The sequence below is a fragment of the Strigops habroptila genome, chromosome 7 (assembly GCF_004027225.2).
Source record: "Strigops habroptila isolate Jane chromosome 7, bStrHab1.2.pri, whole genome shotgun sequence".
Taxonomy (NCBI): Eukaryota; Metazoa; Chordata; class Aves; order Psittaciformes; family Psittacidae; genus Strigops; species Strigops habroptila.
Window position 1 is genome coordinate 52,954,352 of NC_044283.2, and position 144,179 is coordinate 53,098,530.

The 144,179-nt window shown below is 44.3% G+C and overlaps 1 protein-coding gene across 3 annotated transcripts; it reads right to left on the reverse strand.

Moving 5' to 3' along the window:
* Positions 1-5,058: 5,058 nt before the first annotated feature.
* Positions 5,059-72,493, reverse strand: CXXC4 (CXXC finger protein 4). Of its 3 annotated transcripts, XM_030491971.1 has the most exons (4): positions 72,248-72,493; positions 72,014-72,090; positions 68,611-69,864; positions 44,601-51,815 (listed from the first exon to the last, which is right to left on the reverse strand). In XM_030491971.1, exon 3 carries the CDS (start codon positions 69,675-69,677, stop codon positions 68,613-68,615), a length of 1,065 nt encoding a protein of 354 aa, XP_030347831.1. In that variant the 5' UTR covers positions 69,678-69,864; positions 72,014-72,090; positions 72,248-72,493; the 3' UTR covers positions 44,601-51,815; positions 68,611-68,612. The 3 variants fall into 3 exon arrangements, with proteins under 3 accessions (XP_030347832.1, XP_030347831.1, XP_030347830.1); XM_030491972.1 differs by lacking the exon at positions 44,601-51,815 and adding an exon at positions 5,059-5,133 and having other exon boundaries at positions 72,014-72,470; XM_030491970.1 differs by having other exon boundaries at positions 72,014-72,470.
* Between the last annotated feature and the right edge of the window lie 71,686 nt (positions 72,494-144,179).

Consider the following 144,179-nt stretch of genomic DNA (forward strand, 5'->3'; position numbering starts at 1 on the left):
TGTTCCTCAGGTAAAATCCAGTCCTACAGCAGTCCGACACTAAGTTGCCGTGAACCTGAAATTGGCCGAGGGGGTTTTAAGTTTTGTTCATTGTCTTTATAGGAGAAAAAAGGACAAGTCATGGACACACAAATTTCTTCTGGCTCCTGAGCTTGGGATCTGACTCTCTCAGGTTCATGATTATATGGCTTCAGTGGCTGCATCTTTTGCCCCCTTCAGGGGGCTCATTTCTCCCAAGTGTGAGGAAGGACGTTGCTGGCAACAACAGTTCTTCACACCTTTGGCCAAACCTACTTAAGCCTAGCGACTGAGTTCCTCAAACCAGGCTCTCAGCTCCAGCAAATACAACTCAGCTCCCCTCCAATAAATGATCTTACTTCTTACAGCTTCAAGGCAAAACTGCCTGCTGAGCAGAAAAACCCACTGGCTTCAACATGGCAGAAGCAACCATGGGCTAGGCAAGCTACAATGCAAAGAGCCACCACACATGCAAACAATTCTGCGAAACACATCTTTCCTTACAGACTTGTGGGAAAATGAACCCAGAGCAAGTGTTAGGTTAATAACTGGCATCTCTTACCACTTGGGTGCTGATGGTAGTACAGCAGGGTTCAGTGGGCATCTGGGGCAAAACCCACCCATTCAATTTTTCAAAATAATCTGAATTTGAAAAATTAATTGTGTCATAGCATTACAGCAAGGGACACAAAATTAATGTCAGCATCTACCCCAATGGCAAGAAGTCCAAGTGGATAAGGGTATAGTTTCAAATATGACAAGCCTACCTTCTGGTCCCCTTTCCAAGGAACAGCATGGCACCCTGGAAGAGCAGTAGAGGAGAGGATCCAGGCGATGCAGGACTCTTTTCTTTCCACATGCAGAAAGTCTTATGCAATCTCAGCTTCATGATTCAATATTTATGAAGTCAAAATTTCTCATGATAAACAATGCAATAGCACAGCAGCATGTTTATTTGAGTTAGAAATGAGAAATGTGCAATACCTTATCATAAGACACTAGTTCTGGTTGACATATTTGCAGCGGAGAATCAATTTGTTGAATTTAGTCCTTTTGCCTGCTTGTGAATTGTCCTGAAACAGATCACAATTTCCATGAATATGTCCACAGCTCAAAATTATCTAACTAGCAACGCAAACATATTCCAGACTGAATTGCTGGTAAGCTGCTCACTGTGATTACTGCTTAGAGTATTTGATATTAAAAATTGAGCTGTGTTTTCCTTGGGCCCATAACTCACCTGATTTGTCGGTTCCCTGACTGGGTAAGCACAGCTTTTTCGAAGTACAGATATTTACAACAAGAGTTAATTGTTAGGACTCCTCCATCCTTCTTTTGCCTCTATCTGCTCTACTTTCTAGACTATAATCTCCAGAGGCAGAATTTCACAGCCTTTTGCAACAAAATGCTGTCCTCAGTCAGGGCCAACAGGCCAGGCTGAGGTATTGGCTAGAGATATGACTTTGAGGGAGGACCCCCACACACAAAAAGGAAGGGGTTTTCCTTTGTGCTTTTATTTTGCTAAAAAGCTTACACCATGTAGAGCTGATGTGAAGTTTACATCATTAATGCTGCATCTTTTGAGATCTGTGGATGAAAGATCCACATTTTAAGGATTTTTCCTTACTGGTCTGAGAGCTGTAGTGAAGTAAGGCAGAACATGTTTACTGTCATGTTTGCTGCTTGATTAGAAATGGCCAGCCAGCCAGTGGTGTGGCTCTTATCAGGATAGGAATGTCTCTGCGGTGGCTACAGTGTTACAGATGGATCTATCCAAGTTAGGTAGCTGCGATGCTGACAGCATCTCAGCCACGTGTCGCAGCAAAGACCACAAAAAAGACTCCAAAACCCACCACAGAATCAGGAAAAATCTGAGATATAGCTTGCCACCAGCCTCTAGTTACTGCTGTAATCAGTGCAACGGCACTGGCACAAATTAGCCATCTGAGATGCCGGCTCTGGTAGCACAGCAGTTACTGCAATGTCAAAATCTCTTGCTACAGGAAGCTGGGAAATACCGAGAGAGGAATGGGCACAGGTGCTTCCCCAGCCTCCCCCGTCTGCCCTGCTGTCCTGCTCCCTCCTGCCATCCAACTGAGCTCATCCACACCACGGCCTGCACATGTGCCCAAACCCTTTTACACTGCAGCTATTGTGCATTAGAGTAACTGCTGACAGGAATGAGCTTAAATAATGCTCTCCAACAATATCATTTTGATCATCTTTGGACTCAGGAAAAATTTCAGCACTGGCTTACACAGATTGCATTTTTATTTGCAGCTCTGTAAGCTTTGGATTATTATATTGAAAGAAGGTGGCTGCATATAAAGCCAGCTCTGCAAAGCACTGCAAACAGGACAGGCTCTCATTTCAGAAGACGTATGGCAAAAATTCAGCCACCACAGAAAGAATCTGGAAACCCATCACACATGCATAAACTCCTCTTCCAGTAAATGTTACTAATTTCCTCACAGATCCCCCATCAATGTTTTCAACTGAGGTAAATGAGTGTCACATATCTAGGTTGTTGGGGTTTTTTTCCTACTCTGCACCTAAATCTATTTTATTATTTTATCATATGCAGATTAGCTATTAACATGCAAGTACTTGCAGGGTAGACACGTAAATCCAGGCCCCTGTGAGAAGCAAGCCCTTTCCATTTCAAGAAGTCATCTACCTGCTAATCCATTTTACAGCACGCAATCTTTACCAGTTGCTTTTGCCTGTCACAGCTTTCCACTGTTTTACAGAGAATAACATGTTATGGAGAAGCGTGTTCATTCACAGCCCACAGCATTACCTGGGCCTACAGCAGCCCTTCACAGCAGAAAAGGAGGGGTTTTTTTCTTAGTATCATTGCAAGAAAGGTCTACATTCTCGAAAACAACATGAATAGGAAGGCTTTTCCCCGTATAATGTGAGCGATACTGAATTCCATCCTTCTGTGGGTGCAGTGATGTGAAAAATAGAAAACCTGCACCGCCTGACCCCATGGGTCTGTTTTACATCTGGAGAACCAAACGCAAATAAGACACGCCTGGAAATGAAAGCGTGTGCCATTTGGAAGGGGAAAAAAAAAATGGTTTTTAAATAAATTCTTCATTTGGAGCATGGGAAACAAAGAATGGCCGTGCTCTGGCCAAGTATCCAGTGTCCCGCAAAGGCATTTGGATCCACTGGTGACAGGAGAGGGATTTTCTGGAGGGCAGTGGGTACCACTTTGGGAAAGCCCAGAAGCCCCTGCTGACTTTATGTCTGTCTCTGAAGGGCTGAGCATAGCATGGGCACATTGGTACCATCCTCTTCTGGAGCAACCTGCTTCCCACAGAGCTCTGCTAAGCCCCCACTCACCAAGTTATGGATGGAAGAAACAGCAGCTGCTCCAGCACTTGGCATACGCCACAGTTTAATCAGGCTCTGCCTCCAAATATTAACGGCATAAATAGACTTATGAACTACAAAGTACTTCAAGAGGTCATCCAGCCCATTTCCTTGATTTAAGGCTGGATTAGTTACAGTATATCATTCCTGCCAAAGCTAGATCTAATATGCTCTTCAAGATGCTCAGCAATGGAGATTTGACAGCCTCTGCAGGCTGCTGTCTCACCATCATTACCATTACAAAGTCTCTCCTTGACGCCTAACTCGATTCTTCCTGGCAGCGATTGAAGACCACTGCTCCTCTCCTAGCCACCAGAGATGGAGGAGATTATTCCCAGCTCCCTTGCAGTGGCCTTTCATCTCTGCAAAGACTGCCTCCACACCTCCTCTCAGTCCTCACCTCTCCAGGCTAAACACAAGTTCAGTCATTTCTTGGTGGCACATTTCCTTCTCACCTCTCTCCCCACAGGTTTGTGCAAGCAAACAAGATCAATACGGTTACAGAAACTGGGGAGAAGGCTTGTACCTAGGTGAAACCACCCAAGAGAAACTCTAATGTGCTGTCTGGCATTTACACAGAAAGTTGTGCAACTATTTACCAAGCGCTCAGTAAACACTGTTTTTAAACACAGCAACCCCTGTATCACGCCGCCAACAGTCATAGACAGCTGTTTCAAATAAACAGGCAGCAGATCTGAAATAGTATCACACTACTGCCTTAATTATTAGCCCTTTGGTCTTCTATCATGTGTAAATAGGCACCTTAGTGAGCACTTTTGGGGGAAAGAAACACGAATCATAATCAGCCTGTATGAAAAAGGACACCACACACAGACCAGGCTAGGAAAGGTATTGCAAAGAATTGCTTCCTCACTGAAAAAAGTACCCCAGTTATCTATAAAAAATATATATATATCTCAATCCAAATGCACAGAAAAAGCAAAATGTGACTGATGTGACAGAGAATGCCAGGTGCCACCTGCTGTTACAACCTGCTTTAGCTGTGATACATGTAGCACACACGTACCAACGCTGATGATAATTACAACATGCAAATGCTGCTTTAATGTGAATGCATCCATCCAGGTCCTCATTTTGTGGAAATGACCCCTGGATCTGCATATGGTTTCAACCAACAGCTGGTAATGTCTGCAGACTGGTGACTCAGTGAGGTGTCAAACTCAGTGTGTTGCACTTGCAGCCAGTAAGAGGGCAGGTATTTAGTGGATACCAAATGGGGACAGTAACTCTGAAATCGACGTTGAAGCCTGTTTATGAATACAAGTCTAAATATCTGTAACCCACTGCGTGTGTGAGCATCTCATGCATCCATCCATCTCTGGTGCAAAGTCCTGCCATTTGTTACAACTGTCTGTCTTTACACTTACCCTCCCAGAAGCTCATGTTTTTATAGCTGGACACACCAGTTGTTGGTGGTGATAAAGATGATTTTAACTTTGGCAATATCTGTGCTCAAGTGCCAAAGCACTGCCTTGCTCCAAATTTTCAGCACTCGTTCCTTCAGCTTTAAGGTTTACCTGTCTCTGGGCTGGCAGCATGTCTCAGCAGGGAATCTTTAAGGATGATTTCTGAGCTTGTGCTTGCTTCTTGTTAAAAATCCAATCCAGCGCTGCAGTATTCTCTGTGCTGTGGCTCATGGTTAGCTTATGGTGGTGGGATAACATGGCTGATTTGCAAGTCATGAAGCCCTTCCTCAGTATCTTTATGCAGTAACTGAAAGGAGGAGCACACACAAAATGGGGATGAAAGGCTTTTTTTCTAAAAGGTGATATTTGATCAAAGGTGGTTTTGTGAACAAGAAGAGAGGAGTGAGCAGGTACAGCAGGACTTGTGCTTCTTGCTGGCTGCAGAGAGCCTTGGCTGCTATGGCAGGCTGTGCTCAGACCGATACGCCATCGCTGAAATGGGCAGGAAGATAATTTTCGCAAACGACATCAAGGACTATATTTCTGTTGAGATTTAAGACACTCAAAATTCATTACAAGTGCAAACTTAAAATTATTTTTTTTAAAAAAAGCTTTCTTTTTTTCATAATCAAGATAACTTTCAGTAGCAATATACATGAAATCAACAGGCACACTTTATTAATTCAAATGAAACACGAACTACTCAGTACACTCTTGCAACATGCCAAATGACCTTCATGAAAACCAAAGCCCCAAAAATGCCAGGATTGTGGGGTTTCATTTTGCAGTCAGTTAATAGGGAAAAGCATGGCTTTCTCCATAGCTCACCCAAACGTCATGCGAAGCTGCAAAAGCAAAATGGTCCCTTCCCAGTGGTCACCAACCCCAGCATGACTGGGGGTTTCTCAGCCCCCCTCAAGCCAAATGAGAAGATGGGTGGATGCAATGTGCCCCACAGAAGAGCAGTATCCACGCAGATGGAACCACAAGAGACAAGAACCAATGGTCACTGGCAGCAGGCGCTAAGCCAGCATGTTCACCTCAGTTTGCACAGCGCAGAGGACCTGGCCGCCATCCCAAAAGTAAGATGATGCTGCAGTCTAGGATTGCATTCCTGGGACAAGAAGGACAGCTGCATCATTCCTCCAGGCTCTCTTGCTGCACTCCTAACCCTCCCCAGCTCCTTTAACCACTTGCAGAAAGTCAGATGGCCTAGCAAAGAGGCGATATCCGCCTTGGACTCAGTGCAGAAGCATCCTAAACAATCTGGTCCTCACAGTGGTAAGCACCCCATGAAACACGAAAATCCTTTGTTATAAAGTGTGTGTTTGGCTGCTTTCTCTGATTTTTCAGGGTGGTTTTCTTTCCCTTCACATGCATGCCTGGATGTATCCACCCTCAGTGTCTCCTATTGCGCTAGCTTGCTTAAATCTGCTTCTGCAGAAACACATGGCAAAGACAGCTCATGGCCAATTCCTACCTGAGATATTTTCACTTCACCTCAACAAATATTCCTTACTTCACACTGTTTATACAACAAGTCTTCTCTCGATTACTTTGACAGGAAAAGGAAGAAAAAGAACAAGAAAATAAAACATAAAGTTTCTGAATAGATTATGAAGAGAACAATGAAATAACCCTCCAAAACCCCAATCTGTCTAGGTGCCAAAAGGTCCGGTGTGTGGAAGTTGAGTGCTGCACTGAAAGATGACCCAAGCAAAGTACCCCAAAGGACGGGAGCATCTGCAGGGCACACACAGGCAGCGTGCAGGCAGGGTGAAGGAGCAAGGCAGGCACACAGAGCTGTGCCTTTGTATCACACTGCTGGTGGAAGAATTCAGGGGTTTATGGTTGGCAGATCACACTTTACCTTATTTAGACCCAGTCAGAGAAAAACACAGGCAAATATCACCTATAAAAGAGGTTCAAGTCAGCCTTTGCCTACCACAGGCAAGTATGCGCTAACAAATGCAGAAAGAAATCTGGCTCCCTCTGGAGAAACGCAGATGATGGACTAAATATCATGAGTGATCAATTGTTGCACGAATGCGGAATGCATTTAACCCTTTCCACCCTCCCAAAGGCCATTACAAGATCTTTTACTTTTCCTAGACTCCTCCCCTGACACACACAAGCAGGTGATATTTGGCCTTATATAAATAAAGTAGACAACCAGAGAGGAGTAGCTCCAGACCAAGGTGCCTGCATGGTTATAGCCTACCCAGCAACAGAGTCCCTGGGGCCAAACAGCCTCATAGCCCATCTGGGAGGCATTTCCTTTCCATAGCAGCATACATGAAGTGCAGATGACATGTCTGAATTACATCACAGCCAGCCACGATGGTTTGGTCTCTTACAGTTGCATTGACAGGTGAATTATCTGTGCATTCACACAATTACCCTTTTACTGTTAATTTTTAGGGCTTCACAATAATTTTGCCACCTGCTTAAATCTACTCCAGTCCATCTTCCCTCCCCATTGGTAGATAGAGTGTGTCTGGTCTAACGTTTTCAAAACTGACTTTAAAAAAGCCAGCGCAGCAGTTGCCTTTGAACCACCAGCCCACGTGGACTCATGCCTGAGAATTTGAACAGCAGCTGTTGCACAAAGTCACCTATTCATTAGGCTTCCAAGGAGAGACGATCAAATTACTCGATACAAATAATTTATCTGACGATTTTCTCTTAGCAGCGCATCTACACACAGGACACTTTTCACTGGTGCAAAACTAATCTTTTCATTTTTTCTTTTTCCCACAAAAATGTGCTAAAAGTTTTGCTGTTTCTCTCGACAGTTGCTAAGAATGTTCATTATTTGTGGGTCAGTATTTGTGCTGAGAGATTTGCACGTGCTATTGTTTCCACACTCTGCTGAGGTGACCTACACTGCGAAACAGGCCTGAGTAAAATTGCTGAAGCTTTGTCTTTCCTCCATAGGTAGTATACCAAGAGTTGAACGTGAAGAAGCTGGCCCAGGGAATGTTATGATATTGCAAGGCTGTTTCTCCCTGGCAACCCACCAATATGGGCCAAGGCAGGGAGAGCACTTGATGTTATAAATGGATCCCAAATTTAAACCTGCCTGGGCTCTTTCCTCGGGCTGAGACAGAAAAACATGTATATAAAAGCCGGTATCTGTTGGCTGTTTAGCAAGTTTACATTCCATTTTCTCTTGTCATGCTGACACAAATTATTTGCTTTTGTGTCTGGATTGCTATTTGCAAAGGGTGTAGTGACTACTCTTAGCCGTTCTTATTTGATTAACTGTCTAAAAGCCAGTTCTGTTGTGGCGAGTGGAAAGTTCCTTATTGAGTGGCACGGAGCCTGTAAATAACAGAAATTCACTTTTTGTGTGCATGGTTGGAATCCACTCATCTATTCCATTTCATGCCACGCTACCAAGCATGCTGGTGAGGGTCCAAGGGGGTCCCGTGCCAAGTGCTGGGGGCCACAGGCTCCCTCCCCATCCATTCAGGACAGGACTTGGCGGGTGGGCTGGCAGTGGCTCAGCACACTCACCTACTGCCAAATGCAGGCTCTGCCCCAGGAGTGGCAGCTTGGTCACCCCTCAGCATTTAATGCAAAGGGACATGAGCAGCCACAGGATGATGTTTAATGATGTCAATTAATCTGCATCACAGCAACACCCAGGCACCTCAGCCACAGACCCGGTCCTTGCCACTGAGTGTAGATGGGGGGGGTCTATGGACAAGCAGGTGCCTCAGCCCCCCGAGTGTCACCACCCCACACAGGACCCCTGCTCACAGACCTCAGCTGGCTTTAAAGAGAGAAAATGTCCCTCCGTGTGCTGCGGCTGTGTGTCAGCCTGCGGCGTGATGATTGATGACACAGCTGCCTCTGCAGCCCCTGTCAGAGAGCTCTAATTTAATTAATGGCTTTCAGCATGTGAGTAACATAACTCCTGCAGCACCCCGGCGGCCCAGGGGAGTGTGGGGACCACAAGGTGGCTGCTCGCAGCAGGGAAATCCAAGGGTGGGAAGACAGATGTGCATACACAAGGGCCAGATGCAATCGGGCACCTCTCAGGTTGGCATTAACCTTCATGTAGGCAGGGGCACATACAGCCTTCGTTTGGCGTGCCTCCCTCATCAGGACAACAGCAGCAGCTTCCCAAGCTGCCGTGCATCTGCCGCCTGTCTGACATGTCCTCAGGAAAGCTGCAAGGAGGTAGGCGCCACCACACGTGCCTCCCGACATCCTGCTCAGCTTTCTGCCTGCCATGCACAAGTGGAAACGCCTGGACCCAGGAGCAGAGAGGAGTTTGACAGGTGGAAAAGAGTCATTTGTCTTCCCCTTTATCGGTAGCAAGGGGAGGCCTGAAAGGGTTAAGGTGCCTGCACAGTCCAGATGTACACAGAAAAAAAAAAAAGGAATCCTAAGCTTTCCTGAAATCTGGAGAACTCAGAAGAATGTGGCAAAAGTATTTCCCAGTTGCTAAATACTGCAGGATGGCTTTTCTCTTCTACAACGGTGTCTTTCCTTGGCAGGGGGGTCAGGGATGTGGAGCTAATCTCCCCAAGAACAAGAAACTAGCTTAGAGAAAAGCTGGATAACATGACGTGTTGTCTCTCTCCTCGTCACCCCTCCCCCAGAATCCATCCAAGTTTAGAGAGTGAACCTGCACCCAGATGTCCCTAATTCAGTCATGCCTAAGCAGAAAGAGTATTGCCAAAATACTGAGTAAATTAGAACCAGTTTTCGGGAATGGTTGCCTTGGGAGAGGGAGTTGGGGGAGTTGCCTGCAAGCCCCAGCTTACTGAAATGGAGGGGTTCTCCTGTCTCCCGCACCCTAAAGTCCCGTCACTGATGAAGAGGTTACCAGAGTAACCCCTGAGCTCGGTGATATCTCCATTTCTTGATGAAACAACAAAGCTCAGCCTTCAAGAGAAAAGCTGCTCTCTTCCACACCAGGACTTCTCACTCCAAGAAAGAGTCCTGAGTACGCTTTTGGTTTCCTACTGAATAGAAAAAGAATAAGAGTGAAGGAAATATCTCAGAGAACTTCATTCAACTCCTAAAACGGTCCCTAGCCAAAATGGGTTTGGGGTAAAGGTAGGGATTTTGCTATCTTCAACATGCCCTGCATCATTTGTCATTTTCTTTGAGATGAGCCAGTCTCATTCAACTCTGATATTTACCGGTAAAAATATTTCTCTATCTTGTTTTCCTGGAATATTTCATCCTGGCACTGCAGTCAGGCATTTCTGAAGAGTATTTGCTTCTGCTCATTCACCTCTTCAACTTCAGACCAGGTTTTAAAAATAGTAAGCTTCTACTTCTTTTTCTTCTACTTTTTTTCCCCTTCCCTTGCCTTTTCCTTTTCATTACAAGATACAGCTAGAGAGAGGGAGAGACACAGAGATTTTCCTTTGTTTTGGACTTTCAGTTGGACCAAAGACTTGTGCTTCAGAAAAGCTATGCTGCTCTCCCAAAGGCCATCCTTCACTTCTGTTATGGCTCGTTGCCTCGCCTCCCTACATGAGAGAAACCCCCCAACAATATCATCTCCCTCGAGCTCTAAGAAAACAGGTAATGATGCATGGATGTGCAATGAAATTTCAGAAATGTGCACTGACTTTTTAGAAATATGTCAACTGACAAATCAAAAATAAAATAAAAAGTAGGACCTGGCCAATATTTAAGCCGTGAAGTCCCCAATAACACTGACTCTGACCTGCAGCCCCTCTTACAGCACAGCAACACTTGCCCAACACTTTTTGTTTAAGGTTTACCCCCAAAATGTGACTCAGTGCTTGACCCAAAAGATGGTTTGCTTAAAGTTGTTAGTCTGTTGCCAGCCTGCTGCTGACCGACTGCCAGCAGCCCTGGACTGTGTTGTGTACAGGGTTTTTACAGGTTTTACTATTTGAAAAGCCTTAGAAAAAGATAACTTTGGTTGTATAATGACCTGGCCAAAGTACAGAGATATCCATGATGAAGGACTCTGTATTTTGTGCTTACAGTGAGGCAGAGGGATGGTGTTACCTTCTGAGCTAGGTACAGGAGCCAAGCTGTGGATGTAAATACACAAACAAGTCAATAGAAATATATGCGTATAGCCTCTGTGTTGAGTCATATTGGGTTTCATTTTCCTATAGATATATGTATTTATGGCGGTACCATATGCTGCATACCCTAAGATTTACTATCAGGTGGATGTGCAAATTGAGATAGCTGCACACCATTTCTAGTGTGCATATATATACATATATATGTAACCACATGAATGAAAATATATATACATTTCATTTTTGCTTAAGACTCCTTTTTAACATGCTCTACAAGTAACTGTAGAAAGCAACTATGTACGCAAGTGTGTGTATAAACCTGCAGGTGTGTTTGTGTATTCCCACTTGCACTCAGACCAATGTGCGTATGTGGATGTCAGAGCAGGGCAGCAGACGATATACAATTACGCCTGTTACAGCATGTATGTGTGTGGATACAAGCACCAAGCCATGCACAGCCCCGGTACTGCCATGCAGGCAGCAGTGTTGCTCAGCAAGCAGGGCAGGGAACAGGCAAATAAACACCAGCAGAGAGGCTGTCGTGGTAGATGCTGGTGGGTGGCAAGGCCGAGCCTGACACCTGCATGGGCTTTCTCAGCTCCTAATTTACCCTGCTGGGCTGTGATTGAAAACAAATAGGACATGGTTCACTGCGGATAGGCTTGAACCACAGGGGATGTGGTTGGCTGTACACCAAAGTGCCGGGCAGCATCTGGGTGTCAGCCTAAACCCAGGCTAGGAGGCTGCAGCCCCACATGTGGCCATCCTTCCTATCATATTTTTTATGGCTTATTTTAACCACTTAATCAAATTGCACTCCTCTGCTTTTCACTGTAAGTAGCTCAAATCACATTTGGACAAAGCAATTTTGAAACATATTTTATTGATACGGGAAAAATTTAATGCTCATCAGTACCTTAGAGAAACCCTATAGAAATAGGTTTAGAAACAATCATGTGCTTGTGCATGTTATGCGTTTTCTGGTTTCTCTTACTCAGCTTTTCAAATTACAGCTATTTACATTAACTAGGCTTTGCATTTCCGCAGGATTACAGGCTAGACTCTCAGTTCTGTGCAGGGGGCTCGCTGCTCCATGGCTGTAATGCACTAGTGTGCCCATTCCACCTGTACAGGCATCCTAGCTGTGCAAACCCCATCTTCCCAGCTTCCCTGTGCCACTGCTGGACTCATGGCTTGACCAGACATGGAGCACAACATTGAACATAACAGCGTCATTAGTGGTCACCACTGCAGGGACTGATTAGTGTGGTCCCCAGACGGTGCCAGGGCAGCCAAAGCCTGGAGGACATAGCAGTGGCACTAAGCATGGTGCAGCTTTGCCACAAGATCGTGACTTAGAGCTAGGCTCTGATCTTGCTTACCTTCATGCACAATCCACAGCATCCCATTAAAACTTGATATCTTTTCCTCCAGACTCAGCACAAAATAAATCAGAAGTCCAGGCCTCCTACCTTTCAAATTTGTATTTTCCCTCCTCCTCCTTTTCACATTTGTATTTTCCTTCCTCCTCCTTTTCACTTGATGAAAATCTCTTCTCTGCAATGTTCAGTTGGCAGTTGTGCAAATTACATCACAGGGGATAAAAGCCCAACTTTTCCCCACGTGTAACACACTCACACTGGCAAAGAACTGGGCTGAAGGGCTCAGAAGGAGAGGTACGCAACAGGAAGAGGAAAGAGAGGCTGTGAATTTCCCTTATGAAAAGATGAGAGGGAAGTGTGTTATGTCTTCTCTGAAGCTGCAGGAGAATTGTTTTCATATAAAATATTTGAAAAGTTTGCTATGGGGCTTTCTCCCACTCTTTCAGAAAAAAAATATGAGCATTATTTACTTTGTTCTAGAAATATTTTCAGAATTTAAAAGTAATCCCTGTTTTATAGGCCTGGTATACTTACTCTCTTTACATATGCTATAAAAGCAAAATATTTTATATGTCTTATTCAAATCTATAAAATATCATTGCAGAAAATTGTTAGGTTTAATACTCAAGCTGAACTTTTATGAATAGCTACTCCATTAGATTTACACACTGACTTTTTAGAGTTAGAAATGACACTGTAAAGCACAGGAATAGCTGGGATATTTATTTTAAAGGCTACATTACACATGATTTTCTGATAACAATTCCTTTTCTGCTCAGCTTATTACCTTATTGCTCCCTGACTCTTTTTCTCAAACAAGTTGCAAGGTGCAAACCCAGCACTTGCAGTGACAGATGTTGGAGGGACTGAATGCTCCTTGCAGATCCTCCAGAGTTTCTTTTCCTGCTTGTCCCCACGCCCAGCAGGTATTTCCCACCCAGCAGAGGTTGTCCCATGCTGGGCTCAAAGGCACAGTCCTGTTGGGCATTGGATGCACTAATGCAAGTCATGAGCTGCTGTCTAAGGTGAGATGCAGAGCCGCAGCTAGGTGTATTTGCAGGTGGCTGGAAACCATTTCAGTTTGAGTATGCGCACAGAAGTATATCTTCTTCCATGTCTGTATGTTCACAGGCACATACACACTTATGGACCTCCCATACTTCTGTCTGGGGTATCCTGGACAAGGAAATGTATGTACAGCATACAAGGGCAAATACAGCCCATCCCAAAAACATCAGTAAAATGTCTGCACCTATGCTGTGCGACCGCTGGAATTTCCAGGTCTCCTGCTCTCCACCTGACCTTACTGCCTGAAGTACTCAGCTTCCACACAAATATTATTTCAAAGCCCAAAAGACATGTCTGACGAAACTGGGTAGCTTTATATCCTGCAAATGCCTTCTTACCATGGCATGAAACCATGACAGTACATTGCAGTCCAACATGCACCATCACTGCCACATGAGCGTAATGTGTTGCAACAACCACAGCCATTTGCATGGTCTGGGGCGACAAGGACCTTCTGGAGACCAGGACTACTGCAGGAATATCAGCAATCCCACTAGCCACAGGCAAATGCTGGATTTAAGGTGGCTTGGAACATGCCTGTCTTTGAAGACGGGTGGTGAGCTCATACAGCAGGTTTCCCTATGTAAGGGATCCCCATTTTTTCTCTCGAAGACCCCAGTGCTGCTGCTCCCAGAGATGATACTCTGGACTAGATGTACAGCTGGTGGTGCTTCTGCATCCCTTGGTGTGTCTCCTGCTTTTACCTCTTCTATTTCTGTATTCATTCTCTAAGTTTTTCAAGATGCTGAGGAACAGAAACCACAAGGTAAGAAACAGCATTTCAGCCAGCTCTCAAATTTACCTGGTGCTGGTGACCACCCTCCTGCCCTGGCCATGCCCAGGGTGTTTGAGCAGTACAGCAGGTACGTGCAGTCCCAGCAGCCAAAACCAGCCCCACAACTTGCCACAATTCACCCTGAAATGCTAACAAGCAGTGAGCAGCAGTACTAAATGCCTGGATGAAAGCAGGCAGGTCTCTGTGTGTGTTCAGGCCTCAAAAGAAGAAAACATTTGTATTGCATTTTTGAGCTAATGACAGAAAACTTCTCCCATTGAGATGAAAAAAAAAAAATAAAAGGCCTGTGGCCCATAACGCTCATATCCTACAGCTTCAGGCATCCTTTTCCTCTGTCTGTCATTTTTATATATGCATATATAAAAAGTGTGATAGCCTGCCACTTTCTACATATAAAAATTTTATAGTGGGCACCAGTGGCGACCACTATATTTTAGTGCACTAGAACAATTTCCATAAGGATACCACCTTGATTTTGCAGCCTTACAGTTTCCCAGAACATTACATTTAGGGATCAAAATGTTGCTGCTTGTTCTCTGCGTGGAGGTTAAGGGACAGAGGAGAGTGCTTTCCTCAAAGCAGAATTATTTCAGCTCTCTTTTTCTATACATGAATGAAAGAGGCTTTTTCCTCCATTATTTATAAGCAGCATTTCATATTCTTACAGACAGCTACTATGTTTGGTTGGGTTAGGGTTTTCTTTTTATTTTCAGGCAAAAGTAGGGATTTGATTTATAGGGATGAAACAAGTTAAACTTGCATACTGAGGATACGACAAGGAGTTTTCTTCATCTGTTCTTGAGCAAGCATATGTAAGAGCACTATACCATGTTCAAGTAGGAGCTAGAGCAATACTTTACTACAGGCTCAGAAAGCTTACAGCAAAGGGCTTGTAAGGCCTCATGGCCAAGTGTTATTGAGGTCTCCTCCTCTTACTTTTGTTTCATTAACAGAGGGTTTTGTTGAAATCTGAAGAGAGGATTGAGGGAGCACCAAAGAAAAGCCACCCATGACTGTTTCAGTAGCACTCTACTGCTATCTTCCTGCAGGGCTGTGGCCAAGTCCTTCAAATGACACCTGAGCTTCTCCCAAGAGAATAGGGGACCCAGTGCCCACCTCCTGTGCTCAGGCAGAGCTTTCTCCTGCCAGCTCCGGGCATGTTTATGGGGTGTAGCAGGTGTAACCACACTGATCATTCAGCCATATGGGAACTGTGAATGACTAGCAGGGTTTGCGGTTTAAGTTACTAGTGAGACCATTTAGGATGAGACAGTACTGAAGCATCTATGTATTCGTGTGACACAAGTGAATGAATAGCATTGCTGAGACAATAAATGCCCCAAAACTAGGTAGTAATTAAAAAAGAAGGAAAAACCTCTACAAAAGTCAGCACCTCCTTCTGTTCCCCCAGAATTTCATGCTTCAGCCCATCTATATTATCCCCTTTATCCTCGCCATTGACCCTATGGAGCACTGCAGTTGGTACTGTATAGGACAACAACTGTAAGGTTGTTTTCCACGTGTGGTCCAGACTGACTACCTTCTCCCCATTTGGAGTTTGTCATTCTCCTCTCAGATACAGCAGAAGCATATGGTTCTCAGAGACCCTCTGTGAGCTGAAGGAGTTCCCCATCCTTGAAAAATCAGATTTATGTCTAGGTAGGAAGTGCATTGGGCACGCCAGCGTGGAAGATGAGCCTACTGTATGCTCGTAACCTACTTATTATTGCTTATCTACTAATGAATAAGGCCTCAGGAAGTCAGGTTTAAAACAAAACCAAAATTGATAGCTAGGAGAAATGAAAAAGAAAGTGAATTTTCAAAAGCACTTAGCATCAACTTCTAATGAGCGCATTGATTTCCAGCACCATTTCCAGTGAAATAGCTCCAATATACGAAATAGACCATAAATACAGCAAAGATCTAATACTAAATCATAAGCACCTCATACCCTAGTGTTCAGACCGAGGCTGGAGCATGTGACTATTTGGAGTACCTTCTCTTTTAGGACTCAGCTTGAGGCACTCTGCATTTTCACAATCTGCTCATAATTTGGCAGCTAAGGCAGCCAGAAATGCTGGCTCCTAAAAGTTTGCAGACACTTCAGAAAAATCCTGGTGTTCAAACAAAACTGCCTGAGAAGGTTGGCCATCCTAGATGGCAAAAGGCTGGAAGCTGCTCAACAGCAACGTGCGGAAAACAAAGTCAGTAAGTACTGAAACAGTTTTAAAAGGTCAGTGGTGTAGGAAGCAGACATTGAAGTGTGTGTGGGGGAACATAAATAAATGTAAATCCATCCAGTCTTGCCTACTACAAGACATTAAATATTTTCCAGCGACTCTGTGTTAGCTGCTGTGTACCTGGGCTCCAAGAAGTGTTTCCGCCTGCTCACATGGGAGCTGCTGTGAGACAGCGAATGGCCCCAAGCCAGGGGTTTCCCAAAGGCAGCATCTTGCCAGCCTCTCACCATGCTGCCAACCACTGCTTTTTTATCCCTAGCTAAACTGGTGTGGTGGTTTAGGCTGGGTTTTTTTCCCCAGTGTCCCTTGGCTCTGAAATGAATTCCTGTGGGATTTGAAAGAGCCAAGATGTGCTGACCTCTAGCTTGCACTCTCCAGTCAGGCTATTTTCATGGTGTGTTGCCAAGGTGATGCTGGGAAAGGCTCAGGATGGCCCAGAGCAAGGGGCTCAGGCTAATTTTAGCGAGGGACAATTGTGTCATTTGGATGGGTTTGTGTTTTCAGGGTATTATTTTAATTTTATATACTGAACGGCGTCTATTAAGGCACTCTGATCCATCAAGACTGGGCTTAAAGCACTTATCTAAGGTTACGCCATCAAAAAGAGCCACTCATAGAGGTTATGTGCAGGGACTGGGCATACAGTATGCAGTGCAGATGAGCCAGATCCTAAATTCACTTTCCGTAGCATCCACATCCCCAGTGTGCGGGTAATGCTGGCCAATTACTCTGGCTTCTGTGAGTTTCTCTTTTGTGCCTGCAGGTACTGAGGGATGAGCCATTCAAAATCACTGGAGAATGAATAAATATTTGACTTTTTTTTTGTTTTAAACCTTTTTGTTTGTCATTTTCAGGCTTCACTTAACAGCTGGAATAGGTAGTTTATCTCTTTTCCTTGCTGTACATCTCTCGGGTATCAAAATAAATATACAGGAAACAGTAGAAGGTGTGCTGGTTTTGGCTGGGATAGAGTTAATTTTCTTCATAGCAACTAGTATGGGGATACGTTTTGAATTTTCGTTGTTTTCTGTCCTTCCAGGCAAAAAATGAAAGGTAAAACTAAAAAGCATAGCAGCAGCCACACTGGACAGCTTTCTCTCATCATCTTTATATGTTAAGAGAAGGTCTAGGTCTGAGGGTGGACCTCCATGGGTGAACTAGGGTGCTGTTGTGCTGAACACTCAGAGTGAGGTGTATGGCATCTATATGTGCTTCAGAGGCCCACAGGGGAAACTCTGGGAGAACTTTGGGTGGGATGGAGAAAAGGGGGCCAGGTAACGACTCACAGTGTGAATTCAGCTGTTGCCCGTGGAAAGTGTGGCTGAGAATCTAATTTTTGGTGTTACTTTCCAACACTTTGGTGAAATATTGCTTCCTTTGATGAAAACAAGCAGCCTGTCTGGACCGCCAGAGGCAGACCCTCGCGTTGCACATTTACACAGACGAGGAGATCAGCTCAGCATGAGCACAGCAGGACTGGCCATGGGGATAGGTGCCCACACGCCTCCCCGGCAACCAAAGCAGCTCCTGGAAGGTTAATTTTTAGCCATGGTGTATATTCACATGCTGGGCATATGGTGCCCTTCCCTGCTATATTATCATCCTCAGCAAGCAAATATCCCCTGGGCCAAATTCACCCTCCGCGACTGGAGTTGCACTGGGGTGGAGCAGGACCTGGCTATGGAGAGGTTGTTTTAAGAGGATGCTGAAACAGAATGAGGAGCGTTAAAGAGGGAGAGTGGGGCTACAGAGACCTAAAGCCCGGGAAGGAGGGTGCAATAGCTCCATCGAGGCCACGTCAGCAGGAGAGAGGAGCATAAACAGCCGCGGAGGAAAATGAAGGCAGAGCGTTTAAAGCCGGTGTGTATTTTCAAGGCAGAGCGAGAGACATCTACCGGTCCCTGCATCCCTCCTGCCAGGGCCCCCTCCCACTAATTACGGCAAGGTTCCCTCTCCTTTCAGCTGACAGCCGGGGAGCGTAATTAGAGTCTAATAAAACCCCGAAAAAGTCACAAACGCAGCAACGGGCTAAACAATAAACACTGGGGGCTGGGGAGGGGTGGGAGCCTGACGGCCCGTAATGCCTTGGCTAAACGGTGTGCGCATTGACACTGTCACACTCCCGGCAGCCCCGAGCGCGCCGCCAGCCCGCTGCAGACAGACAGCTCGAATTAATCCCAGGAGGCGCGCGTGACAGGCGAGCCAGGCAGACAATTAGAGTGAAGGAGGAAATTGGAAATGGCAAAGGTGTGAACATATGTCAAATTACAACTAAATGATAAATTACAATTCTGTCATTGAAATAAGCGGTAATTAAGAAAGATTTCAGCTAGCCTTCTTGGAGGAGGAAGAGGAGAAAGCGGATTTTTTTCTTCCCCCTCCCTCCTCCTTTTTTTTTTTTTTAATAACATAGTTTGGATGTATTGGGTGTATTGTTTCCATCCACCACGTACGTTGTGGCTGGTTCATCCTGTTTCTTTCTGACTGCGCTCGTGTACTTAAAATATAATACCTTTCTTCTCCCTCCCCATCCCCCCGCCTGGCAGAGTGACGGTGTCAGAAATGAGCAGGGAGCTGATAGCAACCGATAAAAACCTATACGGAGGGATTAAAAAGAGAAGCCCATCCCAACCCCCCCGGTCTGTTTAAGCCACCGCACTCTAATTATTTTAAACAAGCCTGGCGCAGCGCAGCTGACAATTAGGAAACCCTGCTTGCTGGCTCGGGGGATTCATGCGAACCCTCCTCATCATCGCCGGCTCCACGTCCTTCCCATTTCGGCATCCGTGATGGATGCAGGCAGGCGGGGCTGCCTGCCCTCGCAGCCCGCTCAGCCGCGATTCAAACCAGCCGGGGAATCATGGCTTTGGAAAGCAGCAGCCCAGCCCCACTCAGAGGCTGCCGTCCGTGGGGCCTCTGGGCATATCCACACGTTGAGGGGTTTTTTGGAAATGGGATTTCTCCAGCACACAACTGCTACTCCCCAGCTGGTGTTATCTGCGGACAGCCCGTGTCAGTAGTTGACGTCGCTTCTTCCCACAGAAGGGGAAAGCGCGTCGGGTAATGATGAATGTTTAGCTTTGTGGTAGCACATTTGTCATGTGAAATTAAAATAATATTTTGTAAACAGCACCTTTTGGCCAAAGATCTGGAGTGTTGCGTAAACACAAATGGGGGGGATTAATTATCCACTATATACATAGGGTAGACTTGGTACCTCAATATGACCTGTTTATACATAAAACAGTAATTGCAGAAATTTGTCTATTAACAATAATTGTTTGAAATCCACTAAAGCTGGTTTAGTGTACAAATCAATACTAAATCTCTACAAAGCTATTGGCTCTCTCTGCATTTCATTATATCTATTAGGTTTAATTAATCTGCAAATGAAGTGACAAAGATTTTTTTTAAAAGGCATGATAGGCTAATTACAGGTCAAAGGTTTTTTATATGCATTCTTATAATTTCTTATGCATACGTCCATTATACACAAATGGGTAAGAGGTGGCCTATAGATACATTTGCATATTTACTTTGTGGCTTTGAAATTTAAGGGTTTGTGCCAGAGCTCTATACTTAAACAGGAGAGGAGAAGGGATAAAATAATTCAAAGAGTTAAATGCATCAGCGTGCTTCCCTGACAGCGAGGTTGGCGCTAGTGACCATCATCAGGGGATAAATCATTTTGCAGCCACTGTGGCCAGAAAGCGAAGTTCAGATCCTGGAGAGCTTAATTAGGAAGCATGTTAAAAGTGAAAGGGTGAGAGTCATGTTAATTATGTGGGGTTTCTCTTGGAGCAAACCCAGGCAGCAACTGTGCTGTAAGGCTAACGTAGCATCATGTTATCCCCTGAATTAATCAACCTGCATTCCTGGTATGACACAATTGCTTATACAAAAACCCCATCCAAATGCAATTGAAAATTGCAGGTAGAAGCTTGGATTTGATTGTGATTACTGTGACATAACCACATGTTCTTGGGGCAGCTTCATGCTCCAGGTGGCATTTCAGACACTAAATGGAGTGTTATAAGAGGTCTCCAGTCTTGCCATACACATGCAGCCCCAAGGTTATGACCAGATCTTGAGGACTGCTGGTTTTTTTTTCTCTACCCTTAGAAAGGTATATGGAACTGGAACCCTGCTTTTGGTTATCCCATGCAAGAAAGCTTTTGATGTGAAGTTCCAATGGCTTTATAGATGAGCAGCCCAATAAGTTTATCTGCTTTGCTCTCTTGGGGTACATACATGTAACCTTTACAGTTCCTGCCTCAAAATTAATTATGATGATGATGATAATAATAATGATGATAAAGTTTAGCTTGAGAAATCCATCAGTGATGGGTTACAATCATGGGTGAAACTTCTAGCTGTGAAGATTATAACTGCTGTTTCTGAAGCCCTTCAGCTCCCACACTTTGCCCCTCTGGAATAACCACCACCCTCAAAGAGAACCTGAATTTCTGGAAATCTCTCTGTCAGGATGACTGTTTTCAGACATTGTCCCAAATATGGGGCAATTTTCCTTTGGGAAGCCAACCAGCACACTACCAGGAGAGGGCACAGAGTGGTTTCCCAACAGGAGCCCTCTCTGGGGTTCAAAGGGGCACATTACTTCCTCACTCTTCTGTGGGCTTGTCCCACAAAACCCCTGCCCTATTAGTATTACTACTCAAAAATTTTCATAAATCACAGTTTTCAGCTGTGATATTAGTCTATCAAGACCAATAAGGTTTTACTAAGCAGTCCTTATAAATGATGTATTAGAGTAGTTCACAAAGGAGGTCTGAAACACTTCCTTTCCATAAAGTTAAGTGTAAAAGAAATTAGACAAACCAGCAGTATCAGCAGGGAAATGGTTGATTTGCCTGGTGATGGTGCCATGCTCTCTTGTGCTCTTTCTCTATCCACTCAACCCCATATGACTGAAAGGTAGGAAGGTCAGCCTGTACTTTATGTTTTAAAAATACCACTTGGAAATTGCCATACAGCTGATGCCGTTTCTAAGCTTTTCTCTTGGTTCATGCTTTAAAGGCTTCAAAATCCAAATTTCTGCTGAGAGACCTCAACCCAAGGGGAGTCCCTGGAGTAGATGCCAGGAAAGAACCTCTGCGTCCATTTCCACAAGAACTGATTTCTCCCAGTGGCTTTCTGCCTTAACCCCACCAACATTTGGTGTTGCATCACCAATCCTTAGATAAAAGATAAAAAACCATCTCTGCCTTTGTCTGCCTGCTGTTTGACTTGGGGGGAAGAATAGGAGGCAGGGAGCATCTTATAACATGCATTGGTCTGCTAGATGTATTAAAATGCATCATCAGCAGCTATCATTAGCCACTCCAAACACTGAGTTATGGCAAGGAAAGCAGAGCTTGTATGCAAAATGAGGGGAAAAACAGCATATAAAGCCAGGAATATATTTGGCACTGATAGAACTCTGAAATCATTTGGCATGAGAATGCCACCCATTACATGGATTCATCGAGTATGTTGTTCAACCCTTTTGTGGCTGTAGGTCTACAATTGGGTGTGATTATCACACATGGAAAATGGATTTGCAGAAAAGATGGCCTGTGACAAATATTAGACAATCATTAACCAATTGAGGCTGTTCCTTGCAGATTCAAAGCAAAAAGGATTAGAGCAACGGGCTAATAATTCAGGCTATTTTGAGAATCTCTGAAGATAAATTCCAACATTAACTGCGTATAAGGTACAAAAACAAAGGAAACTGCAGCAAGAGGCAGACCAACCATAGTTTACACAATATTCTTTCCATGGTTTTAAAAAAAAACATTTTCTCATGGTAAATACTTTTATCTCGACAATCTGGGACACTATTAGTAAAGATCTTCTACCCTGACAAGAGCCCAGCTTTAGGACCTTCAAGGATCTTGTATTAGATCACAGCTGGTTTTAGCATTTTAGAAAACCAAGTTCAGCTTCCATTTGAGATTAAAAGAACATAAAACTAGTAGTTTTACTGTTGCCATACACATTAAGTCACATTCTAATAAGAAGCAGCTGACTGCAACAAACAAAGCAGATTTGGACAACTAAAATCTCCTTCACTCTGCGTTGCTTTTCAAGATTGGAAACAGGCAGGAACATATCAAGTTTGCGAATTTCAGGCATTGCATGTATATTTGAATTCATAAAAATGGCAGGCTAACTTGGAATATCGTTTTATGGATTCATTTCCTCCCTGTCCTTCCCCCATCCCTCTGCACCTTCAGAAAACCTCCTGTGATAGCATCCGCTTAACTTTTACCGTGCCTCTCCAGTTAAGCTATTCTGGCCCTGACTCAGATAGCTATCTGCAGCTGCTGCAAATTGATTTACTTCCCCATTGGGGTTGCAGCGATGGCCAAAACACCAGAGTAATTTAGGATCTGTGGTCATCTGTATAACCTGATCCTCCCCTTATTTTTTTATTTTTAAAACCTATAGACATTTTACAAGCCAAAGTTATGCTTCAGTCTGTCTTCTCTCCACCAGCGTTCTTTGAAGTTAATTTCATAACCATAATGCTATGGTAGCAAAAACATCAGAAAAGGATACAGCAATTCGCAGCAAATTAAAAACGCATGTCCCAGAGCCTACACAGAAATTTATAGTCAGCAAATGAGTACGGAGAAGCCAGCACACAAATCATAGTCCTGAGTCAGCAAATATTTGGCAGGTATCCTGACGTGCCCTGCAAGCCCAGAATGAAATAGGAAAGGAAAAAAAGCTGAAAGAGGAGCTAAGCTGGGAGCTGTGCTGTTTGGGGAGGAAGCAAGAGCATCTTCCATCATCTTTTCGAGAGGTAAAGAGGGCACTGCAGAGCAGCAGCGCATCCATAGTATGTCCGTCAACAACAGCCACTGCTGTTCACCAGTGACAGCACTTTCAGCCTCACTCTCTCCTCACACCCCATATTGAGCTCTACAGCCATAGACCTAAAGCAGTTCCATGGGCCCTGAAGACACCCTCAGGCACAACCATGCTGCACGCTTAGGCACTGGTTTGGAAAAAGATGGTGAGAAATTACATTTAAACAGAGGTAGTGGAGAGGTCTCACCTCTGGAAGATGAAATGGGACCTGAGGTTCAGCTTCACTGAAGCTGCTCTGCTCCAGCCAGGTCGCCCTCCGGGGAGGACCAGCACAAAGGGAGACCGGCATGAAGCTGCAGAGTGTGGGGAAACTCCTGCCAGGAGCAGCTGCATCAGCACTGGGTGGTGGGCAAAAGTGATGGGGGACACTGTGGCCCTGATCTCCTTGCTCCACCCCTGGAGGCAGGTTCCCAACCACTCTTCTCCTCCCTGGTTTGGGCCCTTTGGGCAGGTACCACACACAGAGCTCAGCACAGGGGATTCTCTTCTCTCCCTTAGCCCGCATGTAGCACACTAACAAGAACGCCAAAGAGTGATGAAAGTATCCAGAGTACAGGGTTCATCCATGACACTGCCGCTTTCCAAGCTCAGAGGCAAAAAGGACTATCATTATCCACTCTTAACAAGGCCCTTAATGATGATCCTGTTGCTCGGTGACTGGCGCATTACCAAGAGGTGCATATAACAACATATATCCAGAGCTGCTTAAAAATCTGTGACCTGTTCTAACTCATACTTGCTGAGGACCTGACCCAAAATATTTATTCTCTCTTAGAAAACAGATACTTCAGGTCTCCTAATAGTCTCCAATGTTCCCAGCTGACCCAGTTTGGAGCATGAGCTACACTCAGCCCTATATCAGTGCTGAACTAGTTCCATCAGAAATGGTTTTCTTTAAAACTGCTGCGACCAAATGACACACTATGAAATGTTTAAAATTTGAGAAAGAGAGAGAGAGAAAGCGAGTGGAACTAATCAGAAAACATACACTGGGTAAACCGAAATGGGCATTACATAATATCAATACAGCTCCTAATTAATTCAGATTCATTCAGATTTTACAATCCTCTCCAAAATCAACATTTCTTTTCAGATGAGGGGGAGAAAACCATAAGATAACACAAAAATACATGTAACTGTAGCTTCTGAGCATATTAATGAACAGCAAAGTAGAAAAGGCAGGATTTTTTCGGAAGAACAGGCTACGGTCTACAGTGATAGATGCAGGGTACAGCAAAATAGGTCAGTAAAGGGAAATATGTGTAATGAATTATATAAAGCTGTATGTATAAAAATGAATGTATTGATGAAAAGTGATTTTAAAATGAAGGCTCAGATACAAATCATTAGTCCTATGGCCAAGACTAATATGTATTCTGCTGTAATAAGCGATGTCACTACAAGTGAATAACGATGTAATGGGTGAAGAGTATCGCTGGGGGAGGGGATTGATTATCAAGCAGTTAGGAAACCTTTTCTCAATTATTTGCATAGTTTTAGTCACCTTGGGTGCTGGCAGGGGCCGTTTCCAAAAGGCAGTGGCAACGCCAAGAAACATGAGGAGAGAATTCAAAGTTTGGAGCAGTTATGGGGGTGCATCTGCAGGGACTCCAGCAGGGGCTGGCCTGCTGGAGATGCAGGGGGACGCTACTGCTTTGGGTGAGCTTGGGAAGCAAAAGAAATCACCCTACTCTTTGCTGGGCAACCAGAAAGGACCACTGAGCACTCGAGGACAGAGTGTGAAGGCAAACCTCCCGCTGCATCCCCTCCTGCATGCCTGGCGGGCTCACCCCTTGTAAGCTGCCAAAGCCCAGCCAGCCTGCTGCAACTACCTTCTCTACTTTTTGCACCTCTAATGCATGCCCAGCAGGCAGCCACCACACACGAGGCCTCCTGTTTCCCCTCCTTCACACCATCTCCCCCAGTGCTGGAGCCCTCTGGCCTGCACAGCATCACCATACAGGAGTGACAGGGCCTGATATGTGCTGTCTTACTGAATTGGCGTCTCCGCGGCCATGAGGGAATGGATGTGTAATGCTGTGCTGATACCAGCCGAGCAATATAATGCGGTGCCGTTAGGAGCATTACTCATAGCTGATGAACACATACCTTTTCCAGTGAAACACATACATTCCAGAAAGAAATGCATAGATCATTTGCTGAAGCACATTTATTATAGCAAAATGTGTACCTCAACTAATGAAACGCATAGATCATATAGTAAAATGATTATGTTCATACCTAGCAGACTCAACCATTTATTTATTTTTAACCAACTTATTTTGGTTAAGAGGCTGAGCATGGCTCTCCCCCTCCCAGGGATTAGCAGCCTAAACCCCATTCTTTCTTCGAAAGTGTATTTATTTTCCCATGATACAAATCCAGGTTCCCACCCCAAGCTCAACAAGAATAAATTAGCAGGGAGCCCTCTCTTACAGGAACTGAGCAGCCAAGCTGAAGCTGGTTTTGCTATTGAAGATGGATTTTGCTGCTGCACACTAGCAGGTGCTGCATCTGGTGCTTGCTAATTAAAAATTATGTCTATGTGATATGAAACTTTTTAGGTACTCTCTCTTAAATGTTAGTTTTGCTGCTCACCTGAAACATCCTTGGCATCCTTATTAGCATCTTCAGCCAGAAATAGGTTGTCAGTGCCCCTCCAGAGTCAGTCATAAACCAGCCATTCCCAGCCCATAAATTCAGTTGGCTCCAGCTCACGCTTGCCCTGAGGAATGAAAAGGGTCAAACGCTTTGTTTATGACTAAGGAATCCCCTAGTACGCACATGTCAACCATAACCCCAGCTCAGCAATGCAGGCAGCGGGTGTAAATCGCAGAGTTATGCTATAGCACCAATATCATTCTCACACTGACTGACAAAAAATTTTATTGGACTGGCCTTTCTTCTCCTGAATTGTTTCTGTTTGAACAACAAACCAAGGAGAATGGGTAAAAAGAGGAAATCACTTTTGGGAGTGAGCAAGGAACGGTAAATAGACCAATAAAAGCAAAAAGCGGCAGATCAGGTATGAAATAACTGCACAATATCCCTTTCCCCTTCTTTTCCCCCTGAACTCCACTGGCTTCCAACTGTAGGGCATATCGATTTGAATTTTTTTCATGTTAACTTTTAATTGCCTGGCTGCAGCTGCAAGGCAGCTCCTTGCTGAGCCCATTTCCAGCTACCAACCTGAGCACCCCACCAACCCCAGCACCCCGCGCTCTCCATCAATAGGAAATCAAGCGGCTGCTCACAGAATAACTCTTCCTACTTTTTGCACTTAGCAGCAAGGCTTTTTCAGCTTGCTCGCATGTCACCAACCTTCAGAGCAGCTTCGCCGTCCAACTATCAGCCCTGCTGGAGACTTTTTATCTTCCTTACAAACTTATCTTTCGAACATGCTTTTTAATGTGTAATCGTTGTTTGCTTCGGCAGGGGAGGCTTCCTTGGGGCTTATTGTGCTTAACTGGCCCTATTGTTGTGAGCCTTTCTGATAGAAGATGTTGCAAAAATACATGCAGGTCGGGCTGGATATTTGCGTTTGCATTTCACGGAGATAATGGCATTTTCCTTAAGTTATACGAGTCCCATTTCATTATTCCATGAACCTCTTGGTGAACCTCAGGCTTCACTATATAATTTATGGTGCCTGATACAATCCAACAGTGTAATCTCATGATTTATCTGCTTCATTTATAATTTGATCATTTTGGTATAATACTTGTTTTCCTAGATGATTTATGTACTTTCTCCCATAACGTATGTGTTTCATGCCATGATATACGTATTCATCAGCCGCGTGTTATGCCCCTGATGGCACTTCCTCCCTGATGGAGGAAGGTGGGACACCCCAGCCCGAGGCCAAGTCCCGAGGTTAATTGCAATCAATTCACCTTCCATGCAATTACACTTTCATCTGCACACGCCTGTGAAGCGAGCATGCTTAACGCCCTATCAGCGGGAAAGCTGGTGTGCCTCTTTTCCCCTTAGAGCCAATAAAGCCAGCCATGGCATAGGATTACAGGGGGGCAGCGGGGACGGTTTAGCTCTCCTTTCTAACATTTCCATTGAGAAGGTGCTGAGAATAATGAATTATCTCCCCGTTGTGCTGATTAACGCAGGTCTAGTTTCAGCATGTCGACAGAAGAGTATCCCGAACGCTGACGAGGCCGCAGAAGCCTGCTCTGATTTCAGGAGGGCATCCTCGTGCGGCACAAAGCCCAGGCTGAAGGGGAAACTTTAGGAAAACAAAACCACACAGCCCAGCCCCTCAAATGAGGGCTGGAAGGAGCCCCAGGGACCACCCTGTCTAATACTCAGTGGTATCAGCTCTGCCCAAACTCTTCCCTGCATCAGCCAGCCCACCACCCCCCTCGGTCACACACTTTCTTCCAGTGCTTTACACCTTAACCACCCATCTCCCTCATTTCCAAACTCCTGTCCCTTCCTGCTATGCAGCCACGGCTCCTGGTTCTGTCTGCAATGGGGAGAGCATCACCTCGCCCCGCACTTTCCTGCACCCACCATTTGGGGAGGCTCAGCCTCAGGTTAAATAAACCCTGCTCTTTCCACCCTCCCTCACAGGACGTGCTCCCTGGACTGCACATCACCCTCAGTGCTCTCAGCTGAACTCTTGCCAATTAATCCACATTTTTCTGGAAGAGCAGTGCTCAAACTGGGGCAGATTGAGCAGAATGCCAGCTGAGCCCTTGCTAGCACTGAGTGGTGCAGAAAGCTTCACATGCCTGTGATTCCCCTCTTTGCTTCACCCAGCGATGCTTTTTCCACAGACATGCTTCATGTTCAGCTTGTGATGCTCTCCAACTCCTGCAGATCCTTTTTTCCTGTTGATCTGCTATTGCACTAACGGTTCCCCACCCGAGATGTGAGCCATTTATTTGTATCTAAACCCAGTCCTTTGTGCTTGTCCTTATTGAACCACATTGCTTTTTCTCCAGCTCTCCCTACTGCCTCCTGCAAGCATGTAGAACCCCTGCCTTCCTGTGGGCTCTCCACCACTCCTCCCTTGATGCCTCTGCCCTCCCTCACCCATCCCACTGGGATAAAAATGCCATGCACCCCACCATGAGGATGTGGCACATGGTCAATGGCTCATCATGGGTGGCTTTCTCCCTCTCCTGGTTCACATCCCCATGGCATCCTCAAGAGACTGCAGTGTGAGACAGCGTCAGAAGCCTCGCTGAGCCAAGATATATGATATTCATTGCCTCTCCACAAGGCTTATTGCCCTGTCATAGGAGGAAATAAGGTGAGTTTGACATGATTTGTTCTCGACAAATGCCTGCTGGCTGTTACTTATCTCCGTGCTATAATCTAGAGGCTCATAAATAATTTGCTTGATTATTTCTTCCAGCATTTTGCCATGTGCTAAGTAGACTGACTGGTCTACAGCTCCTTGGCTCCCTGGTTTGCCTTTTAGCAAAGATAGGCACTCTGGTTATCCTCTCCCAGGCTTTGGGAACCTCTCCTAACTGCCACCAGCTCTCAAAAACAAAATTGCCAACAGCTAAATGACTGTTTCTGTGAGCTCTCTCAGATCCAGTCTAGTGGAAAATATCCTGCTGTCTTCTTCTTTCACCCTAAATTCGACCTCCTGGTTGCTGAGATGAACACTGTCAACCTAAAAAATATTCATTGGTGATTAAACGGGTAAAGCTGGAGAAGAAGAGACATACTGAATGCTTTTGTCTTCTTGACATCACCTATTGCTGGCTTTCCCACCTCATTTAACAGTGGGCTGCCCTTTCCTGGTCACCATGAGAAGTAACTAGAATGCCCATGGAACCTAACTTTTTTCACTATGTCATTTGCAGGTTGCATCTCATTTTATGCCTTCTTCCTCATTTTGCCCCTGCTGCTCCATGCTATTTCTTTTCTGCTCACTGACTACAGTCCCACTTCTTGTAGGGTTTCACCTACCAAATCTTTCAGGTTATTGATGTCTGTTACCGTTCTTTTTCTTTCTACGAATTACGAACTACACAATTTTATGGTGTGACTCTTCTAACCCAGCCTCTAGCTTCACATTTTAAACAAGGTTCTTCCTGTTGATAAAGTCCACTTGTTTTCCTCACTTGCTGTCTCAAACACCTCTTTCCAGCATGCCCAATGACACCTTGGACAGGTTGCACCATATTGAGTTCCCTTTCCAGCAGAAGCAGGGGTCAACACTTCAGCTGTTAACTTTCACTGTTTAACATTACTTGCCCAAATCTGAGGTGAAAACACATATAGGGTAGAGATGTAGTTGATACAGACATATGCACACAGACATGTGCATATTTGCATCAGAATAAGACATTCCCTTTTCCTATCTTAGAACTGCTCAATAAAACATATATATATATAGACGTCTGTAAATGTATGGTTATATATAAATGTATAAATATATAACAAATATAAATATATGGGTATAAAACAAGCTGGTGCTTTGAAACCAGAAGGTGTAGGATGCCTGTGTAGACAGGATATTCCTCCAGAACCAATGCTGCTCATTTTCAGATATCCCAGCCTGCGAGGTAGTGTGTCAAAAGAAATACCACCAAGCCGCAGCTTTTTACCACATGATGAGACAAAAGCCCAGAACAAGCTTGGTGTGTTAAAACTCAGCTGTGTAAACAGCAGGAAGCTGGCTCGTGTGTAGGTGCTTTTAAGTGTAAGCCAGATGTGAATTCAGCCGTGGTGCAGCCATTCCACAGCCAGGGTCTGAGGAGCAGGGACTTACGCAGCCCTGTCTGCCCTACTGCCTGCTCTCCTCCTCCACACAGAAGCTTTGCCTACTGTATTAGTGTTGACCAACGCAATGGTCTGCATTGAGGAGGAACATCTCCAGATTATCTCAAGACTTTAATTGGGAATGATGCAAACAGTATTCAGGTCTGCACTAAAGAAATTCAAAATTAAAAAACAAACAAAGCAAACAAACAACAAAAAACCCACAAGACACAAAACTCCCACAAAAGCCACACAGCCCCTCAAGGACTGGAATACACTTGTGGGAAGCTGTGACTAGACCGCGTTTGTTAGTTAATGTTGCCTATCCCTGACAACTGAAAGCATATTTCAGGAATGTAATGCTTAAGAGATCACACCTATATGCCAGAAAAGCTCAGGCTACTTGTATCTGAGATTAATTACAGTACTGGACCCAAAATAAATGTTGCCTCAGTACAAATGCTGAGGGAATTTTGTCCATTTTGGTAAAAACCACTCATCCAAGGACTGGTCTAAGGAAGCAGCCATAAAACTCTGCCACATCAGAAAATAAAAGACTAATTCATTAATTCCTGTCTCATTGGGATGAGACATCCAAGAGTGTGAGGTTAGTTTACATCCCCCTACTTATAGCTATTTTTCCTTGGCCTTGCTCTCCAAGCGGCAATGCCACATCTGGTCACTGTGCTGTGGCATCGAGGCCCAGGTCATCCTGGTGTGTCACCCATCACTCAGCACAGCCTGCAAACCTCTAGGTTTTTAACAATTTGGGGGGAAGAAGGGGAAACAAGAGAGGGGAAAAAAGGTGCGTTGTGGCACGCGGACACACACCAAGCACACCACCATAGAAAGACATGAGTTTTAGAGAGACCTCTTTGTGGTTAGCACATCTGGGTTCATAGTGAAGCACCAGCCACCACAGCCATGAGAAGGCCTGGCAGGGAGTGAGGGTGGCCCTCGACCCTTCCCAAAGTGCCCAGGGATTAGGAACCACCCCAGTGTCAGAAATGGCCCTCAGCAAGCATAGGCAGCTTGGTGCAGACCCTGGGCAGGGCCATAGTCTTGCTCATGGATGGTCAGATGAAACATCATGACCACATACTCCAGGAATGTGCCTGCCATTAGCCAATCAGTTAATTGGTGAAGATGGACCTCACGATCTCATACCTCAGCCCCTGCCATCAGCTGTCCTATGAGCTGCTTTGACAGATGGTACCTCAAAACCACATATTCTGGTCCCAGGTCTTCTGCTAGCCAATCAGCTCCTCAGGGGAAAGAGAACTTGCAAGCACATACCCCAGTTGTATAAAGGTTGCTGACAGAAATCACATCAAAACCACATATTCCAGTTCTGGGTCTTTTGCAACTTATCTGCTCCTCCTGCAGAAGTGGCCTCATGAGAACATACCAAAGCCAGTGCCTGCTACTGGCCTGCCTGCTGTGCAGGCAAAGGTGACATCACCAGCACAAACACCAAGCAGCCTGCCTGTGTTTCTAGTTCAAGAGAAGCCCCAGGGAAGTTTTGCATGGGGCTTGTGCCATCAGAGAGGCAGAAAGCTTTCAAGAGATGAAACTGCTGCCACCTTCAAGGATTTGCATGCTCGCTAGGGAGCCACAAAGAGTGTTCCAGGGGAGCACCAAGGCAGAAGAACGAAGTGTGAAGTTTGACAACCACAACTTAGGAACAAGCAAAGTCTTCTCCTCCAGACACAGAAGGAAACGGGGCACTTGTGTAGAAGAGATTGGCCAAGGGCCAGCAATGACCTCACCTCAGTATGCTGGGTCTGTTTGCTGTCTAGATGGAGACCCTTACAAATGAACAAACAGAAAAAACCCTCAAATCTGAAGTGGATCTGGTCCCACTTTCTCAGTAGCAATCTTGTTTGAGCAATGAATGGATGGACTGGTGCTGGGCTGGAGTCCTGGGTAAAACAAAAAGTGTAGCCACGCATTTGAGGTGGTATATAAACCTAAAATGTGAGTTTCCACAACACCTTATTGATATCCTTACCAATATGGATCAAGCGGCAGTTGCTGTAAAGGCCCCTGTTTATAAACATTTTTTGCATCAGGTTACCTTTCCAATGGTTCTTTAAGGTAAATGAATATTTTTTTTTCAGCTTTAATTTAAAGTATCCAGTAGTAAACAGCAGAGAATAAACCCCAATCTTTCATTTTGACAAAGATTATTAAGGGTTTATAAATATTTTATTTAACAAGTGAGGTCCTTGGCAACGCCTGCATTGTGCCCAAGCACTGAGTTCCAGCTAAGACAAAGAATGAATTTCGCAGGTGGAACTTGGCTCCAGACAGTTGCTCAATTGAATAACCTCACCAGCAGTGCAGATGTAATATCCGTCTTGCATTTTTCCAAATGTTAAAGGACTGGGCCAAACACAGACAGTTCTCACCAAACTCTTTTTCAAAATGCCACCACTTGGTGCAACCAAGCACAACTCATCAGAAATTATGAGGTTTATGGTACGGGACGTTGAATCTGATGAAGAGACCTCTTTGCTAGTGTATTGGGTTTGCATGGCAAGGTTTGGGTAGTGGGGGAGCTACAGAGGTGGCTTCTGTGAGAAGCTGCTAGAAGCTTCTCCTATGTCAAATAGAGCCAATGCCAGCTGGACCCAAGATGGACCTACCACTGGCCAAGGCCAAGTCCACCAGGCAAAGGTGGTAGAGCCTCTGGGATAACATATCTAAGAAGGGGGAAAAGTTACTGTGCAGGAGAAATTGTAGCCAGAAAGAGGAGTGAGAACATGTGAGAGGAACAGCTCTGCAGTCACCAAGGTCAGTGCAGAAGGAGGAGGTGCTCTAGGCAGTGGAGCAGAGATTCCCCCGCAGCCCGTGCTGCAGACCATGGTGAGGCAGGCTGTGTCCCTGCAGCCCATGGAGGACCCCACGCCAGAGCAGGGGGATGCCCAAAGGAGGCTGTGACACTGTGGGGACCCTGTGCTGGAGCAGGCTCCTGGCAGGACCTGTGGCCCTGTGGAGAGAGGAGCCCACACTGGAGCAGGTTTGCTGCAGGACTTGTGACCCACACTGGAGCAGTCTGTTCCTGAAGGATTGCACCCCATGGAAGGGACCCACAACGGAGCAGTTCATGAAGAACTGCAGCCTGTGGGAAGGACCCATGTTGGAGAACTTTGTGGAGGACTGTCTCCTGTAGGAGGGACCCCAGGTGGGCAAAAAATTGGTGATTAACAACAACCATCCTGTGCTGATCTGGTCTGGGACATTTTAAGTATCAAGAATAGAGCAGGTAATCCACTCTTGGAAATAAATCAAGTTCAAGTAGTCAACTGTGCAGGCACATATGACTTTACCACAGCTTGCAAAGCAGAAATGCCTTACGAACAGCTTCAAGATGCACGCAAAGGACTGAAGTACGTATAAGTTCAGTTTTTAGATGGGAAGGACTGAGCTGCTCTTTGTGTTTCTGCTGAGGAGGAGGTAAGCATGACAACACGAGCAGCAGCCAGTGAACATGAGGTCAGCGCAAGAACTGGAAAGGTGGTACTCGACTGCACCAAACTCACGTGCAGGTCCTCTGCACAGCACCAACACCTCACTCCTTATCCAGGATGCCCCGGGGACAGCCTGTCTGTGCCACCGCAGCCCCCACACCTGTTGCCACATGGATGGTCTGGGACGCAGGCACCCCTGCCCACTCACCACTACCCAGCTCACTGGGCTGCCCTGGGTGCCCTGCCTGCAACTGGGATCCTGGAGCTAGCCCATCAGGCCCCAGCATGGCCAGGGACTCCCTCCCCAGGCATGGTGGGCTAGTTTCCTCCCCTTGTTTTCCCCAAGCTGCTGACTTAGTGTGTCTCATCTAGCTGCAAACCTGTCTGGTGCTAGCTGCTTCCCGGCCACCATGCCCACCCTCTGCTAGCACCCCATTCCAGGGATAAGATTTGGGGAGAGGGGGGCAGTGTCCTTCGCCAGGTACTGGGAAGCATTACAACACCCACCTGGACCTCTTGCTTCCCCAGCACCTCTTGCAGGCTCCCACATGACATCCTGGCTGCTGCTGCACTGATTAAGGTACAGGCAGATACCTCTAGCAGGTAAAACAACATCCAAAGAACTAAAAAGAAAAGACAAGACAGCTCATGTCTCTCTGGCAGCACTTGCAGCCTCTCCTAGCCCAGGGAGCAGCACCTTGTTGGCTTAAGGAACAGCAGAAGTGACAAAAGCTGCTCCTCCCTTCATTTTGCAAATTGGGAAACAAGCCTCAAACAAGTTTTTGCCTCTTAGGCAGGAACCAGCCAGTATTCACCCTGCAGCAGGCAGAGCTGCTGTGTGTCCCCAGGAGGAATATGGGAGAGCATAGGGGCACTGGCAGGCTGGCTGGGCTCCTGGCAGGGAGTAGCTGTCATCGCCGCATGTCAGGAGCCGGGCCCGTGGTAGATGTAGGTCCACGGCTTGCACAGATTTTAGGAGGGACTTTGCTGCTAGAGACACATACAGAAGACCTGCTTGTATTGGTGTGGTGCAGGTGGTAGCATTTGTGTTTAATTATTTGAGGTCATGAGTGAAAATCCACCCCTCGTTTTGGTGGGTTGGAGCAGCATAGGAATACTGACCAATTATCTAAAAGAATGGAGAACTTTTCCTAAGAAAAGACAAGGGAAAGAAATGGGAGCCAGCGTGTTTCTCTTGCCCACAAGCTTTTGTGTCTGTTTAGCTGCAACCTCCTGGTTTCCTTTGTTGTCGGAGCGCATTTCACTCTCGTGTCAAAGTGTGTCAACTCTAACCTTTCCCTCCGCAATGCTGGCACCCCTCCAGCTCACAAACCCCCGCCTGGCCCCCTCCCGACACCGGGCTCAGCCAGCCACAACACCTCGCTGCATAATGAGCAGGCATTTCCTCCCCATCAGCATAGGCAGAAAGGTAATTAAAACTGTTTAGGTATTTTTGTTGTTGTTGTTGCTGCTTTCCGAGGCTCAACAGCATAAAAGCAACTTCTGCTCAATTAAGCTCTGGGATAAAAATAAAATAAAAGGAGGTCTTATGGCGGTTCTTTATTTCTGCACATTAAAACTGGAGCCTGAGATTTACAGATGCCCCCTCCCACCCCCCTGGAAGGAAACCTTCAAATAAAGATGTCTCCAGCTGAAATGACCATTATTATCCACTAGCACACATATACACACACACACACATATATAATGCATATATACACACGCGCACGTACCTATATATAAACCCCAAATCTGCTTGTGCTTCTTCCTGCTAATGCTAAGGGTACATTCCTCCCCATTACAGCAGCATTTGCACATTTATAGGAGGAATAAAAGGGAAAAAAAAGATGCATGATACGTGCGGAGGAGCCTTTCCTCTGCCATCCAGAGAAAGAAGAACTAAAAGGATTATAAAAGTTCAGATTAAAATGATATAAAATCTAGCATTTGGCTCCAACACTAGTGCCTTGGTCCTCTGTAGCTAATCTGTATGCACTCTGTGACCTCCTCGCAGCGAACCCTGCTAAATATATTATTCCCACGGGGGCTTTCACTGCTGCTTGGTGTCAGAAATCAATATGTATGAGGCGCGTGGATGGGAATTTCTAATAGATCTGCCTGGCCCTGTGCTGCTTTTCAATATCTGCCTTGGACTATTAGTGCCGGCTCGGTGCCTGTGAAATAACCGAGATAATCTTTTAAGGTGCACTGTTAAGGTGGAACCTAAATGTTGCCGTTTCAATTAAAACAAAATATATATATATTCATAAATCAGCCCGCATGGCGCATAACCTTGTGTGTAGCCCGATTATAAACAATGATGGGGATTAAAGTATTAGGGCGAGTATGCTAATACCTAGATTTCTGAGGAAGAGCTTAGCTCCTTTCTTATTTTTTTATTAACAGAAAATTGCATAGATTCACGCAGGGGTGGAGGGGAGGAATTAAAAGTGGAGGGAGCGAGGGATGGCACATTGTCTGTGCAATCACCTCCATGCCGGCGGAGCAGTGGAGGTGAAAGAGCGAGATCGCTATATTACTGCAGATAACGCACCCATTTTACCTAGGCGACACCAGACCGTGGTTCTGCAACGCTCTCCATTTTAGACTGGTTTGTGCACACTGAAATTTGTGCCTGAGTGATCCCGAGTGGGGTTTTATTATTATTATTACTATTATTATTATTGAGAGTAGGGGAGGCTTTTTTTTCTAGTCATTGCATAATTGCACCCCTTCCTCTTTCAGAGGTGCTGAAGGTGGGCAGGAGAGCGCAGGCTGATGGGGGCCACCCTGCAGACCCTTGCACCCAGGGCAGCGTGTCCCCCCCCACCATGCAGGCAGGCAGGCAGTGGAGTGAGGCTCAGGTTTGAGAGCCGGCTGTGGGGAAGGCTGTGTCCTGCTCTTTCATTCTCGTTCTCACTCTTTGTTTTCAGTTGAACGCACAGAGGAAGCTGTCTCAGCTCAGTGCACAAAGGTGCAGCATATGAAAGCAATAACTTGCTAAAGGACCTCTTGCTAGCCTTTTTTTTTTCCTTTTTTATTAGGGGAAAGGTAATCACTAACCCATGCATATGCTTCTCCAGTTTTACAGGTGGCCAGGCTGAGTTCAGCCCTGTGCTGGAGATGACAAGTGAAGAGTCACCACCCCAGAGGACCTGTTTTAGCCACATTTAGCTCTGCTGTCCTTGTGAGGTTGTCACCCTACCAGAGGTTGGAGAACTGGCATGCAGCCCTGCTATTTTTCCTTCCCCTCTCTCCTCCCTGCACACTTCACTTAGCACGGCCCAATCCACCTGACAACTCTTCGAAATGCCCTCAACTGCTTGTCTGGCCTGAGCTGGAGGCAGAGAGTGGGGGGCAGCAGCCCGCAGTTAAAGACATGGGCCTGGGGAGAAGTACAGGGAGAAATTCTAACCTAGGAGTGCTCACATGGTGTCAGACTGTCCATCAGGATAAAAGAAGGGCTCCAAAAGGAGGTTTTGCCCACCTGAATTTCACCTCAGCCCCCTGAAATGAGAAGACAAAGTAGGATCTGTTTGGTCCTGTTTTCCATAACAACTGTGCTTTTCTCTGCAGGTGCCATAACCCCGCAGGATGCATCCCTGCTCCCAGAAACAAAACCCATCAGTGTTACCTGAGAAATATGAACATGGCTTTTCAGACACTTGTCTGAGTCTGCTTCAGCTGTGCTCCTTCTGGTAAAGCATTAGTGTGGTAGACAGCCATAAAGTGGGAAGAAAAAAAAAAAAGAGAAAAACTCTGGGTGTTTTTTGGAGGCTTTTTTCCTATGCTCATCTATAAATAATACACAAATCTCTCTGGTACCTGAAAAATTTCACCTGAATATACTTCTGCCACACACGCTGTATATATAAATAGATCAGAGCTGCAGAGCTCAAGTCTAGATTTAAAAACTCACCTGCAAAGAGTAAGGGTATTTATACCAGGGAGCAGTTTACCAGCAGCTCCTCTGGAAAGCAGGACTGGGCAGGCAAGGCAGGGGTGCCTGCACATCCCGGCAATGCTGCCTAAGCTCCTGTCCCAGCACAGAGGCAACACCACCCCTGACTGCGGGAGATAAGTTCCAGACGTGTAGTTTGGATTAACTATCCCCTGCATCCGGAAAAATGCAAATGTTTATAAAGGACTTCACCACCACCGGCGGTTTATCCCAGATGCCGAGCGCCAGCTCGCTCCCTGCCTCAGCTCCTCACGGTATTTATAATACAAACACTTCTAATCTAACACACGCAATTCCCAACAGTTTAATAGGGCTGAAGTTCCCTTTCCGCCTCCCCTTTCTCAACCCATCAATTAGGTGGGTATATGTGAAAACAAACAACCTATGTGTTTTCTGCATCTCTAAGGAGGTGTAATGGTGCAAAGTGCTGGTTTTACTCGTTTACTGATGGGAAAAGAGGAGCCAAGTGGGTCTTTGTAAACTGCAGGCTTGGTTTTTCCACAAATGCTGAAAAAGAGCTTGAAGAAAAGGGCTTGCACATGTGCTGCAGCCTTGCAGGGTGGCCACGGTGTCGCTGGCAGCAGGAAAGGTGGGAATGAGACCCAAGACCTAACCCTGATGCCCTAGATGGGGCAGGCACCAGGTTGCATCCCAGCACGATTCGCCTCCCTGGGCGTGGAAGTCCCTCACCTCTGTTTTCCATATCCCTGTAGTCTCCTGTCTTTATGTTTACAGCAGCAGAGCAGGTTGTGGGAGTCCCTTATGGCCTGCAGCTGATGATCACTTTTAGTTTGCTTTGCTTCAGTCCATGTTGACCACCAGAGCTCAGCTACAGACCTGAGTCTGTATTTAAACAAAGAGATTTTTAAAATCCATTTAAAAAAATCCATACTTATATATCAGGGATGTTGCACACCTTCAGCTCTCAAAGAGGCCTCCAGAGCAGGAAAAACCCACATGGGGCACCATCAAACAGGAGAGCAACAAGTGAAGAATCCCTTGGTCTTCTGAGTAACTCTTCACCATGTAAAATGTCACCAAGGTATAAAATCAAGTGTGCATATATAGAAAGAGCATGTACACCATTACTAGGAAAACCACTTGAGCTGTTAAGGGGAGCAGCCAGCGGAAGGTGAACCAGTCACTCTTCACAGCTGCCACTATCCCGTGCCATGTTCATGCCATTGCAGCACCCGGGCAAACTCCTGCCTAGGCAGAGCACTGCTTTGTCTGACCTTTTGCCATGGCCTCTGCCTTATTGCCTCACAGCCCAAACTTGCAAAGATGGGATTTGACAAGAGGTGTCACATTCTCTCCATCCTAAAGGCAAATAAATGTCCCTTTCAATCATGGCTGTCACCCACTGCTCATTGCTGAGCGACACCCCAGCCCAGCAAATTACTCCTACCCCAGCTGCTGCCAGCAGCTGAAACACAGTTGACTTGGAGACACTCCTCCATGAAGGCAGAACCAGAAGTAAGCTCAGACTGCAGGTCCACCATGCAATACTCACATTGGCACCCAAACAAAAGAATCACTTTTCCAGTAAGCGTGACCTTTTCGAAGGTGGGCATTACACATCAGGTTGTTAAGGGAAACACAATTAAATCAAATCACTAGAAACCAGCTGGTGGCTGTAAGAGAAGACACACTGGTGTGGAACAGCCACTTGTGCTCTCTGTGCTGCCCAGCATGGGTTGATGGTTCAATATCTTGAGTGGTTGGTGGCCCCTTTCCCTGCACATGTGGGCAGAGGCATGCTGCTCCTTGCAGCCCTGCTGGTACTGGCAGTGGGTGGTGTCCCAAGGACCTGGGAAAGGAGCAAGAGAGAAGTGCTGGTCTGCAACAGCGGTCTGTGCAAAGATAGCAATACTTACTTGCATTGATAGACGGGCAATGAAGCCCATGGTGCAGAAGTGGCACCAGTGTGGAAGGCAGCCACCACCAGGAGCAGCTCTCTGATACTGACAGCACGTTTCCCAACACAGCAAGTGGTGCTTGTATGCATTTAGTTAAGGCTGTGCTCAGGGATTTTTTAGTACCTGGTCACCCCCCGAAGCTGCCTTTATTTGTGGGAGTGCATGTTTTTAAGCAGTGTTTCAGTACTCTTTCCCTGCCTAAAACATCCTCATCAAAGGCTCTCCATCACTACCACAGCTCTGCTGGATGCCTTGGCAGCACTTGTGGTCCCGACCCAAAGCTGGGGTCCCCATTAAAAGCCTCCTGGGAGCAGTTCTCCCATGGGGCAGAGCCTCCCTGGCAAGGGGCAGCAGATAGCACAGGCATGGCTGGGGCTGAGGCTGGGCTCCCCCTGCTGCGGGGCCTCTCCAGAGGCAAAGCAATTCATCTTAGCCCTTCTCAGCAAATCACTCCTGTGACCACACAAGGCGAGCGGCCATTCAGGCTGAACCCTGGCTGTGTATTATCCAGGCAGCAAATCCCACAGAGCCCTGGCAGCTCACCCCCGCTCCCACAGCTCGCCCTGCCTCTCAGAAAGCATCGCCCATAAGCTGTTACTGCGGCAGAGGTGAAGCTCTGTCCCGTGGAAAGGAGGCAAAAATCTTACATTCCCCCATCTCCCCCCAAAAATTATAAGCACGGCTGCTGCTACACTTGCATTCACCCCAGTGCAGTCCCAGCTGCTCCAGCAGCAGGCTGGCAGTGCCAGCAGAAATACCCCAATAACATGTAACATTGGTGCATGGATTTCCAGGGAAAGCAAGACCAGACCTGATAGGACTGCTCAGCTGCACTAACCAAGATCTAACTTCTTCTTGGTCTTCCCTCTTTTAATCTCTTGAGGAAATGGGGGTTATGGGGCCATGCAGTGGCAAGGGCAGGAGGGGAAGGGAAGAAGAGGAAGGGAAGAAGTGGGAACAGAGCCAAATTGCATAGTGTATCCTTTCAGAAGTAAAAAGTAGTGTGAGAATAACAAACCTAATCTTCAGCCCAGCGCTGCCTGTCAACATTCACACATCCACACACAACAAGCAAGTGCAAATGCTCTGGGACATGGTGCACTGATAGGTTTGACAGCAGAGATGTTGTTTGGGCTGTGCCTACTACGCTTGGGCTGGCCGGGACATGGGCACAGAAGAGGCTGCAGGCATAGCTCTAAGTGTGTGCATCACCACGTGCCAACACTGGTATCTTTTTCTGCCCCTGCTCCTCTGCCTGGAGGTGCCCCTAGACCAAGCTCCAGGAGCAGAGAAGCCCTGTCTGCACAGAAAGCACAACCTGTACCTCCCAGGGTGGCGGCTGCCGCCCTCCCAAGCAAGCTGGGAGCCAGCTAGCCATATCCAGTGACCCCATGAGGCAATCCTCACTGGCATGTTTCAGGCCAGAGGAGCAGTTTCTCCTCTCAGCCCTGTGGGCTGCACCACAGATGCTCAGCTCCTGTGGCTACCACAGGTGAGACCAAATTCACTGGCCCCCAGGGCTCTTTCCCTGCCTCCCTCCCAGCTCCCAGCAGAGGTTTTGGACAGCCCAGTTAGGGCACAGCCTTGAGCAGCCTGCCACCTGGTTTCCATGGCCATTGGCTGCTCTGGTACCCAGCTCAGCCATGGTCTATGGCAGTGGCGGCATCAGGCACAGGCACATCCCTGGTAGGGTCAGATGGGGAGTAGCTTTACTCCTGGGGACAGTCCTGTCCTGCACAAGTGATAATAACAGAGTTTAAGGGAAAGGCACTGCAAAACAAATGGAATTTAAGAGACAAACCTCATGTTCGGGGCTAAAAAAGCAAACAAGAAGCATTTGCCAGTGCAAGTTTCCCATTCCCATTTCCTGCAGGTGCAGTCTGCACCTCCCAAGCCACCTTCTCCCTCATCTGCAGGCAGAAGCAGGGGAAAGCAAGCAATGCTCTCAATTTAGAGTATTCTAAGAAAAATGCCAACCTGCCACAGCCACCAAGATTGCTTTTGCGTGGCTCTGTATTCCAGGTATACCACTTCAATGCTTAGCACCTGCATTAAGGACCACCGAGGCTTGGCACAGCTCGGTGCATCCACCAGGGTGAGCAGAAACGTTCATCTAGCAGCAATGGCCAAATGCAGCATCCCTGGGTTCTGAAAGCCGTGTGAGCTTTGCCTCCTGCATCTGCAGAAGGGAAAGAGCAGACCCCAGTTCTGCAGGTGTGGTAATGGCAGCAGCAGACACTCAGTCACGAAAACATAATTTGAGGGGAAGAGCAAGAAAGAAAAATCTCCCTTTGGGTGCAACAGCCACTGGCAACTCCAACACCCTCTTTGTTTAAGCAGAAGAAGCAGTGACAACCCACAGGAGCAAGATCCATAGTGCTGTACATCCCACATCTTGTGCAGATTGCTGCCAAGTCGATGGGAAGGTGACACGTCGCAGGGAGAACAACAACAACTTTAAAATAATAATTAATGAATTATTACTGACAATTGGAAAAAAAAAATAAATCCCAGTCTCTTGTACAAATGAAACTTGGCTTCTGGAGTTTCTAACAATGATAAATATTTAAACACCTTCCTTGTTTTAACATAAAGCAGAAGAGAAATGCAGCTACTGCGGAGGGAGTGGCGATGTGTCACAACAGCAGCATGGAGCGTTGCATCAAAACATGGCAGCAGCTTGTGCTCCAGCAGTGGGGAGTAGAAAGGGGGCCACAACATGCCTCAGCACAGCTCTGCTCAGGCATCGCCATCACCCCTGAGAGGTTTCTTTAAACAACCATCCCGGATATGACCTGCCTCTGTGCCCAGCACACCAGGGAGTGAAGGGAATGAGCTGGGCTACCAGCTCTTTTCAGACAAGCCAGAGGAGAAACCGTGGTGAAACCCCATGTGGCACATGTGCTAGGTGAGCACCTCACCTACCTGCTCCCTGGGATACAGTTTAGCAGCCATGGGGAGCTGCTTGGCAGGGCCTGCCTCTGCACCTTGGCTTGCCCAGCAGCCACGCTTTCCATCATAGAAACGGTGTTTTACGCTAAGGGGATGCCTACCCAAAAAGCACTAATCCACCTCAGCTGCCTCCAGCCTTGCTGGCAGAGAATTGTCCTGGGTCATCTCATGCAGTGCTGCAGAATTAATGCCCTTCTCGCTCCCTCCTTTTTCTCCCAGCAAAGCTAATGGCAACACCTGCAGCTCGTATCACCTAAAGTGCCTATTACAAGGTCCTATTTTTGGTGGTTTGTAGCTTTATTCAGACCTTTAGTTCTGCAGGCTGAAAGCTTCAAGGTGAGGTGTCTGCCTTGAGCTGGGTGTGCTTTCCAGGTCCTAGCAAAACCAACTCAGCTGTTTCCAAGAAAATAATTAGAGAAACTCTAGCTAGGGCCTGGCTTAGTTCAGCCTCTTTTGCAGGTTGAACCCTGGCAGGGGAAAGCTTAGGAAATGCCAGTGATGGATCAAGCACACATCTCATTCCCTGCCCCTTAGATTTGGTCAGCACCAGTACTTTAGGGCAGAAGTAGCCTACGTATTCACAGCTACCACTGCAGTCTGCATTGGCTTCCTGCCCCTATCATGCTGGGGATGTCAGAAGTTCAGCATCAACTACTTCAAGCCAACATCCCTCCCCATTTCCCCTGGAAACTGCTGGTGCAGGCAGGAAAGCAGCACTCCCAGAGCACTGCTACCTTCCCACTCTCGACACTAGCTGGGTGCCACGCCACACCCCGAGCACTCTACCTACCTTGAGGTACTCCAGCCTCTGGGGGCCAGGTCTCTGCGCAGCCCCAGCACCTTCCTGGGGGACAAACCACACAGCTGGGGATGCACAGCCAGGAGCTATGGGAGCTGCCTCCCTCTAAGGAAGGGAGGAGTTAAAGGAAGAGAATACAGGGGAAGGGGCAGCATAAACCAAAGACAGACATGAGCAAGTGAGGTTGTTGCTCTGCCTGTACTGGGGGAACTGCAGTTTCCTCTGGTTTCTCTTCTTCTTTCAGCTGCTGCAATTCTATGTTATTGGAGTAAGCTTATGTTATTGGAGTAAGATGTGCTAGGTCACAACAGGGGAAAAAACCAATCAGCTAATAATCCTGCTCTCGCTTCACCTTTGTGGTGAGACTGCCTCAGGATAATCCCTGTCTTAGAAAAGTTGCTCTTTTCAGCAGAACTAGGCAATGGAAGGCAGCGGCCAGACTGATGCCCCGCAGAGATCTGTGGCTAGGACGGCTGTGCTTCTGCTGGGTTCAGTACAGATGGAGGCTGGGCCCTGTCTGGTCCAGCTGCACAGTTCAGTGATACTTGATCTCACTGCTTGTGTCCAAAGCCTGAAAGTTGACAAAGCATCAGCCCTCCTTCTGCTATCAAATTCCCGTGTGCTCTTTGACGAGATTAAGATAACGTGTGCCCTGGGCCTCCAGTGGCCTGAAAAATATGATTTTTATGCATAAAGTTTGTGACGCATCAGATTAACACATGGAAAGGATGCTGACTTCTTTACATCAAAGGACTACATGTAGTTGTGTGCAGGCATCAGGCCAACCTATTTCTAGCCTTGCTGCCTCTCCCTGCAGAATGCTACTCTATTGCAGCAGTCCCCTTGAAGAGAGCATTTAATGGGTTACCAATTACTGCTAGCATACTCATCTACTGAGATGCCTTAAACAGGGAAATTCATACTCTTCGCATTTATACACTTACTACCAGCACTTCCAAGCTGTGTGAGTCTGAACTAGCCATCTAAGAGAGAAAATATTTCCACTACCCACAGAGTCTTTTCTGACCAGGCTTTTGCAGGTCAGGAAGTGTCAGACCCCAGGAACACAAGAGGATACTGGCCCTGGACCTCTGTCTGGTGAGAAGTCACCTGCCAGCACATGCTCCAGCTGTCCCCTGCACTGACACAAGCATCACCCATGCAGAGCTAGCCAGCCAGACTGGAGGCAAATGCTCTGCTTAATTGGTCTCAGCAGGAAACTGCTCTGTGCATGTAAGCGTGCTTAAGGAAGGGGAGCAGGCACAGGAGTAAGTGTTTAAAGAAACTCCCCGATTTGCCTTTCCTCTTTCTCCCAGCCCTAAACACTGGAAGTTTGCTTTATTTTAAACAAGGAGTGTTTCTCACTGTCAGTGAAATCAGCTCAAAAATAAGGTTTTGCTATTGGTGTTTCTAATTTCACTACTGATAGCAGCTGTAGAGATAGCTACAGAGACCTTGTTAAGTCAAGATTTGCTCCTTTATACTCCTTTTTTTTTTTTTTTCTTAAAGAGAGGAAAGAAGTGACACAAGGAAACACTTCATCCAGTTCAAATCCAAGTTTATTAGCCTGTAAAAGTTTGTTTCCACACAGTAATCATAATGAATGAATGTTTATGGAGCGTAGCATAAAAATATACTGAGTCAGCCATAGGTTGGAGTCTATGATTGATCACAAAAATTAATCAGCAGATCACATGGCATTGCATCAAAAAGGCAAATCAGTCCTAGGAATGCAAACAATCAGGATGAAAAGGCAAAACAAGTAAGAGCAGAATATCAGAAAGCAATAATTAGTTCACGGTTCCTAATGTGGGTGACAGATTTCTTTAGATCAGGTTATTTACCCACTAATTCTCGAAAACCAGGTTGAAAGCTGTTGTTATAATTTTGCATTAAACAGTACATTCTTGGTGAACACACCAGCTGGTCAAATTCACTATCAGTCTCTAGGTATGACTATTAAAATGCAGGCACATAAGAGACTAGGTATACTCAACAGTCCGGCTACTTCTCATGAAGCCTGGTGGCCTCAGGCACTCACAGCTAGAAATCAGAAGCTAAGACAAGACGAGTGGTCAAGATATTCTAATCACTGTCTGGATGTGTAAACCTTTTCTCCTTTTAACAGCTCTCCAGCATGCTATCTGCTCATCAGATCTGGGAGGTTCACCTCTCTGCTGGGCATAGCAAACCTGATTCCCTGGGAGGGGAAGGGGTGTTGGACATCCGGCACAGACTTGTGTGTGTCGCATATACCAGGGAGGTCATGGTGGGAATGTTCCCCACTGGGTCCTGTTTGCTTTGGTGTTGATCTTCTGTAGGGTTGTGTCTGACTATCAAGCTGATGTATAGACTTTGCTAACAAGCTACTTCTGATGCAGAGAACACCTGTGTTAAGAAATTTGGGCAAGCAACAGGGGGTTTTTGACCTGGGCTAACTCTTCTCTCTCTCTTTCCAAAGGAAAATGACTAGCCAAAAAGAGATGTATTTCTTCTAACGTTTGGGCTTTCCTAAAGAAGAGGGTTAGTGTTACACAGCAGATGTAAAGGAGTAAAGGAAGAAGGGTGTTTTCTTCTCAAATGTAGGGTGCTTACACACATCATAAACCATGCTGGGAAGAACTGCACAGAATAATTAACCTGGGCTCTGACTGACATCATGACACCTGCAGATCTTTCTACAAGAATTCTGCTGATTTTTTTTCTATCCTTTCTATCTTTCTATCCAAAGATCCTTGACTCTACAAGGCAAAGGGGCCTTACACAGGCCAATGAACCCACATCTTCTCTTATGGGGAAGTCCTATTAGACTAGGAAGTACCTTCAAAGTTTATTGGGAAATTAACCCGTTAAGGCTAATTCCTAAAACCCTTTTTAAGGGAATGGGCAGTAGCACAACAAACTCTTCCTGCTTATTAGATTAAGAAAAATGCAACAATCCTTTAATATAGTTTGAAAACTTACAAGAGCCATGGAAATACTTCCTGAACATCACAGCTTCTTTAGGCACTCTAGATGCTTGTCTTGAAAGATTACAATTTGCTACCCACAACTCCTTCATTCTGCCTATCTTATGCAAAACTGCCTTGCTGAAGGACCCAGCTACCAAGACGAGTATGTCCATCCTAAAAACCAGGTGTCAAACAGAAACAAAGCAATAGTGGGAGCAGATGCTGACATCTTTGCTGATGCTGAACTTCACCTTTCTTTCCTTTGATGGTTCCAATGGTCTCAAACTCTATTTTATGTTCTGTAGTTATTACTCAGAAGGTGTATTTCTTACCTTTATAGATTTGGGGACCATCAATCTGTGCCCACCACACGCTGGTGACTGAGTAGATCCTTACAGCAAAATAAGGTAGAAATTATAACTAAGTCACCTATATAATATCCTCCAATTTCAAGAGCTATCTAGTAAAGCCCATGGGAATCTGGGGAGGACTAGGGCCTCCCGGAAGGCACATTGCCCTGTATCACTATATCGTTCATGATTTCAGACTTGTTCCTTGGAAAAATGTAAGAAAGCACTGAAATGGCTAGTGGCAAAACCAAATTGAGTCCAAGAGAGCCGGGAAGAATTGAGCTTCCACACAAAAGGGTATTTTCCTTCCTTTTAATAGGCTCAGTAATGAGTTTGTCAGTTTTGGCTTTGAAGAATTACCTGCTTGTTGTCTGGGGTTTTTTTCGATTTTCTTTTTTAATTAAAAAATAAAAGCTATAAAAAGCTAGAGGTAGTTTTAAACTGCAAGGTTCATATCTGGGGCGAGTATTTCTCTGGAGCCGAGGGACGTTTTTCATTCAGACTAGTATAAAACAATACTCAAGGGGAAAAAAAGTTGAAAGATAAAGCATTAAAGGAATAGGAACTCAGAGACCTCTTCCCGCTTCCAAATCGACCATCTCACGAAATGAGTGTATTTCCTCCCTGTGAATTCTATATTTAATCCAGAAAGATCACTCACTCTGCCTGAGCAACCTGGCAGCCCTTTTCCTCCTCTTCAAACAGACCTCAAGATTCACTCTTGGCACTGTCTAATGAGTGGTCTATGTCTCCCAAGAACATATATCTTTATAGATTTCGATGAGAGCAGACAGGATCAGTGGAAAATCCACTTCTATTCCTATCACTTTTGTTGCTTTCTTTAAAAAACAAAAGGATGCACCGAGGCTCTCCCTGGAAAATCAGTTGGCATTGAAGGAATCGCACAGAAAAAAGGACCTACCTCAGGTTTCAAACCCTTTCAGAATCCTGTTTTGGCACGTAAGAGCAGACATCCTGTTTATTAAAGGAATATTCGCAGAGAAATGACATTCCAAATTTCACCAAAACCAGATGACGTGCTGCCGGCACATCCATGAACTTTCCCACATATCTGAAGTTGCTTTAATGTTGGCAAGTAATGTGGGGAAATAAAATGGCAAGAGAAAACCATTTCTTTCGCTACGTATAGTTTGTAAGGCAGATAAAGAGCAGAACTTCGAATGAGCAGCAGTAAAACAAAAAGGAAGATACTATTGTCATTCTCTCACAAACTGTATTTGTAATCCCAAATACTCCAACAGCAACAGGATGATCTCGTCTGAAGACTATTGTTTGTTGCAAGAGTTACAGGTGAGATTTCACCTTTGTATGCTTTTCCTTACAAAGCTAACTGCAAATTTATCCCATCACCCTCACTAGTCCACTCTTCTTATACAACAGAGGTCTGTGTTAAAGGGTTGAAGCCTTTCCTGAAATCCATCTTGCTCCTACTTCACTAACCTTTTGATAGCCTCAAAATGTCAACATTCCTAGTCTTAAAAAGGTGGTATTTTTTCTGCTATTTTCAAAAATCCAGAGCGTATTACCGTCAGGTATACAACTTATGGGGTTTCCATCAACTGCCAATTGAGAAGGAATTAGTTTTGTAGCTGTTGTACCATCACTTCATAAGCATTCATTCCTATACACAAGACTGAGGTCAGCATTTGGAATTTCTCGCTCATTTTGAGGATTCTTTTTAAAAGAGGTATTTTTTGTTTAAGATCCCACAAACAAAACCTGTTTATGGAAAAAGAGAGATGTTTTGAATACTAAAGTCCTTTATTCAACAACACAGAAATATCACAAAAACAACTTTACTGGGCAAATTGAATGTTTTTATACAGTTTTGTACATGCCCCATAAGTGATTATTTATTTTTTTTTCATAAATACACTGTATTCCAAAACTGTTTTTTTCCATAATTGCACAAGCATACATACACCTTACACAAATATCTATTAGAAAATTTAATAGATAACTGCACAGTTCAGAAATAGGAGAACACTGTGAAAGGAGTACATTTCTGTGGCCCGTGTTTCTAAAAAACCCCTCCTGGTTCCCTGCAATCGTGAAAATGAAGTACGTTCTAACAGAGGAGCTGTCTTTTATTCACTAAGAATACAGTAGGGCTCAGCGTGAAACTGCCAAATTTAATAAAAACAAAATCTGAAACATTTAGCTGTTACATGAGAACCCACTGTTTGATATCACTATGCATCTAACCATGATCAAAGACCCACTACGGCTTTTTGCTGAATACATTCGACCCTGAATGGTATGTTCATTTAACTACTTTCTTTCTTCATTATTTGATTACAGATATGGCCCATTTGAAGACTTTATATTCTTTAACATTAATTGTAAGACTTGCATACCAGGGGTTCTGTACAAAAGGGAGTATTTTCCCTCATAGGGAGGGTCTGTTATTAATTGACAGAATGAGTACGTGTGCCTCCCTTTCAGCCTTACCATTTTTCTTAAGTTTATCTGGAGTATGCCAAAAATGCTTCCATTAGGCTTAGTGCTCACACCTAGAAGATGGCAAAAGTATGCTCTGCTTTTTCTTTGCCCCCTCCCCCCTTTTTTTTTGCATTGTAAGAATGAAAGACAGAGAAGAATACAAATTTTCACACTGGAAAGTGGTATTGGACCTTGTGAAAAGCACAGATTTGGTAATTAGAACTTGATAATAATCCAACTGACAAACACATGTGTAAACGGGGAGTGAAGGTAGGGCTGTAGTGGAGAGAGACAGGTCGGAAATGGGATATCCTTCTTCAAACATCACTAATTAAAATGCTGTATGCGCATTACATCACATAAATACTGTTTCAGCAAAATCTAAAAATCTGAAGGTGCAAAGGAACAAAATCCGAGATGAAGACCATATGGGTAAATCAAAGAAAAACCAACTTTTGTTCATTTTCAGTAATTAACAGGTTTGCTTGTTTTGCTTGTTTGTTTTAACAATTTTGAATTGACATGTAAAACACCACAAATACAATACACAGATCCATCAGTTTTTAAAACAAAACGACAAAACAAAAAAAGAAACCACATCAAGACATGCAACATTAGGGTATTAGACAGTAAGTACATTTCTATGAGTATCTTTGTACACCTAATGTAGCCTGAACTTATTTTTGCCTGTGCTTCTGTAAGAGCAATCACAGTTTTCCAAAAAGCAAGGCAAGCTTACCAGCCAGATGTGCAAATAAGGCTTCAGTGTGTAAATCAATCAGCGTTTTAGTAGAGAAGACCTTACAGAGCTCATATGGGTCTAGCGGTCAGTAACAGAGGCCCTAACCAAAAAGTCTCCAACATAAAAAAAATCTGTACACGGATACTAACATACTGCCATACTAACAGACATAAAGCTCATTGAAGGGCTATTGGATGAGTATTCAACTGAGGATCTCTCAGAAACCGTAAGAGGGGCACTATGATGGAAGCATCTCAAGTGTGACATTCCATCTCTGAAGCCATGTATGTGATGCCATATGACGCACAGACATGGACATGTGCACTGATGTTGAGGACGCAGGTGTAAGCCCAGCCCACCCACACTGCACCAGTTACCTGGATCACCCATGCTCTGCCCACCCCTGCTGACACACACATGTGGCCTCAGGAGGTTTCTCCTCCTCTGTCCCTCAGTCTTTGCTTTCTGGGCCATTCCAAACACCTGCCAGTTCTGTGAGCGAGCTCCCCTGCCAAAGCTGGCATCTTCCCCACCTGCACGGGTCCCACACCGCAGCATTTCCAGCCATCCCCTTTGCTTCACCAAGTGAGCATCACCAGTGGCCAAAGGCTGAAGTACTTAGCAAAAAAAGGATAAAGTGCTGAAACAGTAGGAGATTTGAACATGCTGTGCATCATTAATTGGTTATTTCTATGCCCAGCACCTTGTCTGTGAAACTACCGATAGTCCTATCTTGTATAAAATAATAAATCTACCAAATACATGGCAAAACAGCATTCACTTATTTTGATGGGATGGCCGTCTCACTCATGAGTGGTACGATGAACCCAAGCAATAAAAAGTAACGATCAACTGATAATAAGTATCCCTAAGTTCAGTATCTTCCATATTTTTTATGACATGCGAGTTTATATCCCTCTGTGCACTGCCCTTTTGAGGAGTAGACATTTCCTCTGTGCAGCTAGAGCAGGAAGAAGAACAGCAGAGCATTCTTCTGGGGGCCTAAGGCACCAGCTGTTCAGCAAAGCCAAGATCAGTGGACCAAGAAACATGTGAGGGGAAGTGGTCTTTTTTAAACTTTTTTTTTTTTAATTCATTTTTATACTGCAAAATATCTGTGCTCTCAAATGAACACAAGTGCAAGTAGGACCCAAACCTATCCAACGGTCAAAACTCACTTAACTGCAATGAGCTCCACTTGGACCAACAATATGGCATCCACTTTATAAAGCATTTACTTCATTGACTGAAAACCTTACATACGAACTCAAAGGTGAAGGGTAATTAGGCCAAGTCATCATTTTTTCTAAGGTCTCGTGCTCACTTTGCTTTGCATTCTAGAGCAACCTTTATATAGAAGACTGGCTTTGCACATCCGCCTATGCTGGGCACTCCACCTCAGAGGACAGTGAAAGGCGAGCCAGACACCAGACAGTATCTTTTGAGAGATACCCCTCTGTAAAGCTCCTTTGGAAGCAATGCAAGTGCACAAACCACTACTCTAATACAGTGCTTGAAAGATTACTTTTAAATGTTATGTCTTCCCCTCTTACACCACCATGACGGAAGATAATTGCTAGATGCGTCACAATCTTTTTATCTTGGGAAACTTGGCATTAAGTCTCTATGGAAGGATGCATGGTAAAACAGTGTTGCTGTTGCTGCTGCTGCTAAACAACTAGCAAAATAATAGTTAAAGCTAGAATTTATTGCTCCGGATTTAACTCGCAGAACCACACCGTTGTGTACAAACCGTTAATCTCCATTGATGCTCAGACATGATTGTCTCCTTGTGTCTAAACACACAAAATACAAGCGGCTATCTGTACAGTTTACAGTACTGAAACACATATATTTGAAAATGAAGTATAGATATGTTACTTTTCAAAGATACATGACTTTATAGCAGGGGTTTACCCAAACTTTTTTTTTTCTTTTTTTTTTACAGCCACTTTAAAAATAGACAACAACTTCACTAGAATAGCTAAGTTACATCAAAGAAAGAATCGGTGTACTGAATGTGAAGAAGCTGGCCAATTCCCCAGGCTCCCAGATTTTTGACTTTTTGCTTTTGAGGAAACCCCTATACATAAATGAAAATAGTATCTGAGTATGTTCTTCAATGGTGGACTAAGCAGTTTCTTAAAACAAGACTTTAGCTTGCCATTCACTTCCGAATGCCTTGAAAATAAGATACACTACTGCTTAAAAGAACCATCGGAATGCTTCAGCGCTGGGAACAGGTGTTCTCTAAAAAAAAAGCAAGAAAACAAGTTAAGCTTTCTTTTGCGGCATTTGCATACTTGAGTTCTTCTAGTTGTTCTTTCCTTTACATTTTAGGCATACTTTCAGCTATCTATGAACAGCACGATGCCTCACATTGGTTGACAATTCATAGACACATCCTTTTCCCAAACACACACCATTTTAGGATCACAGGTGATACATCGTATTCAGTATACAACACACCTAACATGCTGTCTTCTCCTTAGTTAAACAAAGTAGTCATGGAAATGTAAACATTGCTAGAGAAAAGAATCCTGGAAAACAGACAGTGCTTTTAGAATAACCACACAGTTGTACAATGGTTTCTGCCTGTGCCTTGGCATACTGGATACAGAGTTATGTCTTGGTGGGTTTGAAGGTTAGGTACATGCTTTGGTAAGAACACTTCCTCTGATAGGGGAATAATGAAGGCATGGATCTGTCATTCAGAAAGCGTGCTGTGTCTACAGTTGCCTTGGGAGCTGAGGTTGGTGTTTTCAAACCTCAGGCCAGTCACCTCGTTCCACATTTAGGGTGCAATGCAGAAAGAACTTAAGAACATCCTTGACTTCATTTCAGAGAGAGAAACATCCTGACTGACTTGAGGGCGGGTTGCCCAGACTGCCCTTGTACTTTCTTTTGCACACATGCTGGACCTTGGCTTACTCAGAAATAGTCTATTTGCAGAGTTGCTACCCGCCCTTCTTCCCCCGCCTGCTGTTCCTCCCAAAGGATATCCACTTGCAGCCAGGTGCCTCCACACACATTTAAGTACAGGCAAATTCCTTTCACAGCTTTAAGTACAAAATACACGAGAGACTGAAGCGCTCAGCCTGCAAGGGCCATGTCATTCCTGTTGAGGTACTTCTGGCCCTCAATTTCCTTCAGAATCAAAAGATGATGAAAGTGCTCTTGAAACCATCCACCCATATGTCTCTCTTGCAGAACTCATGACTAGGCACTGACCAGGGAAGCAAGAGCAAGCCCTGAGACGACTTTGTATCACAAGTACTTTTTTCACTAAGAACTGTTCACAGAGAGTAGCATCACACCTGACGATATTCCCCTAAAAGCAAAACTCTGGGAATTTGCAAATAAATACATGCAATGAGAGAGGTCTCACTGATTTTGCTGGTGTCATATATAAACACCACGTCTCCTTTTGAAGGAATTCTTTCATTTTTGTTTCAGAGAGGACCTTTTAAATGTTTTGCTAGTTTTTAAATAGAAATCCAAGAAATCATGGACCCTACAATGTGCATTGTACTTGATGTCAGAATATTTCTTTCTGAATTGTAGGAACTGCTCATTAGTATGGCAAGTATTTTTTGTTGAATAATTAGCCCATTTTCTGATAATCAGGCTCAAGCAGTACATAGCTCCTCTTTTTGTAAAAGCCATATAAAGGGGGGAGCTGTTATTGTTATGTTTATCACTCATACCCATGGAAATACCAGAGACAAACATACTTCTGCTGTGTCACCAGAATTTTGACCTGTGGTCAATTCAATACCAGCTCCCCCTCAACAAATGTTAAGCTTTAATAAATCATCCAAAAATTAACTTGCAAAGACGATGAGCTTTGTTTTGAGGTTTGTTCAATACAATTGCCCTGACCAGTATGAGTTTTCTTTGTCTTGGTGGTCCAAAAGTAGGAATTACTCATATCCATCTTCACCAGTCCCTGTTCTGCCCCATTACATGTGTTTAGCATAAGTACAAGTAGTGACAAAGCACAGCAGCCCTCCTCCCCAGGTACACTGAGGAGAGCTAATGCAATTGCTAGACCATCCGCACCGGTCTGTGTGGGCTGTAAGATGGCTGCTGAGAGTGAGGTATACAGATTTATAATTTATAAGGAGGTTGAACTGCAGAAGAGGCTGGAGTGCGGAATGACGGGAAACAATCACACAGCTAAATTGATCTCAAAAGAACAGCCAAACATGCAAACGTATTAAACTCAATAGATTGTCTTCACCTGAAAACTAAACGTAATACTCCGCTGTGGGTCCATCTGCCTAAACACAAAACCACAGCTAGACAGAGAGATTTAAAGACATAGTGACTGAGGTGGCCTTTATTTATTTTCTTGCAGCATCAGGTTGAGTTACTGTCAGACGTTGTCATATCAGCTGGAAGTAAAGGTGCAATGTCTGATTAAAAGGTCATTCAGACCTTTAAATACACAGAATAATATTTTTGAAGGGCAAAGCCGTGGTTTAGTATGTGTGCTTTTGAAAAGCTACCAGATAAGGAATTTTGCATCTGCGTACCAAGTTCTAATTAAAGATACACATTTACAGTTAAATATCCATTGCGCTAACTCCCTATTTTTGGAATGAATTATTAATCCATGCTTAAACAAAAAAAGAAAGCCTTTAAAATTGAAGAGGTGGATCGCATTATAGCTAAACCAATTTGTGTGATGAAACCCATAGATTTTACCACTCCAAGGATCAAGGTTATTTCCAGACAGAAAGAGACCCTTCAGCCCATTTAGTGGTTCAGCACACCAACACACAAGCTTAAGTGCAATGACCATCTACTGCCTGGCTGTATAAATCCAGGAGTCCCAGCTGGGGAATCAAACTCTTGGCAAGATTACAGCACATTTCTGGATCTCTATGCTGCCAGCGGCAAATCGTTATCCTGAGTGACAGGAAAGACAGATCCCCCCGGAAGCCTGGGGAGGGGTGGCGAGGAGCAGAACCAGAGCTGATCAGTGTGGTTTTGCTGTAAAAGCCTTCACTGCTCGTGCCAGTGCAAATGCTGACAAACGGCAGGCTTGCTCCCAGGAGGATGCTCAGAAACCCGCAGCCCTGGCTCCTCCGAGCGGGTAATGCCATAAAGCGTGGTGCTTGAGAGGATTTATCCCTGCGCAAACCCGGGATGAAATGACCTCCATGCTTTGAAACTCCCTATTCTGTTCCCTTCTTGCCAGCTTTCACTGCAAAAGATGTAGCTCAAACACCTGAAATTTGAGATTTTAATTGTTGCCTTGAAATATCAGCTTCACATAGGGCACTGAGCGCACTACATTTTTAGAGGACGAGGTAAAAAGGGAAACGAAAACCAACAGAAAAGTTAAAACCCCCTTCAATTAAGCAGCAACAGAAAAATGATACCTATTTATCTGTCCTGGTTGCCCCTCGCAGAAATGTAAAAGCAGACCCTTGCTAGATGTGTGTGCATGCACATGCTGCCAATGCATGAAAACAGCACACTGGCAGGCGCTGTAAATTCCTCACCAGAGACTCCGATTTGACAGCTGAGCTCTGTTATCTTCACAGCAAAAGCATTCCTTAAAGAATGATGCTTCCCACAGCCCTCCCTCTGGGTGACTGACCAACTGATGGAGCAAGGTGCCAGCCCCATGCCTTGGCAAGCTCATGCCTACAAAACCTGCCAGAGATGCCTCTCTCCTTGGCTCTCTGGGTCTTGCAGCTCACAGCCACCTTAAAGATTTGGTACAGAGATCAGGAATCAGGAAAGTTGTCCACTGCTGCTCAGGATGTCCCAAATTCACAGCTGCATAACCAAGACTCACTGTGAGTCATCCGTATTACTATTTTCTGCCAGGCTAGGGAATCAGATGCACCGAGGTGAAGCACATCCAGAAATAAAATAGAATAATAAAATATATCCGATCACTACATGATTATGATCTAATCCTTTACCAATGTTAAAAGATATTGCATTAAGTAAGAATCCTTTGATGTTTGATCCATGGGCAAAAATCCTACTCTTATTGAAGCAAACTCGCATGTTGGCTACAGCAAATTATTGGCTCTCCTCATTCCTCTTGAGGAGTCCTGGCTGAAATGATCCAGCTCAACAGAGGCCCTTGGGAAAGTATACTTCAGCTGAGGTACATTCAACAGGATCTGGGCTACCTGACAGTCTTTATAAAGACCTGCACAACCAAACAAACAGACAGCGGTGAAGAAACTTTGCCCTTAATGAATCTCAAATTCACATGGCAAGGCAAATAAACCAGTGGATTTCCCAAAGCAGTGGGACTGGTGCTGGCCACACAGGAAGAAATGACCTCACCAGGGTTTGCACAGAACCCCACATGAGCTTCTCACCCTGGAGGACAATCCCTTCTTGAAATGCCTTCCATAAGAGGAGCAGTATGGCACTTAGGCCAGTGGATGTATAGCTTGAAATCTGTCCCGCTAAGTTACATACATATATACGAGTGTACGTACATCTCAATATACACATACATGTACATATATAGACCTATGATCAGAGACAGAGAAGTCTGGTGTTCCATGGTGGCCAAAAGGTTCAGCTGGAAAGCCACAGCCCCTACACAAAATGCAATTTGGATCAATCAGCAGCCCAGCACAGCAAACGCTGAGCACCACTGCCCACAAACCAGGGACTGTATGTTTTTCTTACACCTGTGCAAATGTGGGCTACACACCTAATCAGTCCCACAAAACTCACACGACTGCCCACGAGAAAGCAAACTGGCCTTTCACGTGTAGCCACCTCGTATTTCCAGCACTGCAAGTTAATTTAGGTATCAGCTTGATCACACTGGAAATGACATCAAATATACACACAGCATTGCTCATACATAAACAGTGCAGAATGTGGTGCAAATCCATGTGCCCCAAAACTCACTTTCCATCCCCAGATTCCCTCTGGAAAGACCCTTCCCCAGCCTATTGCCGGGCTGCAGGGCACGTGTGGCAGTACGGACCCAGCCTCGGGGCTGGCATGGGGCTGTGTGTCTCACTGACACATGCCAGCACCCAGCAGAGCAACGTGATCTCATGACCCACAGAGCAACACCAGAGTCCTGACCCACTGGCAGGCACCCTCGCAGTGCCAGAGGCAGCCCACCGGCTGGCGGGTGAAGGATGCCTGCCGCCTCTCCTGTGCCAGCCTGCTCTGCCACCATTGAATGTGGTCTGGACAGCATCTCCCCTCCTTACCTGCCTAAACACAGAGCCACCCTGACAGGAAAGTGGCCTTTGAAAGTATCTATGGCCTACTTTGTTCCACTCATAAATATACATTACCTACAGCAATGACTTTGGGGAAAACCTCTCGATGCTCAGATTCAGCTCACACAAGAGTCTCCTTGAATATTTTTCTTCAGGCAAGGAGGCTCGGGGGCAAGAAAACGGTGTGAATTGCATCTCGTGGAAATGTGGGAGGAAGGAAAAGGCAGAGCCTGGTTCTCGGCAGGGTTCTCCCAGCCCTGGATGCACACCGAGAGCCCCACCGTGCCGACATGGAGGGGACTGGCTGCGGCTATGGGGTACAGGGACAAGGTGCTGCTCCTGTGCGCATCGCCGCTCCAGCACATGTGCACACTGGCTCTGCATGGGAACAGCTCGCACCCCAAACCCCTGGCATCCTCCTACCCAGCCACAGGCCCACAGGAGGGACATGCCAGCTCTGGATGAGGTGTGAAACAGTCCACGAAGCTGCCACTCCCCACAACTGCCAAAATCCCTGGCTGCCCACCAACGCTGCGCTCCTGCTCGCTGTACGTGTTATCAGGCAGTAACAGATGTCCTCTAATAACAAGCTTATTATTGGACTTAGCAGATAAAAAAGGACACATATGCCAGGTCAGAAGCTTGGTTGTGAGTTTGCTTCCACGGCCCACCTTAAAATATCTCCCCCCACACCTGAGCAAGCGGCCTGTCTCCCTGCATAGCAAGGATGAGATTTAACATTTATTTTAAAAGTCAGCTTTATTTGCTCCGAGAGGACGTGCATCTGCGTGCTGGCAGTTATTTTTTCACTTGTGCTGCATATCTCTCAGACCGTATTTGAGACAAACCAGATTTAGAACACACCAGATTAGGAAACTCATTTGACTTTCTCTGCCGCCAGCTCCAGCAAGTGAAAAGTAAACCTCTGCCATGGGACATTGCAAACTGAAATCTAAAAAATGTACTCCTAAGTCGGGGTTGTGTTTTGAAAACCCAGCTCCTCTCAAATAGCTCGCTCAGAGATAACCTCAGGGGACTTCAGTGGGGATAGCTGAGGAATAAAGGATTTATGCCCATGGTCATAGAAACCTGCCAGTGTAGGGCTAGATCCTGCCACTTGGACTCGGCATCAGCAGCAGGCAGCAGCTCCCCAACTAAATCAATAGGATTAGCCTGAGGAGTAATGTGTTTCTCCACAGGAGAAAGAACGAGCAAACGTGTCCCTCATTTACATTCAGTACACACCATAGTTTATTTTATATATTAATATTTTTTTCACTTATATATATGAGATTAAATTTGGGGAATGGGTAAACAATTTCACTTTTCTGATCTGAAAAAATGCATAACACCACTGGGGAAAACAGATGGCAAATACAGATCAGAAATCATAAGGAATCCAGACTAATGCTGTCAAAGAGAAACAGCTCAGTCCCAGGAAATGCTAGTGACGGAACCCTTCTCACCTACAGCTAGGAGCAGACACACTAGCTTTCAGTGGAGCAGCTCACACACTCCCCCATTGGCCTTGAAATCCCCAGGGGGCAGCTCCAGCCGCTAAGCATTGCTTGCATTGAGGCTGGAAGGCAGAAGCGTCACCCCAGGATGTAGGCAGAGCCCTGGAAAGGAACACATCTCCTCTCCCCCTTCCCTCCTGGGCTGGGAGTAATTGGCTGCGGTTGCCTTCCAGCACACTCCCTCCCTTGTGCCAGCACAGCTCTTTTGGCCAGCAAGCAGAGGGATGGAGCCAAGTCTCCACCTCTGCTTTTCCGCTTGCTCCCAAGGGTAGCAGCCGGCTTGGCCGCCGGCTTCCCCGTGCCTGGCATCCCGCACATAGGGCTGGCAGCACTGGGCAAGCCAGGGTCGGGAACTCCTCCTGCCGTCTGCTACTCTGCAACCGTGTTCCAGCTGGCCACACTCCGGCCTCAGATGGGAGCTCCTAACAGCTTTCTGGCAAAGGCAGCAGGGAAGACATCAGAGGTTTGGGTTTTCAGGTTAGGGGGTCTCTCATACCTCACTGCCAAAGGGATTCAAGTTTCTTTCCCTATTCCTACATCCCTCTCAACTAGTTTGTACAGTTCCTTCAGGTTTTCAGCTATCCCTGTACCTGAGGATGGAGATGCTAAGCCTGTCAGACCTATTGAGCTTATGTGACTATTTTGCTTTTTTTTATTATTTATTATTTGCATTCCAGCAGCATCCAAATGCCTCAGACAGGGTGAGGGATTGTTTCTGTTGGTTCTGCCTGTCTGGACTCTCAACCAGTAGGTCTGGCCTGTCTCCTGCTTTTTTCAGGGACAGGGATGGCCTTGTACAAGCTCTAACACAGTGTTACTTCAGAGCCAAGACTGATGCTAAGCAGGTCCGAAAAGCTGTCACTCAGTGCTCCCGTACTGACTGTGGGAATCAGTATCAAACAGCCAAATGTTTTATCAGCATAAAGCAGAAATCTCTGTTACTGAGAAAACTTTTACAGAGAAATTCTTGGATGCAGGCTTGTTACCACCATGCAACATGAAACCCAAGACCCTACAATGCAAAAGACACTAAAAAATGGAATATTCACACCACTGCTTAGCTTCTGCTTTCACCTAGGACCCGCCTGGTTACTTCTGCTGACTCTCTTCTGTCAGATATTATCAACTAGAAGTGTGCCTGCCTTCTGCAATGGATGTACCACATGCATACACCTCCCCCTCTCTCTCACACACACACACTGCCATTCACTTTCTCCCTAATCAAATCTCTGTGAAGACCATCAATCAGTCCCTATCATTTATCCTTCCCATACACACAAGCTCACAAAACAGAATTATTCTTGTTAACATTCATTCCATTAATGAGAAATCCCTGCTGGTTCGTCATCCAGCAGTACAAGTCTTTGCACTCGCAGGCTGACATCTCTATCATCCTCCAAACTGCTGCTCTGGGGTACAGTAATCTCTTACAGACCAGTCTCCAAGCAGAGGGGAGGCACGTTTCTCAGTACCAAACCTAGATTTAAATCTCTTTCCCCTAGAGCTGCTGGGGCTTCATCATCTTCTTCTCCTGCATGGAACCTAAAACCGGCTATGATGCCTCACTGGTTAGCTAACTGCTTCTGTCCTTTGGGATTTTTCATACACTGTTGATTAAAGAGCCAGTGAAAAATATATCCAGTAAACGCTTGGGCTCTGCTTGTTTCTGTTTCTGCAAAACTTGGCGGGGATGAGGAGGAGGAATGGGTGAGAAGAAAATATATAAATTCACTCAAATGCAATACTTGGATCTGGGCTGAGGGAGTATTTTCAGCCAATGCCTAAGACTAATTACAGATGCCAGCTTGGCTGACTTCCTCACAGCCGGAGAACACCATGTATTGTCCCATTAGATGCAGAGAGAGGATCGGCAGTGCAAACTCTTATACAGCAGGTCACCACAACTCCTGACTGGAGGGGAAAACATTAAAAGATTACAAATGGCTCATTCCTGGGTATGTCTTCTGAAATTTCCAAGGATGACAATTAAGACCCATCTCAGTGATTATTTTCATGACACTGTCACCTCTGCTGGACTTTGACCTCCAATTTACTTTACATCAGCTTCCAAGCAACCAGACAACTGTGATCACTGCCTCCCAGAGCTCAGATGAACAGGTGATTTAGAGAGAAGAGGTTTTACATCATTACCAAACTTGTGTCATTGAGTCCGCTCCCACCCACTCCCTGGTGGTTAGCTATTCAAACCCATGACCCTTCTAAATATATTTTCTCCTCTTTTGTTCACTCCAAAACCAAGAGCCTTTGTTTGACTGATGCCGCTCACTTTGGAGATCACATATTTAACAACATACATTCCTTGCCTCTTCTTTTCCATTACTGACCTCTTTAACTGTACCATGATAATCACACTCTGCCCTCCTTGTCCCTTCTACACTGATGGCAAGAGGTCTTCAGCTCTCTGCCAAACCTGTAACTGCCAAGGTGGCTGCACCACCTCTGCACTCCCCAGCTGCTAGGATGTGCGGAAGGATGGACGTTCCTGAACCACAATTGTTTTGGGGTATTTCTTTCATAACGATGGAGCAAATTCTTTGCGTTAACATAGTGCAGACTGACGTGCTGTCAGCATGCTCCAGCTTCCCTAGGACACACAGTACACACCACCGAAGAAACCTCTAAGTCCTCGTGCAACAAATCATCATTTGTGGCCACTCATTTTCAAGCATTCCTTCCCCTTTTCGCATTTGTCAGCTTGCCTGTCTGTATGCCTTTCTATTTTCTTAGGTCTTGAAGAACTTGTTCGGATCATGCAACTCCTCCTATCCCACTTGCTCGCCCCGATACCCAAATTGTCTCCATAAATTCTAGTCCATTTAAAAAATTAATTAAAGCAACTGGATTACTTTATCAACAAGGGCACATGGAAAGCCTCTTCTGTTGTATGAAGTCTTGGTCTTCCCCTGTAGAAGGGCTGAGAAGAAGGTTATCAATAAGCTCTTCAACTGCCTCACCTGAATTACTAATGGAAAACCTCCTGCACATAGCAGCATATATTTCATGCTCTTTTCACCAGGGGAGATCTCACTGCCACCCTCAGCACTACCACTGTACCCAGACCACAGCAGTTTGGAACTGAAAGGAATACTGCCCTGAAAGAGGAAAGGTGCAAAGTTTTAAAATGTCCAACACTTCAGAGACTGAGATAAAGGAAAATACTGAGTAGAACAGGGGAAAGAATTAAATCCTGTGGTGAGTAAGGGAAAGGCATTTGATGAGTTTGCTACCCACCAAGAACGCAGTATCCAACATGACCCAGGCTGCCTTTATTCCTTTTATGTTCTCATATCTCACTTGACACTGGAGTGCCTGGTTAAATAGGAAGGAATAGAGAAACTCTGGAAAACTGCAAAGAAAACAGGCTTCATGCATACCTGGCTCTGGATTTTTATAGTGTTAATTAAGATGCCGAGGAGTTCCAGGGAGGAGAAAATATTTCCCATAATGTCTGAGACTAGAAGTTAACAAGCCTGCCGGGATCTTTTTAGCCCCTGCAGAGCTAAGGCTTCAACATTATTAAATGGCTGTCACATCCAAAGTATGGTGCAGCATAACTCGGTACACAACAGAAAGCGCAGGAGGCTGAAATGGGGGATGACTTTAGATTACACCGCAGAGCAATTCAATTTCAGGACAGGTGTTTGCATGTGACTGAACAAGATACGGCTGTACAAAAACAACAAAGATACCCAAAAGAAGAGAGAAGACAGACACAGCAGGCTGGGCTTCCAAACAGCAACAAAAAAAGTGTCAAACAAAACCACATGCTTCAAGACACTGTGGTTCAGTACAATCACTCAAAGCAGATGAGCTATCAAAAAATACAGAGACTACAGAAGCAGAGAAGCACCTTCTTCAGATGGTGGTACTCCTCAGAAGACATTGCATCTGCTGGCACATAATTTTTTTAGCACATAATCAAGTGACTCAAGAATTGTAGCAACCGAGGCCAAGTCCCAAGGACTTTCTTACAGTGACATAAGTTACTTTCTTATTGCTCCTAGCTCACTTGGGTACATGTGAAAAGCTTATCTTAAAGCCTTTCCCTACGCAATCAGCAGCTGCTTCCCACGCAACCAGCGATTGAACGGATTATGCTGTATTTGATGACACTTTAAGGTGTACATTCTAGGTCTGCCTGCTTAGAAATATTTCACCAAGCCTAACCCTTAAAATACAGGCATGTTAAGCCAGTTTTCTTTCTACAGATACAATTTTTCAGGGTATTTGGAGAGGACCTGTTCTTAAGTCATCGCTATGCATCAAATGCATGACACAGCATATAGAAATTAACATCTACCTTTTGTTTAACTCCCTAGAGCACATTTCTTTTAAAACCAAAAACACAGTAAGCAGGATGCTGCTCTTCAAATGGGACTGCTTTCTGACATCTGAATTCATTCTCCAAGTGAGCAAGGTCTTCCCTGACTTCAATGAGGGTATTAGGTGTCCACTTAGCAAAAGAAACTGCATGGAAAGTGGCCAAAAACCTCAATAATACGAACATACATGAACAGGCAGACAAAAATTAGCTACTTACTGTTACCCACCCCAAATTAGCAGTACATCACATGATACTCACATATCTACCAACTCAAACAAGTTTCCCTGCATGAATGAGGCATGATGTGTATAGCCCACAACATTTTGTATGAATACAGAATTGGTAAGATCTTCTGAAAGTCCTGTAGCTGTAGCTGGCAGAGGAGTCCAAGTCATGATGGTTCTATGCACCTCTAAGTGAAATACACAGTCCAAAGTGACTTAGATAATTTGGGGGGGGGAGGGGCGGAAGGAAACAAGTACTTATTAAGTTAATTACTGTTCTAGGAAAAAGACCTGGCTTCATTCATCATCTTTCTCATGACACAGGCAACTTGTCCAGCCTAAACAATACACAGAGATTTCATTATGTCAGCTTATAAAAATAGACTAAGCAGTCACGACACTGAAATCTAAAGTCTGGCGCAGAATCCCGATGCCCCAACTGCATAACCTATACTAGTACTTAGAAAAATGTGCAAAGAACTGTTCAGTGCAATCAAAATGCAGAACCACCACAACCAGTTAACCTCTCTTACCATACAGACAATTTCACTGGCAAACAATCATAGTTCAATGATTTAAAGCAAGCAATTTCCAATGCAAGTAGAAAGCAGTGTTTGTATGAAAGAGGCTGTTATGCCCTTGACTGGCCTTAAATTTTGCTGAGTCCCTTGAAATTCTGATCAGTTCAGTACCAAATCCCACCACTAAGAGATTTCCTTGAGCAGGAGAAACTTCATTTTTGCCCCCCTTTAACAAACTATGCTACATCAAACAGCAGTTTATATAATGTGTATTGTAAATTGAACACTAATGTCATGGGATTTGGGCACTTTCCTTGTTTCATAAATATTACACCAGGAAAGGGAAACAACAGCATATGAAACAGTAAACCAGATGACATCCAACTCCATTTCAGAGGCTATCCCTTGAGCTCCATAATTTGCCAGAACTGTGAGACCAAAGGCTCAGCTCCTCTGGGTTCTCAACATCTTCCTCAACCCCATGTCTCCCACCAAACACAATGCATTCCCGCCTTGCACGATGTGATCCTAACACAGAAGGTCAAACAGATTCAGCGAGACTTCCAAGTGGCAGAAGTCAGGCACCAGATAGCAAAGATGCCTGCAGCTGCTCTAGAGGTGGCAGTAGGAGGCCTTGGGTTGTCCCCAAGAACCTCCAGAGGTCACAAGGAAAATTCATCACTGAACGTATGTTTATCCCAGACACAAGAAATCTGGATGAAGGTGACAAAAACCACTGCAAGATGCTCAACAAAGGCCAAAACTCACCCTGCCTTTTGCCTCCCCTGCTCCCTGCCAACACCATGGCCACGTTGGAAGCCCTGAGTCGGAGCACTGCAGTTACCCGGTGAGGGCTCTTGTGTGGTGCCAGCAGCCAGTTCCAGCACCAGGCACCCTCCCTGCAGGCTCAGGTCTGGGAATGGATAAACAAGAGCATCCTCGCAGGGCACAACAGGCATGCACAAGGAGGATAGAGTAAAAAAACCAGCATTCAAGGCCGATCAGGGCTTTACAGCCAATAGCCAACATGAACGGCACTCAGGACAGACTGCAGTTCTTACTCCAGCCTGTAAACTCCCTGGGACAGGGACTGCTTTTTTTGCCTGCTTGCATGGTGCTTAACACATGTGGACCCTTGGCAGATGAAGGACTATGAGGTAGTGGCAGGGAGGAGAGAAACACTGCCACACAGCAACACTGCAGTGAAGAACGGCCAAGAACGGCCACACAGACTACAGGGTGCTCTTTTTTTCCACCTTCCAGCCAGTCACTTGGATCACGTTAGCTGCCTGCTCCTTATCAAGCTCTTCAGTTCCTCCTCATGCTACTCAATTCCATCATGCCATCACTTAAGTTATGCATGTAATTTAAAGTTGGATAGACAGCGGGGAAATTGCTTCCTCTGAGGCCCCTACTAATTGACCCCTATCCACAGAGCTCAGCAGTCTTCCCTTAACAGCACTCACATGCGCTACCACAATGCGAAGTGCAAGTCTGGAGGTTGCCAGCACAGCCTCTCTCCCCCGTGGCAATGCCATATGGTGTTAAGATTTTCAGGATCAGCCGCCGTTCCTGCTGAAATCAATCACCACAACCCTATCCCCAGCAAAGGCCATCTCAAACTCTCACTGGCTTGAAATGAGGTGAGGTGCCTCAGACTTGGATGCTGGCATTTACTATTTCAGGTTGGTATGCAAATGTTTAATAGCACACATATAAATTAGTGGGGCTGCTACAAACAAAGCAAGTGGCACCGGCTATGGTGACAGCATGCCCAAACAAGCAGAGAGTTCACATTTGGGCTGAACCCTTCAGACCCTGACAATGTGAGTCAGCCACTCTGCCTGACTTTGCTGCCACACTAATGAAAATGAGGAGAGGGGCAACTGAGATTCATATGCTGAATCAGGATGGTTTACTTCAAAGAGAGGGGGACATAAAGTAACATCAGGCTCCTAATCTTCATAACCTGCAGCAGAAGTTATAGACATGTATACCAATCAGAGGAAAATAAGTAGTCTCTATGGGTAAATAAAGATTATGTCTCTTTAAACCGACTGTAAATCTGAATGAACACAGAATATACATACACAAGTAGGCAGCGTGCAAAGTGACGTCAATCTTATTTTTATAGATTTATTATTACTGTACATAAAATTTCCTAGTAATAATAACATTCTATGAAAAATACTAGAGCATGGGACACTTTTAACGTGAAAATGGTACAAGAAAAATAGAGAAAAAATAATTCAAGTGTTAAAAAAAAAAATGCTGGGAGGGAAGCATTCCATTAAAAATGCAAGGGTCAGGGACTGGAAAGCATTCATGTGAATCTTTCTTTGACTCCATGTACTAACCTTGAGAGTTATATCCTACGCCTTCATTGCACCAGTAGAAAAAGAGATTTAAAGGAAAAAGAGAGAGAAATGGTTTCCGTGGGATCAGACGGCTTACTGTTTATTGGTATCATTCTCATTTTTCGTTTATTTCAGTTTTAAACACAGTTCCACCCCCCTGCCTTGAATCATCTCCACAACTTGTTGCCACTGTTGAGCCTGATTCACAAATCTCCCAAGCACATAGTGGAATGTGAGCCCTGGGACCATGCCTATGGGGGTGACGGGGGATTACCCACACAGAGCTGCTGCCTCCCCAGGAGCGCAAGCCAAAGGAGGCTGCCCTCGCTGCCATGCCCTCAGGTAGGCCCTGCCACTATCCAGTACCCTTCCAGCTGGTGGCCTCGCAGCCAGCGTGCTGCAGCTGCACACGTGCTTCAGGCAGCCCTGCTGCCACTCTTCATTAGTTAATTTAAAGAAAAAAGCAAGAAGAAAGAAGATATAAGGAAAACCACCACATAAGAAAGTTACTCTGCCTCTCCTACTGACAAACCACGTTTCTGTATAGAAATTAGCCACATCCCATTACAGAACTTTGTGATGGGCCACAACCTGCAGAGAAGCAATGCCTTACTGACACCTCCACAGCTGGAATGAGAAACCTGTTTCCTTCGACTCACGGTATAGCAGCAGAGGAGTTTTTGTGTTTATGTATCCGACAGAGCACAAACAGGAGAGAGTGAGTGGGGGCGAAAGAGAAGAAAAGAAGCGAAGGCAGGTGGTTATGAGAGTACACAAGTGGCTAATTAAACCACGGGTTTTACTAGTCACAGCGGTTAAACAATTTTAACGGGCGGCATTCTCATAACACGCCTGAGCAGCTTTTAAGGCTGCCGAAAACCTCTGTCAGGAGTGAGGAAGTTCTGGAAATGTGCTCAGAGATGCACACAAACCCATAGGAAAATCTGATAACGCACAAATTCGTTTCTTCCAGAGATAGCTCACTCTCTGCACAAATCAATAAGCCATCAGAACCTATCATTTATCACAAACGTTAAATCCCAGCGGCGCCCTGGTCTGCAAGCCCAGCGAGGAACCTGGCACACAAAGGCACCCCTGGTGTGGGGTGGTGTGGGAGGGATTCTCTACATCTCTGTTTGAGAGGAGTCTCTTTTGGGTTGTACTTATTATAATCCACCATTACCAGACCGGGGCATAAAGTATCCTCTTTGCGAACTTGCTATGAAGCCCACAAAGGCATATCATAGAGAAAAATAAGGGCTGAAAACCCAATCCGAGTTTCTAGAACCTGGGGAGTCCATCCTGGGTTTTGCAGAGGTGATGCTGGGTCACCACGCACTCACAAGGAAGAGCTACGACGGTGCTTAGGTACAAATGGAACTTTCAGCAAGGACAGTTCACTCTTGTGAGGAGGAATTCATTGGTTGGTTTGATGGGGCTGGTTAGGAAAGAGTTAATGGCATCAGCCAAATGTCAGTTTAACCCCACAATGTTGCTTTTGTCCATGGCAGTATTGCTCCAAATGCCGTTATTCCATTTATTTAATGCTGACCAAATTAATGGGCTCCTGGTGTTGCTTTTTCCCTGGAATCCCTCATCCCACCTCCTCCTTTTTGAAGAGAACTCCTGCAAGCAGTGAGTAAGGGAATAAATAGCCCTGCACACACTCACACACACGCAGACACAGAGGGAAGTTGCAATTTCTCACTTAGTTGCTAATTTCTGTGACTACAAACCTCGATGTCACCCAGCATACACTGCTCCTTTGTACTAAATCCATCATCCCCGACACCTTCAGATGCATCTGGTATGTGCGTCTTACCAGCGACACTATAATTTTAATAATGACAAGGGATTAAGGATGATTACTAGTCTTTCCCCTCGCTTGTTTCCTTTGCCAAATGATATCAACCCATTGCCATTTTGTGTATTTGGGTTCCCATTGTCTGTTGTACCCACTACATGAACCGAAATGTCTGTGAGATGCGAGCTGTCTGTCTCTCCTACGTCCAGCAAACCTGAGACCTGTCCTTACAGCTTTGGGAAACGTAATACCCTGTCAACGCCGAGGACGTGTCATCAAAATAACTGTATGTACAAATCAGTTTGGTCATACCTGTGCTATTTTTCCGTTGTGTTTTATACACCGTGAGTGGGTTATTTCGTAAAAGATACTGCCAAAGGGATTAACGTGGGCACATTTCACCGACTACCAGGCTCTAGGGCCAGCTGCCTGTCTCGGACAAACTGCTACCAGCCAACCTGGAGACAAACTCGCCATTACTTTTCCCTGAACTTCCGACGGCGTCCACCTAAAACTTTCCCCTTCCCACCTCCCTGTCCCCACAGACCGCCCCGAACCGCCATGACCGCCATTAAAAAAATAAAAATGAAAAAGAAACCCAAAGGAGAAGAAAAGGAAACCAGAGAGAGCCAGCAGTCTTATGGGAACAGCACGGCAGGTACACCAGGCGAGCAGCGTCTCGTCGTGGCCACGGGCTGGCGGGGAGGGGCGGGCGCCTCGCGGCCGCCCCCCGGCTCCGCAGGCCCGGGTCGCCTTCGGGGCGGCTCTCCGTCCCTCCTCGGCGGGGCCGGCGGCCGGGGGGCGCCGCGCTCGGCGGGGCGCCGCGGGGGGCGGCGTTTCTCTTCCCTGCGGGGCGGAGAGGGGGCGGGCGGGCGGCGGGGCAGCGCCGCGGGGGGCCGCGCCCGCGGCGGGGGCACCCTCAGAGCCTGAAGGAGGCCTCGGAAAAGGGATGCTGCATCTTGAAGCTAGACAAGAAGCACTGGAGGGGCGGGGGCAGGGGGTTGAGGAGGGACGGCGGGAGGCTGGGGAAAAAGAAATCATCTCCTCTGACCTCTAGCGAAGTGCCCGGTTTTTTCTTAAGCTCTTCACATTTCCTAAATTTGCAGATCTGGTGTCCCGTTTTGCGGTTCCTGCAACTGCTGCAGACTCCACAGTTGATGAGCCGCTTGCAGGGCACGCACACCCCGCACCGTTTCCGCTTCTTCTTGGCGGGGTTGCCCGCCCCGGCCCCGGCCCCGCCGCCGCCGCCGGCCCCCCTCCGCCGCCGCCGCCGCCGCCGCCGCTGCCTCCGCCGCCCCCCGCACCGGCGGCGGCGCCCAGGGCGGAGGCGGGCGAGGCCGAGGCGTGGCTCTGCGGGCAGTCCGCCAGGTTGGCGATCTGGAAGGCGCTGTCTGTGACGGCGGCTGAGGCCGCGGCGGGCGAGTGCAGGGCCGTCATGACGATGACCCCGGGGGGCAGGGAGAGGCCGCCCAGCGCCGGGATGGCCGAGAAGGTGCCGACGCGCTCGGGGAGGTTCATGATCTCGGCTTCGGCGGCGCCGCACTTGAGCTTGTTCATGCACTCGCCGGCCAGCGGCCGGCAGTGCTCGGGGGAGAGGGTGGAGAGGAAGTTGCCGTTGGCCATGGGCAGTGCGGGCTGCTCGGCCGGCGGGCAGCCGGGCTTGCCCAGCCGCTGCGAGTCGCTCCGGTGGTGCATGCTGCCCCTGCCGGCGTGCAGCGAGGAGGCGGCGGCGGCGGCCGCGGAGGCGGAGGCGGCGGCGGCAGAGGAGGGCTTCCTCGCGCCGCCCGCCGCGCCGCCGCCGCCGCCGCCGCTGCCCCAGAGCATGGCGGTGGCGGCGGCGGCCGTGGCGGTGTCGCAGTTCCAGGGGGACATGCCGATGCGGGCGGCGGCGGCGGCGGCGGCGCTGGGGAAGATGGGGGTGGTGATGCGGGCGATCTTGGCCGCCTGGGGGAAGGCGCCGCCGTTGGTCTTGTAGAAGGTGGCGAAGGAGCGGTACCTCTCCATCTCCGAGTTGTAATCCACAAGGCTGTTGAGGGCCCCCTCGGGCAGGTGGCTGTCCTTGGGCAGCCCCGGCGCCTCGGGGTTGGGGCCGCTCTCCACGCACACGTTGGTGTTCATGGTGGCCGGGGAGGGCGGCGGGGAAGGACGGGGCGGGAAGGTGGGGGGCCGGGGGGAGAGGGACGGGGCGAGGGGGGTCGGGGGGGTGTCGCTTAATCCTCCTCCTCCTCCTGCTCCGGGCGCATTCCCGCCGTCGGTGCCTGGCCGGGCAGCCGCTCCTCCTGCATCCTCACGGGAGCTGCCGCAGCTGAAACACAGAAAGTCATTTCCGAGGGGGTGCGCGCGCGGGGGGGGCCACAACGGCCACCCCGGGGGAAAGGGGGGACACGGACACACACGACACGACGCGACACGGGGGGGGGGGTGGGGGGGTGGACGCGGGAGGGGACGGGGATGGGACACGGGGACCGGGAGCTGCCCACCTACCATCTCCACCGGGGGGGTGTGAAAAGGCAGGGAAAGGGAAGGAAAGGATAAATAAAAGGAATTACAGAAATAAAGAGGAAAAGGAGGGGGGTAGGGGGGAGCTGCCAGCTGCCACCGTGTCCTTCTGCGCCCGGTGGCCGTGAGCTGCCAGCCGGCACCGCCGGGCGCTGCTCGCGGGGGGGTAGGTTAAAACCCGAAATAATAATAATAATAGTAATAAAATAAAATACTCAAGGCAGGCAATTTCACAGCCTGTGATCCCGGCGCCTGCAGCTGTGCTGAAGGCGGAGTGCTCATCCCCATCCCAGCCTCCGGGGAGGGTTCCCCCGCCCCGGGGGGGCAGCCCGGGGGCACGGCGCTGTACCTGCCGCCCGGCCCTCCCGGGGTAAGGCGGCTTTCCGCTTCGGGGCCAGGAAAGTTTAGAAGGGGGCAAGGAGATGGTGCTGGTTTTATCCCCCCCCTCCCTCCCCGGGAGGTGAAGGGGGTATTTTAGTTGATGGCAATGAGGAGGGGACATTATGGCAGCCTGCGCGAACTAAAGCAAAACGTAAACATAACTTAAAAAGCCCTCAGTTTGTGAACACTGCCTCTTTGTTTTCCAGATGCTCTACCTGAATAGTTTATAGATATTTCCAGCATCTTTTCTGATGCGGGGCTACCGATCAGAAATGTTCACTTGGGAGGCATTCGTGGGGCTGCGTCTAGTTTCTAGACTCCGGTATGTTTAGTTCAAAACGGTTATCAATTACGGTAATTACGATCATAATTAGATTAATGAACCGTTGGCAGCCCGACCTACCGAGTGCAAAAACTTCGCCTTCCCCCGACGTCGTGCACTAAAAAGCGGGCTTTATGTAAACAAATCCAGATGAAGGGAGCGTCAACCTACAGAGGAAACCTCGCCCTCGGCTGCATTAGGGGCCGGCGGGCGTCTTCCCGTCGGGAAAAAGACAAACCCCGAGCCCGCAGGAGCCACCGCCGCGTTCCCACGTCAGGGACAAACCCCAGTTCCCGTTGCCTCCAGAGCTCTGGTGGCAATACAAAGGCTGCCCCGGAAAGCTCTAGGCTAAACGGCGTCTTCTGGAGGGATGCGAAGGATTTGCATGGGGGGGGGAAGAAAAAAAAAAAAAAAATACCCTCTCCCGTTTCCAGAAAGGAAAACCTAACCGCACGTCCTCGATAACAACTCCTCAATAAAACTAGTTGTGCCAGCCATGTGTAGGAAAGCCACGCATCTGGTGAAGAACGAAGCGTTGGCGTTCAGCCCTTTTTGCCATAAGTCGGGGAACATTCGCATTATGCTGCCCTGTTCCCCTCGCGCCCCCCCCAGCGTCAAAGTGGCTTCTCTCCACAAAGCTCCCCTCGCTGCGACCGCCTCCCTCCCGGGGTTTATTGCCACCGGGAGCGAGAAAATGATGGTGCCCACCAGCCGGGTCATTATTATTTAATCGATGCAGCTCCGGAGCATGAAAAGGGCACCCCAGACGCGGTTATGGATTTCTCCCCACCACCACCCCCTTAACTATCGCCCTCTCCTCCGCGAATGAAAGGAATAAATAGAAATCGCCAGCCGGGCTTCGCGGTTCTGTCCCTGCTTGAGCTAAATGTGACCGTACATGTTCAATATTGCACGTCTGCTCTGCCAAAGACAGAGAGATCAAAGGTCATATTTAACATTCAGGAGGAGGGGCGGGTGCAGATTAATTAATAAATTAATATAGCGGCGCCTTTTATTGCCCAAGTCTGGCATTAATCTACTTTTACGATCCCAGAGGACAAGAACGAGAGAAGAAAAAAAAAAAAAAAACCGACAAAACCATAAAATTAAAAAAAAAAAGAACAAAACAGAAAACCCACCCAGATTAAAAAAATAAATTAAAAAAATAAAAAATAAAAAACAAAACAAGAACCCACGACGGAGAAGGGGGGAAAGGAGGACGGGGGTAAAAAAAAGCAAACCAGTCACTTACCAGGCTCTTTATTTGGGGGGGCTTGAGTGTGCAGACGCTACCAGCCTGCCTGCCTTTAATTAGTTGCACATCAGTCCCTAACACAAAGAAGAAGAAGAAGAAGAAAAATATCCAGATGTGCCTTGGCAGCTCCTCAATTACAACTTTGATACTTGTAAACAAACTGCGAGGGGCGTTGGGGAGGGTGGGGGTGCGGGGGGGATAAATTAAGCCGCCGATCCACTAAACAAATACCTGTGAGTGGCTTTTTTCCCCCCTCTCCCTCTCTCGCTCGTCGCAGAGAAAGGAGGAGGAGGAGGGGGGAGAGCAGGGGAGGCGGCGGGGGGCGAGGAAGGAGCAGGCACAGAGGGAGGGCGGGATGTGTGTGTGTGTGTGTGTGTGTGTGTGTGTGTGTGTGTGTGAGTGCGTGTGCGCGGTGGTCTCCTCGCCGCCGCGCTGCTCGCCGCCCGTCTCCCGGCGCCCGCCCTCGCACACAGCGCCGGGAGTGCGTGTGCGTGTGGCGGAGCGGGGGAGGGGAGGGGACGGGCGGGGGGAAGGAGGGCGGGCGGGAGGCGGCGGCGGCAGCGGCGGGGCGATCGCCGCCGAGGTGAGGGAGCGAGGCGCGGGGCGGGCGCAGGGACGCGGACACCCGCCGCCGAGCGCTGCCGGGGCCGCCGCCGCCGAGCGGCGCGCACGGGCCGCGGCGCAGCGCAGCGCGGGGGGCCGCCGCCGCCGCCCCCCTCCCCTTCCCCCGGCGCGGCTCGGCGCGGCGGGGCGCTGCGGACGGCGGCCGCCCGGTGCGGGGCTGCCGGCGGGGGCGGGGCCGCGCCGCGCCGCAGAGGGGAAGGGGGGTGCGGGAGCAGCGGGAGGACGCGCCCCGCCGCGCCGCCCGCTTCGCCCCTTCCTCACCCCCCTCCCCGCTTCGCCGGCAAAGTTTGTGCCCCGGTAAGTTTCCCCCGCCTCGCCCAGCCCGGTGGCGGCTCCCGCAGCAGGAGGTCGGTGCCCGGGCGAGCACACGGCCTGGCAGCACTTAATTGTTCAAGCGCGTTTGCGTATCCCCAAGAGCCACCACCCCCCCGCTGCTATTATTTTTGCAGGCGTGTGAGGTGCTGCAAATTTGGGGCATATTTAGGCGATATGGAACCAGGTGAACCGTGGATGTTCACAACTGTTTCGGGCATCACTGGAAGTGCTTTCCGAGTCTTTCCCGTGAGGATGTTTGTGCCAGTAACCAGGAGGCACGCAGCACCTGTCCATGCAGGCCACATGGACCGCGCACCTAGGCACCCAACGTTCAAACAATTCTCTCAACAAGCTGCTGACATACTGATATTGCACGCAAACTCAGCAGTTCTTAAAGAATTTCATCAACCGAGTGTATAAAAAAAATCCCCAACCAAACACACCTCCCTTCCCTGGAGTCCTTGCAAGCACAGAAAAGGGCCTATATTCACTGAATAAATTATGAATCGCAAGTTCTCCATCCAGCTCCTCTTAGTACCTCCAGAGCGAGTGCTGGCACTCACAAGAGACCTTGCTGCAGCCAGCGCGGGCACTAAGCAGTTAAGAATGGGGTACCTCTGCCAGGGAAATCATTTTAGCCATTCGTAAATTACAGGAAAAGAAGGGGAAATCATACTATTTCGTTGGCTTTATACGTAAGGAAATGAAGGCTTTATTCACAGACTGAAGTTTCACTTCCTTCGCTCCACTCTGAATTCAGGCTCGGGGTGCTCAACGCTAGGGAATTACCCGCAGTAAGGTGCTGCAGGAATTTTTTCCCAGGAGTGGTAAGAAGAGGAGGATTTCAGTAGCGGGGTTTGGCGAGGACCAGCAGCCTTGTGGTTAATACCCTCACAACTGGTACAGAAGAGGGACAGTTATGGTTGAGTGGGTAGCTCACAGCTTTCTGAGAAGTCTCGCCACTGGCACATTACGGACTGGTATGCTTTATTTGGAACCGGTGCAGTTTATCCAACTAATAATCTGGCTCTAACCACTCGATATGCATTTTAAAATCTCCCAAAACATGTATTTACATAATAAAGCATAACCTCCCGACTAGCTAGCGTCGTCCCTTGTGACAGTTCCGCTGTCTTTTTCAAAGTCTTTTCTGTTTTGATACATTTTAAGATGAACTTATGGGGGAAAATACAAATGAGGGGAAACGATGTTTCGCTAATGTCACAAAGTGACAAAAAACAAGCGCTTTTCCTGTTGAGGTTCATTCCCTACCACTTTTCTCCCAAATTAGTTGTCAAAAGCCATACGTGATGCTCCAGATGCTGATGATGTTTTTCAAATAGACTTCTCCCGAGCTCCAAACTTCCTTTAATCACAACGCAGGTCTCACTTAAGCAATCCTTTCTGAGTTCATTTATTACTCTTGAAGGGGTTACATTTTTAATAACCTGAAAGAGGAAAAGGGGAAAATGCTGATAATCTTTTCTCATGCATAAGGAAGACCGTTTCACGTACTTTTTAATTGTCATGTGAATTAAATTGCAGTGCTATATATAACCTTTCTGCTCTGGCCTGGAATACTTGTACACTTTTCTGGTCTTGGGGAAGAAGTGTGGAATCCAGTTCAGGTGGGTTTTCTCTGAAACCTTTTGCTTAGTAGAGGTTTTTGTTGTTTGTTTTCAGATATGAATCTGTTTTATTCTGCAGTCTGCCCTGAGCCTGGGAGCCAAGGAGGGCTGGAAGAGTGGAAAATGTACGGGCGTTTATTGGTGAGGTAGCCCACCTTCCAGCTACAACTTACCTATGACAAGAAAGAATTGCTTTCTTACACTTAAGAAAGCAATTCCAGATTGTCCTTTTCACCATAATCTGTGCTTTGATGGGAGGGGCAGAGAGTTAAAAATCACAGGCTTTGTTTTTCATCCAGAAACCATTCCTACTTTGTTTTTAGCAGGAATCCAGCAAGAGCAGTATGTTGCAACATTGTGACCATGGGAGCTGCCCTGCCTTTGTAAATATTAAGGTTGATCTGAAAGAAAGTTGAAAAAAAGAAAAAGGAAACAAACTTAAAATACACTGTCTGTTCTTGTTCGTTCTGTTACTGACTACTGTGTATCTGCAAAACGGCTGCTGTAGATCTACCCTGATTCATCAGTATTACACGCATCACACTAGAATTAGAAAAAGGAGGTGAAGCAAGCCCTTGGGGAATGCAGCAGTTCATTACAGACTGCTAGCTGGGTCTCTTTTTCTAATATTATTACTCTTTCCTTTTGTGAGCTGTTTTCCCAGGGCTCCTGAAGCCCATGGAGCCACCATCAGGGCCAGACTCTTGATCAGCTGCTGCATTTGGGTTCCCTTCTGCTGGGGCCAGGAGCTCTAAAATGTCCCTGACCGCATGTCCTGTGGCTCTGGCTCTCCCCTGATTACTCCCAGCATGCACCCTGAGCAGGCTACCCTTGGGGCACGGACCTCTGCTATGAAAGAGCTGCAGACGGGGACTGGAAAAGCAGCTGCCTCGGCTCCACTCTGCTTCCTGCGCCTTCTCATCGGGAGATCTCCCGCCTTGCACTGGAAAGGGTAGGTTTTCATTCAGGAGCACATTCTTCTACCTGCCCCCAGCTCTGTGCCTCACCCCTTGATGCAGATGGAACTGGTGGCTCGGCTGTTTTCCACCCTCAAGAAGAGACACATTTCTGGCGCTGTCTTTCTTCTGGCACCAGTCTTGTGAGCACTCTGAATGTACAGTCCTCCCCTTCTGAGACAAGGGTTAAATTGAAAAAGAAATACAAAAGTTTCCTCAAAGTTTCCAAACCAATTTCTTTTTTATTTCTTTGGTGCAAGAAACACATGGAAACCTATGGAAACATCTTGTACACCATCCACAACAGTAACAGCATACCTGCACCCCGTTGCCTGGAATCCCTCACAACTCTTTAACATCCTTTGAGCTACAAAGTATTCCATGGGCTCTCTGGGAGCTAGACTGGGCTCTAGACTAACCTGAAAGCTGTCTGTTTGCACTGCCATGATATCACACCTGGCCCCTCTGAGCTGCAGTTCACCTCTGTGACTTTCAGCAGTGCTAGGCATCCTCCTCCCTTCCTCTGTTGATGCCCACCTCTCTTCTGGCACATATGTACCATTCCTCCTTCTTATGGCTGTGGCCAGGCACCTCCTGAACATCTCCCTCATGCTTGCCCCCGCTGCTTTCCACACACACATCCCATCCCAGCTCTCTGCCAAAGGACACCTCGCTGCTTGCCAGCAACTGTGGAGTTCTTGTATCAGTGAAGGAAAAGACCAGGCACAAACTAGGTTTTGTGTGCTGCAAGAAAAGATACCCGAGAACTGCTGTAACACATAATCTGCCAGCAAAAATAAGGTTAAAATCATCCGCTAAAATGCCTTGCTTATCAAATATTACTGAAAACTGTTCTCCTTTTGTTTGAAAGGAAATGCAGTGATTACCCTCCTATTACAGACACCTACAAATATTTACTAAAAAAATGTAGCAGAGCAATTTTTTAAAAAGTTGTCATAGCTTAAATATTCCCATTACTTTGAATCTGGTTAGATTCTGCTTCAAGCACAGTTGCTTTCCTGCTGCTTCCTAGGCAGGACTCCAGGTTGCTGATCTCCAATTATGCCGACTCCCAGAGGGCTTGATCCATCACTGATGCAAGTCAATGTTGTGGTGCTGCATTCAATGGGATGCTGCCAGCTGAGAAACAGCAGTGCCCAGGAAAAAGAAAGCCCACAGCAATCCTCATACCCTCGATGGTGGGATCCTCAGGGGGCACGGACCAAGAGCTCTGAAACCTGGGTCCAGAGAGCTGGCTACTAAAAACACCGGGGTTTGTTCAGACCACCTCTGTATCCCCAGATGTCTTTCCTCTGTGAATGATGGCCCATACATCAGTGACAGTTTCATTTCTTTCTTGTTCTTAAAAAACTGCCCTTTATTGGAAAGGGGCTGGAGTGGCTTTTACCCTCTGAATTCTGTATGAATCCAAATAACGTGCCAGTAATGTCATGCCAGCAGCTAACGAGGGGGTTTAGATTAAGCACTTGCTGGCCAGTATGCAGCAAGAGTGAGCTTGTTCACCTAATCAGCTTTAGGGCTCCTTGGTGCTAAGCGGGTTGTATTCTGGTTTTGTCAAACAGCATCACACAAACACTCCTCTGGGGCAGCTACTCAGAAACTATGTTTGTTCTTTTGGGCTTGCATGTCCACCCCAAAATGGTAAGAAAGGTTTGTATCACTGCTGCTAGTTCAGGATGACTGATAGGTTGTTTGGTTGTTGTTTTTTTTCTTTCAGGCCGTATCTTCAGATATGTCTCGATTTGTCAAGTTTCACCTCTTTGGACTAAAAGTTTCTTGTTTGAGAGATATGCGGTCTCTAAAACCGTTGAGCTGGTTTCCACACTTCATTCTTCAGAAACACATTTTCTGTGCTAATGTAATAACTATTTAAGAACTATTTTTCTAAAGAGCTCTTAATGCCTTTGCACTTAGAAGGAAAAGTTTGAAATTTGCTCATCATGAACATACCTCATGTGGCCAAATCGCAAAAATTTCTGAGCTATAACAAGAAACTCTTAATTCTCATGTAAGAGTATTGACAGCAGTGCAGCAGGGAAAAATTCTCTAAAGTATCCCTTTTTGGCTGATTTTTGAAACAGATTTCCTCTGTAAATGCATTCCCTAAACTGGAAAAGCAAAGTGATCTGACAATAGCAAAAGTAAGCATGTGCCACAGAGCATTCAAATTTAGTGATCTCTAGAGCAAGTTCAGATGTGTGAATGAGAGGGTATCAACAGTATAGGCAGTTACCCCATAGGAAGTTGTTGCTGCCCCATCCCTGGAAGTGTTCAAAGCCAGGCTGCATGGGGCTTTGAGCAACCTGGTCTAGTGAAAGGCGTGCCTGCCTGTGACAGGGGGGTTGGAACTAGATGATCTTTAAGGTCCCTTCCAACCCAAACCATTCTATGATTCTATGATTCTATTTATCAGGTTGTCAAAACAAGGATGATCCCACTTCCAGAGTGGGGAGACAGACTCACTGGTATTTGAGAAGCACACAGACACCACAGAAAGAATTGTATTCTGGAATATGGATGTGTGGAATTGGGGCAGCTTTGTGAAGCAAAAAAAGACTGATGGTGGAAAGGAACCACTGACTAAATGAGGACAATCCTGCAGGAAGACTAGTATGCAATCAGACAATGAAGAGGCTCATCAGGCATATGTATCAAGCTGGTAAAGTAAGGATTGCACAGGTAAACTCAACTCAGGCATCTCTTAGCTTTATAGCACTTTCGTCTGTGACCTTTGCAAAGATTCTGGAGGTTTCTGCCCCCTTGGCTTGGCTGCTCTCTGAGTTTTGGTACTCAGCAGTGACAGATTTTGCTTTACCTCTGTACTTAAGTCTTTGACGAGGTAGTTCATTAATTTTCATTAATTCATTAATTTTCACATTTAATGAATCAGGGAGAGCAAGGATTTAGTTAGAAAGAAGAGTTTTACCAATTTAACTCCAGCTTCAGATGAATGACAGTCATCTTGAGCCAGATTTTCATTCCACATCATATGAATATCACTGTGATCAAGAACCTCTAGTAGCTTATAGCAATAAAAAATTGAGCTCATACCACTATTGACTGAGCCCTGACTTTGGCCCTGGAATGCCCAGGATAGCTACATCAAGCTATTCCAGGCTTCTTTGGACTGGAAGAGCATCTGAAACCAAAACAGTAAATAAACCCAACTTTTTTACTACCTTAAAAAACAACAAAAGAAAAAAATATCTGCTTGGTGTGACTTCTATAGGAAGAGAATTTGAGTGAGATTTTTCCCTAGAGAGAAGTCTTTCGTCTGTAGTTGTGATGTTGCATAGCTTTGGTCACCTTCTCATTGAAATAGCCGGAGTTTCTGTCATCATTGCAGTTCTCACACTCTTGACAAAAGGCACATGTATATTTTACAATCCAGTTTTGTAAATGCTTTGCTCCCCTCATCTGTTGTCACATTTTCACTATTAAAGACTTAGGCTCATCTGAAATAGGCTTACGTTTTTCAAATACTTGATTTCACACAATACCGTTATTTATGGTTAAGGCCTCTTTGGGAAGAGTGACAATCAATCATGACTCAAAAATGTTGCCAGTGCCAGAAGCACTCGTATCCTCCTACAGGCCATCATTCTGACTTGGAATAAGCACCAGCAGGCAGTGAATGGTCATTTCCCTTACTGTCCCCTGAGGCCATGTTAATCAGCCCTCAGCTGTACTGTCAGAAGACATAAAAACGGGACTCTACATGCTGCACAGTGTAGAACTGACTGATGATCCCAGAGAAGTACTGTTGATCCTCTATCAACGTCCCCAGAACTTTCTCCTTCTCTGATTTCAGAGGTATCCATGGATGACTATGGGTGCAGAGGCCAGCTTGGCTGCTCCAGACATCAGGTGGTTTAAAAGACTGCAACTAAGCATGTCCTTTGTAAGGTGGGACATTCTGGTAGTGTCTCACAGAAAAGGTATCTGGTTTAGATAATACCAGTTTCCATTAGCTTATGACTGTCACCCCAGCTCCCTGAATTCTTTTCAATTTTCACCTACTTACAGCTGTGGCCCCAGACATGCAAGAAAGAGGATGTTGGGAAAGGGAAATGATACCCCAGATGCCAACCAGTGGTCAGAAGAATACATTCTGAATGGTGACAAGATGTCAGCTCCTAGACTTGGGAGGGACAAGAACACGTTGAAAAGCAAACAAACAAACAAAAAAAGCTGGTGAGAGCAGTGGAAAAAATACAGATAAAATGCATTCTGAGGATTTAACAGGGAAATTAGGGCAGAACAAAACACAGAAGGCGCCACAAGGGACATGAACAAACTTTCTTGTTTCAACAAGATAGCTATCCATTCTGACGCGTGTGCAGTCCCGTCCAAATGCGCAGTTGCACAAATATTTCCAGCAGCTCTTTCCTGCCAGCAAGAGAGTTGTTATTACGGCAGCCAGTGCTGTGCCACCTAGATGAGCCCCCAGAGAAAGCCCTCTCACCTCTCACTCACTCAGTGGCGTGCCAGCCGATTCCCTGCACACCTTACTACGTGCTCTGAATGACGGCTACATTTCAGTTAGTGCTCCAACCCTTTCCGGGTGTAACGTTAGCCCCCTTGAGCAGACACATACCTGCTTTACACTGAGGCTGCAGAACAGAAGAAACAAGGCCCTGCGTACAGAGATCTTGTTAAAACATGCTACAGGCAGGCCAGGAGATATTATCAAGCAACTGAACAAGGACCAATATACCTTTGGTCTTGAAATTCTGTCTTGTTATCCCTGCTCCACTGGATCTGCTTGATTCCAAGTTGCAAAGCGTTATCCTAAGCAGAATGCCAGAAGTGCCCATTGTTAATTAATGTTATTATTTTGTTTTTCTTGGTACTTAATGGCCCAAGACATTTTAGCTTCGAATTGAGAGAAAGTAACAGGGTTATTTCTTTTATACCTGGACTGTATGTACATATATTAATAATTATAATTTTTTTTTAAAAGCTATACAAATAATTTACGGTAGAGATAACTCAGTGTGCAGAGTTTTCCTTAACACTTCTCAAGCTCATTTAATATTCAGGTTTGCTGTTACACAAAGCAATAAACTGACCGAAAAACAACTGCCTCATAGATAAAGTGAACATTAAGGCTTTAATCAACAATGCTGTCAAAGTATTTAGGAGAAATTAGTTTATCATGCACAGCAAAGATGGGTTTCTTGAGACTTCTAATGAAAGCTGATCTAGCCATTATCTGATTACTGTAAGGTACACTCAATCATTAATACAAAAGTCCTCTTTAATGATTGCTATTTTATGGCCACAGCTCTCCTAGGAAGAAGCTGGGAGGTGGGAAGGGGAAAGTATTGCTTCTTGCTTTTGTTTATGCCAATTCTAATAGGATTGTGACACTGAAGAATGCTAATTTGAGACCGATGCTTATTTCTTGGCCCTGATCACAAGATGTGGGTCAGACTTACAAAAGGTCAGCAGAATTTGATGTCTTAAGGGCAAAATGATGTTATTCAAGATGCAGAGTAATGGATCAAAGGCTGTGCCAGCCTTCTGCAGTCCTTGGGATTGCCTGTTGGCATATTAAGATGGTGTGATGCTCCCCATCACAGCTGTGCTGAATCAAGTCCTGCTACGAGTAAGGCATCTGCATGGAAATGATGATCCTGCTCTTCAGTAGCAAAAACATGGAGAAAGTAAAGATGTATAAGGGCTCTGGTAATTTATTTGTTATAGCAAACTGCACTCTGTTGTTATTTTGGTGCTGGCTTCTGCTAATAATTTGCTCTTGGTTTTTAAAGAATAGACCCCAAAAGAAATTTGTTGGCATCTGGCTCAATCAAAATGGAAAAAGTCATAATAAGGAAACTGTCTTTCAAAAAGAGCGAGGACTGTGTTCTCTGAATGTAGATTTTTTTAATGACTTTGGATTTTGCAGATTGTAGTCATTATACAGCTATTTATGAGGAAGTATTATTGTTATCTTTCTTTGTCAACAACAAAAAAAAAAAAGCCTTGAGAACACTGTCTGTCACCTAGGATTAGTATTGCCACAAAATAAACGTTCTCTCAAAATTTTTGTGGATGTTTTCACAGGATGGTTAGAGAACTTGAACCCCACTATTACTGCAAATTAAAAATTATTTAATAGTGCTGCCTGTGAAAGGGTGTTGTTGTTACAGTTGTCACAGACCTCAGACACTGATCATTTTGTTTAACAATACATTATTTTCTTTTTGTACTTCTAGACAAATTGCAGGTGTTATCTTATGATTCTTTAAATGTCTGTTATTGTAAAAGCACTAGTATGAGTGAATAAATAGTTGCCTAAAATAGGTATTGATTTTGCATCTTTAAAAGCAGGGTACTGAGAACACCAATAATATGTTTACCTCAAAAATATGAATGTCTTCATGTACCATTCAATTCACACTGCAAGTTTTAAAGCTTTGTATCTCTTTGGAGAGAGTTCCTACTGTGTATCATTTAAGTCTCATGTAAACTTGTAGGTTAAACGGTATGTTAGTCTTGTTTGGAACCAGAAACTAAATGTATCCTTCGGGAATGCTTCTAAATATTTTGACTTTAATGACTGGAGCTATTTTGCCTTTCTCTTTGTTAAAATCAGCCTCAGAATTAGCTTTTTGTTCCTCCCCCCATCATTCCTTCTCCTGTCTGGAGAATCTCAGCTGCTAAAACCCACCACTGCCAAATCTGCTGCACTGGGGGCAAAAGAGAAAGTTCAATGAAACAGACACTTGAGACTCTCATTTGTGCCATGCTGCGACTGTAAAACAATGGAGTTGCAGCAGACCTGTACAGTAATGTAAAAGAAATGGACCTTTAAGGAATGTACGTTTTCACACAGCAACAAGGGTACTTAAGTTCCCACATTTTCTTACCATATGAATTTCATCACTAAGTATAATTCCATCTACATTCCTGTGATTCACTTCCTGCTGCAGCCATGATAAATGTTTAGGGATTTTAGGGTTACTCATCTTTCATTTCTGTTATCAAATCTGTATTTCAAATATCTATCTGCATCCTTCTTGTTCCAGTGTGATATATGAGTCTACAGATAATACATGCACCCCATGCTTAAACACACCCATGCTATGCCTCCAGAAGTTAGTTCATTGTTCACTTTGGCTGATATTCTTCCTTGGCCACTGCACCCCACAGCAATCACTTCAGCACAGTCGGATCACCTGACCTTCCTCTGTGTTTGATCTGACTCAACAAATCTATGCATTTTTCCAAACAAAACACTGGAAGTTTCCAAATGACTTCTGCTTCCAAGGGTAGACTTCAAAATACATACATATACATATGTACATTTACATATGTACGATGGCTGTTTGCTTGCACAGTGGTCCTCGGGGAGACCAAACTTGAGCTGTCAATAACAACCTGCTTCAGAGTACAGGTCACAGATATGTCTCAATGGCATCTTAAACATTCTTATCTATCTCCCTTGACTCAGATTTGTATGTTAGAAGGTAAAGTCAGGTGAGATGAGTCCAACTCATAGTGTCCAAATGATCCATTTGCGATGAGAAGGCTGATGCATCAAATGTGGTATGACAGAGTGTGCAGAGAAATGACAGCTTTCCAAAGTGCAATCCAAGACTGATCCAGAGAAGACTCAAAACTCAAACACTGATCAGATTTACAGCAGACTTAATTTAAGAAGCAATACAATTACCAAGGGTGGGAAGAAATGAAAAGAGGATGAGGGGAGAACAAAAGGGGAGAAAAAGGGAGTAATAGTACTACAGTCCTATGTTCACAGCAACTATGCACAACAGGGTAGTTGTGAATCAAGGTAGTTTTAGTTATTAGTGGGTCTGGCTTATGTGTGATCTCTTTAGCTACAAATAAAACCATCTCTCCACGACTATCGATCAAGCTAGGTACCTTTGCAAAGGCAGTTTCTTCTAAGCACTACAGTAAAAATTGGATTATGGAGAAGGATTTAAAAGGCAGATGCAGCTGGGATGGATTAGAGATCCTTATGGGAGGAGACGAAAATTACTATTGTCATGGAAGGGAAAGGCAGGCATGGTTTGACTCATTGGTCTTCCTTCTGTCTAGCGGACACACAAGATCATTCTGTCTGTCCCTGTGGAAGAGTCTGTTCCAGTTGTAGGAAAGACCAGCTGTATTACCCATCTCCAGGAATCTCTAGTATGCAAGTCTTACTTTCTTCCTCCCTCAAATGCCTGTTAACATTTCCCTCAAAGTAAATCATGTCATCAAGAAGAATAGATATGTTAATAGTAATGTACAATTATCACAATTGCTCTAGCCCAGCCTGTACACCAGCTCTTCAGTAAGTTTCACAACCCATTCATGCACAATCACAGCGTGTTCTCCATTGACCCTGATGCATTCCTCATAACATTTAGGAGGAAGCAAGGCAGTGAAAGAGGGAACAGGCAGAAATATATGCTGGTCAGAGAAAGTAGTTAGGTTCCAGAAAAAATACCCTGAAGAACTATTTTTCCTATTTCAAGGACTATTTTTTCTCTGGTTTAATTGAATTTTCTCTGTTTACTATTTATTTTCTGTCATTTTTAGGCTTTCATGATTCATTAACATGTCGTTCAACAAGTCAGGAGTTTTCAGGATTACATTTCCAACAATTGCTTCTCCTTGCTATGCTTCCACTTACTGAGCTAAAAAAAAATAACTTTAAAGTTCACATTTATTGTTATATGTATGAAATCTCTTTCCTCTAAGTAACTTAAATTCCTGAATGTTTCCTCCCTATTTTATGTGATTCTAATTGATTATCCATTATGCCAATAAGGTAATTAACAAGACAAAAATCAGAGGTACTCCAGAGTGCAGAAGCTGTCCTAGAGCTTTAAGTCACCTTGATTTGGGGCACTGGAGAAGTCAATGATATAATTAAGAAAGTCTCCCAGTCTTCATAAACATCTCAAGGTTATTCTCCCCAGACTCATGTCTTTTTCCTTTCCTTGACACTCCAAGCCCTGTCCCTGCCAATACGTGCCACAGGAAAAACAGGACCTTCAAAGCTGGCCTTTGCATTGCTTCCAGCAATTTCTGTCAGCCAGATATAGGATACTGAAGGTGGATTTAATTTATTATTTTCTTTTTATCTGGTGTAAGGGTGCAAAAGGGCTGAAACTTTCAACTTTTCTCTCTTCGTTAAGGATAATGTATTCAGATCTCTCCAAACAGAAGTGCCTAGTACTGTTGGTGTGTTGTACTAGGGACAGAGCATTACCACCTGCATTGCTGGAAAGTCTCAACACATTTAAGTGAAAGGCAACCAAGTTTCTGACATCTTGTGCAGTCCCTGTCTTGGAAGAGGAATTGCCATAAAAGGTACTATTAAGGACTGCCCAACAAGGGATTTCTGGAGATACCTTTTGTACACTGAGTGTATCTTTTAAAAGGGTTTTTTTAATTGTTAAGGAGAGCCTTAGAATACACGGGGATCTGCATATACACATATGTCTCTAATACTACTTAAATCCTTTTGGGTAAAAAGCACTGGAGGAATTATCTCATAGCCTCTGAAATAGACCTAGCGAGCAGGGAAGTCTGCTGGCTCAATAATAGCGATAAAAGTCAAATATCATAATGCTTCCATTTCATTAGGAAGCTATCTGTCTCCTGATTGTGGCTGGTTATGATCCAGGAAAAAGTGGATACACGGCCTGCCTGATACAGCATAGAAAACATAAGTTATATATTAATGATCTCCTGCCTTTTCTATCTCAGACAGTTCTCTCTGTTCTAGTTGTACATTGTTTGATTTGGCAGAAGGAGGAAAGGGAATAGATGATTCAGATCCTATAATGTGTAAAAGGCATCAACAATTTTAACCTGCATTTTTCCTTCAGTCGTACTCTCACCTCATTTAAAGCTTCTTGGTTGACATTTTCCTCCCCTGACTATGACCATCCTTTAAAACACTCAAGATGAAGTCAGGTACATCAAATAGAATACCGTATCATCTGTGTATGCTCTAACAGCGCTAACATGCATCAGTGAAGGGATTGGATTACTCCCCTATTCAACCTAAACTCATTTTTGTCCTCAAGTGCCATACACGTACGGCAGACTAAGGACAAAAAGGATCACGTGACATTAATTGCATGGTGTGGGGTACCATTTAGACTAGCTATAGCAGATAATTAGACAGATCGAGATTTTTGTTTAGACATTGGTGTGTTGGTAGGGAAGTACAGTGTATCAGCTGGTGTAACTTGGTCTCCCCAGTACCATTTTGGTGAGGGGGGGTAACAACTGCACTGCTTTACCTTTAGTAATACGTTGAGAACAGTATTTTGGTAAGACATTAAAGGTCTTCCTGCAAAGCCCTGTTACTTTTTCCATATATAGAAGCTATATTAGTGTTCAGTCATATTGCTCAAGAAGTAAACAATACATCTACCTAATCCCACATATTCACTTCGCATTATACCTTGCTTCCCATTTATTATTAGCTTTTCTCCCTCTGCAATAAATTGATCCTTCTTTTTTTTTTTTTTTTTTTTTCCAGTTTTCCTGATTCCAAGCCTCTCACTCAGCTTGATTTGCTGCTTCTGCTGGGCCACCTAAACTATGCCATGTGTATTATACCTCAGGGTAGGTCATTAATGCCTACCTCTTTGATTTAGCTGCAGTCTCAGCCAGATTCCTGCATCATTTTATCTCCCTCGATTTTTTCTGCCAGTTTGAAACTCAGCTTTGGTTCTGCCTCCTTAAGCACTAGAAGGAAGTACATTTCTTTTACTTTGACCTCATTTTCTCACCTGACAACACTTGGCTTTTTTACTGATGTCTTCCAAATTATGTTTTTTCCATTTAGTACGAAGGATAGCGTTTCCGTGTTTCAGCAAAAGCACCTATTTGCCTTCCTATCATGTTCAGAGTCATGCTATGCATCTGCCTGTGCAATTCTGAGTTCAGTGCCAAAACAATTTGGGAATTTGTATTAGAGCTAGAAAGCCTTTCTACTATCTTGATAGCTTAGCTGTATTTACTGTCACAGTATTAATACAGGCCAGTTGATTCTGCGTTCCTCAGTACCTTTCTGTGTTCTCTCTTGTGCTCTGAACCACTGTTGGCCACTGGTTTCTAATCAAACATGCTCATATGCAATGACACATTCATCAAATAGCTTGTAAAATTTCTGTTATTATGCAAAAATTCAGATCTCTAACTTCCAGGCTTAATCTACAGTCCAACCATTTTCATATTTAATTCAGTACTAATTTCCTTCACATTTTACTCATTTAATTTGAGTTCATATTCATTCTCTCCTCTGAGTCACGTCCAATACTCTACATTAGCAGTCCTTCCAGCAAAGTTAGGATAATGCACCCTTCTTTTATCAAATACTGCCACCAAAGCTTAATTGTTAATGCTCTTCAGCTTAGATGGTCCACAATTGCTTGTCTCAGTAGTTTTAGCTCAGTGTAATGCTCAACAACCCACCACATCCACTGCAGATTCATCAAAAAAAGCATCTGATTTAACAAAGTGGAAGTTGGCCTGGCAACTCTGGAGATCAAAGTACACTAATGTATTTACAGGAGCCAAACACGAAACTGTACAATCTTCTACCATATTTAACTCTGTAATGTGAATCACCTTTTATTCTGGGAGGCCACCTTTACAGGTCAGGTGTTCAGTTCCAGTACCCATTTAGTCCCGAGTCCAGAAAGCAGATGACATGCTAGCTAAGGTTATGATTTTGCTTTGTACATATCTATTTATCTTTGACTTTTACCAAGGCACCCAAACCACATCAAATTTTATCAATCTTCAGTTACTAGTAAATGGAGCTACCACAATACTGATCTCCTCCATCTCCACAACCACCATCTGTTTTTTTAAATGACATATAGATCAGAATCATTTTCTCTAATAAAAAGCCACAGCTGTGCCTACTACATAGCAGGGATGACTTAGGAGCTCATTTTCACAGAAGCACGTTGCAACCCTCATCACTACACACTGTAGAGATTTGTGACTGGGAAGATTTTGTTCTTGAACATTTTGCCTTCTGAGTATGGCTTCAGTGCATAGACAAAACAGACTGCAATAGGGGACCAGAGGCCATAAACCTATAAAGGCTTAGTAGAAAAGCAAAGTCGCAACTCGCCATGAGGCCTAACCAAAGCCAAAGAGGAGCAGTTCAAAAGCTTCATGACAGAGGATTTTTAGGGAGAGGTACAGGAAAATGAAACACCATTTAGTTGTTTTGGTTGGGAGAGACAGCCAAAACAGGCAATAGGCAGGTTGTCGTGGATGTCATTACCAGCACAGAGCAGGCAGGAGTTATTGTCTGTAGCATGAGTGGTTCTGGCCTGTAGGAAACTTTTCCTATTCTGCCTCCCTTTTTGCCCCTGACACTTATTCCTCAGTGTGCTCGGTCATGCCTTGATCATCCGCCCTTGCAACCTCAGCCAAACAGGCATTCTGGCTCATGGGAGAATGTCCCCTGTATTATCTTGGGCTTTGCATTAGTGTAATGCACTAAGAGCTTTTATTTTATTTATTTTGGCTGGAGAGTGGGTGTGGATTAAGTGCATAATACTGATTTACTCCAATGCTGTTGTGTGATCTCTTGCTTTACAAGCCAGCTACTGGTTGGAATTTCCCAAAGGCCTTGCAGCCCCCACAGCTAGGACTAGATTTTCAGAAGATTTCTGCTCCCATGTAAGCACCTGAATAAATGTCAAGATTTTCCAGTAGCCCTGCATACTGAGTGCTGAGTGGACTGGCACTATGAGACTGGCTCTTCAAAATTGAGCCCTGTGAAGTGGAGACTGAGCTATTTATTATTTGTAACGCTTTTTCAAATGAGACTTAAAATCATTCCCAGTATTTTTAGTCATCAGAGATCATAAAGAGCTATATGCCACATAAAAAATTACATCTCTGCCTGCCCCTTTCTCTCTGCAACTCCCCGCAGAGAAGATACGTCTTCCCTAGCAGAGACTGGCCCACTCATCTGTGACACTGGATCCCTATGGTTCATAAATGCTTCACCAGAGGCAGTGGGGAGGACCGGATCTATAATATAGTTGGCACAAGTGCCTGAAGTGGTGGCTTCATTTCCACAACCGATGCTTTACTTTGGGATCCATGCTAGTGAAGGATGCTGGGTTTGTATAGGTTATTATTTATACCATTATATCAGTTGTATTGTTCAAATGGATTCAAATAAATTAGTCTTTCTAAGACTTGAATCAATCTCTGAATGACTACATAAATTATTGAGTAGTCTGCATTTAAACTTTTTAGAGTACTGCCTGGTTCATAGTTTGGTAGGAATGCCACATTAAAATTACATTTATAGTGATAGTTCATTGCTTCTGAAACTTTTCACACTATTTCTTGTAGCCATTCCCAAGTCATGTTTTTATCTGCCAAGATGACACATTCAAAGAGCTTTGGGAAAGCTTGTATGAAAAACTTGCATTAAAAAATACGATGTTGAGTAGCACTTCCCAAAAGTGAAAGAGATACAGCAGAGTGTTTTAGAAGCCAATTAATTATGGAATAATTCCTGCAAACTGTGGCAGTAATTAATGAGCGAGAAACATGCAGTATTTAGAAGTGAACAGCAGTTAGCAAACACTATGCATTGGTTTGTGATTGTAATACAAGAAACAGCCCTGTACCCATTTATTGATTACAGGTATTAACATATTCCCCTAGTTAATGATGTGTCTTGTGCTTATATCATCTAGTTATAATCTGAAATGTGTCTATATAAAAAAAAAAAAAAAAGCACTCTCTTGCATGCATTCACAGGAGAGAAAAGCAAGTTTCCATAAGAGTTTGCTTGGGTTGAGAAACCAGCTGTGACTTATTCGGAGAAGATAGTTGCAGGACCACACCAGCCCAGACAAATTAAGACTTTACTGTATATCAGGAAGACTGCATGATATAACTGGAGGGCTCAGGTGGCTTTCCTCTTACCTATTCCCTGGGGGGTGAGTGGGACTGCACACTTTCTCTAGCCTTATGATATAGCCTTTAAGTTTTGTGGAGCAGTTCATACACAGCCCTGAGAACAGGATATGTACGAGCTGCTCCCTTAGCATATGGCAAGGAAAGTCTCCCAGCCTCTGTACACACCTCTGATGTAGTGCTAAATAGACTTTTTCAATTCGTGCATTATCAACGACACTTTCTGACAGCTTGTTCAATCAGTCCCACCAGTCAAACTCTACTGACACATCAATGACCTGTAAGACTTGTTTTAGTACAACTCAATCAGCTCCGTCTGGTATTAGATCATGAAGGAAGAACGTCAGGGAAGGGACCATTTCTTCTACTATGTCTCTACATCATCTAGGAGAGCAAGCAACCAACATTAATTGGCAAGTCTATGAAATAGTTCATTTAAAAAAGTAAAAATAAAAATGGTGATGAAAAATAAAAAGAACAGAGACATGACCATCAGAGCCCAGCCAAATTTGGAGAACTGGACAAGGGCAAGTAGCATTTTAACTTCTAAGTGGAAGAAAGCTGACTGTTTACAGCACTAGCAACATATACAAGAAACCCAGAGAATGTTTTTACATAGAGCGTCACTATGCTTTAAAACTCAAGGTTGTTTTAGCACTGCCCTTTAAAGATCCCAAAGAGAATCAGCTCATTGACATGCATTAAAACTGGTGGTTTTCCATTAACTAATTCCAATAGGACAAAAAAAGTAACTGAGAAAAGGAAGCCTTTTGTAAGGAAACTTACACCTGCTACCCAGGGGTCTGCCCATCCACTGGCGAATGTTTAGGTACATTCAAACTGGACAAAGTTGAAAAACACTGCTAGGACAGTGGATCTATTCACCCAAGAAAGGCACGCAGAGATCTTTAAATGCACTAAATATTCTTAATGCTTACTTTTTTAAGCCTTAAATTGCTCAGAAAAATCATCAGTGAAACTTTTGAGTCCTGACTTTTGTGATTTGTCTTAGATACCCTGTTTTCCAAATTGAGAGAATTTGGCTAGCAGTAGCAAGGACTTCAGCTCATCTGACTGCTCTGGGGTTGATAGTTTCTTCTTCCTAGCTGTCTTCTGTAACAATGTTCTGGGCTTGCTGTCCTGTCAAGAATGCAACCTTACTATCAAAATAATTTAAGACTTAAATGACTGACTCTTGAAGAAGGTGCTCAAGTCACAGCAGTCTTCCAGGTTACAAGCTGTCTTCCTGACGGCACCTATGTTTTGGTCTTGCTTCACGGCTACAGCCTAGTGGCCTTAGAACTGGACAGACTGCACTTGGCACCCCACTCAACATTGAAAAGGGCCCGATTTTCAGATACGAAGGAACTGCAACAGTTCCACTGAAGTCAAATATGTGGGTGCTTGTCACTCTGGAGGGGTATTTTTATGTGTCTGAATCCAGTTAGTTCCCATTAATCAAGCGTGTGTGCGCACCGTTCGAAGAAAAAGCATGTGATACATGCAGTATTGTCAAAATACTTGCAAGATGAGTACTAATGAATTTAAGCTCCCACATATGTGTGCTGCTTCTTTGGTTTTTTTCCTTAGGTACATTAACAGTCTTGTCAGGAGGTGTCAATCTGAACCCAAAAGGCAGCTCATCTTTCCTCACAATTCCTTCTTAAATTAAATAGTGGAAGTATCAAATATGAATTATTGACAGGTTGAGATTGATCTGTCACAAGGGCATTAAGAATTTATTGCTTATTTCTGGGGGAGGAAGCTACTTTTATAACTGCCTAAACTGCTTTTATTTTGTCAAAGAAGAAGAAAAAAGACAAATGCTGAATGTATGTAAAAACAACCATGGGACTGCATCTCTTTTTCCTCATTTTCTTATGGAAAGGGGAGTGTTAAACTGCCATCCACTAAAAGCAGTGATTTTATGCTGAGGTCTCCAAGTCAGTGAATTTACATTTCGTAAGAACACCCTAAGGGGCTTTCAGCTACTTTGCTTAAAAGGTAGACAGATACATATAGAGCAGTGCATGCAGAGCTCCATGTGCTAACATGGCCACATAGCTGCAGATCCGCTTTCTGGCACATGTGTGTTAGGGGTGACTTAGTTCTAAGCAGGTAATGCATCAGGACACTTTTATGTGTTGGCTGGGAATACAGTTCAGTAAGGAATGTGACTGTAATTACCAGTAACGAGGGTATAAATTTCTGATCCCTGCTTTGTTGGCTGAATTTTGCTAGTGTTCCTAAGCATTTACATTTTACAATTGCCTTATTTATAGCCTGAAATTTGGTACACTAGTTTTTCATGCATGTGAAATGCTTTTTATTGCCTGTGGTAGGAAACTACTGCCTTCACAAGCTAGCCTTTCGTAACAGTGTTATAACCAATTTAGTTTCAAATATTTTAATGATATAATAATCGATTACTGGAGATTTTTAGTTGGAACACATTCATCCTATTGATCTTCTTTTTCTTATTTCACACAAATAAAAACCTTATGTCATTGCATTCAAATTCATAGTTGCTACAAAGAAATAATTTGTAAATAAAAAAAAACCTCTCTCCTGCATTATGCCCCAAAACCGGGTCATATCTGCCAGGTGGAGTTACAATAGGAAATCTGGCATATTAGTTCACCCACAGCTTCAACCACCCAATGTGCAGGACAGCAGTTTTTCATTTCCATTCCAAAGCCATTCAAGCAACTTGCCTGTGTGAATCATTCCATCTTCTTCATCACAGGGGTCGAGCAGGAGCCAGGCTGTCATTCACAGCAGGACATTTGGAAACATGTCTTTCTTAGATGGTTAAGCTTCCCAAGACTAGAGACATTTGGAAGGTCTGCATGTTTCTAGGCTTGGGCAACTGGACACAGCATAAAGATCTCCTACAAATACTGCAATTATGAACTAATATCTGAATATTATATGGCCCCCCTGCACATGGAAAAGTATCTGGAATAAAACCTGTCCTAATTCTCTGTTTTTTCAGCACGCATCATACTCGCACCACAGTCTGGAACTAGGCTGCCCAGTCACTGCGGTAATAATACATTTCAAAGCTGTTCCCTTCTGCAGGTAGAGCAATGCCTGTCTTCAATAATATTTTATATCATTTGAAGAATAGCTCAAGCTGACCGAAGTCGATGCCTTAGGGGGTCACCTTGCCTCACTAGTCAAGTCCTAAATCAAATTAGCAAATTAACATGTACCTTTGGTGTAGACTTGGCTGCCCTCGACAATGAATCAGGCCCTTCGTAGGCTCTTGTTTTCTGAGCCAGAAGATAAAATTTCCAGGCCTTATTTTGGTTTCAGCTCTTGACTTCAGTAGAGTTGTACCAAATTTATATGCATATCAGGGAGAGCAGAGTTTGCCTCTTCATATTTTTCTTTGCAAACAACTTCAATGGAAATATCTAAAGGTGAGTCTTTGATTCTGTGTTTAAGTGGTTTATCATGAAGATGTCAGTGATACCTCATTCTCTTGGAAATACTTGTGTGGGACAGGCTGCAGTTGGCCACGAAGGGTCCTAAGGGAGGGAAGAAAAGAAAAAGCAGAGATCACAGCTCCTGTATGAGCTGTCCATGGAGCAGCCTCTTACAACAGCAGGGCCCAAGAAGAGCCTGCTTGTCTCTTCCCACCTGCCTTAAAGAACAAATAGCATGAAATGAGGCAAGAAAGAAGTAGACCACAGTCCCGCTGCTCCCCTTCACTTTGATACATAATGGAGTGAGAGTGCAAGAGGGTGTTCCTGACCTGAAAATGTGGGTGCCAGCACAACTATGCATTGTTATTTATAACATTATTTTTGTTAGCATACTAAGCAACTCAAACATAGCAGCAGCCAGAATATGGCCCTGACATCAACCTTTCCTGTCTTCGAAATGAAGCTAACTTTTGGCTTTTACCACATCACAATAGCAGCTACTCCTCATAGAAGAGCCTGTACCATCTTCAAACTATGGAGAAGAGCACAAAGATACTCTTTGGTAGGCATGATTTCCCTCTCTACCCATCCAAACACATAAAACCCTGACTGCTATATAAACACTGCAAGACTGAATCTAGCATTTACTGGGCTACAGCCTGTTTCACTTTGGTTTTACCTGATGGACAGCGTACTTGAGAAGTCATGTCAGGAATACAACAATTTTGTTTCAAAGACAGGAGGGAAAGCCCAGTTTCAGAGCTGACTTTCATTTAAAGTTAAGAGGGACATTTAGGCATATCCATCACAGGCCTGCTAATAGCCAGGTGGCCAAGTTGCCTGCTTAGAAGTGGAAAAGATGAGTTTAAATTAATTGTCCTGCCTTTATCCCTACTGAAAGTTTGGCCTCTGTCCCCTGTGGAGGGTACCAGCAAGCTAACCACTGGTCTGCAGAGTAACTTTCTGGGCTGGAGAATGGTAAACTGTTCATGTAACAAAATACCTCTGATAGAGGAGAGTGGGAGAGGTAGGTAGATAGGCAGATGTGCAGTATAAATCATCTCTGCACCCAGGCTGGACAGTATATGGGGTCTCCAGTGCCCCAGGTGGTCACACTGTTTCCCAGACAGTAATTCTCTCTTCTCTTTTTTTCCTAAAAATTCCTGAGAAATTTTCATTGAAATCAACACACTCCCATGAAACATGCTGTATCTTTGTAAAATGCTGAATTTTGACATAAGAATGTTTTCTACATTTTTTTTTTTTTCACCCAAACAATTGTCATGACAAGCTCTAATGGATGCTAGGGGTATTTTTGGCAATCCAGATAATAGAGAGAAATATTAGCTCAAAACCAACATCAAATCTTAGGGCCTGATTCTGGAAAGGCCCATATTGACACTGTGACTACCAACATCAGTACACCGCCTCAGATGATTACTCTGCCATTTTTACCATGTAATAACAGAGAGTTTGGGTCAAAACACATCACTTTTCCACGCCATCACAGTACCTTTAAAAGCCAAAACCTCATTCTCTAAATATTTCACCCAAGATACAATGTAAAATTGACATAAAGAACAGAGAGCTAATGTTGCTGACCACATGGACTACTCAGAGATACCACATCCTACTGACAACAAATTTCTGTGGTACCAGCAGCTTGTTCCCCCGAAACCTAAGCCACAAGTCTGAGGAAGTTTAGAAGGGATGACCTTTCATGCAGTAAAGAACTTTTCAATGTAATAGTGGAAACAGAAATCCTTTGCTTTCCTCAAATCTCAAGACAGTGGCTTTTCATCCTATGTTCAATCAGGGCTCAGCAGAAATATTTAAAAGGAGAGAAGAAAGGCTTTGTTTTTACGTGGCCCTAAAGCTGCTTCTCCCTCCTCCCCGGTACTTCTGACAGAGTACTTTTAGGCTCAGTAACATCAAGCAAACTTTATTAGACTTGGATTCACTATGATTTTATAGGCAGGTGTCTACATTTAGAAAAACCTACTGTGGGCAAGTTTGTACATTTAAGTGGATGTGACCTTCTTAGAAAGTCAGATTATTGTCTTATGCTTGATTTCTATGTGGTTTACACCAGCAGAAGTGTGATCAAAGTGTAATTTGCAATATTCTGAGCCGGTTTTAAAGGGGCAGAAACAGCTGTATATAGGCTTCCTGGGATTTCAAGTTGACTTGATTGGCTTTTTGTGCAGGTATTCCAGGTGTTGCCATTAGTTAGACATTCTGAGTCTTGCTTTCTAATTATACAGTCCACAATTACTATCACCTTCCACTTCATTCTTTACATGACATGATCTATTTGCAGATATATTTTGGGTACTCCAGGAACTAGAGCTCCAGCTAGGTATGATGCGACACAAATTGCGTGTTGCAAATTATATGTTCAGGCCTCAGGAGCACAGCATCCTTCGTCAGCCTCCTAGAGAGGGGCTGAGAAGTGTAACAGTGACAGTCACTTACCTGCTCAGCGAGAAAAAGATATTGAGGCAGCTCTTCATCCAAACAGGGGTGGAAGGATGCAGCCCATGATCTGATGGGCTGGCTGCTGCTGGGGAAGAAGGACACAGGGGACTCCTTGAGAAGGCCCATTAGGTGGAAAAAAACCCCAAACAAACACACAATGATTCTTCTAACCTCAGTGTTGAGCTGAGTAGTAGACGGCAACCAAGACCCTCATGAGTCTTTCTGGCTGCAGTGGTAGAAGGCTGGGGCAGGAGAACAGGCTGGCAGAGGTGTGGATGCTTTGTCTACCTAGAGTTCCAGTGTGAGCCAGCTGCACAGAGAGGACCTGTAATGTCATTTCTACACAAACAACATTCAAAGTACTCCCTTCCTCCGGAATCCTGACCAAACACAATATGCTCAAATCCCAGGGAATTTTGCTTGTTATTTTGGCCTCTAGACAGTATCGGTTCTTGAGGCAAAATGCTGCTATTGCTTAAACAGGCCCCTAGCCACCTTCGTAAACCAAACCACCAATGAAGCAGTACATCTCCCCATGTGGGAAAGAAACAGCAAGTGCTGCACAAAAGTACAACCATTTAACGCTTGCACTTGAACATAAATAGCAATGTTTAGTACCCTGTAGGCACTAAAACCCACCTACACTGGGTGACAGAAAGCCTTATTCATAGACAGCAAAATTAAAACCAACTGAAATAAAAGTTTCTGTATTTCTTTTTCAGAATAAGTTGAAAGCAAGTCATGCCCAGAGATATACCAATGTATTTAAATCTCTAATGCTGTTTAGTGGTATTTCCACTACAGAACATGACAAAGAGCATCAGCAATTATTTTTCCCTCAAGTGACATCACATTTTACATTATTTACGCTTTTGCTCACTGACAAAGCTTAGCTGGAAAAACAACTGTGTGCAGTAGTACAACACCTTATTTCTATTTTGAAAATAAATTGGAACAATTTTGAATTTAAGTTGAAAAAGACTTGGCTGGAGCAGAGCACGCTTTGCACACTACGAGTCAGCACGATATTTCTGGTTTTCTCTTCCTTCCTTCTTCACTTCTCAAGCCTTCTCATAGAGTGCACCCATCCTCACAAATTGTTCTAAATGTCTTCAGGACATACTGTGAGACGACCATTTACCAGGACTTGAAACAGATGAAAGGATGGCTCTACACAGGTGAATGCCTACAGCCTGACTCCACAGTATTCAAAATTTTCTTTATAGATGCTATTTAAAAGTGACAGCCGTTTAAACACCACGGACCACTCTCTGTCCCCCTATCCCATCCTGCTGTGCTGCTGACATTGCTCAACCAGTGCCAAATGAGAGAGTACTGGTTTGGTTCAGAGCCTTTCGCCTGACAATCTAATACTTACGAAAAACCAAGAGAGCTGCCTTTCAGTCTGAGCCCAAGGTTGAGCTCAGACTTAGGCCTCTCCTTCTAAAACATCCTAGCTGCAAGGTCTTTCAGGATCAGAACTGAAAGTCAGGAAGTGGAAGAGAAGGAGGATAAGAGGACACGCCATGAGCCACTTTCTGCATACTGTCTTGATCTTCACTGAATCCAACCTCCCCCAGGGTAACCCCTGTATCTAAATGGTTGCTTAAGAGAAGCAGGCAGGAACACAGCTGCAGAGTCTTAGTCACATTTCCGAAAGAGAATCTGGCCCATCTTGAAAATGAAGCCTGGAATAAACTAGGCTGTAGCAGAGTGATACAGATTTTACACTGGACATGTACTAAAAGGAACGTGTTGTGCACAGCCTGACCAGGAAGGAGGTATGAAGGACAGCATATATGGAGAAAAACATATAAAAGACCATGGCAGCAATAGTGGGAGAGTTTAATTATCTAGACCTCAGAGTGGATTACATTAAGCGGAGGAAGCAAAGCTTGATCTGGTACAGGGCTGCTTTCTAATTTAATGTGTACCTAAACCGGCAAGGAAGGGAAGACTGCCAGATGTGGTATTAAGCAACACAGAGGATATGATTTAGGACATTAAGGTATGAGGGGAAGAAAAAAAAATAAAAGAAAAGGTAGAAGGAGCAGTGGCTGTTAAGCTAAAACAGCTTCTGCAGCAACATTCTCTACTCCAGCTAAAAGGTCAATATACCCTCCAAATGGGAGCACAGAGATACGAGCTGCATGCCTACAGGTCTGTGCTGGAACAATAGCTGGGCCCTTGAAACCTCTCACCCACACCTACACAGCTCTGCTCCAGTGTGGTACAGGCAGTGTGTGCTCTGCAGACAGCTGGCAATCTGTGTACAGACCATCTTTGAAGCAGGCTTACAGAGACCTCATAGATAAATTATGGCAGTTTTACATCACCTCTGCCCTCTCATGATCAGCTTAATAATCTGCAAAAACAGGCGAGCAATGCCTGCAAGCTTGGGGGTCTGTTTATGTTCTAGTTACCTCTCAAAGGTGCTTTCTGGGTCACAGAGCTGACAGGAGGCACCTCGTTTGCACACCAGAAACATCCCTCCCAAGGCAACTCCCTCCTTGCCCTCCCTACATAGAGAGAGCCTTATAGCAGGTCTCTGCAGTGTAACACCTTCATGCATAGAAGGCAGAAGTTTATCAGATGAGGACTCAAGCTCGTGTTGACAGTTGGATGGAGCATGACACAGTAAATTAAAAACAGACATGTAATCAAACACAAAAACTTAGAGGTGCCACAAAAAATCTAGCACAGACATACAGCAGTAATAACCTTCTAGGAAGAAAAAGGGATTTATTTCAGAACCAGGTCAGATTATTTTTTTTCCTGATGAAATATAAGCTTTCCTCCAAAAGGTGTTCTGGCAAGTTTCGGGTTTCCTTGTGAATGCCCTACAAAACATTGTTTAGAGGTCTTAACACCAGGCAGCATCGCCGCTGTGCCCTGCTAAAAAGCCTCAGGTAATTTATGAGCTATTTCACATACAAGGCCAGATTCTGGTCTCACACCACACACTGTAAAACTAGAACCACTTCCACTTCAATATATCCAGATCCAGACAAGTTCACCACTCGGGCCCCTACCATGGTTTCAGTTTCCTCTATTGCATTATTATTGTATTACTTAGCAGGTCTGCCGATGACATTGCATTCAAAATGGAGCAATTATAAACACTGGCAGGAAACGCTGCAGCAGCAAATGCTTTTTAAAAAATGGCAAGGATGTGAAGAAATTCAATGGAGATCTTTCATCTGATATATGAAAAGCAGAGGACCGCGAAAGGAATCAGTGGGGCCTCGAAAGGGAATGAGTGAGAAGTCAGTGACAGATGAGACTGATGCTGCGCTGAGCCTGAATTAATATCCTTTGCCTGAGTATTTACAGAAGAAGCTGAAGGTCACATCCCGGAAACAAGGATCCATTTTCTTGAGGGGGAAAAAATGAAATGTTAAAAGGCTTTATGATCCAATCTGGACAGGTAGTTAGTTAATTAGAACTATTAAAAGTTGACAGGACCTGAGACTGAGATTAACTGCATCTCTGAAGTTGGAAGGAAATAGCAAGGGAAATTGGCAAACCTTTAGTAATACTGCTTGATAGCTTCCTGAGGAAGGTATATCTGGAGATGCCTAGAAAGCAGCTACTCCAGCTTTACTTTTTTAAAATAATAATATTTAGAAACAACTTTTTTTTTTTTCTTTTTTAAATCAAGGGAGGATTTAGGAATCCACTCACCAGTAATCCCAACTGCAGCCACAGAACGGATATTGGAAACATTAATATGGGATGGGGTTATGCAACATGTAGAAACAGCCAGCCCAGGGAAGGAAAGGCAGCTGGATTCACATCATGTCTGTCAAACGTGCTTTAAGTCCTTTCAATACTTTTCTCAACAGAGAGGCAAAAGTGAAATGACGGGCATAATTTATCCAGATGGAAGAGATTCATCTGGTGTCACACCCCACAAAGAGATTGATCTGTGGAATCAGTAAAGCACTGTATAGAAAAAGCGCAATAGCAAATGGCTTCAAAATTATCCATGGGACAAGAAGCAAGGTGTCAGCAAAACGGCACGGTTCAGGGTGACTAGAGGGACAGGAACAAGGCAATACTCCCAAATTTCAGCACTATACCTACTTTTATTCAACTTTTACATAAATGGCCTGCAGGGGATATAATTTTTAAAGTGGAATTTTTTGCTGATAGCACATAAGTGTAAAATGGTGCACAGAGCAAGCAAATTTAAAATGATTTGAATAAATTAGGCTTATGGACAGATAAAGGGCACATCCATTTCAGTGTGGCAAAGTAAGACATAATGACTGCAAGGCACCAAATACAATCACAGGCAGGAAAAAGAAAGGAGAAGAGGGAATACTGACCAGGGGAAAGAATAAAAGATAATTACTGATAAAATACTAGATTAATACTTAGAATAAGTGGGAAAAAACAAAGATGGGAGAAGTCTTCTTGCTCGAAAAGACAAACAAATTCTTCATACTACATGCTAAGTTGTGTCTTCTCAAAAGCTGCGTAGAAACACCTCTTCCAGCATTGTAAAAATACTGAGAGATAAAACCCCAAGAGCCTGAAAGTAAAGAGCCGCATTGTCTCAATAAAGACACAACATGGTAAGACTTTTAAAATATATTTTCCCCTCCCCCCATCAAACAAACACGCAAAATTACTTTCTTGCACTTTGAATGTTAATTTGGGGTCTATCTCTGTAAAAAAACCACAAGCATAAACAAACTGAAAGGTAGTTATTACCGGTGAAAACAGCCTTTTTACTGCAAAGGTTATGACATTAACCCAGGGAAAAATTCATGAATATTCACAATCACCATTTGTCATTAAGAATCATAAAATGAAATGTTGAGTAGGGCTTTAGAACACTCCTCCAGCCTACTAAATTCCCTCTTCACTACTTGCTCTTATGCGATCATATATCCCACCATTTTTTTTTTGGCAGTGTAATTTAGAAACAAAATTCCTGCAAGTTTTGTTATCCATTTCTACGAGAAAAAGAGAACGAAGATAGGAATCACAAAGACCTGCAGAAACCTGCTAAAAAAAGAATGACTTACAATTCAGCCAAAGACTTCCTCAGGTGTTTGTAACCAAAGCCAAAGAAACACAAATATTAAAAGAGGACAAAGTTACTGGGTTTGCCCCTAAATATCTCAGAAACTACTTAGTTTTCACATTTTCATCTGTCGGATTTGTTCCAGCCACCAGATGCCATGTAATGCGTGTGCAAACACAGTGGAGAGCCTTTTGCAAGGGAATAGAAGGGCTGGAAGCCTGACAGGAGAGGGGGCAAATCAGGAGGCAGATATTTCTCAACCAGGAGCAGCCATAGTCAGGTAGAAGGACCAAATAAAAAGATGAAATTAGGTGAGGCACTTCAACTACAATTTCAATAGACAAATAGCTTTTCCAATATTCTGCAAAGCAAAGAAGTGGCACAGAGCACAAAACTGGGGGTCCACTTCCTGAGTGAAAGCAAATTCTGCAGAAGGTAGCTTTAGCACCAGAGGGAAAGATTCAGAGCTACAGCAGTAACTGAAGAGCTGTGGTTAAAGCAGAAACCATATGCATTCAGTGAGCAAAGCGGTCTCCCACATGGAATGCAGCAGAAGTTTATGTATGGGTACATACACAGAGACACACAATAGCTTCTGAAACGTTTAGGAAAGCTCAACTGTTTATCTACATATCCATTCACCCTCACACTATGAAAGCCAATATGCCAGTGAAGGCCCAGCTGCCAATCAGCAAGGAGAATAGCTGTCCCCAGTGCTAAAATATCCCAGGCCATTTGCATGTTTACTGTGCTCGGTGATTAACGCACCAGGCCAAGATAATCCGCAGCAAGAGATCAGCTACACTGCAAGAGAAACAGGGAAAGGTACCCAGGTGTTCAGATGAAGGACAGGAAAACGGAAGTGCATTCTCATCTGTCCCTATGTTTTAGAAATAAGGGAAAGCACAAAGCAGGGAGTTTAAATCCTGGAAGCCTGAGCCATGTCATATGAGCTGAGCATGGCTGTCTGGGCTCAGTCCCTCCAGGAGCACAGCGGCCCAGGTTCATTTAGCAGAGGCAGGGGTGGCTCCCTGCTGTGGTGCCCTGGACAGCAGCTGGAGCTATGGGAGGCTTCTGGCTGCAGGCTGCTCTCTAACCCCAGCCACTGAAGGCCACCCTGAGGATATGCTCTAACATCCATCCCCCAGCTGCTGCAGAGGCTCAGGAGCACTGGGTATTTTTGCGATGTTAGTCGCACATACCTAGTCCTACCACCACCACCACCACCATCCCCTGCTCCAATCTTAGAGTACTTGGGCTGTCTTTGGGAGGCACATTTCCAAGATGCCTGAGCAGCCATTTTTCCCCCAGAGAGAGAAAGCAGAGCAATCAGATGTCAAATTCTCACCCTATGTCCACATATTGCTGATGATAGAGCTCACCTTCAGTAGTTAGTGCTCCTGTTGCATTCACAGCTTCCCTCTGGCCTATTAATATATACAGGCACTTGTGCTCATTGGCATGGTGACTGTGCTTATGTCAGTCATGCTTCTTTGTATTCTCCCTGCTTAGCCACTCGCTGTTGTGCAAAGGATGTGTGCATCAGGCTCAACACCTGCTAGAAATCTCTGAGCTCTCTGTGCCTTTCCTCTTTTCCCAAGCACTCTGTCCTCACATTAACTATTTTGCATTCTTTTTCCAGCTATCCAGTGTATTTCTCGGTATTTCTTCCTTTGTTATATTTGCTGTATCACTCAGGTTTTGCTGTATTTGAATTGCAGCCATCCAGAGACACATTAATGGACAAAAATTAAAAACAAAAAAACCCCAAACTCCAAACTAACCCTAAAAAAATCCGAGCTTCCCTTCCCTTTTCCCTGCCAACCAAAATTGCTGTCTGGCCTGTCTGACTCATCAGCACAATCAACCCTGAAAGCACTTAGACACAATGGTAACCAGACTCATAGCTACACCATCACCTTATGCTGACAGGGGTCCTTGCTGCTGCCACCCAAGCAATAGCACCCTGCTTCCTCCAAGGTCTTTGTTCCCACTTGTCCCCTCCTGCTGGCAGCAGCAGCCATGCAATAGCACAAAAAACCCCCTCCAAATCCTGACCCAAAACCTGATCCAGCTTAAAATCAAACCTGACCAAAGGGGACACCTATTTCCAGCCATATCCAATTCTTACCATGGTCTAGATCTAACTATGAATGTATCCTCAGTCATAGATAACCTGAATTCACTATTTCACTAAAACAATTCTGGCAAAGCCCTGACAAAGCCTAAATGCTCTGCAGACATCCCAGATTTTGGCAGTGTTTAAACCAGGAATGTTTCTAAGGTTCAGGGCAGACCCTTGGGTTACTTAGAGAACGACTAATTGAAAACCTAGCCCTTGCTGTGCAAAGCAGATGTTTTGATATGAAATAGCATCAGGAAAACATTTGAAAAATGGGCTAGCTACAATAGGAAATTAAAATACATTTCAAACCTTTACCACTTACCTTGTCCCCTGAATTCTCTGTTCCCTTTTTCCTGTATTCGTTTAGATCCTAAATGGCACAGTGCTACTGGTATGGTTTTACACAGTATATATTATTGTAATATTTATTACTATTAATGTTTAAACATATTATTAACACTCAAAGTAGAATTTGCCCCCCACACTCTGCAGGATTCCTTTCTCACCACAAACACTAGCCATGCCTTGCAGCTATATTCATGCAAAGCTTCCCCGTACACTGCACTTCATAATTGCCCGGAGCACAACACAGAGCCCCAAATCACAGCCCAGGGTTCAAATCTTAACTTTCAGGAACTCACTTTGCACCACTCCTATCACCCTGAGGAGAGCTGCACAAGGCTGCCCCCCCCTACTATTCATCATTTCCTCTTTCCTTAAAGATTTTTCTTTCCTCCGTTCGCTCGCTGCGTTATTTCCCAGAGGACTGCTGCTGGATTGACTGCGCTTTAATTGCTCAGCCCCGCCACGCTCAGGGTGGAATTCCACCTCCTCTTCTCACCCCTCCCTGCTCTCTGGAGCTGCTGAGCTCTCAGTGGTTTCTGAGAAACAGCGATTAGCACTTCACTAAGTTCATCACTTTATTGCCTTCATGTGGATATGCATGATGTAGGCCAGCTGATCTGCATTTATTCCCACTATCCCCTCTCTGCTTCCTAAGAGCTATCTTCCCAAGTGTCTATCTTCCTAGTCCCTTATTTTAAAAGAAGTTTAGTGTCATTATGACTTTACTCATCACTCCTTTCCTCTTGCTCCTCCTCCTCTCCTAATTAATGGACACACTCTTTATAGGGTCCGTCCTCTGCTGATATACAGTCAGTTCTCATCCCCAGACTGGCTTCAGCCAACTTGGCTACTTCCTCCCTATCCCCACCACACAGCTTTTTTCATGCCATACTCTTCCTTTCATCTGCCTGCTTCTCTGTTGACAAAAGGATACCTTATGCCCTCATACATACAAGTTATCCTTCATGTGCCTATAATAGGTAGAAATTTGCTGCCACATAAATCTCTGGCACAGAGCCATTGGGAAAACAGGTAAGGTGAACAAGGAGTATCTGCATTATCACAAGCCCTGATAACCTCAGCAGCATTGTTGTCTGTATCCTTTGCTATTAATCATTTCTCAAACACCTCACAACAAGACTGAGTTGGAGGCAAAGGCTCTTCAATGGGCAAAAAAGTGCTCTTGTGGAGAGGGGCTCAGCTACCTCGTTTCTCCCCCTTTCCTATCCTTTGAGAGTAGCTCAGCACTGCCAAGGGGCCAAAAACCCGGGCCAGGTTTCCTTGCACTTCCCTGTTTCTGACTGGTTCCAGTTATCACTCCTCAGCTGCGTTCAGCAGGTATTCATTTTGCCTGTGCTCACCCGTTCACACGTCCTGGCCTGGACCGTCCTGCTCCAGGACACACAGACCACCCAGTCATGCCTTTTTATTCTCCCAGTGCTACAGGCACAGCATCTCCAACACACGATCAAGTAGGTGCAAGTCAAAATACCAGCAGTATTTTAAGTCTCAAATTTTGCAGCCTCCAGCTGGAAGCACAACCTACAATATAACCTTAGCAGATTTTCTCAGAGGGGACTAGTTTCAGTGACTGTGAGAAAGTGAACCTCCCTTAGCCAACTCTTGTCTCTTCCTCCTAGTTTTCCAGGTTGCTTTATCCTCCCCATGAAAGTATACTGTGCCTACTATGTGGGAAAAGCACATGGAGGAGGTACAAGAACGAGGACATATTGAACATCAATCTCACATGTTATATGAGAAGACCAGAGCATAGACTAATGCCTCATTCCCAAGTTTAATGCAGAGCTTGTCAGCTTCCTGCTCTTCCATCCAAGCCTGCAAGCTCCCTTTTGAAAGAGGGAGGAGGCTGGACACTCACTGCTCAGCTCCAAGAGGTCTGTGCTCTGAGGCCAGCCCTGCACACTGCACCCTCATTTCCTTGTGGAAAAGCAAGAGTCCTGTGGTTGCACACGAGAACTTTAGGATTGCAGCTGGATAGCCAAACTCTGGTGTCATCAAGTAAGGCTGCATCTGTTGCTCATGTTCAGTGAAGAAAGGGAAATAGTCAGTGAAGATAAGGAGTAAGTAGGAAAGACAGACACCTGCATGAAGGCAAAATTCTGTTGAAAGACCTCCAGAAGGCAAAAAATGCATGCTTTGGCCTGCATAGCCTCTGCTGCTGGGCTCGCACAAAGGGCGTAAGTGTGCAGCAGATATTCCAGCTCTGTCATTGTGCAGATAATTAAAAACAATAATGAAGGGGAGGGGTTTTAATGCCTGTGCTGTAGCCACAGCTCCTGAGCTGCAGAAGCTGAGTGATCCTTCTGCAGCAACATTTGCATTACTGCTAATCTGTAATTGGAATCCCCACTTAGCTCTATGACTCTCCGACCATTTTCAGACCTTTACCATTCAAGTCAAGTGGCTCCTTCCTCTAGAAATTATATTAAGATTTGAAAACATGTTTCCTAACTTAACAGGCTGCAACGATTTCTATTCATATCTGTGAGTGCTTTGTTTTCCTGGCATATAGCTTGAAAATAAAACAAGAATCATATCCATTTCATAATTCCTATTAAAGTCACATATATAAGAATTAAAAAATGTTGATATTGTCACAACTCTCTCACCTAGGAACAGGAAATAATGATTGGTCTTGCTTTCTCCCTCAGACCGTAAGGACCAAATTCACACACAAATCTAAGTGGATCTGAAGTATTCCACCTATAGCAAGCTAGCTGGTATAAGTAAGCTACCACTTTAATTTCTATCTTCTTACATCCTTCTGATTGCTGTCTTTCTTGCTATACATCTCTTTCAGCCCCTCATCATGTAAATTATTCCAGGTTAGACTCCTTCACATTCAGTTAGACCAAGAGGATTAATTTCAGAGCTGATGTGTAAGAAGGTGTAAATTCTACACTGGGGTATGAGAAGGGACAAGATTTTCCCTGCAGGCTTTGGCTGTCCTCCTGGATTTACACAGAAAGGAATCCCAATCCCTTTATCATTGTCAGGAAGGGGCTGAGGAGTCTAGAAGTACACAACATAGCATCTTAGATTTATTCAGGCTCATCTCTTAGTTTGGGCGTGACATGAGTATTGCTTAGACTTGCCCCTTCCAAATTTAAGGCCTTGTCTGAAATGGTGGGAGAGGTTCTTTCTTAGGGACATGACTCTAAACAAAGAAACAAAAAGAATATACAGAGATATACTGTCCCCAGTATAACTGAGGACATACTCAGATCTCTAAATTCAAGCCACATGAATGTCCAGTGTGACCTAACTTCGTGTTTATTCACCTAAATGGGAAGATCAATGATCAGAGCTGTTGTGTGGTTACAGTTTTCCCTGAGCCCTATCTCTTTACAGCACTCCCGGGAGGAAAAAAATCAAGCCGTTTATTTAGGTGACTTCCTATAGATGGAGGTTTGTAATTTCAGTATTGCAAGCCTGAATGTTTGTAGATGATATAAAAAGATGTGAAACAGATATCGACTAAAATCACCTCAACATTTAGACAGTTCCTGAATGCAATAAAATGTCCCTGCCAGAATGATCAGTTTTCTGCTGGTGCGAATTCAGCCTGGAGATAAACAGGCACAACTTCAAAGATGCCAGTGGAGTTAGCTCCAAGATAAATTTGGACCTGTAAATCCAGTCAGGGCACAGATCCCCACAAATATTTCAGACTTTCTTCAGCCTTGCTGAAAAGACCATTCCTTCTGCTCTTACACTTTGCACGGAAGTGAAAGATGGATTGCAAACTCTCAGCCTGGCAGCTCAAGTGAAAATTCACACTGCAATATTTTTGAAATTCAGAAACTTTTCATCCATTTAATAGGCTAGGACCTCTCCCCACTGGGCAACTGAAAGTTATCACCACCTAATGGTTATTCAGTGACATCTGCCAAATAAGTTTGATGTTTTCCTGCCAATTTCTGCTGGACAGATGTCAGTATCGTAAACTATGCTATTGCTGGCACTAATTGGTATCATCCTTGTCAAACAAGCTGCAGTACAGCAAAAACCCCAGAAGCAGCACTTATAATAATTTCCCTTTTGCCTATTCAAGTTTTTCTTCACATCATGGACACTTTTTCTTACCCCAGTTGTTCCTGTATGTTTGAAAACCAGAGGACCCACCAAGGTAAAAGCTCAGGCTTTTCAATCAGCATCAAACGCAGCGTTCTGTGCGTGGATCCCCACAGAGAAGACACAGACATTAAATCTCATTCTAAACTGTGTTTCCTCCAGTAAATATTTCTTCTTGCAAAAAGCATTGCCATGGCATTGTGCAAAGCTGTATAAACAGTTGTAATTTTTGTCCTACTTTTTGATCCTTGCAGCTTGCATCCAGGTTGCTGAATTGTTCAGTTGTCAAGGGCAGGTTTAAAAATTTCATGCATTGGCATGGCATGTGACGTAAGCTCTCATGCACCTGACATCTCACACACGAATAAGTCAGTCATGGCTTGTGATTCACTGTTGAATTTAAAGGCATATCAGAGTAGCTTTCTATGAAGATACAACACAGTGAACTCAGTTTTGCAATTAGGAATGAAAAAAATATTTTAGATCTCAAATTAGATTTTGTTTTTAAAATATTCCCTGGCAAACTGTTTTCTGTAAGTCACTGTATCTGTGTAACTTTTTCTGTGCAAATACACGCACACTGGGTCCTTTGCGTGTCTTAGATGTGCTGTAATCTACTCCTGACTAAGCTTTTACTTGTCCCTATGCTAGTTACGGTGCTCCTTGCTCTTTCTGTGCTAGCCTCATATAATCCTCTTATGTCACACACTAAAATGCTGTCACTGCAATGAACTATGATTTCTCTTAGGAACGTCTAGGTCTACACTGGGTATAGTACTGCAGGACAGGTTAGAAATCCAAAAGCACTGACATTTTAGATCAGCCACAGTCAAACAATGCTTGCCAGCTCTTAAAACATTCAGGAGTAGCAAGCAGTTGCAGAATAGTTGCAGAAGAGCTGCAGAAAGTCATCTGTTTAATTTTGCCGTAGAAGCAGAAGATCAAAACATGCAGAATAACTATCTACTGTCCAGAATTTCCTGGTTCATATTTATCTATGCCCCAAAGCTGCAAACAAAAGCATGAACTTACTTTAGACCTGCAAACAGCACCCTGTCCACTGCCTTCATGGGGGGGCATTTACATTTAACTGTGCAAGCTTGCAAAATCAGGGCCTTAATTTGGTAGTTCTTGATAATTTTCCACAGACAGGCCCCAAATTTGCCCTTCCTATCCTATTGGCTTCAGTGTGAATTATATATGAATTTCCAGGGGCAAGATATGGGCCACAGTCATTTCTCTCTTTTCTTGGTTTCCAGTCATTTCTTTTCATTTATTCCACACCAGCAGTTACGAAAAGCAGTCTGGGGATTGGAGTGCCATTCTGGCAGTGAGTAATAGGGAGTCTGGGTTTGTTAATATGGCTAGTCTTCAAAATAAACAGGTAAACTGAAAGATACCGGAAGAAAATTATTATGAGGGGGAAAGAGGGATTTATGTCTAGCTCTGACAAACTGCTAACACCACCTTTTCTCAACCAGCAACTAGTCCACAGCACTTTGTTCCAAGTTCTTTTTCCAGGGAGACATTTCAAGGCAAAGCTCCCAGAGAGACAATCACTCTCCCAGAATAAGAGACGCGAAGGATATTAGAAAAACCAAAGGCTGATTGAGAAGAAAGATTTTAAAGGGCAGCCAAATTCCTTCCTGTGGCAAACTGGGACATAGCTGTCATCTGTGCTTTTTTAATTTATTTATTAATTTATTTAATCTCCTGGGCTCCTAGTATAATACCTTTTTTAACATTTTTTTTTTGGTCTGATCAGTGAGTATGAGGTAAAGACACATTCATGTCCTTCAAAAAAGGTAGTAATGCAAAGGGTTTCCAATTACCCTTTAATTATTAATTAATTAACAAAGTGTATTTATGGAATAATTACATAATTTCACACACCATTGATCTTATTTTAAACAAATTCATTTAATTAAGTTGACATGTACACTGCATGCTCTCTGTAGAGCTATTCTTAGGAAACCAGTGCATGTCTGCTTTTAAGGAGATTCAAAACTGCACAGGGGAAGTTTACAATGGCCCACAGTGGTATTCAGAACAGAAATGAAGCCACTTCATACTTTTAAGTAAATTTAATACCAGTGACTGTATCCCCGAAGGCTGAAGTCCCCTATCTGCATAAAAGGCACTGGGAAAGGAAGAGCCGTGCAGGCTTTCTCACTACCAATATCCCTCATCCTGACCTGGAGGGGCTGACTTTAATAAACGGTTAATGATTATCCTCTTCACCAAGCCTGTTAAGCAGCTTAAGAAGCTTGGCATTTCTGTGGTGGGACTCAGCTAAGGCTACTAAATCATTTCACACAGCCTGCTGAAAGCCATCGCATGTAGATAGTGCAGTGTGCCGGGGCCGCATTTAAAGGGCGCTCCGGGTACATTGGGCAGATTTCCCCTTGGAGTCATCAGTTTTGCTCTGCCTCCTACACTCCCCTGAGCTTGTGACTGTTGCAGCCCCAGTTCAGGGGATTGACACCTTGGTTTTCCTTCCAGCACCTGCAGTCTGGTCTATCTGTGCTGTGGCCTCCTGCATTCCCACTGTTTCTTAAGGGTAACTCAGGATCTTCTAACATCTCTGTTCACAGTTTGAGTCTCTGATGTCCATTACCATATATTTCTGAACAAAGGATTTCAAATTACCTGAGGAACTCCCAAGTCTTAAACCTGTTACAAGCATTTCAAGTGCTCCCCTTTCTTTTGGCCTCTAATAGGAAACAAGTATTGTAGTTCCAGAGTTTCATGCCTTCCAACTGCAATGTTCCTCATGTTTCTGCAATGGTTTGGTAACAGTTTCTTACTTCCTCACTTAGCATATTAAACAATGTTAGCTTGTTGAACAAGCTGCATTAATAAAGCCTGTTGCTCGTGCTCCCTCTTGGAAGCTCCATTCAACTTCATAAAAAGGTGTTTGCTGAACTGCTTTCAGGCATTCAGTGCTTTTCCAGAGTACCTGTTCCCTGGGAGTCCTTAACTGCTGTTCTGTGATGTTCTCCTCTCACAACCTTCCTTCCCACTCCCCGCCACACAGGATGACTCACAGGTTCCTTGCTGCTTGGTCAAGGACTACTCTGCCTGCACTTTGCAGCCTTCTCCCTGCTCAGACAGCACGACAGTACTTGCCACCAGCTTCTGGTATACGTCCATTTGGTGACAACAGCCACATCTTGTTTCATTTGTAGAACACAAACCTCACAAAATTCATCAAGGAAGTTCAAATCTTCATAGAGATGCTGACTTGCACTGATGTTAGTAAAGTAATAGGAATTATACCCATAGGGATCTTGTCCCAGCAATGTCACCGAAATGGGCTATTCACAAATGTGAATATCAGAACCTGAATCTATCTGAGAAAAGACAATATAATGTGCCTCTGGATGTTTACAGACATACATTTCAATCCTTTATGTTTCCTTATGTCTTTAAAGTAATTTTTTAGGTCATCAGAACCTGAAAATTCAGCTGCCACTCTTTCACTCTTTTGAGAGTTTATCCAAGTTGTGATGAAGTGAAGAAGGGAAGAACAGCAGCCCTCAAACTGCCTTAATGAGGCCCAGTCATCCCACTTCCAATTTTTCATGATGTCGGAGGTCAGAACAAGGGGAGTGGTTGAAGTTTTCAAGAATCTTTTAATGCTGCCTCGATTCTTAAGTTTCTGCTCAGTCACAGCAAAATACAATAAAATCCTGCATTAAAATTGGTATTTAACACCATAGGTGGTATAGAATTTGTGTTCCATTTTAGACTACGCATGTCTGAGGAAAACTAGCTAAATGCAGAAGCAAATTACAAGACTAACAAGGTAACACAGATGAGAATATTAGCAGTATACAAACGCTTCTCACAAATGGGCAACAGTTTCAAATCGTTTGTTAGAAATCAAGATGAAGCTGATTCCTAACTAAAAAACATCCAGGCAGATTCCGTGCTAGCCAGGCTTGCAAGAGCTCCACCGGCTTCTCCTTCCACTATCTCAGAGTCTCCTGTTTTTAAGAATGAAAAACTGATTTGGTAACAATCTATCACAACAGCAGTAATCCATGCCTTCTGGTTTCCAGACCTCTGCACCAGCAAAGAAGGTAAACCAAGCCACTGCTTCACTTCTTATTCTTTCACATGTGTAAAGTTGTGCCCTTAAATTCACGTTTAGATACCCAGGTAAGTGGCCTGAGATTCGACTGTGCTAAGCAGCCAGCAGTTTTTAATGAAATTGCTGTCCTTTTTACCTTGTTAATAATTATCACTATGCAAAGCTCTTCATACTGCCTCTTTGCAAATGGCCCTTTCCATCTCTCCCTGTAGATTTCTGAGCATTTTGTCCACAACCAAACAGACCTTCCCAGCTGAACGATTCTCAATCCTTCACAAAGCACAGCATATTTTCTTGCTCTGACAGCCAACCTCTTTCTTGCACCTCTCCCTTTTTCTCACAGCCTCTGCATGCCAATTCCCAGCCAGCTCTTGGACTTTCCATACAGGTTGGTTGTGACTGGCCCAGCTTTTCATCTTAACACGTTACCCCAGGATTGCAATTACCTTTTTTTCCTTTACTCTTTGTTGTCAGTCCCCTTCTCTTCAGCCCAGCCCTTGAATGCTGTTGTTTCCTACTTCCTCAATCTCTCCACTATTTTTTCTCTCTCTGTTTTCCCTTTCTGCCTTCTCTGGAAGAGCTTAATCACACCTCTGTATCCTCCCTGCTTCACCTCTTTCCCTTTCTCTTTCCTTCTCTCTCTTTCTCTCTCCAGTTACAGCTCTGCAGGCAGGGTTTACGAGCAGGGATCTCTAGTGATGTCCTACAGGAATAAGCCTTGGCACACTGTCTGGGCTGTTCAAGCCCTACTGCACCTCTGAGTGCCACAAAAAGCTCTACACAGGGAGGCAGAACAGGAAAGAAATGCTTTACAGCCACTTTCTTGTATGCTATTTTTATCTCCCAGCATCTAAGGAAGATTTAGAAGGGGAGAAGAGGCGGAAGCCTAGATTTACAAACAACAATCAGGCAGGTAAATATTCTGCAGTTTAGTTGCAGTCAAGGGAACTTAGAACGAGTGTATTTAAGTAAGAATAAGCCAGAGTTCCCTGTGGTTATAACTGAGCCAGCAATTTCAAATACTTCAGGTGTGTCCCCTAGTTACCTCAGCACTAATAACATCATACCCAGAACCCACTTAGCCCTCTTTAGAATTAATTAGTATCGTACAGCCTGATCCAGGCTGGTGAGCTGGGAAATTGCTGAGACATAGGTGCTCAGAGTTAAGACACTGATAGCATCAGGTCCCACCACTGAGACCATAGATACAAGAGAATGTAAAAATAGCCACACTCTGCTTTCAGCTACATTTTCTTTGCTGGTTGATTTTAGGAGAACACTGGCATCATTGAGAGCAATACTTGGAACGTATTTTTAATACTCATCATACCTATGTAAGAGGTAGACAGCTCCTGCAGCATATATCCCTTGGTGTATCCAGTGGGAGAAGCTAGACTGGAACTGGGAGAAGCAGAGATGGAGAACTTCACTGAGCTGCATGGTCAAGTGAAGTCCACTAGGCTCAGAAGTGTGTCCAGGATCTTCCCTCCTTCCCTGCACCCTGCATTGTTTCCTGATAAGAGAAAAACTAACAAGGAATGAGCACGTTTTTCCTGATGCACCAAGGTATCTGCATTATTCCCCAAAAGGCCTCCATTATCTATCATCATGGTAGTAGGCTCACCCTCCTCACAACTCGTTTTAACTTCAATGTAATAGCAGTGGGCTCAGTTTGGACTTTGAAAGGAAGCAAACATTTATTTCTAAAGATTGAGATGTATCACTTATCTTATGCAGCTTCACAAAGCAGACAAAAGCAGAGTCCAAAGTCAAAGTGAAGCTGAGAATATTGCAGTAATCTAGAAGCCAAAGTTGTACAGAAATCAGGAAAAGTTTGGCTCCCAGCTAAAGCCAGTTAGAAAACAAAAACTCTATTTACTGCCTCCCAGACTGAATTTTTGAAGTGCACTTTACATTGCACTGCTCTAGTGTGAAGTACTTTGCATTGCATTGCAGAGACAGATGGTACAGGACTGCCACCCATAACTGAGTTACAAAAGGCCCTTAACAATTTTACTGAAGCTTCCAAGCCTTCCTCCCCTTCTTAATCATACTCTTTGAAATCATTAAAAGCTTCACGCAGAGTGCAAAGAGGAGAGTTGTGTTGCGTTGAAAGTACCAACTCTGTTGTTGCAACAACCTGGAAACTACACCTCTTAGTCGCATACACCCATGTAGCAAAAATAACCTGTGTGTTTCCATATGAAACTTGAGAGCCAGCGAGTTGTGGCTGGCAGCAAAGGTGGCCATACTCCTCATCGAGCAGCTCTCCTGTCTGCCTGCATCCACAGTAATGGAACATCTATCAGAACAACTAATTACCGCGATGAAGAGACTGAATCTGTTACTTCTCTCTGTCATAACGAAGTCAACATTTCTCAGGACAATGAGCATTTAGATTTTGATCACATAAACAGTCCAAAACAGTCCATAACTTATTAACATGAAAAGAATAAAAAAACCCACCCCAAACCCACTTCTATGATTTTTTTTTTCCTAGTGATAATACAACTCATTGGAACAAACCTCAGAAGAAAAAAAGGAAATAAAATAATCTGTACGCTTATAGGATTCTGTGCAGGGCTTTTTTCCTTAATAAATCATGGTTAGCAAGAACAAGAATGTGCCAAAACGTGGTATTTTAATTAAATAGTGTACATTTCTCACTGGTTTTGTTTGCTTTTCTGCATATGGATTCCTCTAAGGTCCCTAAAACTAGCAAACTCGAATGCTTTTAAAGATGTTCCCCTGGAATATGTAATTGAAATTCCTTAAAATATTTAGAGTGTTCTAGGAGGGAATGTTCTGCAACAATGAATTACTATAGTGTCATGGTAGCAACATTGATGGCATGGCTGAGAGGGCACAGCGGTTTTTAAATTTCTATTTTTAGCTACTCATAATATGCTGAAATTTTTTAGTATTAACTCCAGATTGTACCTTTCAATGCTTCTCCTTCATTTCCCAATTCAGTTCAGCATCATACACCAAAAGCAGTTTTCTCCTAAAACTCCAGATTTCTCATACCTAGAACTGCATGAAAAGGGTTGGGTTCGTCTTTTTAAAGGAGCAGAAGTTTGAAATATCTCCATCAGGTAAGAATATTGCTGTTCAGCTTGAATGCTTTTGCCCCAGCCTGTGAGCTCCTCCAGGCTGAACTAGGATGTACCTTGATCAAGCACAGGACACACATGCACCCACCTGAATGAGCTCAGAGATAGTCCCACAGAGCTCCACACATGCTCACAGACAAACACTTCGCAGGCTACGACTTCCATTTACAAGATATTTAATTCAGAAGGTATGACCTCTAGCATTCCTTCTCATTTTGTATTTCTGAGAATAAACCACTACACAGACATACAGAATTTACATATTCACTATTATTTCCTAGGCTTATGATTGATGAGACAAATTTTAAATATATGGAGTGGAAAGTAACTGCTCATTCCATATTTTCATATCCTGAAACAGAAGACCACTTCCCTTTCCAGACAGTTTAAAATCTCAGTTATCTGGGGCCAGATTTTAGGGTATTTAGGTGCTCAATTCCCATGCAGCTGCTTAATGATGTATTCAAACACAAGAGGCCTCCACGGCACTTGAGACCATTCTGCGCTTTCCCCATTTTAATTGTTTTTTGAGCTTTATCTTTCCTTATAGTTCATTCCAGACTTTTCTTGCTTTTGTCTGTAAGTCTTTCCAGGGTTTCCCAGGATGTCCCAGGGTCATTTCCTCCCTTCCCTGCAATCTGGTTTTATACATTTTAAAGAACTATTGGGTAGATCGCTGCCCTTTATGGGGCCGGCAGCACTAATGTTGCAACAGGGTGCAGAAGCAGAGCCATACTCTCTACCTTGGGTGAACCATTAGCTATTTTGCAAAGTGATAACCTGAATGTATATTCACAGCAGAAAATGCTGTTGTACTGCCCTTTCCTTTTCAACTAGGAGGAGCAAAAATATAGGGTAGCAACCAAATTAACAAAGTGGGTGGGTTGGATTAAACAATCTAAAAGAATTGGAAAAGTTAAATGGCTGAGCAGATAACAAATATGTTATTTCCTGCCAAATTTTTAATTACATTTCTAAAAAGAAATATGCTGTAAAGTAAGTTTATACATATCTGTAGCTAAAGTGCCTGCAGAGCCAGAGCCTTACTTTGGCACTGACAATTGCGGTTGAAGCTATAGCTAGGGAAACGGAGTAAGGACAGAGCTGTTCTCCTTGAAAGACAAACAGACAGTCCTATCTAATCCGCCAGACCCTGCTGGCAGTGTCAGCACAGCCGGCAGAGAAAACCCAAGTGACACCGACTACTTGGCGCTCCAAAGCGCGTTTGCCCAGCTCCCCCCCAGCTCCATGTCAACAAGCAAAGGCGCCTGGCGCAGGCGGCGCTGTGACGCTCGCATCAACGACGACCCGGACACCGAGAGCAGGAGGGGTGCTCGGGCCCAAGGGCGAGCTCCGGCAACTCGTCTCCCTCCGGCAGCGCGGGAGCTCGCATTCGGCTGCGGCGCAGCCTCTCCCAGCCCGGTTGGGGATGACAGCTCGGCTCCGGCGGGGACGCGCGGCGTTACGGGTGCGGGGTGATGCGCTCCGCCGGCCCCCCCAGCAGCAGCGAGGGGCCGGCGGGCGCAGAACCCGCCCTAGGGGCGTCAGGAGCGGGGCCTGCCCGGGACAGAACCGCGGGACCCCATTAGGAGGCTGCGAGAGCCCAACGCCCCGTTCCCACCTGCCGCCCGGGCGCCGTGCTATTGGAAAACACTTCCCAAGCGGAGCGCGGTGAAGCGGCCCCCTGTGCTCCAGCCAGGATGGATTACCGGGATAAAAATGCACTTCTGTACCGCACCTGCCCTCCTCCCAACCCGCAGGTCAAAAGACCATACATCAGTATTTTTTCTTTCTCAGTAACCCACTACACTTCTCAGTATACTTAACAGTATCCATAACAGCAACTATTGCTTGCAGAAACTTTAATTCTACATTCCTTGGAACTGTTGTTTATTGCAACAAGACAAAAACCATGGGAAGACAAGACTCCTTGAGAAACGCTTCAAACCAGGCTGAGGAAGGGCTGCTTTACACACTCTCCCTTCTGATGCACAGAAAAGCCATGTCAGGCATAGGATAGAAATGAGAGATCTTAACAAAGTAAGGTGCCTGTACCGAGTGTTGCTCTTGGAAAGTGATCACACTGAACAGATTCACAAGGGAGTTGAGGAAGTGGAACATGTGCTGATTCCCGATTAAAAAGAAAAGTAGAAGAAAAACAACAGTGCTGGAATATTCTTATTAATATTGAACCAGATTCTGGCACCCATAACCGTTACGGGCATTTATTTCAGGTGTGCAAATCCTGGAAAAAGGTATTCTTAATGTGAATAAAAATCAAGACTGTGCCACAACTTGAGAGCGCAAACAGCAGTGCAGGCTGGGATGTATATTTAAGGGAAAAAGAAACCAAAAAGGATGGAATAAGAAACTGAGAATAAAAACATTGAAGGCTAAAGTAAATCAATTTGAAAAACAGGAAAGAAAAGATCTGCTCAGTTGAAAAGGATGGGTGGATGATTCTTCCCTCCCACCCCCACTCCTTTGCTGGCACCTGGTACAGAGAATAAATCCAGCAACTGCTTTCAACGTGCAAAGTCTTGGTTTCTTTTCTGTGAACAAGGGATGCAGACAGAAAGCCACATCCACATCAGTGTGCTAATTCCATGTGTATGAACCAGAGCATATTCTTAATTAACCCTGTAAGGAACAAACCCAACAGACTGACAACAGCACAAACAGACTAGAGAAGATATTCAAAGTCACACATGAAAATGATGAATACTACTGAATTTATCTCTTGGGGATCATCTACATTCTAAATAAATCCGATTTTAGATGAGAAGTCAAGTTTACACCAATCATGGGGTCACTGTTTCACATAGTTACAACCAGAATATCCATCCATGGGTCCAGCTATGTTTCAGGAACTTTAGGATTGTGTCCTCAAGCCACTGAGCCATGAAGCACAACCTGAAACTTCCAGGATGTGATCACATTACCAAACTTTGACACCCATCATAGCACAGTGCAAGTAGACTGGGCTCACGCATTAAAAAACAACTCACAAAACAAAATTGTCCAATATTCCCTCATGCCTCACTGTGTCAGTGTTAAAATCTCTTTAGGAGTATAATATACCATAGGATGCTTCACAATCAAGAAAGGTACCAGCTGGGGCTTTGATGTCAAGAATATCAGCTCCCCATGTGAGCATCCAGAGTAAGAAGTTTCCAAGGAGGAAAAGGCCCTTCAAAGTGAGCTGAGATCACAGCTTTCCATTCTCCTCCAAGTTAATTACTTAACCTCCTAGAAAAAGCAGCAGAAAAAATTGCTTACACATGACCTACAAAGAGCAGGCAACACAGGAGTGAAAAGGCAAATCGGAACTGAGAGCGCGCTTTTGCTTAGATGCTGGGCAATGGTGGTGAGAGACACTGAGCCACAGTGTTGTTACTGTGGTTAGCACAGTGGGATCCCGACTTCTGAACTGGACCTCTGGAAATTAATATGAGAAAGATAAAGAACAGACAGATGTCAGGTTTCTGTTTCAAAAACAGTTCAGCCACTTTAATTTACCTGCACCACAACAGAAAGCATATGTGGTTTAGCTCCCTTTTGCATTGTTTATTTCCTCTTTCACACTCCAAATTATCTGCTACTTACTCAACTACTGAATCTTCTTTGCCTGTCTAAAGCAGACACATCATTATATTTAAATTTCTGTTCTCACTGGGTTTAGTATTTCAGCAAAGCATGCCTCTTGTTTCCAGGCTGACAGTGTGCTGAAGAGTGGCCAGCACCACAGAACACAGCCCACATACCCAGTGATTTAAGATGATTTGAAGAGAGAAAGCTATTGAAGGGGGAAAGAGAGAGGGGAGGGGGAAAAGGTAACTTTTTTCCCCCCTTTTTTTGTATTTCCCCTCTCTGTCAAAACTGGAAAACAAGAACCAGAAGCCTTGCCTTGTGTTTTGTGTCAGCACTAATTACATCCCTGTGCTGCCGGCCAGTTCTGAGCGCTGCATCCCACCGAGGGGGAAGGCCTCCCGCCCCGGCAGACCTCACTCCCTGCACCCGGAATGCCTCCGAGGACGAGCACGCTGCTGTTTTGACAATCTCTTTCATTGCTGCCTGGCAGACCTCCATCTCATTTCAGCAAGGGCAGTATTTCCACACTCTGTCCTATATTCTGCCCTGGCTTCACAGCATCCCACGTTCTGATACCCATTCTCATTTTCAGTAATCTCTCATTTTCAGTCCATCTCACTGAAACAATGGAAATGTTAGACCCTAAAAGCATTACCGAGCACAGAGACACAGCATCTTTACTTCCCCGAGTCTCATTGAAAATGAACAGAAAATAAGCAGAATGAGGTTCTCTTCCATGTAAGCAAGAGTGGCAGATTCTGGCCCTTTGATAGCTGTCGATTTTGAGTAATCCTGGTGGGTACATTTAAATCCTTGTTAAGGGCTCCCATATTCATTAAAAATAAATCCGGTAGTTATTTGACTGTGTAATTATTAGGGATAATTTGCAATTAAGCAATTGGCCCCTGATGAAAGGACAGATAATTGATCAGCCTGGTTTGGCATTTTAGAATGGGGTGGGGACTAATTAAGTAAATCCAGTCAGCTAAATGTCTTCCTTCCCACTACATCTTTTCCCACCTTTAAATGCAAACCAGACCTCATGCAGCTGTGCAGGCCATGGGAGCCTAAGCCTATTAAAGAAATCTTTTAATGACTGTAAAACTACCACTAATTGAAATAAAAATATTTTCACACTATTTTCGCATTGTGCAAATGGATCCAAAGATAATTCTTAATGCAATACATGGTGCACAAACTGCTCTGCCTGACAAGTGAGGCATTTAATTTGCACTAATTAGTCCAAAGCGGGGGCAGTGTGAAATTAACATGATTCATTAATTCTGTGGTTTGTGTTTTACATATGGTGTGTTTACATTTCAAAACTATGAGGTTCTCTGCAACTCAACACTTCTGAAAATCATCACATTGAAGAAGTTCTCCCCCCATCTCTTTGGGTGCGTTCAGATTTGATTTCTGAATTTGCAACTTGTCTATTTCTTTCAAAGCAACTTCTTGATTTTACAATGCACGGTTTCTTCCTTTGTCCTAATCTTGGCCTCGGCTTCTTTCTGACAAAATATTCTTTTGGGTGGCTCAGGTCACTGTCGGATAAGCATGAACAGAGCAGCAGGTGAAGAAGCAATTTTCAAGAAGCAATTTTCAAACTACTTTATGCTCGAAAAGAATTTAATAAATCCTTCGTATCGACTAAATCTGAAGTTTTCATGATGCTGTTCCAATATTTGCTCCTATAATGATATCAGGAGATGTTCATTAAAGATCTAATCCAGAGCCCCATGAAAGTCAACAGACAGACTTGCACTGGCTTCAGAAGGCATAAATATGCTAGCATTTCTTTATGCTGCAGAACATGGGACTCCTAGAATTCTAGCACTGGCCAAGTTGTCTTAGAAAATAAATCATCAAGTGAACAGTGCTGAAAAGCATTTTAGAATATATCAGACTTAGCTAAATATTACATTTTGCAAATGAATGTGCAACAATAGTATTTATGTTGTTGGACATAGTCGCAATGTCAAACCTGGTCCATTGTTTCCCAAGATACAAGTTACATTTCTACAGAGACCCAGAGCAATATTAGACTGAGAATTAGGTGTTATCAATAGTAATTGGTAATGAAGTAATGATGATGCAGTATGTGCTTTGTATTCCACACAAGGCTTAAAGGCAGGCCTGTTCCAGATAGCTCTAAAAATCCATCTGACACTTTGTAAATGGGCCTGCCTCTTGCACACAGAGGCAGAGGCTGGCCTACCCATACAAACACCTCCTCACTAGCCAGAAATTCAGCAAAAAGATGTGCCAAGATTTACCTGTCTCCTGCAATCAAGAGAAACTGAGGCTTGTTTTCATACCTGAAGGTAACTGGACAAGGTACCTTGATGCATGGAAGAGCAGCTCCCATAACTGGTGGGACAATGATAGAACAGTGTGGCAGGAAGGACACCTGGACTAGACTATACAATGCTCCAGTCAACAGGCTGATTTTTAGCATGAGGAGTCCGGTAGAGCTAAGGCGGCAGCATAGGCAGAAGACTGGCCACTCAAGGAGTCAAAAGCACATCAGCAAAGTAGGAGGTGAAGCATAACAAATTGAGCTCGCTCAACCAGTGTTCCTGGAGGAATGGGGTGGGAAGCGGTCATTTGAGACTCCTCCCAAAAAAGGTGAATTCAGGAGGAAGACTGTCCTCTGAGTGACATTTAAAGGACAACAAAAGAGAAAGGAGACATATTCAGTGGTACAACACTAACAAAAACTAATGTCCTCCATACTATCTAAAGTAACCTGCTAATGTTTGTAAGAACCACCCGAGGCAGAAAGCAGTTAGATTTTGGAAGATTCGTAGGTTCTGAGGTTTTTGGTTTTGATTTTTTTTTCCCCCAAGTATAAAAACAATGCGATTTTCTTGATCAGCAACCAAAGTCAAGTAAGGAGTAGGAGTAACAGGATTATTTTCTTCCTCATAGAGAAAAATTAATCTCAGGCTGGTCCCATGTTGCAGATTAGAACACGGCCACATCAGTTACCTTGTTGAGAATACCAGGGACAGACCAAATGCATGTACATAGCTTCGTTGTTAGCAAATGCTTTGTTAAAACAAAGCCATAATTTAAAAAGATAGAAAACCATTTATATGCAAGTTCTCCATTTAGCAAGATTTCCTGATTGGCTCTGCATCCTTAAATGGCTTATTTGTGTCAGTCTGTTTCAGGATACATCTGGAGCACGCAGTGTCATCAAGAAATACTATTTGATTACAGTGCAGTACTTTGGGTGGCTTTTAGAAAGCAACAGATTATAGCATTACCATGTACCATGCATAACATCTCTATGCCACTTAGCAAGTATGAGGCCAAAATGAACACTCTAACCTTGAAAATAAATGATTAAAGTGTTGCCGCATGGGTTGATACACAAAATGGCTAAGTTCAGCGATCCTTCAAATCCTGGTTCCCTGGTGAGCACAAAAAGTTCTGATGTACAAGCTGTGCCAGTCATGGTGTGGGGCATAAAGGATGTGATGCCTTCGGGAGTACTTGGGCTACTTGGAGTAGGAAGGGCGCTTAGAGGAAAAAATATATCCTTTGGTAAGGAGCAGACAGTCTCCAACATAAATTTAAACCTGTTGTTAAAAGCTGTAGTCAGACAAATGTCCAGGTACAGGTAAACAGTATGATACTGAATTACAGAATCATAGAATCGTAAGGGTTGGAAAGGACCTTAAGATCATCTAGTTCCAACCCCCCTGCCATGGGCAGGGACACCTTGCCCTAAACCATGTGGCTCAAGGCTCTGTCCAACCTGGCCTTGAACACCGCCAGGGATGGAGCATCCACAACCTCCCTGGGCAACCCATTCCAGTGCTTCACCACCCTCACTCTGAAGAACTTCTTCCTTATATCTAATCTAAACTTCCTCTGTTTAAGTTTGAACCCATTACCCCTTGTCCTACCACTACAGTCCCTAAGGAAGAGTCCCTCCCCAGCATCCTTGTAGACCCCCTTCAGATACTGGAAGGCTGCTATGAGGTCTCCACGCAGCCTTCTCTTCTCCAGGCTGAACAGCCCCAACTTTCTCAGCCTGTCTTCATATGGGAGGTGCTCCAGCCCTCTTATCATCCTCGTGGCCCTCCTCTGGACTCGCTCCAACAGCTCCATGTCCTTTTTATGTTGAGGACACCAGAACTGTACACAGTACTCCAAGTGGGGTCTCACAAGAGCAGAGTAGAGGGGCAGGATCACCTCCTTCGACCTGCTGGTCACGCTTCTTTTGATGCAGCCCAGGATGCGGTTGGCTTTCTGGGCTGCAAGTGCACACTGCCGGCTCATGTCAAGCTTTTCGTCAACCAACACCCCCAAGTCCTTTTCTGCAGGGCTGCTCTGAATCTCTTCTCTGCCCAGCCTGTAGCAGTGCCTGGGGTTGCCCCGACCCAGGTGTAGGACCTTGCACTTGGCTTGGTTAAACTTCATAAGGTTGGCATCGGCCCACCTCACAAGCGTGTCAAGGTCCCTCTGGATGGCATCCCTTCCCTCCAGCGTATCAACCGAACCACACAGCTTGGTGTCGTCGGCAAACTTGCTGAGGGCGCACTCAGTCCCACTGTCCATGTCGCCGACAAAGATGTTGAACAGGACCGGTCCCAACACCGATCCCTGAGGGACACCACCCGTTACAGGTTTCCAACTGGACATCGAGCCATTTACCACAACTCTTTGCGTGCGGCCATCGAGCCAGTTTTTTATCCACCGAGTGGTCCATCTATCAAATTGATGTCTCTCCAATTTAGAGACAAGGATGTCATGTGGGACAGTGTCGAATGCTTTGCACAAGTCCAGGTAGATGACATCAACTGCTCTGCCGCTGTCCATCAGTTCCGTGGCTCCATCATAGAAGGCCACCAAATTGGTCAGGCAGGATTTCCCCTTAGTGAAGCCATGTTGGCTGTCACCAACCACCTCATTGTTTTTCATGTGCCTTAGCATGTTTTCCAGGAGAAAATGTTCCAAGATTTTGCCAGGCACAGAGGTGAGACTGACTGGTCTGTAGTTCCCCGGGTCTTCCACCTTCCCCTTCTTGAAAATGGGGGTTATATTACCCTTCTTCCAGTCATTGGGAACTTCACCTGACTGCCAGGATTTTTCGAATATGATGGACAGTGGCTTAGCAACTTCATTCGCCAGCTCCTTCAGGACCCGTGGATGGATTTCATCAGGTCCCATGGACTTGTGCACGTTCAGGTTCTTAAGATGGTCTTGAACCTGATCCTCTCCTACAGTGGGCCTAAGGTCTTCGTTCTCACAGTCCCTGCATTTGCTATATTATCCTGAATGAAAGCTGGGCAAACACAGAAACAAGTGGTATTGGTTTAGAAGACAGGGAACTTCACCGCCACAATCAACCAACTACATTAATTTCTGCTCTGTTCAGAGAAAGCTGGCTTATTATTTAAAATAAAGTTTCCATGCACCTTGAAATAAATGACATATGAAGATTTTCCTAGCATTATTAGGGGATTCAGCTGCCAGCACCTTATAAGTAAAAGGAAGCATGAACTCTAAGCATTGTGTAAGAAAGCTACAATGCCTCCTGCTTAACATAGAAAATGAGAGTAGCCTTTTTTCTGATATACTTTTAACAAGACTTTTGTCAGAATAAGTTCGATCATGTTGTCTGTATCTTAAAGTCACTGTTTGATTGACACAATTGTTACTGACTCCAATGTGCTGTTTCTGTGGGTACCATAAACATGAATGGCCTAAAGGCAAACAGTTTCATATACATTAAATGAGCTACATGACCAAATGATATCTGTTGGGGTTTTTTTGTTTGTTTGTTTTTTGGGCTTATGTAGATAAACTCAACTATATTAGTGCATTATTTTGATTCTATTTGAGTCTGTGACGAACTTAGATCTCTTCTAGGTTTCAACTACATGATATTTTGGTACTTGAGGTGCCCTTCTACCTTTTCAAGTGCATCTTTTAATCCAAAAAAAGTGCTTGCTTAAAAACGGATCTTCTTTATCTGCATATGCAAGTGCACATTTTACGGACAATACTGCTGCTGTATCTACATATCTATGTATATGTGTGCCTGTCTATTTGACTGCTAGCAATACAGAGACAGTCTTGTATCAAGGCCTGCTTGAGAGCCAAACGTGAGAAAAGAGGTATATTCAAATCTGGTATGGGGAGGGAAAGATATGAAGGAGAGTGTTTGTAATTCCACACTATTTCTTTCTAATGGGAAACTTGTAAAAATCTCACTTTGTGTCCTGGAAAGGATTTGCACAGCTTTAATAGAAATGCTTGACTAAGATGGATGGGTCTGGAAGTGTCACATGGCCCTCCTGAGCATAAGTTATGTTACTAAATCAGCATATTGATCTGGGAACACAGCGTCCTGGTATCCTGAAAATGTCAGGCACAGTCTCAGTGCTTCACTTCTTTAAAATCAAATTAATTTAGCCAGCTTACTCTGGAGAAGAAATTACGATGTCAGATACATGCAAACTGCAGGGCATCAGGCATTCCAAGTTCCACTACCTTTGACCATTTTGAAAGCAGATACACAAAAAGAAATAGCTGGGTTACCCCTTGGTTCTGCCTTGGTGGAAAGAACAACCACTACAGGCAATGTGCATCTTTGCTTGTGTGAATTCAGGCATCCCAGGGCTTCATGATTCTGTGGATCTTTGGAGATTCCCAAAGTGAGGGCAATCAAGAAGGTTGAGAGGTAAAATTATATGATTACATGTGATGATACTAATCCATCTACCTTACCCATGGGGAGATTAAAGGCTCAGATAGTCCATGCCCTTGTACTGCGATCTCCAGTTCTCTACGCATGTTTAATCAAGCGTGCTAATCCACAAATGTATGGTCAGGGTTGCAGCATCTGATGTGAACAGAACGCTTTCAGCAAGGAGGGGACATTAGCATGAATAAGTTTGTATGCATTAGCCATGTATATTTAGTTGGTAGAATAGTTGGAGATTATTGGCACAATTGTTTCGGGGAAAAAAAGGGACAGTCTGTCAAAACATATTCCAAAGTGGACATTTTCTTCTTACCTGACTTGACAAAACATAGAAGGAAAATGTTCTCTGTATGTAAGGAAAAAGAAGAAAGTTCCAAAGAACAAAACGGATCTATGTTCTTGACTAGAAGTACTACTGCATCCTGTTCAGACCCCACAAGACACCCCACCTACAAGGATTCCTATACCACAAGGTCCAAGTGCAGCCATGAGAGCCTGAAAGAGACACAACCTCCAACTCTGCCTGCTGTACATGAAGAGCAGGGCTGGAGAAGCTCTGCTGGTCATCAACCCTGCAGAGCATGGTTCGGCTCCCTGGCATAGGAGGGGTCACTATGGCAGAGGCCAGATGCAGAACAACCACCCCAACCTCCCACAGCTCCTCATGAAGGCTCCTGCCTCTTCCTGACCTACAGGCTTGTCTGGGCAATGCTATTACAGACATTTCCTTCCAGGCTTTGCTGTCCTTGAGCTGAACACCCCCTTTCTGTGTTGAAAAACTCACTAACACTTTTACTAGAAATCCTAGAGGTGACACAGGCATCACTACAGTGATCTGAGGGCCATCAAGATAGAGGCAAATATATCGGGAAGTGCAGCCAGAGAAAGAGACAGCAGGACCTTATCTGACCTGTACCCTTTGAGGATGAGGTGGGCAGGCTGTTGTTATCTACTGCAAGTACAAAATGCCCAGCCACAACTTGCTGATCCCGTAAGCTAGCAAAAGAGGAGGAAGTTTGAATATGTTATCAAGATGGCTACAGTTTCTTCACTAGATTTCAGCAGAGAAAAGCTGTAGAAAGACAGCCTGGCAGCCGCCCTGGCCTTCTTCTCTAAGGCAATGATGAAATATAACTACCCAAATTTCCTTGCTAGCATAAACTGGAGGATTCATATTGTTCATATTTGAAATAGGATTATGCAAAGGAGAGCTGAATTGTAGGCTGTTTGATGGGGAATGGGGAAAAGCAGTTCTAGCTCCCAACAGGCCAAAAACTCTTTCAAAATAATATAACAAAAGGTGATGATGTTTTCTCTGGAAAACATTATAGATGGCAAAATTCTATTTAGCATTTACAGAAACTGAGCAAAAGGGAATACAGATTCTAGGAACTTATTAGGTTCAGTGAAGAGAATGGGTAGCAGGCAATAAAGAACAGTATAATGTGCAACAAATACCTGTGCCCATTGCAGCTAACACGAGTAACTCCCTTATACACCAGACATTAGTTTCTATTTGCCCCTTTTGCCCCTCAGAACCTTCTCTTGGATTCAGTAAATATAGACAAGTGTTGACGTGCATCAACAGCCTTAGTTTCAGCTCTCTGCTTCCCATTGCTCATGGAAGTGGTACAGGACACCACCCAGGACCCCAATATTTGTTTCCTCTCCTTTTCCTGCGAGCGGAACGACTCATAGCCCCACCACCTCCGCTATACTCTGTGACCTTTCTCCATGTCTCCCCTCAGCTGAGGGGAAGGCAATTCCCCAGGAGAGGCTTCATCTCCACTGTCAGGAATGTTCTCAGTTCTGGCTGCTCAGGCACACAAAATTGTTCAAGAATATCATTAAATCAAAGCTAATCAGATGGCTCCCTGTTTGTCTCAAGACACTGTTCAGACTTCTTCATTTAAAACCCTGCATAGATTTGGCTTAATCTGCTTCACAATTCCCTTCACAATTCTTGCTTTTCCGATTCCTCCACTTATCTAATATTGCTTTTTCTTTGCCATTTCCCATGCCCTTCTGACACAGCCTTCCTGTAAGTTTTCACCTCACCTCACCATTGATTTTCAGGCCCTGTCTGAGGATGCATTCCTTTTCTCCTCTGTGTCTTAATTTCTCTCCTTGAAAAGCAAGATCTATTTCAGCTCTGCTGCCTCTATGAAGACAGGGAACAATGCAGGCATGCTACAGTCACATTTGCATCCTAGCCAATGAGGGCATTGCTTACAGGAGAAATTGAGATGCAACAACATAGTTGCTCTCCTCTGAAGCTTTAAATGCTCCTCAGGTGGTCTTGTCCTGGACCCTCTGCGCATGCTAGGATTTTACAAATTGCAAGTAGGTTGCTTTCAATGCTACGTTGCTTAGTTCTCAAGTTGAATATGATAAATCATTCCCATTCCTTAGTCCTGATTATTTTCCCTCCCATATTGCATAAAATAAGCTGGTATTACCATAAAATATGAAATCCCCAGGACTGTATTTAGTATTTCTTATTTTTCACGCCCTCTCCCCCACACTTGCACACTGAACCTCCTTTGTAGGCAGTCATGGATTTCTGTCATCTGAGAATCAGAGAACTATGCATCCATCAAGAAGTGTAAAGTATTCACAGGAAGAGACTACAAGATAAGGAAAAGGTCCGGAATGCATAATATGTGTCAGAGGAACAGATGTACACAGAAAATAAAAGTTCTGCAGACCGCAATAAAAATTTACTTCATGACAAGAACTGTGTGTTTTTTCCACGGCTGTCATAAATTTTATGGAACCAGTGAAATCCAGCCATACTCAGAAATCCCATGAAATTTACCTTTTCACCTGAATCCACATGAAATCGAAATTTTTCCATAAGAGCCCCCATAAAATTGGCATGTTTCCTTAGAAGACCCCATGAAATTATACAGAATATTGCAGTTTCTTTTAGCCTATTCTCTCCTTGCACATCTTAAAATGACAACCTCGGCTATTGAATTTTTGCATTCCTTCCCTTCAGAGAAAAAAAGATTATGCAAAAATATAATAGAAGTGAAAATACTCTTCTATAGGAGCGAAACGAAAACCCCTCATAAATATATTACCATTAGCACAGAAAATTTTCAGTTATATGCAGTGATTTGTTACTAGTTTAAGAGTAATCTCAACTGAACATTCTTCTTTTGACTATTGAAAAACTGACATTACAGAAATTGTCATGAACAAAAATGTACACAAGTTTCTAATGTTGCTCCCTACTTTACTTTTTTAGGGAAACAGATGTAAGATGAAGTTACCATTCTGGTACCTGGCCAATAGCAAAGATCCGCAGATGAGAAAGTGCTACCACAAACAACAAGTTCAGGAGGTAAATACAATGTGGTCAATTTATTCTCTAAACACACTATTTGTTAAAATAAATTCTCAGCACCAAAGAGAAGCAGACACTGTGGCACAAGCGTTCATTAAGCTCCCAGAGTGACAAATAGTTGAACTATTTGTTCTGATTGAAAACGAATCAACACACCAGCTCAAACCCTGCCTCACACAAGTTGGTCAGCAGACATCCCAAACCACAACCCACCACAGGCCCCATTAGTGCAGGTCTTAGTTTAATTCAGGGCTCTCATACTTCAGCAAGACTACTGTACAAGTAGGAACCAGAAATTGAGGTTCCTTCCATAACCTCCAGTTAAACCTTGATCCAGAAGCAACACAACCATTGATGATAGCAGGATTAAACTCTGGCAGGTGACCTAAACTCAAGAGATCTCATGGAAGGTAAAAATAAAAGAGAATTGGTAGTGCCACTGAGAAACTTCTAAAGGACATAGATACCAGTGCAGGCAAGGAACAGAAGATGTAATAGCAGGATGATAATGGCCTAAAAAGAGAGAGATTAAAACGCCCTTAAATAGATCAGAGGTCTTCAAACTGATTTGGCACGATGAATTTAAACTCAGGATTCTTAAATAGCCACTTAAGTGATCTCTGAATTACTGGACAGTCACTTCTGATAACTCAAGAAAATGGCATGCCAAAAGGCTGGAAAAAAAGCAAACAGGGTAGCTAGCTCTACAAAGCAAGGAAAGCAGAGCTAAAGAGTTACCAGCCAGTCAATTTGTCTTCAATCCTCAGAAAAACATCAGAACAAGTAATCAAACTATTTGTAAGCACCTAGAAGATAACATGGAAATGTACAGTAGCTAGCATGGATTTGTAAGCAATAAATCCTGTCAAATCAATTTCATTTCCTTCTGCCGCATGGGGACAGGCCTCGTGGCAGACATAAAGCAGGAGATGTCACGTTTCTTGAGGTAGTGAAGTTTTTGGTGATGTCTCAAGTGGCACTCTCGCTAACAAAACATGGTCTGAACAAAATGGTAAAATGGTTGCAGGACAGGTCCGAAAGAGGCTGGCACGATGTGTAGAGAAAGGTACCCTTTGCCCACAGTTGAAGCAAGAAGGACAGGAGGATTGCAAAGCTCTGGTGTGGATGTTTCTGTTTAGTCCTTTTGTGAATCTGGCCATGAAACAGCAACACCTATGGTGCTTGCAGACTATACTAATGGTGTACATAGGGCAACTGCAAATACAGAGGCTCCAAATTTGAAGAGATGTTGACAAATTAGAGCAGTGTCAAGAAAAGGGCTGAAATTCAACAGGGGATGGAGATGAGTGCAAGGCAGAGATGGATTAATTGGAGAGTCCCAGAGGAAAAGCAATGGAAGCAACAAGAGGTCCATAAAACATGTCCAGGAGAAAAGATTTTCAAAACTTTGGGGTCTTCAGAGAAATTAATTCTTGGGAAGGCAATTTTAAGGCTTTGAATGTGTAAAAGCTTGTCACACACAGGGTTCTTGCATGTTAGAAAGTTCAAACAGTAATGGGTTTAACTTGCAGCAAGATGGATGCACTTTGGATATTAGAGAAAAACATTTATAATAATTAAGATAGCGAAGCACTGGGAGGGAGCCTGGGAAAGCATGGAATCTGTAATCTCCATCACCAGATGTTTTTAAAAACAGCTTAGAAAAAAAATATTCTGCCAGGAATGACATAAATATAACCAATCCTGAAGAAGGGGGGCTTCTTGACGCTCCTCCTAGCCCTATTTTTCTAAATGCTAAATGTCCTCCTATGTTTTGAGGCCTCAAACCACCAGAGTGTATAAACATATAAGTAATCCCATTGACTTCAAAGCAAGTACACATGGGAGTTAAGCCTGTATTTAAGCAATTTGCCAGATCAGTGTAGCCAAAGGAAGTCTCTTGCAGAAGTGACTCCATTTGTTTAAACTGCCCTAGATATATATCAGCATTATATTTAAAATGTGGTTTCCTGGATTTCAGTGACTGTCTACAAAGGAGCACATTACAGATTTGTGCTACAGCCCTCTAAACAATTGCTCATTATAATACAGGGTCTGTATTCACTGAAGCTGGCTGGGGATGAGGAAAGAAAAAAAAAAAACAAAGAAAAAAAGAAAAAGGAAGGGCAAAAAAAACCAGGCAAAAATGGTACATAACATGGAGAAAATGGAGAAATAACATGTTAAGAATTACAGTATTTTCTACTCTTACTTGCACTTTTTGGGTTTTTTTAAAACCAGGTTGCCTACAGACAGTTTCAATATGTAGTATCTATAGTGTTGAGGACACTAGGTTATAAACATGTACAGAGAAGTGGAAAGCTTCTTCTAACTGTCTCCCACACCTCCTTCCATATGTTATCACCAAATGTTTTGCTGTGTGCCAATTTTCAGCAGATATCAGTGGAACCAATGTGTATTTAGCATACACTTCAGTGAGAACTGCTACAGATTATTAACCATCCTCCTCTTCTGTCTCTGCCATAGCTCTACCATATTTTGGGGGGCATGGGGAGAAGCAGCCTTGTACATCAAGTCCAAACAACATTAAGTATCATCTCACTGAGAAGGATAAATGCAGTTTTGCATTGCTTCATTTAACCACTGAATTGGAGTTGAGATTGGCACACAGGTAACAGAAGACTGAAGGATACCTTGATATTGCAGTAGCCTTAAGAACTGGTTAAGCAGGAAAAATATACTACAGACTGAGCCTCTCCCTTGCTCTGGCTGCATAGGAACCATTTGTCATTGATTTACACAATAAATCCTCCTATAAAGAGGTGGTGCACATATTATAAGCACCTAAAATTATATATACCTTTGTATTTCTCAGAAATTGGGAAACTGGAAAAGGGGAAACATAACCCCCATTTTAAAAAGCCAGTCTCACCTCTGCGCCTGGCAAGATCACAGAGCAGATCCTTCTGGAAACTATGCTAAGGCACAAGGAAAATAAGGGGGTGTTTGGCGATAGCCAACACGGCTTCACTAATTGCAAATCGTGACTGACAAATTTTGTGGCCTTCTATGACAGGGTCACGGCGTAGGTGGGTAAGGGAAGAGTGACTGATGTCACCTACATGGACTTGTCATTACACCATATCACCTAAGACTGTGAAAGGAAAAATGTAAAATCTGGAACTCCATCTGGAAGCAGGGTTGCTGAAATATTGCTCATGTGTGTAGAGAAAGCCCCATTAAAAAAAATTAAAAAAAAAAAATAATAAAAAAAAAAAAATCAATGCATTTCTGAAGTTTTCTTCAGGCACAGGTCAACATAAGTTTCCCAGGAAACCATGAATTCACACAAAGAGGGAAGAAGCTTGACTGCGAAGAACAATAAGCTGATCCAGGCACAAGTGGAGAGCAAATGAAACAGGCTGCAAGGAAAGCCCCCTGCCCGCATCCAGCTCTGCCAGGTCCTGTGGGCTCCACCAGTTCCTTCTATATGGTCTGCCAGCAGCTTTGACTTGGTTTCTCAATCACCAGCAGGGGAAAACAAATAAGCAAGCAAGCAAAACCCAAACCCAACCTTCAACACTTTATTTTTTTTTTTGGTCACGTTTATCTGTATCTGAAAATATTCCCTGTGAAACTTGCAGCCCCAGGCATAATGCCTTCTGCCACTCATGCCCTCCCTTTAAGAGGGAGGACTTGATGACAATAGTCTGCCTTGTGCTCCTGTCCTGACATAAGAATTTTTTGTTTGCTTCTAGAAATGATTAATTTCAAGGCATTTAAGGGTTTGCTATCCATTTTGGAGCAGTGTACTTTTAACATATTTTATTATTATGACTTACAGTCAAGATGCAGAAACAGAACAGCCCACAGAGCTATCATTTAAATCCATATACTTCACGTTTCACACAGCTAATACAATCTTTTGACCTACCAATCCAAATAATGTTTAAAAGCTTGAATGGCAAGAGGCTGTCTGCTCAGGGCTGCTGCTACAGAAAGTCCCTGTATAAAACACAGTATCACAGAAGTCACGAAAACTGTGAATTCTGGTGTCAGCTGTGAAAATATTCCATCTGGTTTCTGTCTTGTAGAAAAATGTTTAAAATCTGTCTAAGTACAGGAAGTTTATTTTTGCCTCATCAGTGCAGCAGAAGTAAGCAGTGTAAGACTGGTGAATGTGAATAGCGTCTCAGAGCCTTGCTATTGCACCAGGTGCTTCCAAGGTTTGCAAAACAACATTTCGGGTCTCATTCAGACAACCAACCCAACTACTATTTAATTTCATGCCCTCATTACAGCCTGAGCAACACACCAAGTGGAGTTGTAACAGTTACTTGCTTGAAAACACAACAAAAGCAATAAGAGGGCCCATAACGTCAATTAGCTGAAGCTAACTTCAACAGTGTTTTGGGGTGGAGGGGAGAGGGAGAGCGGGAATACACCTCCATCAATGTGCATTTGTTTCCTTCACGTTAGGCCCCTACCAATAGTAAGCAACTAGTAAAGCCAGTCGATCCACATACACATCTACTTGCAAATGTAGGAGTTTAGGCAGCCAATTTCAGAAGGCTGGGGCTCTGACTCTTTTTCCGTAGCTCTTGACAGGGACTGATTTTATGCTTTCACTTTATTTCTTTTTCATTTAGGTCATTTATCTATTTAATGGAAACTGTATAGAAAAATTATGATAAAAAATTACACAAGAGATATATTACTTTTTAAAACCCCATCACCATCATTACCCCATTCCAGCCAGTGTGACATTCAGGAAAGAGCCCAAGGCTCATTTTATTTACACTGTGTCACTTCCCTGAGATTCCCAACATCTGGAATCTCTATGCTGTTTCAGTTAGACCTGGTATAAAAAGAGAGCAAGAACCCAACATAAGAAGGAACAAAAAATACCAGTGCTGCAAGAGAAATTCAAAATTTCTAAGGACAAGGCTTTTCAAAGGTGCTTAGAATAGACTTAGAGCTACTTTCAAAGGAGCTGAAAAAAAAGACCAGTGCCCAACAGAATTACGTTTACTTACCCTTTTGATTTTCCCTCCACCAGAACCTTCCTTTCCTTAGCACCCCCAGTAAATGCTTTAAGCACGTGGTCAGGTGGAGGGGGCATTTCATGACTCATGAGGGCAGGGTTTGGATGGAATAGCTTGATAGCTCCTTCTACATCAAACACCTGGGAGGGGACTGCTTGGGATCCAAAGGAACTTTTGAATGATTTGATATTTGAATGAAAAATTGAATGACCTAGGTAAACCTTACCAGTCCTGGAATCCTGTCTCATACCAACACCTTTAAAGCAAAACATAAACTCCCTACTCTTCAATCTGAAATGCCTCCCACACAAAAAGCTCATTGTCACACATATTTTAAACCACGGGTAGAGGTACTGTTACTGCAGCTCATTACAGCAGGTAACTGCTGTTTCTAACCCTCTGTTATCTGGTTGTCTTTTTCCGCACCTCCATCCACACCAGCAGGTGCATTCTTCTCCAGGGACTTGCTTTTGCAGAGGGAAAACACTGGATGGAGTAGGCAGGAGGCACCGACTGCAGTTGCTTTTCCTTCTCAGGTGGGTCCCAGGTTTTTTTCCTTTCCGTAGCGCACTTTGAGTATGGGGGGGGGGCAAGGGTAAAGAGGCCTTTAAAAGATAGCAGGGAACTGCCATGGTGATTTCAAGATGGAGCCTGCAATTGCTACTTTTGATTGTGTTAACCCAGGCGTAATTATGTAATTATCCACAAAAATTTAGTCAGAGTTTTGCATATCTAAATCATTAACTTTAACAATTGACAGGCTGCTTTGATTAGTATTTTCACAGACTAGCATAGCATAAATTTGTCAGCTTTCCTATGATTAGTTGTAATTTGGAATTTGTTTATGCAAAATGTTTTTATTGCTTGTTTGGGGGGGCAGGAAAAAAAAGGAGGGCAGAGAAGACATGTTTATCCTGTCAGAAGATCCTACAGAACTTACTAGGGTTGCTACAAATGTATTTTTGCTGTGCTTAAATGTCAGTAATTCGGGGAACTGATACAGCAAACATTGGTTTGCGCTTTTTCGTGGGGACAAGAACTCTGGGTTAGCACCCTTTGCCATGCAATGTCTTTTATTTTTAGATCGAAATTTAAATAAATGAATTCAGAAGCACCTAGCACTTTATGTGACACCATATTTTAAGCCTATTGTTTTCCAAAAACAATACTGATGCACCATGCAATCAGTGTAAACGTTTTAAAATGCTGCTTGTGTCAAATACTATAATACCAGCTCAGCCTTTTCATCCAACATTGTAATCGATATCATAATTTAAGATGCAGTTTATTAAGCTAAGCAATAATAAATGAGTCTGACCTGCACCTGCTAGTGGATGAGTCTCTGTGTTAAGCTCTCTGAAAGGGAAATCTGAAAGCTTTCACAAAGCAAACCCTCATGTAGCAGAAACGTGTTGACATGAGGTACTGCAATGACTGAAGCATTGTGCTGTGCAGTCTGGAGATTCCCAAGTTACCAGATGGAGGTGAAGCACCTGAAAGGTTTTCGCTTTCTTACTTGGCTTCCAAAGTAGAGGCCATGTGTGACAAAATACATCCTAAAACAATGCGTACACTACCTCTAGACATTTTGACTGGATTAGTGCCACTTTTTCAGCGGCTGGTGGGCACAGCTTTTTCTCTGGTTGGCAGGGAGTTCAGATAAGATCATAGTTCCTGTCTTGCACCATCATTACGACTTCCACGTCTTGAACTAACAGTCTTCGTGTTGTTATCCTCTATTGTACAAATTATTAAAAAAATTGGGCAAACTCCCTGCTTTTTGTGAAAATCCTCCCATCCGGCATCTTCCACCTGACTAGTTCATCAACATTCACATGACTTCTGAGAAGAGCAAGGGAAGCATGCTTTGACTTCATAACCAATGACAGATTGTGATTTACAACTACATGTGCCCCCTGGGAGCTGCGGTTTGGTAACTGCAGTTAAAACCTGCCCACTTCCAACATGATCCACAGGGACCACTGTGATGGACACAGCATAAATCCCAGCTTTGCAGATCCCACATATGCCTAATAACCTCACCTGGTTAGGCTCCAGTTTTCTCCATCAGGAGGTGAGGTCTGCTTCAGAGACTCCTTAATGGTTATGTGAAAGACACATTGAATGGATAATTTATTTTTTTTTAATACTCAATCATTTCATATATATGTAAATAAATACCATACTCTTATTTGTAGATTATGTGAGCCACATCATTCAACACTCTCTGCTCAGGCACCTGATGCTTAGTTATAAAATCTTACTTCCTAGGTATAGCTCACTGCTGGCATATTCACTGCATCAGCTCTCAAAAGGCTGGCTTGCTGCTTGGAATTCACGGGAAGCAGCCCTGTCTGTAGGAATTTTGACTGCACGACTGAGTACATGAAGATCAGGGAAGCCAGAAGAAAAGAAAGATCTGTTACCGGAGTTTCTTTCACCATTTGTAATCCACTGAAACATCTTTGTAGCACAAGCTGTTGGCAACTCTTCTCTCCATAGCGTATCATCAGTCCCAAGCTTGTGGTCTTTTATTCTTTTAATTTTACTTGGTAGCTCCTGCCTAGAAACCAGTTGGGAATTGAATTGCCTGTGTGTTCCCCATGCTCCAGAGCAATTGCCTGTATATTCCATGCGCCTGCAAGCAGTTGCCAGCCTGCTCCCCGTGTTTCCTAGTCAATGCCAGTAATCTGTGCACTGGTGTGTAAAACTTACAGTACTTGATTATGTCAGGAAGGAGTGCAGTGCATGCTGCTATTTTCACTTTACCTTAGTACATGCACCGTGTCCCAGCCTTTGGCCTCAGCACTGTGAGAGCAGCTTAGAGATGAGGGAGGAGAGGCATCTTTAGAGGCCCTGGATTGGCACCAGTTTATGTATTGCCCTAAGAAATCTCCTGGAATCCTTGTATTACTCATCTCTGCACCTCACCTGCCCATCCTGCTACTGCTGACAGCTTTGCACTGCTATCATCCTTACAACGGGATTAACAGCTCACAGAAGGTTCACTGCTGCAGGTTCACTGTTTCCTCGGAAGCTGAATAGGTCTCTGGTTCTACCTGGAAGGGAACAGTATAGCACTGCTGCCCTATCATCTCTTCTCCTTGAGCCTGGTAAAGGCAGCAGTAGGTTAGGCTGGGTGGCAAGAGCCACTTGTTCATGAACTCTGTTTCAAGTCTAGTTGTTTCTTCTGCATTAGGTGGGATGAGTTAGCGCAAGAGAGAAACAGGTATAGGAAGGAAGGATAGAAAACTTGGCTCTTCTATAATAAGTTCTCCCTATCAGTACAACCTCCAAGCAAATGAAAGAAAGACAACAGTGACTCACTTCCTCCAAGATTAGACCAAGAGGGAAGAAAACGTTACTCTCCAAATCAATCTGTGCAGAGCTCCTGTCAAAGTAAAGCTCCCATTACACATCACTCTGGACTGAGCCTACAGGCCAGACAAGCCATGCAGAATCAAAAGGATATTTCTAACAACTGTTTATCAGAAGCTGCAGTTGCTCACAGAAACCAAAGTAAAGTGGACTCTGTTAAGTACCTGTTCAGAGGCTGACCCCCAGACAGGAGTCTCTATGCACCAGGCACTTTTCCATCCTAAAAGTTGCTGAGCACTGGTGTGTAAAACTTGTACTTGATTATGTTAGGAAGGAGTGCAGTGCAGAGCTCTTCAGTCTTTTATGTGGGCCACAGGGTCACTTTTGTCTTCTTCTCACTCCTTTGCATCCTTCTCTACTTGCTACATTTTTATGTGACACTCCAACAGTTTATCCCTTCAGTGTTCATGGAGGAACTATGAATGTCATCTCTCTGGATCTCTGTAAGGCCCTTGACACAGCCCTCCACAACATCCCTCTCTCTAAATTGGAGATATATGGATTTGATGGATAAGGAATTGGCTGGATGGTCGCATTCAGAGAGTAGTGGTCAACAGCTCAATGTCTGGACGGAGACTGGTGACAAGTGGTGTCCCTCCAGCGTCTGTACTGGGTCCAGTACCAAGCTGTGTGGTGCAGCTGACACACCAGAGGGACCTGGACAAGCTCGAGAGGTGGGCCCACGTGAACCTCATGAGGTTCAACAAGGCAAAGTGCAAGGTCCTGTACCTGGGCCGAGGCAACCCTGGTGTCAACACAGGCTGGGGGATGAAGGGACTGAAAGCAGCCCTGACAAGAAAGACTTGGGGGCACTGGTGGATGAGAAACTGAACATGAACTGGCTTCAGTGTGCAGTCACAGTGCAGAAAGCCAACCATGCCCTGGGGTGCATCAAAAGAAGTGTGACCAGCAGGTCAAGGGAGGCGATTCTGTTCCTTTGCTCTACTGAGACCACACCTGGAGTACTGTGTCCAGCTCTGGAGTACAGGAAAGATACAGTGTCCTGCAATAGAACATGGGGTAATGGTTTTAAAGTCAAAGAGGGTAGATTCAGACTAGATATATGGAAATTTGTTATGATAAGGAGGTGAAACACTGGAACAGGTTGTCCAGAGAGGTTGTAGGTGCCCCACCCCTGGAAGCATTCAAGGTCAGGCTGGACAAGGCTTTGCGCAACCTGATCTAATTCACGATGTCTCTACTCATCGCATGGGGGTTGGACCTTTAAAGGTCCCTTCCAACTCAAACCATTCTATGACTGACTTTTTTCACCTCCAATTCAGTTGCCTCCTGACCTAAGTTCCCATGCCATTAGTATCCCCATAATGCAAACATTCTTTGATCTGATGATGAACCCCACACCGCCTGGCCTCATTCAGCTTAGGAGCTGCCTGTTTTGAACCCATTTCCACCCTTCTCATGTCCAGAGCTTCCCTGCTTTAGTGTACTCTGAAGGCCTCAGCAGCAGCAGTTCTCTGCAAGAGTCCTTTTCCCTCAAGGGCTAACCCCATGACATGGTTGTTTGTATTCTCCTTTATCAAGCAGCTCCAATGGGCTATCTGTATTTTAAAACAAAGGTACTGTCATAAAGAGATATCCTGGTCAGATAGTAAATTTCAACTCTTAATGTAATCTAAACCTTTTGGAGCTATTAATTACCTATTACTTCCAGTGCAAGCCCAAATGCTCCCCCTTGAAACAGTTTGGCCCCAGTAAGATTGCTTTAGGTTCATCAGTGTACAAGAATGGTAATTCTTCACTCTGTATTGAATTACACAGTAGTCTGTTGAATAGGCTGGCATGGGTTGTGTGAATCACAACTAGTTCACCTCCCAGACTCCTTCCTTTTACAGAGTGGGGAGCTACTTCACCCCACTTTGCAGAGTGTGCTACCTCCCTGCCTTCATCAAGATGAGGCTCCTTTCATTTCCTGCTGCTCCATCCCCCTTTGCTCACAGGAGAAGAGCATCTGGCATCTCTAGGTATGCTGCTGTAATGTTCCTGCTTTTCCTCCTTGTGACATGAGTATAAGGCTTGCTGAGAAGAGGGGATGGTACAAAACCAGACTTACTCTGCTTCACCCACCTGCTTACCCAAGTAAAGACTAAGACTGTCTCTCTGGTTAGGCTTAATTTTAGCATGACTAGGACAGACCCTGTAATAAATTACAAGCTTTCTCTTAATTTTTGTGTTGTGTACTGCACATGAAAATACTTCAAAGTTAGTACCCTTTCTTAGCCATCCTTTTTAAAGGAAAACATTTATCAACTTAATCCCTTTTCCTCCTGCTCAACCCCCAAATTCCTGTTCAATTACACTGCAGCAGAGCTAAAAATGCAAAGCAAGGCACCTTCACACGAGGTTCTGAGATGGACTGGTACAGTACAAAACATCATTCTGGCAGTAATGTTGTTCAGTAGCCGTCTAACTAGTTTCCATCAGTGGGAGCGCTAGATGTATCTGGAGGAGAATTTGACCTCTAAAAAGAGGCATATACACATTTCTGTGTGAAACACATACTGCATTCTATAAGCAAAAAAGGTAGACTAAACTCTGAACCACTGGCATGTCAAAACTGGAGCTCTCAGACGGCAAGGGGGTTAACTTGACCTTGCCAGCCAAGCTGCTCTCAAATGAAGTAACACTGAGCTTCGAACCCTTCCTCCTAAGAACCATGGCTGAAACTCCCCCAGTTTTTAATGCACGGACAGATCTCTCTCCTCTTTTCTCTTCCAGACATTTAAAAGAAATTGTGTTTTCTCTTCTATGAAATTCAGGAGAGCAGGGATATGGGTTTTATTGCCAGCAGAAAAAGCGAGGGCTGTCAAGACACCCAAGTTTGATCATCTTCACTGCACTAGCAGGGCAGGGTTTTGTTGGGTGGCTGCAGTAACAGTGTATAAAAACCACGCCAAAAGAAGCCATTTAAACCCATGTAAATCATGTTCGCTGACGTATAACCGCATCCATCACTCCTAAATGATATGCCAATCCAGAAAGTGGGGCACCAGATTCTTCCATCATGCTCGAAATGAATACTAACTTACCCTCTTGGCATCTTCAGGGAGTTACATGCTTCTCAGTTTAACACAGGTCACAGAACATGACTCCTCGGTATTAAGCAGAACCCACTACAGGACGGCGGTGGCGGTGTTGGCAATGTTGTTCAAATGCTCCTCACTTGACAGTGCCCTTCATTTATAGTTAACGATAATGTGACAGCCTATTCTCCTGGCGTACCATCTAACCACATGCAAAATTCTGCATGTGCCTCAGACTGGAATCCTATTTTTATCAGAATAGACATGTGCACTGAGGCTTTAACCAACAGCTGAGACAGGGTTTTAACGTGAGATTTTCAAACCTGTCTCAGGTATTTAGAAGCACAAATTGCAGTGAAAGACTAATTGAACTGTGCTTCTAAATCCCCCAGGTGCTACTGAAAATCTCTTCCTTAATAACTTGGAATCTCCTAAAGAATAAACCTCATCGAACTTAGATGGGTATGCAGATCCTAAGGTTAAGATTTTGAAAAACGCTCTGTACTGGCTTAACTCCCATTGACTTCAGTGGGAACAGAATTAAGCTGACATTGAGCCTTTTTGAAAACTCCCCTCCAGGTGTGTTTTCTCTATTTGAATTTGAATAATTTGTTAACTGCTGAGATTGCTTTTTGATTTACCAGTACGAAGAATTTTACAGTTTCCCCCCTTAATTTTTGATGAAATGAGACTCAAAAAACTGCAGTGTGCTGTCACAAAAACTCAAAACCTGCTAAATCTACAGACTGAATGATGTTTATTTTCTTTCTGTGTTTACTATTATTATTATTTGTACTTTAGCAGCAACACAGGAACTGAAAGCACAGACATTATTGTGGGCGGTGCTGTGCACAGTCTGTTAAAATATTTGTACGATACACAGGCAAGCTGTCTAACTTAATACTAATAGTCAGACTCTAGAGTAACCCAAGAATCATAATGAATATCCCCAGTAGGTGTAATTATACAGCAGCATTTCAGTTACTACTTCACCTCCTTGCAGACATTTTCAGGAGACAGGGATTTCCTTCAGCTCCTCTGAATGTTTTAGTTTACTTTTAAAATTAGCCCTACTTACAAGAATGAGGAAAGGTATTTTTTAATGTTGGTGTGCCCCTCACTACAGCCTTGCAGGCTGCACTCTCTGAGGTGCACAAACCACGAACTTTTAGGGGTACAAACTGTATTCACTTTCAATTCAAAAAACTCATTAGGGCCCAAACTTTGATTCTAGGATACAGGTTTTAATAATATGAATAAAAGGAAATAGTAAGGAGCCCTTTATTTTGCAACAACATCACTAAGGACAGACTCCCCATGCCCCAGATTCCTTGTGAGAAAAAATAGCTGTGCTAATACTGCTTGCAAACAGCACGATAACCACTTCTTTGTTCCCACCAAAGATACAACAGCAGAATCCTGTAAGAGAAGTCATCTGATATGTCAGCTCATTAAATTAGTCAGAATGGGTGAACGGGGAAGAGGAATATACCATTGTAAATGTATGTTAATTAACAAATGCTATAAGAGAGGCATTTAAATGTATGAAAATGAATATTAATGAGATGAAAACACCTAATTATTGTGCATCTAATGGTACTATCCAGAGCATCCAACAGAAAATGCCTAATTGTCATGCATCTAAGGCAACGGTGCAAACGTTCAGACACAAAGATTCAGTGTACATATAGATCATATTATCACTTTAATTACAGACGTCGCAAAATATCTGTACTGAAACTTGAATTTCGAAGGATTTTTTAAGTTTTATCAAAAAACATTAGATTTCACCAATTCCTTATATCACTTGCACTTCAAAACAGCATGTTTCTTCTGAGTACTTCTGAAACATTACAGTGAAGTGCTGAAGTGTTTCCACATTTCTGCATGCACATCTCCATTTTGCAAGAACATTATCACAAACGGTGGGCTGCAAACCAGCCTGTAATGAAGTTCTCAGGAATCTTATGTGAACTTGCATGAAACAAAACTCAGTCTTCATCAAATTCCTTTCAATGCAGAGGGCTGCCAAAGGAGAATCCTGAGTTAAAAATAGTATGGACTCCTGGAATTAAAGACTGCCTCACAATATGTATGCATTAGGAAGCTGAAATAAAATTGTACAGGCCGCTTGCATTTTATTATTTCCTAGTTACTCGGTGGTTGGCTTTATAACCTTAATGTTCTTGCAATGGAAGTTTTTCAGGGTGTTTTGGTTTGCTTTTTTCCAAATGTAATTGCAGATTGAGAGCCAATCTCTTCACCCCAGCTAGAAGGACAGAGAAAGTTTTGCTTTATAGAGAAATTCCAAAGTGTCCCAGCTATCCACATATTCCCTGTCTGAGGATCTAGGGTGTATGCCATGGACGCATTCAGAGAAGGATGTATTTTAATGACTGCTCTCTGCATGGCATTTGCAGTCCCAATAAGACTAATGTCATTCACACATACAATCAATGAAGTCTTAATCCTACCATCGAAGCAATTAATGAAAATAGAGCACCTTAACTTAGTATTGGAGCCAGAATTGATTCCAGAAAGACAGCTCTCTCCTCTCTCAAAATGGAGTTATTAATATATATAAGCACCAATGTGACTAGCACTTTAGATATAGCTTGACATATATATTTACTGTCACTCAAAATGCATTACAATTCATCATATTTTATAAAAATTATATCTTATCCATACTTCTAATTTTCTGATGAGGCTGTTGTATGGAACTGTAAGAAAAATGTTCATGAAATGGAGACACATTATTCTGGTGGATTTACCTTATCCACTAAGCTTTTTATCCTCTCAGAGAAAGAAATTAAGCTAGTTTGTATGATTTACTTTTAATAAGTCCATGCTGCCATCTATTTACCACCCGTATTGCCGTAGTTGCTTCCAAACTGATTGCTTTACTAATAACTCCAACAGTGTGCTTGGGACTGAATTCAAGTTAAATGCACTGGTTTGAAACCACCAGATTTCCTTGTTCCCTTTTGCAGGTAACTGCTGTTCATCTCAACAAACTTCACAATTCAAGTAACAGCAGCAGTGTATTTTACATTACTGCACATGTAAAGGTTCTCAGAAGGATTTCCCAACCGCATACGTACAAACCATCAAAGACTTCTGCCATGAAAATTAGCAGAGGGCAGAACGAACCTGTCAGCAGCATTTTGCACTGCCTAGGATACAGCTGGAATTTCTAACAGAAAAAGAGAGTTTCCCAGAAGTTCTACATCCTTGAGTTAGGGTCACTACAGGGAGGACAGTCATGGTTTAGTGTCATGGTTAAGCTATACAGGGGAGTCGCATTAGCATCTGATGCATGTATTAACTCAAGTTTTTGCCTATACTCTCCAACTGTGCAGACAACTTCAGTAAAGGGCACTAGTGCGCTTCAGTTAAGCCAGCTCAAGTTAAAAATATGAATAATAGTGTATTTGCTTGCAAATAGCTACACTTCTTGTTATTTTTCTCTCATGTCTGTTTGAATCTATAGCAATAGTTTGTATCAATATGGATTGGCACACTTCTTACATGTGACTTCTTTGCAAACAACCAGAATAAATATACAGTGAGGGCAAGTCCTTTAAAAAACCAAGAGCAAGTCCTTGCATTTACTGGACTGTAAAATCTGTGTATCATATGGGACAGAGACAGCTGTCCCCAACAGGATAAACACCACCACCTGCTCTGCCAAAACCAAAATTTTGGGTGCAGGGAAGTTATCTATTTCAGACACAGGAGATGGTGCTGCATGGTGGTTAGCACCTGGACGTGAATGGAAGCCAGTCATAAGCTGTGGGAGCCCAGATTTTACAGAAGATATTTGGTCCCTCATTACCCGGAAGAAAGCAGAAGAATAACATAACCCACCCTCTGTAGAAAAACATCATGCAAATTAGATCTGATAAAACCAGAAATGGATTTTTAAATGCCCAATTCACACCAAAAAAAGTTAACCCCTTTTCAGAGGGTTTACACAGTCAATATTAAACTACTGTGCAGAAGAGCTGAAGATATTGATAGCCAGTACTGCGAACGAGATTGTAGTTAATTGTTAACATCTCCTGGGCTACGCTTCTTATGTCCCTGCATGGATGATGAATAAAATTATTTACCTATTCAAGTAATGAGAGCTGTGCATTTTGATATCCACACACACTGTAACTCAGACCTCCTCTGAGACCCCTACCTGTAATTAGGAACAGATGTAGGATCTTGTTCCTGAATTGATAAAAACAAATTTCAGCCCTCCTATGATATATGGCTTAGTGGCACAGCTAATGGGAAGATTACCTCTGCAGAAGGATCCCCCTGCAGACAACTGGACTTAATCAGCTTCCCTCTGCACAAGAGCCCTACTGCTCTAGATATTTCTTAGTGCTTGATTTGGGATACTCGCTAAAGCATTCACAGGTGACATAGCAAGTGCATAGCAAGAAAGTGACAAGCAGTGTTTATATGGCTTCACCTCTGATGAAGAAATCCACAGATCTTACCATTCAAAATCATGGTAATTCTCTAACACATACAGACTTCTCCATGGTGGAGTCATTTAAAATTAAGTATATACAACATTATGTGCTTTCAGCAACAATTTTCACAGCTCAGCACATGCAGCTCGGGAACGTTCTTCAAATTATTTCATGGGGGAAACTCAAGGTAACATTCAATATAACATACTTATTCTCCAAACACCACACTACTGAAGGAAAACATGTCCACCACAAACATTTCATGAACTGAAAGTAGTCACATTTCTCTCTTTTTATCAGCTGCCTGAAATAACCCAAGGGTTATTTCAGGGAATAGGTACGTGACCATTTTCTTGCTTTTGCACATAGGCACCAATACCAAAGCCCGGCAAAGAG

Excerpts from the sequence above, each read along its gene's own strand:
- CXXC4 (XM_030491972.1), bottom strand. The coding sequence starts at position 69,677 with ATGAACACCAACGTGTGCGTGGAGAGCGGCCCCAACCCCGAGGCGCCG.